The sequence below is a fragment of the Zea mays genome, chromosome 1 (genome assembly GCF_902167145.1).
Source record: "Zea mays cultivar B73 chromosome 1, Zm-B73-REFERENCE-NAM-5.0, whole genome shotgun sequence".
In the NCBI taxonomy this organism is placed as follows: domain Eukaryota; kingdom Viridiplantae; phylum Streptophyta; class Magnoliopsida; order Poales; family Poaceae; genus Zea; species Zea mays.
In genome coordinates this window covers 96069339-96213517 of record NC_050096.1, presented here as the reverse complement: position 1 = coordinate 96213517, position 144179 = coordinate 96069339, and the positions used below count along the sequence as shown (strand labels likewise).

Here is a 144179-nt window from a genome sequence, read left to right as displayed (position 1 = left end):
CCTTATGGGCTATAGCATAGGCCGAGAAGGTAGAGCAAGGCCGGCCACCATGTGACGCCGACTGCAAGAAAACCAACGAGATAGTTAGAAATAATATCTAATTTAGTGCTATATATCTAAATAAAAAAGAGGGCGTACCCATGCTTCGGCATATTGGCCCAGGCTCCGGCTGCCTTGGTGGTGGGAGGGGCCTTGCATCATCATACGCTATTCCCGGCTAGCGGTGTGCGCCTCGTCCCACTCAACCGAACACCACCTATCCACCATTTGCTCCCAGCACAGAGGATGTGCGGCGCACCAATGTGGAATCATCTACAAAGTAAACACGTAAAGTGCATATGAGAAGATAAAATAAAATTCATGCATGTAGGTACCAAACATGCATGACTTTACCTACAGGTACTGCTCCCTGGTCAACTACATGGTTCGAGCTTGAGGTTGGTCACCCTCTCCCCAAGGACGGAGCCGTGGTAGGTGACGATGGCCTGGATTCGGGCCTCATAGAGTCATAGTGCATGTCCACGACGAGCTTCTTACAGCTCGTGGTGGCCACCACATCCGCCCTAGCCTCGTATCCAGCCTCGCATCTGAAGAAATCATGCATACAAAAACGACGTATCCATACATTATTTCAAGAATTTGCAACGAATGCGACATATTTTACATTATACTAAGACTTACCCACAACTCTTGCTTCACCCGCTCCGCCTTGTTATTGAATTCCCGGCCGTCCCGGTCTACTGCATCGGGGGCGACGGCGTAGTGGTCGAAGGTGATGGCTGGGCCCGACACTCCGGCATACTCCACCAGTCCAGGGAAGTGTTCCCTGCACAGCAGGCCGAGGATGCCATTGGGGGCGACGATGACCCCCAGCATAATCCAAAATCGTCCAAGACCTGTCCAAGTGATAAATAAAAAGTATAAGTTTATATTATGATTTTGAACACATAATATGAACAAGAATGAAGAACATAAAGTTACATACCTCTCCCCTTCCGGCCGAATCAGCAGCCGCCTGTCCCGAAGTATGGGACGTTGAGGGAGACTCGCAGGGCCTCGCAGGTAGATGCTCCTCGAACTTGAGCCGCCTGAACCTGAGGCATCTTGCTGCTGGTCGTCGTCGTCCTGCTGCTGGTCGTCGTCGTCCTGAGGCGCCGCCTATTGCTGGACAAGGTCGTCCTGCTGCGCTGCCTGCTCTGCCTCGTCCGCCGTCCTCCTCCTCCTCCCCTCCTCCTCCTCAGCCAATTATCGCTGACCATATTTGTCCAAAAATATGCAATTAAGAGTAAACAGATAAGCACATATAAAAAGATGTATTTAAAAATAGGTGCGAAATAAAAAGTCATATAACATTACATCGATTAAAAATAATCTTCATATGTGTCGGGGTTAGCCGGATCATAACTCTCATCATCACTATCAACCATTTCAATCTCAACACCATCGGAAGACGCAAGTTCATCATTAATGTCATTGCCTTCAAGGATTACTAAGTCATTATCATTTTGCACCTCATCATCCTCCTCATCAACAACCATTTCAATATCAACATCCATTCTAATAGCTTCGGTTAAGTCTATCACAAATCGCCCTTCTAGCCCATCTTCTTGGAAGAACTCTCCATCATATGTGTCCGGGTCTAAGTTGTAATCTTCATCGTTAGGAACAGGTAACCTCCCGTGCGGCGATACCTAATACACAACATCCCAACCCTTAAGATATTCTTTCGTTTGGCACGCATATGGGAGATAATACACTTGTGTGGCCTGTTGGGCCACGATATAGACATCGTCTCCTGGTAAGGTGGAATCTTGTCGAATTTCGACTATCCCAAGATTAGAATGTGTCCGTCTCGTCACTTGAGGGTCAAACCAATGACATTTGAATATCACTGGAGTAAGAGGTTTGGAACCATAAAAATTGAGCTCATATATTTCTTCGATTCGTCCAAAATAATCGACATTGTCAAGGCCGGGCGTAAAGACTCCAGAACATGTTGTTTTCCGATTGGACCGACTTTTGTCGTAGTTTGTTGTGCGAAAACGGTATCCATTGACGTCATACCTAGAATATTTCTTGACCCTATAAGCAAAGTCGTTGGCTACTTGTCTCAACTCGACACTCATAGATGGATCTCTTTGGCCCTGCAAGTATTCGTAAGTTAAAAGACGCTAAATAGAGTTCAAAGACGTATGTCTTTTACAAACTAAGCACGTACCTTACGTTTGAACCAGGAAATGAAATCAGGCAACCCATTTCTCGCACATAACGCTGCCAGATCCACTCTTGCCTTCACATTATCCTTTGACTTATCAGGAATGTCCATAATTGTTGCTCACAGTGCCTCAGCAACATTCTTTTCAGTGTGCATCACGTCAATGTTGTGTGGAAGGAGCAGATCGTCATAATAGGGGAGCCGAGTCAAGCCAGACTTATGTGTCTACATATGCTGCTCACCATATCCCACAAAACCATCTTCTGTATTGGCCACGAGCCCATCTATCTGTTGACGAATTTTGGCACCAGCCATCGTTGCAGGTGGGCGGTCTGTCACTACTGTAGGAAACGGGTGACGCCTAAGAGGGGGGTGAATTAGGACTTCTAAAACTTTCGCTAAACTAGGCCACAATTAAATCCCTAGAGCAAAACCTATGCCAATAATCAAACTAGAATGTGCAAACTAGGTTTTGTCTAAGTGTTGCTATCTCTACCGCAAAGGCTAAGTTTCAATCTACACTAGATAAGTATGAATACAAGATTGAAACTTAAATGCTTAATATAAATGCGGAAACTTAAAGAGCAAAGTAGATAAGCAAACTCTCGTGGATGACGTCGGTAATTTTACCGAGGTATCCGGAACCGTGCAAGGTCCCGACTAATCCTCGTTGGTGCCCCTACGCAAAGGGAAGCCCACGCGAGGGCCAAGCACCTCGGTCGAGTAACTCCGTAGAGAGCCGCGGGCCTTCTCCACACGCAAGTGGTGCTCCACTTCCGGCTCCTCTCGGATGCTCCCCGCCGTCTCCACTATCGAGCTTCCGGCCGAAACGCCGCGGGCCTCGTTCCCTCCGGTACACAGTGGCGGCCGTGACACAAACGCGGTTGTCACGGTCTCGCAAGACTCTCGCCCCACTCGGTACAATTGCAACGACTCACGCAAGAGTCGAGGGGTTGTGAGGTTTGTCTAAACTCACTCAACAATCTAGGGTTCACCTAGAGCAAGCGCTAAAGTGGTCTAACTAACCTAAGCACTTCGCAAAGCACCTACGCTAATCACCGAGTGATTCTATTAAGCACTTGGGTGTTTGAGCTCTTGGAAATATGCACTATATGCCTTGGTATGTTGCTTGGGCTCCCAAACCTTCAAATGGTCGGTTCGGTGAAGTATATATAGGCCCCAACTCCAAAATAGCCGTTAGAGAAAAGTTGCAGTTCTCTGCGGCACACCGGACAGTCCGGTGGTGCACCGGACAGCGCACTGTAGCCTGTCCGGTGCGCCTAGCCGTTGCTTTGTCAGAGCAGGTGACCGTTGGCGCCGCAGGCTTTCCACACTGGATAGTCCGGTGGTCTTTTCTCTGAGTGCCACCTAGAACTAGCCGTTGGGCTAGAGTTCCCTGGTGCACCGGAGAGTCCGGCGTGTGGGCACCGGACAGTCCGGTGTGCCTCGCACAGACAGTCCGCAGCAGCACACTTGGACTTTTCTTGGATCTTCTTAATGTCTTCTTTTGAGGTGTTGCTTTCCTCAATTCCTTAGTCCAAGTAAATCTTGCATCCTGTGAACTACAAACACAAACACTGGAAAACTTATTAGTTCACGGATTGTGTTGTTCATCAAACACCAAAACTCAATTAGCCAAATGGCCCGGGGTCCATTTTCCTTACAATCTCCCCCTTTTTGGTGATTGATGACAACACAACCAAAGCAAGCAAATAATACAAGTATTTGAATGAAAATATGCAATCAACTTGCTAGGATGCATGTTTGTCCCCACAATGTGATATTATGGACTTAAGCCTCCCCCTAACTCCATAATTCACTTACTTCCTATTTTAGGACCAAATAACCAAAACCACTTGAAATATCATTTGGAGATATAAGATTTTAAATTGGTGGTGTTTGGTGTTTGATATAGTTTTCATTGCTTTGGCCCCTAAACTTCTCCCCCTTTGGCATCAACCACTGAAAAGGAAGACATTAAAAGCATGAATGAAGTAAATAAAGACTTGTCCTCTTTAAAGAATTATCAAATAATATCAAAAGATTACTCCCCCTAAATGAGTGTTCTCCTTTAGAAAGAATTTTCTCCCCCTTTAGAGACGAAGAAAAGCTCCCCCTGACAGAGATCCTTTACTTAGGGAAAAAGCATGTGAAAATTAGAGGTGCAAGACATGATTTGAAAAGACTCACTTCCCTTATGCATAGGTAACAGAATATGAGTTAACTACTTATGCATTTTTAGCAACATGGAAGTATTATGATATGAAATATAGTCTAATCAAATATAGGAGAAGACATCTAAATGATACTAGATGTAGTCTCAAAAGATACCGACTGGGATTCAATGGCGAGCTTGAGAGACATGAGAGTTCTTGGAGATTTTGCAGTGGAAGATTGTTGTCATTCTCCGGGGACCTCATTTTCCTTACAATGAGACTATCACATAAAAATAGACTTGAAAAGATGTTAGTCTCAAAGTCTTAGATTATAGAGTAATCTCCCCCTGAAAGTGTGCATACAAGTTTTGAATACTTGTAGGAGACATGCACTTTGATTTGTTATCGAGAGGGGCAAATCATCTATAATCTGATCTTTGGCACATATAAGTTAAATGATACCAATTGTAGGAAATACGCTTTTGATGCATTAGTGTCATTTACTTAGGATATTCAATAAGCTATGTGTCGTGCTTAATTAAACATTTTAAACCATGTAGGTTTGCTAAAGAGTATGAATTGAAAGCAAGCAATCCTACCATTTGATTTACCTAGTATGCATGCATTGTCTAAAGCAATTATCAAATGAAATACTAGGCATGAAAGGTAACACTAGATATAAGAAAATAGATACGCATATCTAGAAATAAGAAATACAATAAATCTAGTTACCTTAGTCATGGGTGGGGAAATTTGGGTCCAAAATTTTTTTTGCTAACCCACTTGGCAAATGAACTTGATCCAATATGATGTATCCCATGATATACATCCCGACTTTGCCAAGTCTCCAAATTTCCCGATGACCTTCGGTCCACTCACTTCCCTTTCGGGATCCAAACCTTCTTGGTGCTTTTCATAGTTGAAATTATTTCCTTTGGCACCCAGATGCGTTTGGCCCCCTTTCCTTTGTTGGCTTGCTTGTTGGCCTTGATTGCTATCACTTTTCCATTCTTTTTCTTCTTGATCAAATATGGTGTAGCAGCCTTTTTGTCCACCTTTTTGATGTAGGTGTTGGAGATTTTGCTTGATGGCTTTTGCTTGAGCTTTTGCCTTTGTTTATCCCCGGTCATCGCCTTGCATTGGAATGACTTATGGCCTTCCATGTGGCATAGCCTACAAATCACAGTTTCTCCCTCCATAGGCTTGTTCACTCCCACAGTGGTGTTATCCTGTGGAGGTCGGATTTGTTTGGCTTTGCCTTTCTTGTCATACAAAGCCTTTCCAAGGCGAGCCACTTCTTGCCTTAATTGTTCATTTTCCTTTGCAACCTCGTCCGAACATGTTTCTACAACAATATCCTCAACAAGAACTTGGTTGCAGGGGTTAGAATCATCAATTAAGTCAAAGCAAGAAGTAGAAGCATCCTTTTTAATAATTTCAAGAATTTTAACTAAAGATGCTACTGGGGTGCTACCAATATTTTCTAGCTTAGTAGTTAGCTCATCATTGTGTATGCTAAGAATTTCCATTTTCTCTAGCAAATTTTCAATAGTATTTTGGGAGCTAGCTAACTTAGCCTTAAGTTTTTCATTCCTTTTAATAAGGCCATCATCGATAGCAGTGGATGGAGCACTAGACTCTAATAGCTCAATTTTAGTTGACAGCTCACTATTTAAGTTTGCAAAAGTTTCAAATTTTTCTAGCAAACCTTTGTAATCATTTTGGGAGCTAATCAACTTATTTTTCAAGGTTTTAAGTTGAGCTTTTTGCTTTGTGCAAACATCCTGGAAAAATTCAACGGCTTCCGCAAGCTCATCTACAGAGGGCTTTCCCTCACCTTCATCATCACTACTACTTTCATCACTAGAGGATGGAATGCTTTTGTTACCTCTTGCCATAAGGCATTTGTGTGATGAGCGTGATGAGGACCGGTGGTTGCGCGTCCTTGGAGGTTCATCTTCACTTGAAGAATCATCCCAAGTTCTAACACTTGTTAGCGCCTTGCCTTTGCTCCTCTCCTTTTTGGGTTTGGCCATAGTCGGACAACTGTCCCTGAAGTGGCCCTTCTCCCCACATGCGAAGCATCCTCTCTTTCTTTGCTTTTTCCTGTCAATGTTAAAGAGAATATCTTCGACCTGCAGAGGCACACCCATTAGATTAATCTTGCGGATCATCCCCATTACCTTTCTAACGCGTCGGATTGTTTCTTCGTCCTCGGAGGATGATGTGCATGGTTAATTATCTTCTTCATCATCACTTTCTTCTTCTTCCTCTTCTTCACTTGAGGAACTTGGAGTGGAAGCCTTCTTTTTACCCTTCCTTTCATCACATGCAAAAGCATATGGTTTTGAGGAAGTTGGCTCCTTTCCCCGAACACATTTTTCGCGACATCTCAAAAGCCGCGATTTTCCCAATTACAATGGTCGGGGTCATGTCACTCAAGTCCTCCATGTTGTGAAGGATGGTGATGATGCTCCCATATCTTCGTTGTGGCAGCAGGGAGATAATCTTCCTTACAATGTCCACATCATCTAGCTTATTTATGCCAATAGAGTTGAGCTCATTGATGATTAGATTTAAACGAGAATACATGTCTCTAACAAGCTCATCATCTCTCATAGCAAAAGTATTATACTCATTTAAGACTAGGCAATGTTTTTGCTCACGGACATTTGATGTGCCGTCATGGAGCTCATGCAGTTTTAGCCAAATCTCATTAGCAGTTTTCAAGGTGAATATTTGATTAAAAATATCCATGCTAAGAGATTCATACAAGCAATTTTTGGCTCTAGCATTTAAATGAATTTCTTTTTCCTCACTCGCTGTGGGGTTTTCAGGATTCTTGGGGGGTTTCATCCCGTCGCGAGTGACTCTCCAAACACCTACATCAACGACCTCTAGGTAACAAGCCATTCTAGCACTATAATATGGGAAGTTAGTGTCGTCGAAGTGTGGTGGCCTATGGGTATCCATCCCTTCCTCTAAAAAGCGTCGGCTCTTTTAGCGGTGAAGCTAAAGCGTTTCAAATGAGCCAAACCAGGCTCTGATACCACTTGTAGGAAACGGGTGACGCCTAAGAGGGGGGTGAATTAGGACTTCTAAAACTTTCGCTAAACTAGGCCACAATTAAATCCCTAGAGCAAAACCTATGCCAATAATCAAACTAGAATGTGCAAACTAGGTTTTGTCTAAGTGTTGCTATCTCTACTGCAAAGGCTAAGTTTCAATCTACACTAGATAAGTATGAATACAAGATTGAAACTTAAATGCTTAATATAAATGCGGAAACTTAAAGAGCAGAGTAGAGAAGCAAACTCTCGTGGATGACGCCGGTAATTTTACCGAGGTATCCGGAACCGTGCAAGGTCCCGACTAATCCTCGTTGGTGCCCCTACGCAAAGGGAAGCCCACGCGAGGGCCAAGCACCTCAGTCGAGTAACTCCATAGAGAGCCGCGTGCCTTCTCCACACGCAAGTGGTGCTCCGCTTCCGGCTCCTCTCGGACGCTCCCCGCCGTCTCCACTATCGAGCTTCCGGCCGAAACGCCGCGGGCCTCGTTCCCTCCGGTACACGGTGGCGGCCGTGACACAAACACGGTTGTCACGGTCTCGCAAGACTCTTGCCCCACTCGGTACAATTGAAAGGGAAATGTGCCCTTGGGCCATTTCTAAGTATTTTGGTGATTTAGTGTCCAACACAAGTGCCTAAGTGTTAAAAGGTGGACAAAGTACAAATCAAGTATAAACGTATGTTTCTCAGACTTAGTACATTGTTTTAGAGACTAATGTATTGCGTCTAAGTGTTGGAAACAGGAGAAATCGAATTGGAGAAGAGATGGCCTTGTTCAGCCAAAGCCAGCTCTGTCTGGGTGCACCGGACTGTCCGGTGGTGCATCGGACAGTGTCCGGTGCGCCATACTGGCTCAGGCGAACTTGCTGCTCTCGGGAAGAAAATAACGGTGCACGGCTATAATTCACCGGACTGTCCGGTGTGCACCGGACAGTGTCCGGTGTGCACCGGACAGTGTCCGGTGAGCCAACGGTCGCCGGGCCAACGGTCGGCCGCTTAATCCGGGCGCGACGCGTGGCCGAGCCAACGGCTAGAAGGGGGCACCGGACTGTCCGGTGTGCACCGGACAGTGTCCGGTGCGCCAACGGTCGGCTTCGCCAAAGAAGGAAAGAAATCCGCACCGGACTGTGTCCGGTGGTGCACCGGACTGTCCGGTGCGCCAGGCGACAGAAGACAAGAATTGCCTTCCTAGAATGCACCCAACGGCTCCTAGCTACCTTGGGGCTATAAAAGGGACCCCTAGGCGCATGGAGGATGACACCAAGCATTCTCTAAGCATTCCTAAGCACTAAGACATCGATTCCGCGCTTTTGATTCCTTGCAATAGCAATTAGAGCTCTAGTTGAGTTGTGAACTCATTGAGTTGTGTTGTGAGCTCTTGTTGCGACTTGTGTGCGTGGTGTTGCTGTGATTTCTTGTCTTGAGTGTGTTGCTCATCCCTCCCTTACTCCGTGCTTCTTTGTGAACTTCAAGTGTAAGGGCGAGAGGCTCCAAAGTGTGGTGATTCCTCGCAAACAGGATATAGTAAAGCAAGCAAAACACCATGGTATTCAAGTGGGTCTTTGGACCGCTTGAGAGGGGTTGATTGCAACCCTCGTCCGTTGGGACGCCACAATGTGGAGTAGGCAAGCGTTGGTCTTGGCCGAACCACGGGATAAACCACTGTGCCATCTCTGTGATTGATCTCTTGTGGTTATTGTGTTTTGTTGAGACTCCTCTCTAAGCCACTTGGCATTATTGTGCTAACGCCTAATCAAGTTTTTGTGGATTAAGTTTCAAGTTTCACAGGATCACCTATTCACCCCCTCTAGGTGCTCTCAATTGGTATCAGAGTCGTTCTCTTCACAAAGGGACTAATCGCCTGAAGAGATGGATCCTAAGGGGAAGGGAATTGTGATCAACGATAAGGAGAAGGAGTCCTTCGTCAACGAGCCGAAGGATGACAAGCCTACCGACTCAGACTCGAGCCACAAACGCAGAGATGGGAAGAAGAAGAAGACAAGACGCATCAAGGAGATCGTCTACTACGACGACAGCAATGAGTCCACCTCTTCCCAAAAGGACAACAACAACAACGACTACGACAAAAGAAAGACGGTTAATTCGAACTTTTCTTTTGATTACTCTCGTATTCCGCATAGCTCAAATGCACATTTGCTTTCCATCCCTCTTGGCAAACCTCCACACTTTGATGGGGAGGACTACGGATTTTGGAGTCACAAAATGCGTAGTCACCTGTTCTCTCTCCATCCAAGTATATGGGAGATTGTTGAGAATGGAATGAAATTTGATAGCTCGGATAATCCTATATTTATTAATGAACAAATTCATAAAAATGCACAAGCTACTACTGTGTTGTTAGCCTCTTTGTGCAGGGACGAGTACCATAAGGTGAGCGGCTTGGACAATGCCAAGCAGATCTGGGACACCCTCAAGATCTCTCATGAGGGGAACGACGTCACCTTGCTCACCAAGATGGAGTTGGTAGAGGGCGAGCTCGGGAGATTTGCAATGATAAGGGGCGAGGAGCCAACCCAAACATACAACCGGCTCAAGACCCTCATCAACAAAATAAGGAGCTACGGAAGCACACGATGGATGGACCACGACGTCGTTCGCCTAATGCTAAGGTCCTTTACTGTACTTGATCCACATCTGGTGAACAATATTCGTGAAAATCCTAGGTACACCAATATGTTGCCCGAAGAAGTTCTTGGGAAGTTCGTGAGCGGGCGAATGATGATCAAGGAGGCGAGATACGTGGACGACGCATTGAATGGTCCAATCAATGAGCCTCAACCCTTTGCTCTCAAAGCAACAAGAAGCAAGGAGGCGCTACCTAGCAAGGTGGTACAAGTTGAGGCGGCGGGGCTAAATGATGAAGAGATGGCTCTCATCATCAAGCGCTTCAAGACGGCGCTAAAGGGTCACAAGGGGCAGCCAAGCAAGACCAAGACAAAGGGGAAGCGCTCATGCTTCAAGTGTGGTAAGATTGGTCATTTTATTGCTAACTGTCCCGATAATGATAGTGACCAGGAACAGAGGAACAAGAGGGAGAAGAAGAAGGCATACAAAAAACTAAGGGCGAGGCACACCTTGGAAAGAAGTGGGACTCGGAGTGTTCGTCATCCGACTCAGACAATGAAGGACTCGTCGCCACCGCCTTCAACAAGTCATCCCTCTTCCCCAACGAGCGTCACACCTGCCTCATGGCGAAGGAGAAGAAGGTATGTACTCGAAACAGTGCCACTTATGATTCTTCTAGTGATGATGAGTCTAGTGATGAAGAAGTAGATTACTCTAGTTTGTTCAAGGGATTGGATAGAACTAAAATAGATAAGATTAATGAATTGATTGATGCCTTGAATGAAAAGGATAGACTTTTAGAGAAACAAGAGGACCTTTTATATGAAGAGCATGACAAATTTGTAGATGCACAAAAATATCATGCTTTAGAAGTTAAAAGAAATGAAATGCTTTCTTGTGAACTATCTTCTTGCCATGAGACAATTTCTAGCTTAAGGAGCATAAATGATGATTTGAATGCTAAGCTAGAAATAGCTAGTAAATCTAACTCTTGTGTAGAACAAGTTATGATTTGCAATAGGTGTAAAGATTTTGACATTGATGCCTGTAGTAAACACCTAGTTTCAATTTCCAAATTAAATGATGAATTGGCTAGTCTTAATGCCCAACTTAAGACTAGCAAGAATGAATTTGACAAGCTAAAATTTGCAAGGGATGCCAACACGATTGGTAGACACCCCTCAATTAAGGATGGACTTGGCTTCAAGAGGGAAGCCAAGGACTTAACAAGCCATAAGGCTTCCATCTCCGCCAAGGAGAAAGGGAAGGCCCCTATGGCTAGTAGTGCTAAAAAGAACCATGCTTTTATGTACCATGATAGAAGACAGTCTTATAGGAGTTGTAATGCTTATGATGCTTTTGACTCTCATGCCATGTTTGCTTCTAGTTCTATCTATATGCATGGTAGAGATATGTCTAGGAGATATGTTGTTCATATGCCTAGGAGAAATGTTGTTAATGTTCCTAGGAAAGTTGATGAACCTTCTACAATATATCATGCTTGCAATGCTTCATTTGCCATTTGTAGAAAGAATAAGAAGGTGATTGCTAGGAAGTTAGGGGCAAGATGCAAGGGAGATAAAACTTGCATTTGGGTCCCTAAGACAATTGTGACTAACCTTGTAGGACCCAACAAGAGTTGGGTACCTAAGACCCAAGCCTAAATTTGCCTTGCAGGTTTATGCATCCGGGGGTTCAAGCTGGATTATCGACAGCGGATGCACAAACCATATGACAGGGGAGAAGAAGATGTTCACCTCCTACGTCAAAAACAAGGATTCCTAAGATTCAATAATATTCGGTGATGGGAATCAAGGCAAGGTAAAAGGGTTAGGTAAAATTGCTATTTCATCCGAGCACTCTATATCTAATGTGTTTTTAGTTGAGTCTCTTGGATATAATTTGTTATCTGTTAGTCAATTGTGCAAAATGGGATATAATTGTCTATTCACAAATGTAGATGTGTCTATCTTTAGAAGAAGTGATGGTTCATTAGCTTTTAAGGGTGTATTAGACAGCAAACTTTATTTAGTTGATTTTGCAAAAGAGGAGGCCAGTCTAGATGCATGCTTAATTGCTAAGACTAGCATGGGCTGGCTGTGGCATCGCCGCTTAGCACATGTGGAGATGAAGAACCTTCACAAGCTTATAAAGGGAGAACACGTGATAGGTCTAACCAATGTTACTTTCGAAAAAGATAGACCTTGTGCAGCTTGTCAAGCAGGTAAACAAGTGGGAGGAACGCATCACAGCAAGAATGTGATGGCCACATCAAGACCTCTGGAGCTGCTACATATGGACCTCTTCGGACCCGTCGCCTATCTAAGCATAGGAGGAAGTAAGTATGGTCTAGTTATTATTGATGACTTTTCTCGCTTCACTTGGGTATTCTTTTTGCAGGATAAATCTGAAACCCAAGGGACCCTCAAGCGCTTCCTAAGGAGAGCTCAAAACGAGTTTGAGCTCAAGGTGAAGAAGATAAGGAGCGACAATGGGTCCGAGTTCAAGAACCTTCAAGTGGAGGAGTACCTTGAGGAGGAAGGGATCAAGCACGAGTTCTCCGCTCCCTACACACCACAGCAAACTGGTGTGGTAGAGAGGAAGAACATGACACTTATAGACATGGCGAGGACGATGCTTGGAGAGTTCAAGACCCCCGAGCGCTTTTGGTCGGAAGCCGTGAACACGGCTTGCCACGCCATCAACAGGGTCTACCTTCATCGCCTCCTCAAGAAGACGTCGTATGAGCTACTAACCGGTAACAAACCCAATGTTTCGTATTTTCGGGTTTTTGGGAGTAAATGCTACATTCTAGTGAAGAAGGGTAGGAATTCCAAATTTGCTCCCAAAGCCGTAGAAGGGTTTTTGTTAGGTTATGACTCAAATACAAAGGCGTATAGAGTCTTCAACAAATCATCGGGTTTAGTTGAAGTCTCTAGCGAAGTTGTATTTGATGAGACTAATGGCTCTCCAAGAGAGCAAGTTGTTGATTTTGATGATGTAGATGAAGAAGAAGTTCCAACGGCCGCAATCCGCACCATGGCGATTGGAGATGTGCGGCCACAGGAACAAGATGAGCGAGATCAACCTTCTTCCTCAACAATGGTGCAACCCCCAACTCAAGATGATGAACAGGAGGCGTATGATCAAGGGGGAGCACAAGATGATCATGTAATGGAGGAAGAAGCGCAACCGGCACCTCCAACCCAAGTCCGAGCGATGGTTCAAAGGGATCATCCCGTCGACCAGATTTTGGGTGATATTAGCAAGGGAGTAACTACTCGGTCTCGATTAGTTAATTTTTGTGAGCATTACTCTTTTGTCTCTTCTATTGAGCCTTTCAGGGTAGAAGAGGCCTTGCTAGATCCGGACTGGGTGTTGGCCATGCAAGAGGAGCTCAACAACTTCAAAAGAAATGAAGTATGGACACTGGTGCCTCGTCCCAAGCAAAATGTTGTGGGAACCAAGTGGGTGTTCCGCAACAAACAAGATGAGCACGGGTTGGTGACAAGGAACAAGGCTCGACTTGTGGCAAAAGGTTATGCCCAAGTCGCAGGTTTGGACTTTGAGGAGACTTTTGCTCCTGTGGCTAGGCTAGATTCCATTCGTATTTTGCTAGCATATGCCGCTCACCATTCTTTCAGGTTGTTCCAAATGGATGTGAAGAGCGCTTTCCTCAACGGGCCAATCAAGGAGGAGGTGTACGTGGAGCAACCCCCTGGCTTCGAGGATGAACGATACCCCGACCACGTGTGTAAGCTCTCTAAGGCGCCCTATGGACTTAAGCAAGCCCCAAGAGCATGGTATGAATGCCTTAGAGACTTTTTAATTGCTAATGCTTTTAAGGTTGGGAAAGCCGATCCAACTCTTTTCACTAAGACCTGCGATGGTGATCTGTTTGTGTGCCAAATTTATGTCGATGACATAATATTTGGCTCCACTAACCAAAAGTCTTGTGAAGAGTTTAGCAGGGTGATGACGCAGAAATTTGAAATGTCGATGATGGGCGAGTTGAACTACTTCCTTGGGTTCCAAGTGAAGCAACTTAAGGATGGGACCTTCATCTCCCAAACAAAGTACACACAAGATTTGATCAAGAGGTTTGGAATGAAGGACGCCAAGCCCGCAAAGACTCCAATGGGAACCGACGGACACACCGACCTCAACAAAGGAGGTAAGTCCGTTGATCAAAAGGCATACCGGTCTATGATAGGGTCTTTACTTTATTTATGTGCAAGTAGACCGGATATTATGCTTAGCGTATGCATGTGTGCTAGATTTCAATCCGATCCTAAGGAGTGTCACTTAGTGGCTGTGAAGCAAATTCTTAGATATTTAGTCGCTACGCCTTGCTTCGGGATCTGGTATCCAAAGGGGTCTACCTTTGACTTGATTGGATATTCAGACTCCGACTATGCTGGATGTAAGGTCGATAGGAAGAGTACATCGGGGATGTGCCAATTCTTAGGAAGGTCCCTGGTGTCATGGAGTTCTAAGAAACAAACTTCTGTTGCCCTATCCACCGCTGAGGCCGAGTACGTTGCCGCAGGACAGTGTTGCACACAACTACTTTGGATGAGGCAAACCCTCAGGGACTTTGGCTACAATTTGAGCAAAGTCCCACTCCTATGTGATAATGAGAGTGCTATCCGCATGGCGGATAATCCTGTTGAACACAGCCGCACAAAGCACATAGACATCCGGCATCACTTTTTGAGAGACCATCAGCAAAAGGGAGATATCGAAGTGTTTCATGTTAGCTCCGAGAACCAGCTAACCGATATCTTTACCAAGCCTTTAGATGAGCAGACCTTTTGCAAGTTGCGTAGTGAGCTAAATGTCTTAGATTCGCGGAACTTGGATTGATTTATAGCATACATGTGTTTATGCCTTTGAGCATGTTCCTTAATGCATTTTGTTGTTTATTTATGGTGCTCAAATTGTACAAACACTCCCCGGACCTCACAAGTCCTTTGCAAGTGATGCACTTATTTAGGGGGAGATGTGTTACAACCTGACTCTTTGGGACTAACCATGTGCTTGAGTTTGCTCGATTTAGTCTCAAAGGTGAATTGAAAGGAAAACGGTGGACTTGGACCATGCAAGACTTCCACTGCACTCCGATGAAAGAGTAACTTATTCCAAGTTCATCTCTATACTCTTCTTGCCTGTTTACTCTTAGTTGAAGATTTTGGTGAGGCAATGGGGTTAAAGGGCCAAAATTGATCCCGTTTTGGTGCTTGATGCCAAAGGGGGAGAAAATAAGGCCAAAGCAATAAATGGATCAGCTACCACTTGTGAATTTTGAAAATAGTAGAGTTAGAGTTTTTGTTTGTCAAAATACTCTTGTTTGCCTCTTATTGTCAAAAGTTGGTCTCTTGTGGGGAGAAGACTTAATTATGAAAAAGGGGAGTTTTTGAATCCTTGATCAATTTCTCGTGAAATATCTCTCTTCATGTTTCAACATGTGTGTTTGACTTAGAGATAGGAAGTTGAGTTTGATTTGCAAAAACAAACCAAGTGGTGGCAAATAATGATCCATATATGTCAAATTTGAATCAAAACAATTTTGAGTTCTTATTTGAAGTGATTTTGCACTTGTTCTACTTGCTTTATGTTGTGTTAGCATAAATCACCAAAAAGGGGGAGATTGAAAGGGAAATGTGCCCTTGGGCCATTTCTAAGTATTTTGGTGATTTAGTGTCCAACACAAGTGCCTAAGTGTTAAAAGGTGGACAAAGTACAAATCAAGTATAAAGGTATGTTTCTCAGACTTAGTACATTGTTTTAGAGACTAATGTATTGTGTCTAAGTGCTGGAAATAGGAGAAATCGAATTGGAGAAGAGATGGCCTTGTTTAGCCAAAGCCAGCTCTGTCTGGGTGCATCGGACTGTCCGGTGGTGCACCGGACACTGTCCGGTGCGCCATACTGGCTCAGGCGAACTTGCTGCTCTCGGGAAGAAATTAACGGTGTACGACTATAATTCACCGGACTGTCCGGTGTGCACCGGACAGTGTCCGGTGAGCCAACGATCGCCGGGCCAACGGTCGGCCGCTTAATCCGGGCGCGACGCGTGGCCGAGCCAACGGCTAGAAGGGGGCACCGGACTGTCCGGTGTGCACCGGACAGTGTCCGGTGCGCCAGGCGACAGAAGGCAAGAATTGCCTTCCTAGAATGCACCCAACGACTCCTAGCTGTCTTGGGGCTATAAAAGGGACCCCTAGGCGCATGGAGGATGACACCAAGCATTCTCTAAGCATTCCTAAGCACTAAGACATCGATTCCGCGCTTTTGATTCCTTGCAATAGCAATTAGAGCTCTAGTTGAGTTGTGAACTCATTGAGTTGTGTTGTGAGCTCTTGTTGCGACTTGTGTGCGTGGTGTTGCTGTGATTTCTTGTCTTGAGTGTGTTGCTCATCCCTCCCTTACTCCGTGCTTCTTTGTGAACTTCAAGTGTAAGGGCGAGAGGCTCCAAAGTGTGGAGATTCCTCGCAAACGGGATATAGTAAAGCAAGCAAAATACCGTGGTATTCAAGTGGGTCTTTGGACCGCTTGAGAGGGGTTGATTGCAACCCTCGTCCGTTGGGACGCCACAACGTGGAGTAGGCAAGCGTTGGTCTTGGCCGAACCACGAGATAAACCACTGTGCCATCTCTGTGATTGATCTCTTGTGGTTATTGTGTTTTGTTGAGACTCCTCTCTAAGCCACTTGGCATTATTGTGCTAACGCCTAATCAAGTTTTTGTGGATTAAGTTTCAAGTTTCACAGGATCACCTATTCACCCCCCTCTAGGTGCTCTCAACAATTACAACGACTCACGCAAGAGCCGAGGGGTTGTGAGGTTTGTCTAAACTCACTCAACAATCTTGGGTTCACCTAGAGCAAGCGCTAAAGCGGTCTAACTAACCTAAGCACTTCGCAAAGCACCTACGCTAATCACCGAGTGATTCTATTAAGCACTTGGGTGTTTGAGCTCTTGGAAATATGCACTATATGCCTTGGTATGTTGCTTGGGCTCCCAAACCTTCAAATGGCCGGTTGGGTGAAGTATATATAGGCCCCAACTCCAAAATAGCCGTTAGAGAAAAGCTGCAGTTCTCTGCGGCACACCGGACAGTCCGGTGGTGCACCGGACAGCGCACTGTAGCCTGTCCGGTGCGCCTAGCCGTTGCTCTGTCAGAGCAGGTGACCGTTGGCGCCGCAGGCTTTCCACACCGGACAGTCCGGTGCTCACACCGTACAGTCCGGTGGTCTTTTCTCCGAGTGCCACCTGGAACTAGCCGTTGGGCTGGAGTTACCTGGTGCACCGGACAGTCCGGTGTGCCTCGCACAGACAGTCCGCAACAGCACACTTGGACTTTTCTTGGATCTTCTTAATGTCTTCTTTTGAGGTGTTGCTTTCCTCAATTCCTTAGTCCAAGTAAATCTTGCATCCTGTGAACTACAAACACAAACACTGGAGAACTTATTAGTTCATGGATTGTGTTGTTCATCAAACACCAAAACTCAATTAGCCAAATGGCCCGGGGTCCATTTTCCTTACAATCTTCCCCTTTTTGGTGATTGATGACAACACAACCAAAGCAAGCAAATAATACAAGTATTTGAATGAAAATATGCAATCAACTTGCTAGGATGCATGTTTGTCCCCACAATGTGATATTATGGACTTAAGCCTCCCCCTAACTCCATAATTCACTTACTTCCTATTTTAGGACCAAATAACCAAAACCACTTGAAATATCATTTGGAGATATAAGATTTTAAATTGGTGGTGTTTGGTGTTTGATATAGTTTTCATTGCTTTGGCCCCTAAACTTCTCCCCCTTTGGCATCAACCACCAAAAAGGAAGACATTAAAAGCATGAAGGAAGTAAATAAAGACTTGTCCTCTTTAAAGAATTGTCAAATAATATCAAAAGATTACTCCCCCTAAATGAGTGTTCTCCTTTAGAAAGAATTTTCTCCCCCTTTAGAGACGAAGAAAAGCTCCCCCTGACAGAGATCCTTTACTTAGGGAAAAAGCATGTGAAAATTAGAGGTGCAAGACATGATTTGAAAAGACTCACTTCCCTTATGCATAGGTAACAGAATATGAGTTAACTACTTATGCATTTTTAGCAACATGGAAGTATTATGATATGAAATATAGTCTAATCAAATATAGGAGAAGACATGTAAATGATACTAGATGTAGTCTCAAAAGATACCGATTGGGATTCAATGGCGAGCTTGAGAGACATGAGAGTTCTTGGAGATTTTGCAGTGGAAGATTGTTGTCATTCTCCGGGGACCTCATTTTCCTTACAATGAGACTATCACATAAAAATAGACTTGAAAAATGTTAGTCTCAAAGTCTTAGATTATAGAGTAATCTCCCCCTGAAAGTGTGCATACAAGTTTTGAATACTTGTAGGAGACATGCACTTTGATTTGTTATCGAGAGGGGCAAATCATCTATAATCTGATCTTTGGCACATATAAGTTAAATGATACCAATTGTAGGATATACGCTTTTGATGCATTAGTGTCATTTACTTAGGATATTCAATAAGCTATGTGCCGTGCTTAATTAAACATTTTAAACCATGTAGGTTTGCTAAAGAGTATGAATTGAAAGCAAGCAATCCTACCATTTGATTTACCTAGTATGCATGCATTGTCTAAAGCAATTATCAAATGAAATACTAGGCATGAAAGGTAACACTAGATATAAGAAAATAGATACGCATATCTAGAAATAAGAAATACAATAAATCTAGTTACCTTAGTCATGGGTGGGGAAATTTGGGTCCAAATTTTTTTTGCTAACCCACTTGGCAAATGAACTTGATCCAATATGATGTATCCCATGATATACATCCCGACTTTGCCAAGTCTCCAAATTTCCCGATGACCTTCGGTCCACTCACTTCCCTTTCGGGATCCAAACCTTCTTGGTGCTTTTCATAGTTGAAATTATTTCCTTTGGCACCCAGATGCGTTTGGCCCCCCTTTCCTTTGTTTGGCCTTGATTGCTTCCACACCTTCAAATGGCCGGTTGGGTGAAGTATATATAGGCCCCAACTCCAAAATTGTCGTTAGAGAAAAGCTGCAGTTCTCTGCGGCACACCGGACAGTCCGGTGGTGCACCGGACAGCGCACTGTAGCCTGTCTGGTGTGCCTAGCCGTTGCTCTGTCAGAGCAGGTGACCGTTGGCGCCGCAGGCTTTCCACACCGGACAGTCCGGTGCTCACACCGGACAGTCTGGTGGTCTTTTCTCCGAGTGCCACCTGGAACTAGCCGTTGGGCTGGAGTTCCCTGGTGCACCGGACAGTCCGGCGTGTGGGCACCGGACAGTCCGGTGCGCCTCGCACAGACAGTCCGCAGCAGCACACTTGGACTTTTCTAGGATCTTCTTAATGTCTTCTTTTGAGGTGTTTCTTTCCTCAATTCTTTAGTCCAAGTAAATCTTGCATCCTGTGAACTACAAACACAAACACTGGAAAACTTATTAGTTCATGGATTGTGTTGTTCATCAAACACCAAAACTCAATTAGCCAAATGGCCCGGGGTCCATTTTCCTTACAACTACGACACCTTTCGTAAAGTTCTTGATGTCTAGGCGGAATGGATGGTCAGCAGGGAGAAATTGTCGATGTTTATCGAATGACGAATATTTGCCACCCTTTTTCAACCAAATGAACCTCAGAGCTTCCTTGCAAACTGGGCATGGGAACTTATCATGAACACACCAGGCACAGAATAGCCCATACGCCGGTAAGTCATGCATGGAGTACTGGTACCAAACATGCATTCTGAAGTTTGTCTTCGTAGCTCGATCATACGTCCATACCCCTTCCTCCCAGGCACGTACCAATTCATCGATCAAAGGCTCAATGTACACGCCCATTTTATTCCCCAGGTGTCCGGGAATTATCAACGACACGAATATATTCTGCCTTTGAAAGCACACACCAGGGGGGAGATTGATTGGGATAACAAACACGGGCCAACATGTGTACGGGTCAGCGCTCATTCCATAGGGATTGAACCCATCTGTGGCCAACGCAACACGTACATTACGAGCCTCTTCGGCTTTCTCACAGTGAATGGCATCAAAGTATTTCCATGCTTCACCATCGGATGCGTGTACCATCTTGTCAGGATTGTATCGTTTTCCATTTTTGTGCCATGTCATCTGTTTCGCGGATTCCTCTGTCATGTACAGACGCTGGATCCTCGGTATGAACGGAAGGTGTCGTAGGATTGTCAAGGGGATGTCGAGCTGCCTCTTCTGTCCATCACCAGAGTCTACCTCCATGAACCTAGACGATGTACACTTGGGACAGTACTTTGCCTCTGCGTATTCTTTTCTAAATAGCACGCAGCCCTTCGGACAAGCATGAATATGCTCATACGTCATCTTGAGTGCACGAAGGAGTTTCTGTGCCTCGTACATGCTTTTTGGCAGAACCTGATCATCCGGAAGTAGGCTCCCAATAACCGTCAACAAGCCATCGAATGCGTCTCTACTCATGTTGTGCTGCGACTTGAACGCCATTACACGCCCAATGGCATCCAATTGAGAAACCTTTGTCTGGCCGTGAAGGGGCTTCTGTGCCGCGTCGAACATGTCGTAGAACGCCTTTGCAGTCGGCTCTGGCTCGTCATCCATACATCCTCCCGTGTACTGTGCCTCCTGATAGTCGTTCAACATATTTGCTACCCCCGCATCCGCGTCATAATCCTCGACACGTTGTCTCAGCACCTCCTCTCTCGTATGATGCGCTTCACCATGAAATATCCACCGAGTATAGCCCGGCGTAAATCCATTCTTCCAAATATGTTCTACCATGGCCTTCTTTGGTTTTCTTTTCCGGTTGGCACATTTGCTGCACGGGCATGGGACTAGACTCGCTCCTTTAGCAGCTTCGCCATATGCCCGTTCCACAAAATCATCGGTCTTTCTAATCCATTCAGTGGTGACATCGTTCCTTCCTCTACATCCCGTGTACATCCACTCACGGTCCTCCATCCTCTAACAGAAGCCTAGCAACAGAAAATTTTGGCAGCACCTCCCCTGCACAGGGAGGTTTCGAAATCCTGCAAATAAAAGTATCAGCACGATGACTGTCTTCCACGCATAATTCAACGACACGATGGCCGGCAATCACATATATATATATATATTCAATCTATGAAACATCAATACATTAGTGATGAGTCGAGAATGGGAGACATATATTGTGGCGAATGAATGGAGGTGCGACGACGAGGAATTGTAGACGTTGGCATGGTGAGGGTCGGTGCGGTGGTGGATTGGATGGGAGAGTGTGTTGTGCGAGTGGCGGCGTGGGGGGGGACGTAGTTTGGGTGGGTGGATAATGAGTGATCAATACATTAATATAAACATGTGTTTATTCAAATACATAATCTATGAAACATCAATACATTAATCTATGAAACATCAATACATTAATATAAACATCAATACATAATTTTATAATTTTATACCTTCCGACGGTGGCAGGCGGGGGAGACGGTGGCGCGGGGAGAAGACGGCGGCCCGGGGAGGGCGGCAGGACGGCGGTGGCGCGGCGCGGCGAGGGGCGCTCGTGGTGGCGCGGCGAGCCGGCGGCGCGTGGCGGGCGCGGGGAGGCGACAGCGAGCGGACAGCGCGGCTGACAGAGAGAGTGAGAGGAGAGAAAGAAGGAGAAAGAAGAACGTGCGTGCAGTTTATTTTCCTTCTTTGCCGAGTGCCAGTGATCTGGCACTCGTCAAAGATTTTTTTAAAAATTTTAAAATATTCTTTGCTGAGTGCCAGATCGGCGGCACTCGGCAAAGATTCTTTAATAACTCTTTGCCGAGTGTCTACCAGTTAGCACTCGACAAAGCAGTCTTTATCGAGTGTCATTTGTAAACACTCGGCAAATTACATTTTTATTTTTTTTATTTTCCCAACCAAATTTTTTGTGGTGTGTTCCTACACTATATAGACCTACATGTACCATTTTGAGACAATTAGAAAAGTGTTTTCAATCGTTAGTAGATTTAGTTCGTTTATTTGAATTTCTTCGGAAAATTCAGATTTGAACTGCAGGTCACTCAAAACTTGAAAAACCGTGCATGCAAAAATGATATTCATGTTACTTAGCATAAGTTACGACCGATTCCAGGAGCGGACCGGAAACTTTGAGCAACATGCTCACTAAACATGGCTGTGAACTTGCCATCCAGGTGTTTAAAAATTGTATAAAACACAAACAAACTCAGAAAATCATGAAACCTGTCCACGTGCCATGATATCATATGTAGATGCTGTGATAAAAAATTTAGAATATTTGGAGAAAGTTGTGAGACAGTATGTGTAGAAACCAAAGAGAACTACACATGAAATCATGGAGTTTCAATGTGGATCTCTTAGGTTTCTACACATAGTGCGTCACAGCTTTGTCGAATTTTTTTTCAAATTTTTATCGCAACCTCTACATATGATATCATGACACGTGGACATATTTCATGATTTTCTGACTTTGTTTGTGTTTTATACAATTTTAAAACACCTCGATGGCAAGTTCACGACCATATTAAGTGAGCATGGTGCTCGAAGTTTCCGGTCTACTCCTGAAATCGGTCGTAACTTGTGCTAAGTAGCATGGATATCATTTTTTCATGCACTGTTTTCCAAGTTTCGAGTGACCTGCAGTTCAAATCTGAATTTTCCAAAGAAATTCAAATAAACGAACTAAATCTACTAGCTATTGCAAACACTGTTATAATTGTCTCAAAATGGTATATGTAGGTCTACATAGTGTAGGAACATACCACAAAAAGTTTGGTGGCCAAAATGTAAAAAACAAAAATATGGTTTGTCGAGTGTCTATAGAAGACACTCGGCAAAGCCTTCTTTGCCGAGTGCCCAGTATTTGGCACTCGGCAAAGAAGCCTCTTTGCTGAGTGCCAGTCCTCGGCTCTCGGCAAAGACTGATGGCCGTCAGCTTTAGGACGGCCGCTGACGGCCCTTTGCAGAGCGCTTTCTTTGCCGAGTGTTTAACACTCGGCAAACATGTTTTTGTCGAGTGTTGTCCTATGCCGAGTGTCCTGCACTCGGTAAAGAGTCTCGTTACCGAGAGCCGATATTTGCCGAGTGCGGCACTCGACAAAGCCTTCTTTGCCGAGTGCCCGACAAAAGGCACTCGACAAAGAGGCCGACACTCGGCAAAGCCTCGGATTCCGGTAGTGTTTGGTTGTTTGGTCATTTGTTTATCTCACATGATGGTTCTAACAATATGCACAAATTCTATACGTCTCTCTCGTAGTTTCATAAACTACGAGAGAGATATAGGTTTTATGAACAAATTTATTTTTATTTTATCATATGAAGAAATGTTCAATATATAAATTGTACATCATGATGAGTTATACAAATTTGTAGTTGAAAACTTTTTCATTTGAATTAATTTACTACTTTAAAATGTGATATTTAAATTGTCTTTGCCTAGTGTTGGAGAAAAAACACTCGGCAAAGAGCTCTTTGCCGAGTGTTGTATTTGTGACACTCGGCAAAGGGCCCTTTGCCGAGTGTCAAAAAAAGACACTCGGCAAAGAAACTCTTTGCCGAGTGTCAAAAATAAAACACTCGGCAAAGAGCTTCTTCGCCGAGTGTTTTCTTTTACCGAGGGTTTTTTGCGTGGCACTCGGCAAAGAGCTTCTTTGCCGAGTGCCCGAAATAAAACACTCGGCAAAGAATATGGCACTCGGCAAAGAGCCAAATTCCGGTAGTGTAACAATTTTTTGAGAGAATTCAAAAATCCAACTAGCCTCGACGATTCATGAAAATTCATCAAACTACGCAGGTACACGTCAAATTTGTCGTGTACACACCAATTAGAAGATAACAACTTTAGTTGAAATTTGTAGATTTTATTATCCACGAGATCTAATGTAATATGTATATAAGTTGACGGCGCTCATTCTGCTGCTTCGCGTGATCACCTTCTTTGGACTTTGGTTGTGAGGATATGGTAGAGGCAAGTCAAGTGGTCAGCGGCAATTGTAGCTGCCTAGCCAGACGATAGAATGAATCATAAAGGTGTGAGATTTAGATATTAGCGTCTGAAGCGAATTAGGTTTGACGCTTTATGCATCGATTTATCATTTAACGAATATTTTATCTTATATTCCTTGTCTTTTTAGACTTTGGTTGGCATACTACAACAGAGTTATGAATCATATATTACTAACCACTATATTAAACCTTTGATTAATTGTGCTGGACAAAATTTAGAGTATATATATTTACACACAAAAAATTTAGAATATATATATATATACTAGTTGAGTGCCCGTGCGTTGCAACGGGAACATATAATACCACGATAACTTATATATAAATGTGTGTTATAATGTTATTATAAAAGGTTTTGTAATCCTAGCCTTACATAAATTTTATTATTTTAATCTAGCTATTTTACAACTACATTGCAACCATCAATCCAAACAGACTTCTATATATGACATGACAATACCCGTGTGTTGCGATGGCATACCAATTAGGAGAGGTCGCCAAAGGGGATACTTTATAGGTCTAATGTGATGTGAACAACTAGAATGAGTTTCTCCACATACATTTAACTCCATATAATACTATATAACTACATTTCATGAATTGCTAGGAATCCGAAAACAAATGACTAAACATGGTCATGGTAAAAGGTAGGAAAGATAGTTTCTATAAAGCTCAGTTCTTTCTTTGACTACATGCTTTATCAAGCACTAAAATGGAGAGACTGAGTAAAAAGTCACCATTTTGCCAAGATACTAAAAAAACTCTAAGGTCCCAAAGAAACATCAAGCAAAATCTCCTAGTCCCAGTCCCACGACCTACTGGTTCCAGTCCATCCCAATTCCCAAAGGTGCCCATGCCAAGATCCAAAACTTGTCTGCCCAAGCAGCTACCTTGCTGAAGCAACAAAATGGTAGAGAGAATCAGGCCTATCATGTTTGGAAGGACTAAATTGCATGGTACGATTAATACAGGAAACAAATCCAGCATGAGTGCAACATGGGCACACAAGCAACATAGTAAATTTTGTATACCTGATAGGTGGTAATCGAGCCCTACTACATCAAAACTCACAGGTTGAAACTTTATCTCCAACCCTGTACCAGTGCATGTGTTTAACCTATGCAACATATGGATGCAGCCAACATTCAATAATATATATAACAAAAAGCACCATTTATTTTGTATGAGTATTTGAATGATGTATACATAATTTGTAGGAAAAACACCGCATAGCAGTTAAGAAATGTGTTCATACTTCAGATCATCAATATCCGGAACAACAAAGCAATCTGAGGTTTCCATCCTAACTCATCTGGACACCGGAAGGTGGCCTCATTAGTACCTTGGTTCTCCAATCGAGTCGAGGGCGAACCTGGTTGCGACACCATTGATCCCAAAGTGGTTCTGAAATATATTCCATGATAAAATAAATCGTAATGGCACTGAAGCGAGATATTTCAGATTTCATTGGCAGGGTAATCCATCAAATTAATAAACAAGTTACTTCAGTTAAAAAAAATATTGAAGTGAAATTAACAGTCCAAGTTATGTTTCAGTTTGAAATTGCATATCAAGTAAAGAACTGCTAACTATTTCATTAAAGTGAATCCTGGTGGTTTTATAAAAAATAGTGCTGAAGATAAATTCATAGATGCACACACAATACTTGACATACTTGCTATTACAACAAAAAAGAATATGCTGACAACACCTGCATGCATCCAGGAAAAATAGAGGATCACAAGTCAGAGGTAAGTCCACACCTACTGCTCAAACTGCTTGTGGGCTGTCAAATATGGAGCCCACCTCAGCGTGCTCTAGTTGTTTACTTCGCGCATGGACATAAGCTTATACATTATTAGTATTTGTTTGTTTCTGCATGCCCATGAGCTCATATACTATTAGTGATTATTTTCTTTTGCATGAACATCTTGGCTTCATATATTAACATTGAGTGCATGTATATTTTTTAGTGCCTAAACATTCATAAAATCCAATTGTTTGTGTGCATAAATAAGTTCAGGATAATGCAACTACACAAGTGACATTTTGATAGCTTAACTTAAGGCATGTAGGTAATCTATAAAAATGTTTAGGCCAATGTGCATTTTAACCAAGATGAAATGGATACCATTATCTATTCCCTTATCAGACCATAATGGAGTTGCTGCATAAATAAGAGGTGCAAAAGAAGATGGTCATGCACACAATTTGCAACCTATCAAAAAATACAAACTGACAGTCTAAAAAATACCTTAACACTTGAGTTCATTATGATAACTATAGTTGTTTGACATAGAAATGCTTTCTAGCGCAATATGAAAGTGAAACAAAAAAATTATGTATACATTTATTTGTTAAATAGCTTTATTGAGGGAATTTCTACTGGATCTTCTGTAACTGGTACTTCTATCCTAAACAAAAGATAATCTGACAAACTAATAGAGTTTCTTAAGGGAATGTACCTTTCAACAAGACCTTCGGCTCTAACCACTTTCATGTTTCATTTCATTAAGGTGGTCCTCCTGTTGCATGACAGAACTGCAACAGAACTTGATACGGTTTTAGGCAAGGCATTCATTTGATGGGTCAGTTGAGATCTAAACCTCTGCACCATGGACCTGTTCCTATCTTCTATTATGTCTTTGCCATCTGTAAGCATTGAGGAATAGTACCCATTGAAGTGAGACCATATCTAGTAACAGTCACAGAAAAAGGGTGATCCAGTTAATGATATTATAGTTAAGATCCCTAACCTATTTTGGAGAATAAAGAAACAAATGTTGTTGCATTTTCTAAGACTTTAAAACCACATGACTCAGACTGGAAGGATACTTAAGCCTTTCACCCAACTCTGCACTCAGTTGTTGTTCACCATCATAAAGATCTTTTAATTTAATAAATTAGTGATAACAGATTTCCCAAAAAACATCTTAGATGTTTATAACAACATCAATTTTTTCCAATTACTTAAGACAAGTAACCTTATCCCTAGTCTCCAAATCAGCTCCCAGTTGTTCAATTTTTTGTGCCATAGCCTAAGTGACAGATAATTTGAAAAATATGAGATAATGATACACAAAATAAAACATATTTGCTAAGACTGTAAAACCACATGACTCAGACTGGAAGGATACCTGAGTGGCTGAGTCTTAGTAAGTTCAATAAAATGTGTGTTTCTGCCTAATTACAGCCGTTTTTTCTATAAAAGAATTACACCTTTATAGAATGCTTCACAACATACGCACACTCACCCCTATGAAAGAATCATCATGCTCGCATTTTTCAGCTAAACATGTAGTGCATAACACAAAGATACACAAACAAATAGGTCTTACATGGCAGTATACCATCATTTATAGGTTTTAAATTCTTCATCTAATATTAGATCACAGGATAATACAACCCAACTATTCTGTGAGGATGCATAATAGTTTCTATCATTAGAAGATCTCTTAAGCAAGAAGAAGGAAAGGTAAAACTTACTAATCATGTTATGGCAGCACAACAACCTATCATGAGGATGCATAATACCACAAATATATATGATACAAAGTGTTTATTAACATGCCAATGGGCGAACATAGTGACAATAGACCAGATGACCAAATTACATAAAGGTTTGGACAGAGGAGCTTAGCACACAAAAAACAGAATTCAGATCAGTGTAGCATGGTGTCAGGGTCCATGATCTTGATGAAGCTACGGTGGTGACTGAGCGGGCCAGCATTGTCGACTGCAATAGTGTAGAACAGTATAAACATGAAGTTTTTTTTGCACAAACAGACCAATTTTTTGGCACAAACAGACCAAGTTGCAGAGGCTTAAACATAAAGGGAGAAGATGACCATATCCATGTCTGAAACCAAAGAAGCATGGGTGTTAGCTTGAACATGTTAGAAATGAAATGCGATGATCCAATAGTAACCTAAGATACAGTAGGGTAACACCATCAGAACAACTTTTGAGTAAAAGACTTTTGAAACACCGAGAAGCTCTATTTCTGGGAGAGGAAGTTGTATGGTGAGGTCAAGGTATGGTCATCATCTTCTGTTAAAGAATTGTCCTTGTTTTAAATTTATACTACAATAGAACTGATCTATGAACTGGAGCTACGATATTGGTGGTTTATGGAAATGTTCTTTGGAAACTAAATGATAACATTGTTTTTGTATGACATGCTGCAATCATGTCACAATGTGTAGTGTTAGTTATATGTCAGTCTTATTTCGCTCTAAACTATGCACTTCGTCTTAAACTATGAGTCTATTTGGATTGCATCAAGTAGTAATTGTCCTATATGTTTAGGAGTAGAAAACTTATCAAACCACATTGCATACCATGTTCATGCTCTGGACGTCTCCTGCTGCTGGTGGAGGTTGCCTTAATTTGTGTCCCTACAAAAGATGTGCTTCCAGTTTCAGTGCCTGTCAAAGAGCATCCAGATATCCTCGATGGGCACATGTTTGGTCTCCGTCAGCAAGAGGATGATGAAGATGGACATGGCGATAATGAACGAGGTGAAGAGCACAAAGACGGCCACGGAGGTGGCACAGCGCGACATCATTTGTAGGCCACCACGAAGAGGCAGATGGCCACCACCAGCACTGTGCTCACGCCCTTGCTCAGTTCCTAGCCTTTTCCAAACTTGAGGGCAAGGATCACACCCACCACGGCCTGCAAAAACAACAAAAATAATAAGAATGCATCATTATGACCCGAGCTAGGATAATATTCCCTCCCTAAGAAGTGAAGAGCTCGTCTTTCTTCATCATATTCACGATGTATGTTGTGAAACTCTTCATATGGTCCTACATTCAGAAAAAACACTACAGTTAGAACCAAACTAATAATCAATAGAGACACTCAGATGAAATTCATATTGTCCAACGCACCTTGAATGGCTTGTTGTTTGTCCTGAAAACCATTCCTGGCATGTAGTGCAACCACATCGGCACGCTTCTGCAACTCCATAGACAATGGGTATATTGATGGCCAGGTAAACCCAAAAAACTCTTAAAAATTACAACTAATCACGTAACAATGAAGAAAGGAAGGTGACCCATGATTCCACCCAGTGCCCACATAAGACCCAATGCGTAGGATCAAGAACAACCTAGCGTGTGTAACAACCTTCACGAACCGCACCAGGTCGAACTGTTCCCCACTACTACTGCAATCCAACAAAATTCGAGAACAACATTTTGTTTAGGAGCAGCCGGTGAACCTGGCCTAGGGCGATCTCATGGCAGTTCTAGAATATGTAGGTCTCGATGCAGTCGTCGCCGTCCTTGGCTTCAGCCACCAGCTTGGGCCACATCTGTGGGCACGGGGTGGCACAAGTAAAGGTAAGTTTGCTCTACAAGTGAGGGCGCGCGCATGGAGGCTTGCTGTAGAGGTGTCGTACTCGTACGTACTTTGAGGATGCTGCGGGGGTAGTGGATGGAGGTGGAGATGATGATGCAGGGTGAGCGGAGATAATGAGGGAGTGGTGGTCGTATGTTACATTGGAGGCATGTCGAGCAATGGCACCAGCAGCAAAAGTAGAAAGAACATAATGGTTGAAAGGAGGTCGTGACGGCGGCCATGGGCCTAGCGCTCCATGTTGCAACCGACAATGGGATTGTCGCACGGCAGCCGCTCTGGCTTCGATCAGGTCGTCGATGAGGCGATGCAGATCACGATACGAAGAGCCGCCTGCTGCTATGGCCGTGTGGGCCTTCGCTTACTGTGGTAAAACGCTCGCTGGTGGCCGCCAACAGACTGGGAGACCATAGGGCAGATGCGGCGTGGCTACGCCTCGTCGTTGGAGGAGGAGCGGCAGCGGCGGGCGCTGGAGAGAGAGGGTGGCGACGGCGGGCGCAGGAGAAGAGTTAGGTTTGCTCCAACACAAGCGTGAGTGTGGGGAGCGGACGACCGGTCGTGGCTAGGCCCGGCGAGGACCACAACGGAGGGGAGCGAATTGAGGCAGGAGGAGTGGCAGCTGTAACACCCTAAATCTCATTTTGAGAATATAGTAATTTTTCTTTAAAAGATCTTGAATTAGAATATTTTTTTCTTTTCTTTCCTTAGAATTCCCATAACATTTGAAGTCACATCTCCTTAAATAAAAGTTTTATAACAAAAATTCAATAAAAATATTCTTATAAAAATAAGCCTTTATTGAAGTTTACAAGTATTAATGTGAGAACATTTTTTTAATAAGAGATCATATAATATAAACTATTTTTCTTACAATGATTACATGGGTGCTACATATTCAAAAGCAATTGCTTATGAAGAATAATAAATGAATGAATATATATATATATATATATATATATATATAATGAATATTGCATCATGCTGGATTCTGCTTGTGCATTTTGTTTGAGATAGAAAATTCAAACTTATATTCAAATTTGAATTCAAGAAAGAAAAATAGAGAGAAAAAAGATAATAATAATAAGAAGCCACAGATCTGTTCCTTTGGGCTGAATTCCACGAGCCGGCCCATCCTCCATTACCTTCACTTCCTCTGCGCGGCCCAGTTATCCCATCCCTCTCACCTGCATGGTCGTGCGCCCCATTCCCACTAACATATGGGGTCGCTACTCTGGCTGTCCCCGCGCGCCTGTGGGGAAATCGCCGCCGACCCCTAGGCCCCGTCTGGCAGTGGCCGATTCTCTGTGCATTGCGCGGGTCGGTGACGGATGGGCCCCGAAGACAGTTTCGTCCTCAATCCGGCGGCTCGAAACGGAATCACGCACCGGCCGCCGAAATCCGCTCTGATAACAGCCACTTTGACCGCCATGGCCGGACCCCGAACGGTAGCTGGCCCGGCTGTTGTTGATCCGCGAGGATATGCTCCGAGCTCCGGGATAAATATCACCGGATCCGCGGCCCTCTTCCTTCCCATCGGGTGGACCGATTCTTCTAGCTCCGGGCGATGCGGGTCGTAGATCTCGCGCATGGCGCGCTCCTGACCGAACTCGCGTGCACCTGACGGGGAGAAATCGGCGGGTTGCTGAGATCCGCTCGGTCGGTCTTCCCCATGCCTGTGTTGGGATGAAACTAACCCCCGCACCTATCGCGAGCTCATCCGGCCGGCGTAACTGCCGTCACCGGGATCTGTGGCTCGGCCTCCAGGCTATAAGACCCCAAGCCTCGCGCGCATCACACTGCCCCCTCCCAGGTTTAGCTACATCCTATTCTAAACTTGTCGATCGCCCTCACCATTCCGACTGAGACCTGGGCGTGGGGAGGGGAGCTTGTACTGCCGCCGTCGTACTCGCGGCGGGGTGTCGCTGTGACACAATCAAGAAGCTCTAGGGAGTCGCTGTGTGATGTAGAAGCCATGCCGACCATCAATTGAACTCAAGCAGGGTCGGGGCAGGGTCGATTGCTCACCGGAAGACATCCCCGTGCCGCAGACCTATGTGCGCGTGGGCAGTGCCCTGTGTCGAGCCGCAGCTGGTAAGTACACCTCCATCGTGTCCACCTTGCGCTTCTGTAGGCATAGCACCGGGGAATTTGGCCATGGGGCCTGGTTTGTGCATGCGCGGTGTGCGCCGGTGGGTCTCCGCCGGGTGGGCACTGCGCCGCCGCCGTGACTCAGCCATGGGAGAGAAGACGACGCGGGAGCCCTCGATCTCCGAGTGAACGGTTGCGATTAGATCACAGGTGCCGCTTCAATCTAATAGATCAGAACCGTCAACTCACTGATGGATGGCCATGATTTAATCAAGCATACCCCTTCAGCGTGTGAATCGGGATCGTTGATTTGTGATCGCACGGCTCGGAACAGATTGGGCTTCATAAAATATGGGCCGTTCAGTCATGATCTAAGGATCCCGAGCCCATACCGGTTCGGTGGGTGTCTGATCTAATCCGCGCCATCAGCCAAGGATCAGACGACTCTGAATCAACGATACCCCTTCGCCCTGGCTTTCTTTCTAAAGAACCCCTGGCTTTCTTTCTAAAGAACCCCTGGCTTTCTTAAAAATCAACCCGCCGTCCGTGGGCGATGATCATTGAGTCTAGGGTGTATTTGTAGATCAGTCCCTGGGTTTTTTCAGAATTTAGCGCCCAATCCAGAAATCAGATAGAATTAGAAAAATAATTATAGAAATCGATTTTTAATACAAAATAATTCCAGAAACTTGTTTAATTCATAGAAAATTCATATTAAGTCCGAATTGATCCATTCCAGTTTCATTAATTTTGTATTAATATTGTATATCAACTAGTAACACTGTTTAGCCATGAAACTTGAATTAAAATTGTTCATTTGAATTAATATGTCCTAGGTGCTTACTAACTTCAGAAATTCATAACTAAATAATTATAACTACGAATTTAGTGATTCTTGTTCCTACGATCTCGTAGCAACGTGTAGATTATTATTATACAGTTTGTTCTTATGCATGGTGTAATGTTAATTTTGCCTATACACTGTTTGTTTGTATTGCTACGTTTAGCGGTGAGGACACGTGTCATCTGAAGAGCAAGTTGGTACCTGAAATCTCAAGTCCCAGGCAAGTTGTGCCCTTGATCACTTCTTTTACCCACTCATGTTCTAATTAATCATAATGATCTACATAGGTTAATTTTGATGGGACCTAATAGGTTACCCTAGTTTGACTATCTTTATACCTTGTTCACCACTGAACTTTTTGAGTAGTACTTGCTAGTGCTATATGTGGATTTGGGTTTAGAGATACACATTATTCATGATTACACTTTTGTTATCAGTTGTTATTTACTGTTCATGATAAGATCATTATGTTAATTGGAACATGGAGCGACCACCCGGAGAAACAGTGCTACCACAAGGGTTTATGGACGCCCTTGGCTGATTAATTAGGAAAGCTAGTGGAAGACTACCTTACCCGAAAGGGGCAAGGGCAGTAGGGGAGTGGTCAGTGTAGGGAGGTCCTTGGTTGATTTTGCTGCGATGGCAGTCATGCAAGAACCCTGCATTGGAGCTTCCTATAAACTGTAGCGGGTTTTCTGAAGCTAGTGGAACTTTGTAAAGGCCTCGTAGTGTTACCCTGCCTCGCCTCCTCGGTAGAGGTGTATGGGAAGTCGCGATCCCTTGGCAGATGGGTAACATGACTTGTGGGTAAAGATGCGCAACCTCTGCAGAGTGTAAAACTGGTATACTAGCCGTGCTCACAGTCATGAGCAGCTCGGACCCTCACATGATTAATTTATGGAACTTAAATTCAATTTGTCATATGCATTGCATCGCAGGTGATGTTGTTACTTCTGTTCTACTATTTAATTGGGTTGGTATTTACTTATACTTAGTAATTGCTAATAAAATTTTGACCAACTTTAAAAGCAATGCTCAGCTCTAGCCATTCTCTTTGGTAAGCCTTACACTTCACATGAACTCCCACCTTTGACGAGTTCATTCACATTATTCCCCACAACTTGTTGAGCGATGAACGTATGTGAGCTCACTCTTGCTATCTCACACCCCCCCACAGGTCAGGAACAGGTACCACAGGATGAGGCGCATGGGGGATGCTGCGATGAGTTCGTGAGAGATCTAGGCCGTCGTCTCCCAGTCAACTTTGGGTTGCTGGACCGTTGTCTCATTATAATGTAATTATTTATTTTGTACAGAACTCCTATTATATAGTAAAGATGTGACATTCGATCATGTGCCATGATTTCATCATATGTGTGAGACTTGGTCCCAGCACACCTGGTGATTATGTTCGCGCCCGGGTTTTGGACACCTAAAACCCGGGTGTGACAGAAGTGGTATTAGAGGAATGTTGACTGTAGGACGAAACCTAGATAGAACTGGAAAACCATTATTTACTTACCTTTCCTACTTTGATTCTTTTTAAAACTTTCCTTAATCTTTTCTCATCCACTGCTGCTTTACTCTGATTACTCTTACCTTTTCTTTCTAAATACAAATGTGGATTTCACACTTTGAAATCCTGTACCTAAAGTGACCTTTAGGAATAGGAGACCTACTCTTAGGAAAAAAAAATCAAAACTATTTTTATAAATATTTGTATACTTGAGTGTTTGTTCTTATGATACTTGTATGATTTGGATCTTTGATTGAGTGTGATGGGTTGTGGAGTAATGTCCACAATTACATCTATATAATGCTTATAAAACTAACTAGACAAACTAGATTATCCCTCATTAAAATATCTAGCCTAACAATATCTATCTCATCTTAAAAGATTCTATCCTACACTCATAGATCCATCTTATCTTAACAGGTACTCTACCTTGAAAAGACTTTATGTCATCCTAATAGATCTAACTGACCTTAAAAGATTCTATCTTATCCTTATGGATTCATCCTGCCCCAATAAGCATATTTATCCCGCACTAGTGTAACAACCATGATCTAATCCAATGTAATTAGATATTATCTAGTCTAATCTAATTATACCAATCTAATCTAGATCCCATCTAATCTAATATGATCCAATCTAAAGTGAGTTATCTAACATGTTAGTTAATCTTGGTGAAATAGATTAGACTCTACTTCTATAGTCATGTTTTAACCTAAAATTGGTGCCCTGCACTAACTTGGTCATATACAACCAACCTGACCTACATGTTGGGTTGCATAACCTGCCTAACCCGACCTAGAAGCAAAACAACAAGACAGATTCTGTTTAAACTTATTTAACTCATAACCACCGACTAACCTATTTTGTTTACCTACGAAACTGCCTTAACCACATATTTCTATTTCAGATAACAACATCAAGAACGAAGACCGAAGAGGATCAACGTCATCAAGAAAGGATAAGCACCAACTCATGTTTTCAAAGATCAAGTTGAATCGCCAGCGGAATCAAGATCCACGGTTCTGGATGAAGTCTTTCCTTATTATACTCTACCTTGCCACAACCTATACATGCCATAATTGTACCTCATCTGACATAATAAATGGCTAGACATACATATCCATATAAAAAAACTTTAAACAAAACTTTGATTTCCAAAACCCAATGAGAAACTAAAATTCTAAACCAAACCTATTGTATCCCTTTTCTTACAAATCTCGGGGACGAGATTTCTGTTAAGAGGAGTAGGATTTGTAACACCCTAAATCTCATTTTGAGAATATAGTAATTTTTCTTTAAAAGATCTTGAATTAGAATATTTTTTCTTTTCTTTCCTTAGAATTCCCATAACATTTGAAGTCACATCTCCTTAAATAAAAGTTTTATAACAAAAATTCAATAAAAATATTCTTATAAAAATAAGCCTTTATTGAAGTTTACAAGTATTAATGTGAGAACATTTTTTTAATAAGAGATCATATAATATAAACTATTTTTCTTACAATGATTACATGGGTGCTACATATTCAAAAGCAATTGCTTATGTAGAATAATAAATGAATGAATATATATATATATATAATGAATATTGCATCATGCTGGATTCTGCTTGTGCATTTTGTTTGAGATAGAAAATTCAAACTTATATTCAAATTTGAATTCAAGAAAGAAAAATAGAGAAAAAAAGATAATAATAATAAGAAGCCACAGATCTGTTCCTTTGGGCTGAATTCCACGAGCCGGCCCATCCTCCATTACCTTCACTTCCTCCGCGTGGCCCAGTTATCCCATCCCTCTCACCTGCATGGTCGTGCGCCCCATTCCCACTAACATATGGGGTCGCTACTCTGGCTGTCCCCGCGCGCCTGTGGGGAAATCGCCGCCGACCCCTGGGCCCCGTCTGGCAGTGGCCGATTCTCTGTGCATTGCGCGGGTCGGTGACGGATGGGCCCCGAAGACAGTTTCGTCCTCAATCCGGCGGCTCGAAACGGAATCGCGCACCGGCCACCGAAATCTGCTCTGATAACAGCCGCTTTGACCGCCATGGCCGGACCCCGAACGGTAGCTGGCCCGGCTGTTGTTGATCCGCGGGGATATGCTCCGAGCTCCGGGATAAATATCACCGGATCCGCGGCCCTCTTCCTTCCCATCGGGTGGACCGATTCTTCTAGCTCCGGGCGATGCGGGTCGTAGATCCCGCGCATGGCGCGCTCCTGACCGAACTCGCGCGCACCTGACGGGGAGAAATCGGCGGGTTGCTGAGATCCGCTCGGTCGGTCTTCCCCATGCCTGTGTTGGGATGAAACTAACCCCCACACCTATCGCGAGCTCATCCGGCCGGCGGAACTGCCGTCACCGGGATCTGTGGCTCGGCCTCCAGGCTATAAGACCCCAAGCCTCGCGCGCATCACACTGCCCCCTCCCAGGTTTAGCTACATCCTATTCTAAACTTGTCGATCGCCCTCACCATTCCGACTGAGACCTGGGCGTGGGGAGGGGAGCTTGTACTGCCGCCGTCGTACTCGCGGCGGGGTGTCGTTGTGACACAATCAAGAAGCTCTGGGGAGTCGCTGCGTGATGTAGAAGCCATGCCGACCATCAATTGAACTCAAGCAGGGTCGGGGCAGGGTCGATTGCTCACCGGAAGACATCCCCGTGCCGCAGACCTATGGTGCACGTGGGAAGTGCCCTGTGTCGAGCCGCAGCTAGTAAGTACACCTCCATCGTGTCCGCCTTGCGCTTCTGTAGGCATAGCACCGGGGAATTTGGCCATGGGACCTGGTTTGTGCATGCGCGGTGTGCGCCGGTGGGTCTTCGCCGGGTGGCACTGCGCCGCCGCCGTGACTCAGCCGTGGGAGAGAAGACGACGCGGGAGCCCTCGATCTCCGAGTGAACGGTTGCGATTAGATCACAGGTGCCGCTTCAATCTAATAGATCAGAACCGTCAACTCACTGATGGACGGCCATGATTTTATCAAGCATACCCCTTCGGCGTGTGAATCGGGATCGTTGATTTGTGATCGCACGGCTCGGAACAGATTGGGCTTCATAAAATATGGGCCGTTCAGTCATGATCTAAGGATCCCGAGCCCATACCGGTTCGGTGGGTGTCTGATCTAATTCGCGCCATCAGCCAAGGATCGGACGGCTCTGAATCAACGATACCCCTTCGCCCTGGCTTTCTTTCTAAAGAACCCCTGGCTTTCTTAAAAATCAACTCGCCGTCCGTGGGCGATGATCATTGAGTCTAGGGTGTATTTGTAGATCAGTCTCTGGGTTTTTTCAGAATTTAGCGCCCAATCCAGAAATCAGATAGAATTAGAAAAATAATTATAGAAATCGATTTTTAATACAAAATAATTCCAGAAACTTGTTTAATTCATAGAAAATTCATATTAAGTCCGAATTGATCCATTCCAGTTTCATTAATTTTGTATTAATATTGTATATCAACTAGTAACACTGTTTAGCCATGAAACTTGGATTAAAATTGTTCATTTGAATTAATATGTCCTAGGTGCTTACTAACTTCAGAAATTCATAACTAAATAAGTATAACTTCGAATTTAGTGATTCTTGTTCCTACGATCTCGTAGCAACGCGTAGATTATTATTATACAGTTTGTTCTTATGCATGGTGTAATGTTAATTTTGCCTATACACTGTTTGTTTGTATTGCTACGTTTAGCGGCGAGGACACGTGTCATCTGAAGAGCAAGTTGGTACCTGAAATCTCAAGTCCCAGGCAAGTTGTGCCCTTGATCACTTCTTTTACCCACTCATGTTCTAATTAATCATAATGATATGCATAGGTTAATTTTGATGGGACCTAATAGGTTACCCTAGTTTGACTATCTTTATACCTTGTTCACCACTGAACTTTTTGAGTAGTACTTGCTAGTGCTATATGTGGATTTGGGTATAGAGATACACATTATTCATGATTACACTTTTGTTATCAGTTGTTATTTACTGTTCATGATAAGATCATTATGTTAATTGGAACATGGAGCGACCATCCGGGAAAACAGTGCTACCACAAGGGTTTATGGACGCCCTTGGCTGATTAATTAGGAAAGCTAGTGGAAGACTACCTTACCCGAAAGGGGCAAGGGCAGTAGGGGAGTGGTCAGTGTAGGGAGGTCCTTGGTTGATTTTGCTGCGATGGCGGTCATGCAAGAACCCTGCATTGGAGTTTCCTATAAACTGTAGCGGGTTTTCTGAAGCTAGTGGAACTTTGTAAAGGCCTCGTAGTGTTACCCTGCCTCGCCTCCTCGGTAGAGGTGTATGGGAAGTCGCGATCACTTGGCAGATGGGTAACATGACTTGTGGGTAAAGATGCGCAACCTCTGCAGAGTGTAAAACTGGTATACTAGCCGTGCTCATGGTCATGAGCAGCTCGGACCCTCACATGATTAATTTATGGAACTTAAATTCAATTTGTCATATGCATTGCATCGCAGGTGATGTTGTTACTTCTGTTCTACTATTTAATTGGGTTGGTATTTACTTATACTTAGTAATTGCTAATAAAATTTTGACCAACTTTAAAAGCAATGCTCAGCTCTAGCCATTCTCTTTGGTAAGCCTTACACTTCACATGAACTCCCACCTTTGGTGAGTTCATTCACATTATTCCCCACAACTTGTTGAGCGATGAACGTATGTGAGCTCACTCTTGCTGTCTCACACCCCCCACAGGTCAGGAACAGGTACCACAGGATGAGGCGCATGGAGGATGCTGCGATGAGTTCGTGAGAGATCTAGGCCGTCGTCTCCCAGTCAACTTTGGGTTGCTGGACCGTTGTCTCCTTATAATGTAATTATTTATTTTGTATAGAACTCCTATTATATAGTAAAGATGTGACATTCGATCCTGTGCCATGATTTCATCATATGTGTGAGACTTGGTCCCAGCACACCTGGTGATTATGTTCGCGCCCGGGTTTTGGACCCCTAAAACCCGGGTGTGACAGAAGCGACGGGGAAAGGAAATGGGGGCGACGGCTGTGTGGCCCTGCGAGGAGGGGCAGCGACGGGGAAAGGAAGGTGTGGCGGCGGAATCGTGGTAGGGGCGGCGGGGGTGGAGTTCGCGGGCGGCTGGAATTTGTGGAGAGGAGGGGAAGCCAGGGCGCGACGGTTTCAGGTGCGATAGGGGAGCATCACTGGTATGCGGGACTCACATGCGAGATCGGACGACTGAAATTATAGAATGGACGGTTTAGATCGTGTAATGGCAGAACGGCAGGCTACCCTTGCAGCCTTAATAAGTAGTAGAGATATATATTCTTGTCTATGTTGCAGCCTTGGGAGGCGCCATGGCCCTGCCGCCCCCCGCCCCCATTGGCTCCGCCCCGCAAACACCTTTGGGTAGGAGATAAATAGTACAAACATCTGTCACCTTCTGAGAGTGCATTCATTTGTGAGAAGTTGTACTTGTTCAGGGGAGTTGCATTTGAGCTGCCATGTTGAGCCGGAGAGACTAGCTGTGTTTTCAGAGGATTAACGGAGGTTGGCATATTATACTAACTGATCACTACCGGAATTTAGCTCTTTGCCGAGTGTCATATTCTTTGCCGAGTGTTTTATTTCGGGCACTCGGCAAAGAGCTCTTTGCCGAGTGCCACGCAAAAAACCCTCGGTAAAAGAAAACACTCGGCGAAGAAGCTCTTTGCCGAGTGTTTTATTTTTGACACTCGGCAAAGAGTTTCTTTGCCGAGTGTCTTTTTTTGACACTCGGCAAAGGGCTCTTTGCCGAGTGTCACAAATACAACACTCGGCAAAGAGCTCTTTGCCGAGTGTTTTTTCTCCAACACTAGGCAAAGACAATTTAAAAATCATATTTTAAAGTAGTAAATTAATTCAAATGAAAAAGTTTTCAACTACAAATTTATATAACTCATCATGATGTACAATTTATATATTGAACATTTCTTCATATGACAAAATAAAAATAAATTTGTTCATAAAACCTATATCTCTCTCGTAGTTTATGAAACTACGAGAGAGACAGAGACGTATAGAATTTGTGCATATTGTTAGAACCATCATCTGAGATAAACAAATTATCAAACAACCAAAATAAACTTTATAGATCTTGAGAAGTTATAAAAGTTTATAGTTGACAACTTTTTCATTTGAAGTCATATTGTCAACGAAAACTACGTCTGAATTTTAAAAATTTAAAATTTGAATTTTGAAAACGACTTCGAAAGGAAAAACCACCAACATAAAAGTTGTAGATATTGAAGAGTTATGAAACTTTGTAGTTGACAATGTTTTAGTTTGAAATCATCTTGTTATGCAAAACTATGTTTGAATTTTGAAATTTGAATTTTTCAAACTGTCTCGGATGGAAAAACCACCAAAATAAAAGTTGTAGGTCTTGAAATGTAATGAAACTTTGTAGTTGACAATTTTTTGATTTGAAATCATCTAATCATTGAAAATTTCGTGTGAAGTTTTTAAATTTAAAATTCAAATTTTATAAACAATCTCGGATGTAGAAACTATTAAAATAAAACTTTTAGATCTCAAAAAGTTATGCAACTTTATAGTTGGTCACATTTTCAAATGAACTCATTTAGTGCCTTAAATAATCAAATTACTCTCGATTTGTTATAGTACATGGGGAATGGAAACGTAATATAAACATAATTGGTGTACTAGTGTAGTGGTATAGGAGGGTATGCGCGAGAGAGAGGTTGCGAGTTCGAATCTCACCATTTACAAAACATATAAGTTTGATTCAAAATAATAGTGAAAAATGATAGGGCAACGGGTAAGGTAATATGGTAGAGTTGGAGAGTTGTTCCTAGAATTTTAAAAATGTTTTGATGTTTTTTTTTAATTTTTCAATTCTTAATTTGCCGAGTGTTTTTTTTTTGCCGAGTGCTTTTTGACACTCGGCAAAGTCTTTGCCGAGTGTCCGAAAAAAAGCACTCGGCAAAGAACCCTTTGCCGATGAAATCTTTGCCGAGTGTTCTTTGCCGAGTGTTACACTCGGCAAAGCCTTTGCCGAGTGTAAAATAGCCTTTGCCGAGTGTCTTAGACACTCGGCAAAGAACGCGATTCCGGTAGTGGATAGTCTATATTAACCATTGGCCGGCCGTAGGTCCTAGCTAGCCACGATTAATGGAGGCAGCATCCAACTGTGTCCCAGCTAATCTGATACCGATGCCAAATCAAATCGTTTATATAGTAACGACACCCGAAGTATTACCACTGTCCTCTCTCAGATGGTTTACTTTCCGGCTATAGATTACCCTGCATAGGGTAGGAATCAGAAGGTTCATATGCCACTAGCTAGCTAGCTAGCTTTACTTTGGCACCATTGGTTGAGTGCTCACATGCCGATTCCCAAAACCCATCTGGAAATACAGCAAAGCTTCAGCGGACTCATGCGTATTTGCTGCTAGCTCTCTTCGCCATGCATCTGACCTTTTGAAGTCGTCGTCTCTTTCCCTCGTGCTCGCTTATCCTGCCGTGCCTCACCGGACGCTCACCATTGGCAGCTGGAGGAGTGCCCAGCTCCAACTTCCCGTGGCCCTCCATGTTCTTGTCCAGCTCACCGCATTAGTGCCCGAAACCGAGAGGCGTTGTATATTGGCGACGCCACAGCGCAAAAGGTGGCTCGCGCGGCAAGGCGCTTGCCCTCCACGACCGCAAGTAAGCCCTACATCTACATGCCCACCACGTTCTGATCCTTGTTCTTTACTGGCATCTCTCTCTCTCTCTCTCTCTCTCTCTCTCTCTGCATTCGCATCTGCAGGACCGGCTGTACTGTTCCGGATCGAGTGAGTCTCGTGTCCTGCTCACGCCGCACCCAACTGCGCAAGCGCGACGCGTGCATGCTGCTTGCACCGTGCCGTGCCTCCACCAAAGTTCGTTCTTCTTCTTCACATGGACTGCCAACCAGATTATATATACTTTTGCTCGATCTCCTTCGCTGGCACCAGAGACAAGGTTAAGATTATTGGCATTTGTTTCATCAGCCACTTCTATCCTCCTACAGACGTACACCGGAGATCAAATTTGTCACCGTTTACTTGTGTTCCACCATGAAGCAGCAAATCTAGCTACTAGTCACTTGGCAGGATTTGCAGTAACTTTACTGTATATATATAGTTACGGCATGTTTCTGATCTGCGATGATACCTAACTAACTAGATTGCGTTTACCGAAAGAAAGAAAGAAAGAAAAAACAAGGAACGAGACGGCAAAACTTGATGCTTTCCTTTTGCCTTTCATGTCACACGCAACAAACCATGACGCCATCGCTTGTTCCAGTGATCCTTCCACCGCGATCGATCCGCTACATCAGGTTCAGGTCTACCGAGATTTTCTGACTGAAACTTCCACCGGCACTCTGTAGTTTCAGCCGCTCGATCTGGATCTCGATCTGTGCATTCAGAGAGGTCTTAGGTCACTGAGAAGTAAGTAACTGAGCACACGACGTTTCCTGTTCGGACGACGCACACACAGTATTGGCCTTTTGGGGATGGACAGCCGAGAAACATGCCATGTTCTGACTAATAATCCCCCGTTTGCCCTCCACCATGCATGCATCCCACGACGACGTCCAATCCCTGGCTCCCTGCTCTCCCCGCACCAGCTGCGGCGGCGAATAATCTCCACTGGATGGAGTAACAACTAAGGGCTTGTTCGGTTATTCCTATCCCATGTGGATGAAATGGGATTGGAAAAAATTGTGAAAGATTTTGATTTGTTTGAGATTGAAACTCATCCAATCCCACCCAATCCACATGGATTGAGAGCAAAACGAACAAGCCCTAACAAGGGATGGAAATTGGAAAAGGGAACGCGAAAAGAGAGACGACAGGCGACAAGCGGTGTGCTGTGACTCACATGCGCACGCACAGCACAGGCACCCACCGGGCCGGAAGAACAATCGCGCGCCGAACAGAGAATCCCAAGCCGATCCATCCATTTTCTCATTGATCCATGCATGCATGATCCGTCGAACAATGGTGAAAACAAAAATTTCCCAAGAAGAATCCTGACCCCACCCACGTACGATCCAATCCACCTAAGGCCGCAGAACTACGTACCCCGAGAGCTCACTAGCAACGAACGACCAACACATATGTACCAAGACAGACCATCACCAAGGAAGAAGACGAGTCGACACCACCAGCCAGCGCGCCCCGCCAGGACAACAAAGAAAAGAAAAGAAAAGAAACGGCTGCATCCACCGGTCGGGCACGCTTGCACGGCCGGTCGATCAGACAGTGAGCTGCGGCTGGCTGCTGTGACGGTGGCAGGCTGCGGCGGCTGCTGCGACCGCGGCGGGGTCGTCGTGGCGGTCAGACGTGCCGGCGGCGCCGTAGCAGTAGTGCAGCCTTGGGGGCGCCTCGACGACGGGCGCGGGCGCGTCGTCCAGGTAGGCCATCTCGCTCTGGAGCACGGCGCAGTAGGAGGCGAAGGCGGCGGGCGTGACGTTGAGGTCGAAGGCGATGCCGAACAAGAAGTCCACCTCGAGGTAGTTCATCTCCACCAGGCTGATGCCGCCCACCCGCGCGAAGTAGGCGTTGTTGTAGCATCTGCAGCGCCCACACCACAGCAGGTGAATGAAGCTATAGTACAAAACAAAACAGCAGACCACACACCCTGACATAGGAAGGAGAGTATGAATTCTTTTTTAACAACCAAAAAAAATGGATGGTTCACGCATTCGTCCAGCTGTACGTAGCTTGTTTTTCGAAGGCGATGAAGACAGACAGGGGGTTGGGTAGGACAAGGTGAATGTGCTTTGGTAAGAGTGGTGGTGGATCGGCAGCAGCCAGCAGGCAGGCTGTGTGTGACTGTGTGAGTGTGCTGTGGGCGCGTCATCAGCCTCGGGTTCCACAACTGTCCTTGTGACCAACCCAGTGGCTTGTCTTTGATGCAATGCCAGTTGGAAACTGTGACAGGGAAAAGGTTACCGAGACCGATCTGGGGCCCATGTGTGTATTCCAATTCCAAATCCCATGTGTGACAGTCATGCATGGGAGTGTGCTGCCGATGATCACGCCAAAAGCAAACGAAAACTCCAGTTACCGAATCATGTATTTTCGAAGCCCATCTCATCTATACGACTACCATGACGCTGAACTTCTAGTGTCGATTTTTAACGTCAGCCTGTACTGAACAGTTCTTGGGATCACCACATGTATTACGCACCTCCAGTACTAAATCACGTTTTAATATACTCCTTCCGTTTCTTTTTATTTGTCGCTGTATCCAGCGACAAATAAAAAGAAACGGAGTAGTTACTAGTATTACATGTGAAAAAAAATGTTTTCAGAACAATTTGTTTTTTGAATTCGGAAGCCAGCACTTGCGCGGAATTCAACTTGATGAACCGTAGTTGTGCTGAGATACTGTATGTTTTTATTTTCCATTTCCGTATTTTAGAGTGAAAAGGTGAGCGGAATTCGACTTGAAAATCTACTGTGTTTTTTTTTTGCCTGTAAAATTTTCCATTTATTAAAAGGTGAATGATGGAAGCAGGGAGGGCAGAGCAGCTATATAGCACGCACATGTCGTCGACGAACTTGACGGCGGTGAGGACGGAGGTGATGAGGAGGCGGTGGACGTTGAAGGAGTCGACGGCGAGCGCGGGGCGGCGGCGCAGGAAGCGGTCGAGGTAGATGTAGGCGACGACGTAGCAGGACGGGCTGCAGCCGGCGAAGCGGAAGATGCGCTCCAGGTAGCCGCCGATGGAGATGGCCGGCTTGGTGAGCCCCTGGAACGCCGACAGTACCGGGGGGCCAGCAGCAGCAGCCGGCGGCGGCGCCGCCGCCGCGGCGTCGTTGCGTTCCGCCACGCGCTGCAGCAGCGCCGACAGGATGGAGACCACCCGCGGCACGGCCGCCGCCTCTGCCCCCTCCCCCGTCGTCATGGATGATGGATGGATGGGTGGGTCGATCGGGGTCCGGGGAATGGGCCGAGCGAGTGGCCTGAGTGGAGAGAATTCTTATTGGTCGCTTCAGTTCTCCTTCTTCTTCTTTTATGTTGGTGGTGCTGCCTGCCTTGGGAACTACTTGGGGCTTCGGAGGAAGGAGGAGAGGTGATGGTGGTGGTTATAAAGGGTGGGAGAGGGAAAACGCTAGGAAAGGCCGTCGTAAAAAAGAAAGATTTGAGCTTTGCAAGTTGGCATGATTAGCCTGCCAACCAAGCCATCTCCCCTCCCTCGGTCCCTCCATGTCATGGTCTCATGGATGGAGAGTCACTTTCTTTTCTTTTTATTTTTTTACGTACTGCAGATGGAGCATTTGTCGGCTGCCAGCAGAGAGCGGAGGTACTACTCCACGCTAGTAGTACTAGGTAGTAACGGTGGGTGCAGTAATAAAAAGCCTGGCAGAGCAGGCCCTCTGGTCGATCCGGACGTCAGGTATCCATCCATGGTAGCAAGCTTGGATCGCGTGTCAGGTTTGCCTGCAGGGACGATGGAGTGACGGACAGGTATCGTGGCCTCCACGACGGCCCGGCGCATCCGAAGCTAGCTCTGAAAAACAAATCATCACCCGGCGGCGCATGTCGCTGTTGCAGGAGAGAAGAGAACGGAGACGAACGCATCTGTTATCTGTTACTGTTAGTCTGATCGATGTCTGTTCCCATGTCGTTTCCGCAGCTGTTAGTCTGTTACTGTTAGGTAGGCAGTGACCTCGACGATGCATGCCGCGCGCTCCGGTTCAGCGAGAATTAGGTGCTCCGCAGTAGTTTCGGCGGCCAGCTAGCTAGGTGCGGTGTTTCTGCCAAACATTTTTCCGTGCGCGGCACACCGCCGGGTTCAGTGTTCCGGCCACTCCTAGTACTTCTGTCCCTGATACAAGTGCTTCAGTTCAGAGACGGTGAAAACGTTTTCCTGACGGATTTCGTGCGGAACAGCAGGTCCCAATGCAAGTTGGTCTGTCAGTTACTAGTCAACCCGAGACAGTGTCGGTGTCAGCTTCAGCAGTGACAAAAGACAGTGGATTAAATTTTTTGATAAAATGGCAGCGGGTGAAGAGAGGAGAGAGTGGCAGATACTAACAGCGATAGTATGGCTGTTCGTCAGGGAGAGAGAAAAAAAGAAAGAAAGAATATGATGACATGCCAGTGTGGAGCAGACATCTGGTTGGGTTGGGACGGTCACCACTGGCACTCACGCCGGCGGGACGACACGACAGGCTTGCCCTGGCCGTCATGCCATGCCGCGCAACAGTACGGCGCGTGCATGCAGCAGTAACATGCACGCTGCTCAGCACGTCGCCGGGCTATAGCGTCCACGATCCACGCACGCATGTGGCAGCTGCCTGCCTGCACCATCGCAAGGAACGGACGGACAGAGAGAGAGAGAGAGAGAGTGGATGGATGGAGATGGAACCTAGCTAGCTAAAACACTTGTTAAAGATTACTGAGGAAGAAGAGAAGGAGGAGGAGGAATCTGGCCACAAGAGAGAGCACATGATAGTAGACAGACACCTTGGCACGTTGCTGCTATGCAAATGCAATGCAAGCGCGCTGTGTGTTGGGCTCATGTGTCAGCTCCTCTTCGCTGCCATTGTCTGCTTGCTTGCTTGCTTGCCCCCCCGGGGCCTTTCCGGATTTAATAGCCGATTTTATCGGATCCGTGGTCCACTACTACCACCAGTCCACCACCCCCCCGCGCGCTGCCTGATCCATGTGCCCAGGGACTAGTTTATTTATCGATTCCGTCCCGCCACTAATCAAAGGCCTCCGCTAGCGCTAGTTCCCTTCTCTCACATATACTGTTGCAATTGCGCAAAAGCCGGCAGATGCGCGCTGCATCATATCCTTGCCTGTGCTCAGTGCCTCAGACGCTAGCTAATCATCGATCACATGCAACAAAAGACGTCAGTTGTTTAATTAACTGTGTGCCGTGCTGTTTTTATAAAGATTGCAAAAAGAGCGAGAGAGAGAGAGAGAGAGGAAGTGGAGCAGTGTGTGCATCGCATCGCATGCCACCACGCGAGATCGCGTCTATCTACATGATGTGCCTGACTGCAGCTAGCTAGCGATTATTCAGTTTGCAGCAACACATCACCCTGCTATATCTATCATGAGATGAGCAGAGCAGGAGCTGAAAGGCTGAGGGACAGGCGGACGGACAGCATCTGGTGTCTCGCGTGCGAAAGCCACGCTTATAGTTCTGCTCTGCTCGGTTGATTGGTCGCTTGCCTGTTTTAGCTGGCCGACGGCGATCAGGGCCCAAACTTTACCGCGCGAGAATGCCAATGCCAGCGTGCGTACATGTGGCCGGCGCGACGGGCCGACGGCGAACATGCGGTGGCAATCGGCACGCACAGGTCCTATCTGTCAGACTGTCACCGCAATGGCGTCCTGAGTGAAGCAGCCCACCAGGCAGCAGCCAGCAGGCCGCTTCGTTCGTCGGCTGCTTGGCGCTAGTTGCCAGTGTCCAGCAAGCGACCAACTACGAATACGATTGGCGGTGACAGAGTCCCGCCCAGCGGTTGGGTTGGCGACTGGCGTTGGCGATTATAATATTCCGGCCTCTGCAACCACCAGCGATCCAACCAAAAAAAAAACAACCTAGCCCAACCCAACTATTCTATTCTAGGCCCAATGGGCAGACTGTGTTATGCAAGCTTGGAGCCCAGAATTTTTCCCATCCCGATCCAATAAAACAGATGCCGGGGACATGGTACGAAATGCTAGAATAATCCGTTTTTTCCCTGGCCGATCTTAAGTAACTTTTTTCTTTTTACATGTACAAATAATTAAAATTATAATTGTATATTCTAACTTAAAAAATTATTTGGTTATGTTGAGCACCATATATACCACATCGAGAGGCCAAACGGCAATCCGAGGCACGTATGGTATGCGAGTGGATCATAACAGGCGGTTTAGCCCCTTTTTCGTGCGTCCATCTAAACTCGCGGATTACATTGAGGGACGCCTAACGGATCCAGACCTTTCCTATATATATGAAGAGGTAGGATTGATTGTGGGCAATAACAATCGAACCAATCAATCTATATTTTATTACTTTACATTCTTTCCCTAAGAGTAGCAGTAACTTAGCCTTCTTCATCTCATCTTGACCTCTATTTCACTATAAGTCTTCTGGAGGCGTCTTGGGTGGCCTGTCGACTCTAAGACAAACCCCAGGATTTCTCCTCCCTTATGGGGTCCCTCTCGGGGGCAAGATCAGGAGCTATTGACGATCGTGGCCGCCGCTACACACGCACGGACCGTCTCGCTCAAAAGAAGATCTGCTCAACATAAACCAAAAAGGGGGAGATTGAAAGGAAAATAGGGTTAACCATTTCCTATAATTAATTTTGGTGGTTGATGACCAACGTAAACATGTGGACTAACTAGTTTATCTAGAATTCATGTATTACATGTGCATAAGGTTCAACATAAACCAAGAAAGAAATCAAGTTAGGGACACAATTTAATTGGAGTAAAAGGACTTGAGTGTGCTGGAAAATGGTGCACCGGACACTGTGTCGGTGTTTGGAGCCCGACCGCACACCCAGGGTTACCCCTCGCGGTGTTTTTTGGTAGGACGGTGATGTTGACTGTAACTCAATGGTTCGTGTGTGTCGACGTTCCGAGACCGGGGGGTCCCTAAGCCGACGAGTGAATGTCGCCGCGTGCCCCAGCCCAGATGGGTCGACGCGAGGCCGAGCGCGAAGGGGGGGAAGTGAGGTGGCCGGAGATGGGCATGAGAGAGGTGGAAATCCCGCGGCCTTCGTGTTCGTCCCGCGCCCAGGTCGGGTGCACTTGTAGTAGGGGGTTACAAGCGTCCACGCGGGAGAGGGAGCGAGCGGCCTCATGCGAGCGCCTGTCTCGTCCTCGTCCCCGCGCGGCCAACCCTCCCTAAGAGGGCCCTGGTCCTTCCTTTTATTGGCGTAAGGAGAGGATCCAGGTGTACAATGGGGGGTGTAGCAGAGTGCTACGTGTCTAGCGGGGGAGAGCTAGCGCCCTAAGTACATGTCGTTGTGGCAGCCGGAGAGATTTTGGCACCCTGCTGGTGTGATGTCGTGGCCGTCGGAGGAGCGCTGAAACCTGGCGGAGGGACAGCTGTCGGAGCTATTGAGTCCTTGCTGACGTCCTCTTGCTTCCGTAAGGGGGCTGAGAGCCGCCGTCGTCACAGAGTATGCGGGGCGCCATCATTGCCTATCTGGTGGAGCGAGCCAGATGGGACGTCGGTCTTGTTCCCCGTGGCCCAAGTCAGCTCGGGATAGGGTGATGATGGCGCCTCCTGTTGACGTGGCCGGTCTACGCCCTAGGTTGGGCGATGTGGAAGCTCCTCCGAAGCCGAGGTCGAGTATGTCTTCCGTGGCCGAGGTCGAGTCCGAGCCCCTGGGTCGGGCGAGGCGGAGACCGTCGGCTGAGGCCAGGACAGAGTCCGAGCCCTGGGGTCGGGCGAAGCGGAGTTCGTCGTCTTCTGGGGCTGAGCCCGAGTCCGAGCCTTGGGTCGGGCGGAGCGGAGTTCGTCGTCTTCTGGGGCTGAGCCCAAGTCCGAGCCCTGGGTCGGGCGGAGCGGAGTTCGTCGTCTTTCGGGACTTAGCCCGAGCCCGAGCCCTGGATCGGGCGGAACGGAGTTCGTCGTCTTCTGGGACTTAGCCCGAGTCCGAGCCCTGGGTCGGGCGGAGCGGAGTTCGCCGTCTTTCGGGACTTAGCCCGAGTCCGAGCCCTAGGTCGGGCGGAGCGGAGTTTCCTATGGTGCCTGCGGCCGGGCCTGACTGCCTATCAGCCTCACTCTGTCAAGTGGCACCGCAGTCGGAGCGACGCAGGCGGCGCTGTCTTTCTGTCAGGCCGGTCAGTGGAGCGGCGAAGTGACGGCGGTCACTTCGGCTCTGTCGGCTGAAGGGCGCGCGTCAGGATAAAGGCGTCAGGCTGCCTTTGCATTAAATGCTCCTGCGATTTGGTCGGTCGGCGCGGCGATTTGGTCAGGGTTGCTTCTTGGCGAAGACAGGGCCTCGGGCGAGCCGGAAATACGTTAGCCGCTGGAGGGGGGCCTCGGGCGAGGCGGAGATCCTCCGGGGTCGGCTGCCCTTGTCCGAGGCTAGGCTCGAGCGAGGCGTGATCGCGTCCTTCGAATGGACCGATCCCTGACTTAATCACACCCATCAGGCCTTTGCAGCTTTATGCTGATGGGGGTTACCAGCTGAGAATTAGGAGCCTTGAGGGTATCCCTAATTATGGTCCCCGACAGTAGCCCCCGAGCCTCGAAGGGAGTGTTAGCACTCGCTTGGAGGCTTTCGTCGCACTTTTTTGCAAGGGGACCAGCCTTTCTCGGTTGCGTTTTGTTCCGGTGGGTGCGCGCGAGCGCACCCGCCGGGTGTAGCCCCCGAGGCCTCGGAGGAGTGGTTTGACTCCTCCGAGGTCTTAATGCCTCGCGTAATGCTTCGGCTGATCTGGTCGTTCCCTCATGCGAGCTGGCCGTAGCCCGGGTGTACGGTCGGGTCCCAAGTTCTCGGGCTGGTATGTTGACGCTGTCAACGGTTTGGCCGGAGCCGGGTTTGCGAGAGCAGCCCCCGAGCCTCCGCACAGGGCGAGAGGGCGATCAGGGACAGACTCGACTTTTTTACATACGCCCCTGCGTCGCCTTTTCGCAAGGAGGAGGGGGGGGGGAAGCGCCATGTTGCCCTCGATGGGCGCCGAACATGGTGTCTCCTGTGAGCTGCAGGCGGGTAATCTGAGTGGACGTCCGTGCCCCATTCGTTAGGGGTCGGCTAGAGGCCCAGAGGCGGGCCCAAAAGTACCTGCGGGTGATCTACCGGACCCGGTCCCCTGGCGACGGGGTCCGAGGGCTCGATGCCTCCCTCTGATGGGATTTCGTTACAAGATCGTTCCCGCTGGTCTCGGAAATGTCCTAGGGTACCTCGGGAGCGCAGCCCGAGCCTTGGTTATGTATCGAACGTACCCATGGTCATCCCTCGCTCTGTGTCTGAGGCGGCTGTGAACCCTTCGGGGGCCAGCCTTCGAACCCCTGATCAGTAGTGGGCACGGAGCCCGAGTAGCCTGAGGCGGTCGTTGAACCCTTCCGAGGGGCCGGCCTTCGAACCTCTGACCAGTAGTGGGTGTAGAGCCCACGCGATCTGAGGCGGCTGTCGAACCCTTCCGAGGGGCCAGCCTTCGAACCTCTGATCAGTAGGGAGGATCGAAGCCTGGTTCCTTCACGGGGAAGGATCCTTTTCGGGGTATCCCCCTTTCCCGGTCCCTATTGCAAGAGAGAGAAAGAGGAAAAAAGGAAAAGGATACGAAATCGAATGACGCGGCGTACCTTTTTCGACGCGGTCATTATGGCGAAGGCGAAGCGTCGCTCGCTTCTCCTGCCAGAGGCGCCGCCTGTCCCGCCGCGGAGTTAATGTGACGGGGCGCGCGTTTCGCGGGGCGGCCGTTGCGCGTGCGCGAGCCGTTCGAGGAACGGCTGTTTTGCTTCATGTTTTTGAATCCCGCGGCCGGTCCGGGCGGAACGTTGAACGGGTCTCGCTTTGGCCTTTATATACTCGAGGGAGGGCCTGGCGATGGTTCTTTGCTCCGCTTCCTGCCTCCCTCTTAGGTTTTTGTAACCCGAGAGATTTAGCCAGAGAAAAAGAAACCGCCCACCCTGTCCTTCGCGCCGCCACCCCTTCTGCTAGGTGATGGCCGACCGGGTGACCATCATCTCGCCGTGCGACCCATGGCCTTTCTCCACAGTGACGGCGGGTGATCTAGAGGATCTTGTTGCTGAGGGTTTACTTCGCCCTCTCTCTGATGAGAGGCGACCGGAATGGATTCCCCCCGTGAGCGGAGCCGCTCCGTCCCCACCGCCGGGGTACATCGTGAGCTTCGTCTCCTTCCACGAGCGGGGATTTGGTGTGCCGGCGAGCCGCTTTATGCGGGCGATCCTACACCATTACGGGGTGGAGTTGCACAACCTCAGCCCCAACTCCATCTCGCAGGCCGCCATCTTCGTAGCGGTGTGCGAGGGGTACTTGGGGATCGCCCCCCATTGGGATTTGTGGACCCATATCTTTTTCGCGGAGCTTTTCGCTTCGCCGACGGGGGAGAGAAAGGTCCGCGCGGCAGTGCGGGCCGGCGGCTGCATCCTCCAGCTGAGGCAGTCGCGGGCGTCGCTGTATATTCCCGCCATCCTCGCGTCCTCGAACAAGGGGTGGCAGCGCCGGTGGTTCTACCTCCGGAATGACGGCGAGTTGCTCCCGCCGTTCTCCCAGCGAGTAGTCACCATCGCCGCCGATGCTTGGCGCCACGAGACCCCGCACGAAAGACAGAAGAACCTCGAACCCCTTCTCAAGGCCTTGGAGGCGTTGCGGAAGGGGGACTCACCGCCGCGGGAGTGATTGCCACCATCCACCGCCGGAGGGTGCTTCCCTTGGCGGAGCGACGGTTGCCGCTTTGGGAGATGACACCGGAGGCTGACTTGGAGGGCTCGCGGATGTCCTCGGATCCTCTTCCCTTCGATGTCCTCCACGGGCGGGTGGCCGTTGCGTTGGGGAAGCCGGACCCCAGCGCCTTCTCCCAGCCTTTGATGCGCCCTGACCAAGGGTGCGTGACTCTGGTGAGTGTCCACTCCTTCCTTCCTCTTGCATCGGATTGCCCCTGGTTTTTACGGTCGGGATTTCCATCCGTCTTCAGGAGGTAGGGTGGCACAAGCCTTCCCTGCCACGGGTCCCGCAGGATGCGGTGGACCGAGCAGCGCGGCGGGTTGCCGCAGAGGAGAAGAAGAAAAAGAAGGATGCGGAGAAGGCCTGGGCCCGCGAGCGGATGCGGGCTCGAGACGCCTTGGAAAAGCTCCATCGTCGGCTGGAGAGGGAGGGGCTCCCGAGGGAGCCATCGCCGGAAACGCCTGACGACGACGACGATGATGAAGATGATGACGAGGAAGACGACATGGCTGCTCGCCTTGGTCTCAGCCCTGGCTTGAGGTTAGGCTAGGAGCTGTCAAGCCAGCCCCCGAGCGGCCTGATGCCGTCAGTCCCCGGAGTCGGGACGCCGGGGTCCCGGCCCGAAGAGCGGGGGCAGTCTGAGAGGGTACCTGACCCCTCGGCTGGGGGAGTTGAGGCGACCCCGGGGAGCCAGGCCGAGGCGTCCGTTCCCCGAGAGCCATCGCCCATGCTGGCAGCGCAGGAGAGCGACCCTCAGGTCACCGTGGCAGTGCCTGAGCGGTCCGCCCCCCGGGCATCCAAAGCGCCCAAAGCAAGGGCGGTGCCGAAGCTGCCGGCGAAGCGGACCTTGGCGGCGCCTTCGGGGGTCGAGACCCGAGAGATCTCCCCTCAGGCACGATTGATCATGGACCGGAGCGGGTAAGTATCTTGGAACGTCTTCGTCCTGGCTTTTCATTCGTATGTCCCGACCGTGATTTTTCTTTCCCCCTCAGCAAGCGAAGCCATGGCCTGACCGATCTGGCTCCCCGAAAGGCCCTTAAGACGGCGTCGGCTTGCGCAGCCAGCGCCGCTCCGGGCCTTGCCGTTCAGCTGACCTTCTCGCAAGGCGCTCCACAGCAGGGGGCTCAGGCGGCACCAGTCGCCATGGAGTGAGTTCCCGAGGCCAGCTCTTCTACCGAGGCGGCCATCGTGCTAGGGGAGGCGGCTGACGCGGACGTGGCCCCGGCCCCATCGGACGTGCCGGCGGTGCTGGCACCTGTTGCTACTGAAGCTGCCGCCGTCCCAGTCGGGGAGCGACCGGTCGCTGCCGACACTGAGACGGCCGAGGCGTCGGCGCTTGGTGCCTCGGAGGAGGGGGGCGTGGAGACGCGATCCGTCCCGCCGGGCGGCAGCCTTGTCGCTGTGCGGCGGGGCTCCGAGGGTCGGCGCCAGTTGCTCTGGTTCCGGACCCGTGAGGCGTCGGATCCTGTCTTCGTTCTCGACGATGAACGGGAGGAACAGTCCTGGGACGAGCTCCGCGAGTGTGCCGAAGCAACGGTGGGGTCGCTCCGGTCGTCGCTGGAGGTTTTCTGCAGGGACGTCCCCAAAATCCTCCAGGTAACGGTTTCAGGCATACCTTTTCTCCTTTGTGACCAAGGCGTCTTTTCGTGACGTCCCGCTTCCTTCCCTCAGGATCTAACGGATCTGAGCGCCGCCAAGTCGTCGTTCATCCGCCGCGAGGTCGACGTCTGGGGCTCGCTGTGATCCCTGAGGACCTCGCTCGCCAGGGCTACTGCGCGCCTCTCTCAGCAGGGCGCCGAGGCGGTGGACCTTCGGTTGCTTTGCACCGATCTGAGAGCCGAGGCGGCAGCGGCACGCGCGGTGGCGGCCGCGGCGCGCGCAGAAGTGCAACGACTGCAGTCGGAGTTCGACCGGATCGTCAATGAGCGGGACCAATCTCGGGGCCGGGCTGCCGAGGCCAAAAGTCGGGCTGGAGCCCTTGCAGCCGACCTAGCCGTAGCCCAGGTCGCAGCCTTGGAGCAGCGTGCTCGAGCCGGAGGTACGCCTTGGCCATCTTCGGTTTTCGTTTCTGCTTGTTTCCTCCGCTTGTGTTTGAGATCTTTCTTCTGGCTATTCGTAGAGCTCGAGTCCGCCCTTGATGAGTCCGCCAAGGCGCTTGCCGAGGCGCTTGCCGGGGCGGCTGAGCAGAGGGAGGCCGACCACGCGTCCATGTCCGAGGCCGTCTCAGACTTCTGCCGGGTCCTTGGCTCCGGCGACGTCCCCTTAGGAAGCTCCCCTCAAAGTCGCCTGCAGGTCTTGGGCGATCATGTGCGCAGTAGACTCCGCGAGGCGCTACACCACGGCGTCAGGCGGGCCTTCGCCGTGCTCGCTTCCCACTACGTTGTGGACCTGGAGCAGGTCAGCGAGGGGTATTGCCTTCCTGACAAAGATGAAGCCGCCCTAGCAGAAGTCTAGAGGCTCGATGCGGCCGCCGCGGGTCCGAGCGCAGTGCTGGCGACCACCTTCGAGGCAGAGATCCTCCCGCCTGCGCCGTCGTTCGAAGCCGGGATGGACTTTGCCGAGGGCGGGGACGAAGCCGAAGGCGCGGCTCCTTCCCAGGGCGACGCCTAACTCTGTCGGAGCAGTTTCTGTTGGATGCACGTGTGTCTTTCTGCGGCCGCTGAGGCCTGAACACTTTATTACCGTTGCATGAAGTCGTGTTCCTTTCCCTTTCATTTTGCGTGTCCGGCCTTCGCCTGTCAGTAGCAGGGTGGCTTCCCCAAGTAGGGGTCACTTTTCGTGGCGGGTGACGAGTGAGGTGTTCGTAACCCGGAGGCGTAGGAGTCCCTCGGCTCAGTCGGCCTTGCCACTTACATGCACCCGCGTTCGCTCCTTGGGGTCCTGCTTCCGACATAGCCGGAGGAACGTAAAAGCCTTTTCGATTGAAAATTTTGACGCAGAGGGGTTCCCCCCTTTTTAGCCCCCGAGGGAGGGTCGGGTTCTGCCGAGGCAAGGCCGACCCTTCCTTGACGACCAAAACTTGCGTGGGGGCAAGGTAAGCGAACAACTTGAAAGCATCTTAAGGGTAGAAGCAACGTAGCTGTTAGACGTTCGGAGTGTTGGTGCAGACCTCGCCTTGACTGTCGGCCAGTTCGTTTGTTCCGGGCTTCAGAACTTTGGTGATGACAAGCGGCCCTTCCCAGGGGTGCGTGTAGCCCCCGGGTGTCTCCAACAAGGGCTCGGGGTGCTGCGCGATGGCCGCGATCTCCTCCGGGTTGGCTTCGATGCCCCGCTTGGAGACGATGAACCCCAAGAGCATGCCTCGGGGCACCCCGAAGACACACTTTTCGGGATTGAGCTTGACGCCTTTCGCCTCTTTGATGAACCCTGCCGCCATTAGCTTGTGGATCTCCTCGCCTATGGCTCTGCGCTTCTCCTCGTCGAATCGGCGCAGAGGCTGCTTGACGGGTCGGGCTCCGGCTCGGATGTCCAGCGAGTGCTCGGCGGCATCCCTCGGTTTGCCGGGCATGTCCGAGGGATTCCGCGCGAAGACGTCGGCGTTCGCGCGGAGAAAGTCGACGAGCACTGCTTCCTATTTGGGATCGAGCCCGGAGCCGATCCGGATCTGCTTGGAGGCGTCGCTGCTGGGGTCGAGGGGGACGGCCTTAACCATCTCCGCTGGCTCAAAGTTGCCGGCATGACACTTCACGTCTGGCACCTCCTTAGAGAGGCTCTCCAGGTCGGCGATGAGGGCCTCGGACTCGGCGAGGGCCTCGGCGTACTCCACGCACTCCACGTCGCATTCGAACGCGTGTTTGTACGTGGGGCCGACGGTGATGACCCCGTTGGGGCCCGACATCTTGAGCTTCAGGTAGGTGTAGTTGGGGACGGCCATGAACTTCGCGTAGCATGGTCTTCCCAGTACCGCGTGGTAGGTTCCTCGGAACCCGACCACCTCGAACGTCAGGGTCTCCCTTCGGAAGTTGGAGGGTGTTCCGAAGCAGACGGGAAGGTTGAGTCGTCCGAGGGGCTGGACGCGCTTCCCGGGAATGATCCCATGGAAGGGCTGATAGTCGCCTAGAGGGGGGGTGAATAGGGCGAAACTGAAATTTACAAATATAAACACAACTACAAGCCGGGGTTAGCGTTAGTAATAAGAAACGAGTCCGCAAGAGAGGGCGCAAAACAAATCCTAAGCGAATGAGCAAGTGAGACACGGAGATTTGTTTTACCGAGGTTCGGTTCTTGCAAACCTACTCCCCGTTGAGGAGGCCACTAAGGCCGGGTCTCTTTCAACCCTTCCCTCTCTCAAACGATCCACGGATCGAGTGAGCTTCTCTTCTCAAATCAAAGCCGGGAACAAAACTTCCCCGCAAGGGCCACCACACAATTGGTGCCTCTTGTCTTGATTACAATGGAGTTTTGATCTCAAGAACAAGTGAGAAAGAAAAAGAAGCAATCCAAGCGCAAGAGCTCAAATGAACACGGCAAATCACTCTCACTAGTCACTAGGGCTTTGTGTGGAATTGGAGAGGATTTGATCTCTTTGTATGTGTCTAGAATTGAATGCCTAGCTCTTGTAAGTGGTTGGGAAGTGGAAAACTTGGATGCAATGAATGGTGGGGTGGTTGGGGTATTTATAGCCCCAACCACCAAATGTGGCCGTTGGGAACCTGTCTGTTCGATGGCGCACCGGACAGTCCGGTGTACACCGGACAGTCCGGTGCCCCCTGCCACGTCATCACTGCCGTTGGATTCTAGCCGTTGGAGCTTCTGACTTGTGGGCCCGCCTGGGTGTCCGGTGCACACCGGACATGTACTGTTTGATGTCCGGTGCACCGGTATGGGCGTGCCTGACGTCTGCGCGCGCTGCGCGCGCATTAAATGCACCGCAGGGAGCCGTTGGCGCCGCAGGGAGCCGTTGCTCCGCTGGCACACCGGACAGTCCGGTGCACACCGGACAGTCCGGTGAATTTTAGCGGAGCGGCTGCCGCGCGAACCCGAGGCTGGCGAGTTCCGGAGACCGCGCTTCCTAGGAGCACCGGACATGTCCGGTGCACACCGGACAGTCCGGTGAATTATAGCGCGCCGGCTTCCGAGAATTCCCGAGGGCGAAGAGTTTGAGTTGGTGTCCTCTGGGCGCACCGGACACTGTCCGGTGTACACCGGACAGTCCGGTGCCTCCAGCCAGAGGTGCCCTCGGTTGCCTCATTGCTCCTTTGTTGAATCCAACACTTGGTCTTTTTATTGGCTGAGGGTGAACCTTTTACACCTGTATAATCTACACACTTGGGCAAACTGGTTAGTCCAAAGATTTGTGTTGGGCAATTCAACCACCAAAATTATATAGGAACTAGGTGTAAGCCTAATTCCCTTTCAATCTCCCCCTTTTTGGTGATTGATGCCAACACAAACCAAAGCAAATATAGAAGTGCATAATTGAACTAGTTTGCATGATGTAAGTGTAAAGGTTGCTTGGAATTGAGCCAATATAACTACTTACAAGATATGAATGGAATGTTTCTTTCTTATATAACATTTTGGACCACGCTTGCACCACATGTTTTGTTTTTGCAAATTCTTTTGTAAGTCCATTTCAAAGATCTTTTGCAAATAGTCAAAGGTGAATGAATAAGATTTTTGCAAAGCATTTTCAAGATTTTGAAGTTTTCTCCCCTTGTTTCAAATGCTTTTCCTTTGACTAAACAAAACTCCCCCTAAATTAAATCCTCCTCTTAGTGTTCAAGAGGGTTTTGATATATCATTTTTGAAATACTACTTTCTCCCCCTTTTGAACACAATAGGATACCATTTGATAAATATTTCTTGGAAAACACTAAGTTTTTGAAATTGGTGGTGGTGCGGTCCTTTTGCTTTGGGCTCATTTCTCCCCCTTTTTGGCATGAATCGCCAAAAACGGAATCATTAGAGCCCTCAAAGAACTATCTTCCCCTTTGGTCATAAGAAAAATGAGTTAAGATTATACCAAAGATGAAGTCCTTTTCTTTGATGCTCATTTCTCCCCAAAGAATAGAGAGTTGCTTGGAGTGATGGCGAAGTATGAGTTACGGAGTGGAAGCCTTTGTCGTCGCCGAAGACTCCAATTCCCTTTCAATATACCTATGACTTGGTTTGAAATAGACTTGAAAACACATTAGTCATAGCATATAAAAGAGATATGATCAAAGGTATATAAATGAGCTATGTGTGCAATCTAGCAAAAGAAGTTGCGAGAGTCAAGAATATTGAGCTCATGCCTAAGTTTGGTAAAAGTTTGTTCATCAAGAGGCTTGGTAAAGATATCGGCTAATTGATCTTTAGTGTTAATATAAGAAATCTCGATATCTCCCTTTTGTTGGTGATCCCTAAGAAAATGATACCGAATGGCTATGTGCTTAGTGCGGCTATGCTCGACGGGATTGTCGGCCATTTTGATTGCACTCTCATTATCACACAGCAAAGGGACTTTGGTTAATTTGTAGCCGTAGTCCCGCAGGGTTTGCCTCATCCAAAGTAGTTGCGCGCAACAATGACCTGCGGCAATGTACTCGGCTTCGGCGGTGGAAAGAGCGACTGAATTTTGCTTCTTTGAAGCCCAAGACACCAAGGATCTTCCCAAGAACTGGCAAGTCCCCGATGTGCTCTTCCTATTAATTTTGCACCCCGCCCAATCGGCATCCGAATAACCAATCAAATCAAAAGTGGATCCCCGAGGGTACCAAAGCCCAAACTTAGGAGTATAAGCCAAATATCTCAAGATTCGTTTTACGGCCGTAAGGTGGGATTCCTTAGGGTCGGATTGGAATCTTGCACACATGCAAACGGAAAGCATAATGTCCGGTTGAGATGCACACAAATAAAGCAATGAACCAATCATCGACCGGTATACCTTTTGATCCACGGACTTACCTCCCGTGTCGAGGTCGAGATGCCCATTGGTTCCCATGGGTGTCTTGATGGGTTTGGCATCCTTCATTCCAAACTTTGTTAGAATGTCTTGAGTGTACTTCGTTTGGCTAATGAAGGTGCCCTCTTGGAGTTGCTTGACTTGGAATCCTAGAAAATACTTCAACTCCCCCATCATAGACATCTCGAATTTCTGTGTCATGATCCTACTAAACTCTTCACATGTAGACTCGTTAGTAGACCCAAATATAATATCATCAACATAAATTTGGCATACAAACAAGTCATTTTCAAGAGTTTTAGTAAAGAGTGTAGGATCGGCCTTGCCGACTTTGAAGCCATTAGCAATAAGGAAATCTCTTAGGCATTCATACCATGCTCTTGGGGCTTGCTTGAGCCCATAAAGCGCCTTAGAGAGCCTATAGACATGGTTAGGGTACTCACTATCTTCAAAGCCGGGAGGTTGCTCAACATAGACCTCTTCCTTGATTGGTCCGTTGAGGAAGGCACTTTTCACGTCCATTTGATAGAGCTTAAAGCCATGGTAAGTAGCATAGGCCAATAATATGCGAATTGACTCAAGCCTAGCTACGGGTGCATAGGTTTCACCGAAATCCAAACCTTCGACTTGTGAATACCCTTTGGCCACGAGTCGAGCTTTGTTCCTTGTCACCACACCATGCTCATCTTGCTTGTTGCGGAAGACCCATTTGGTTCCTACAACATTTTGGTTAGGACGTGGAACTAAATGCCATACCTCGTTCCTTGTGAAATTGTTGAGCTCCTCTTGCATCGCCACCACCCAATCCGAATCTTGAAGTGCTTCCTCTACCTTGTGTGGCTCAATAGAGGAAACAAACGAGTAATGTTCACAAAAATGTGCAACACGAGATCGAGTAGTTACCCCCTTATGAATGTCGCCGAGGATGGTGTCGACGGGGTGATCTCGTTGGATTGCTTGGTGGACTCTTGGGTGTGGCGGCCTTTGCTCTTCATCCTCCTTGTCTTGATCATTTGCATCTCCCCCTTGATTATTGCCATCATCTTGAGGTGGCTCATTTGCTTGATCTTCTACTTCATCAACTTGAGCCTCTTCCTCATTTTGAGTTGGTGGAGATGCTAGCGTGGAGGAGGACGGTTGATCTTGTGCACTTGGAGACTCTTCGGATTCCTTAGGACACACATCCCCAATGGACATGTTCCTTAACGCTATGCATGGAGCCTCTTCATTACCTATCTCATCAAGATCAACTTGCTCTACTTGAGAGCCGTTAGTTTCATCAAACACAACGTCACATGAGACTTCAACTAGTCCAGTGGACTTGTTAAAGACCCTATATGCCCTTGTGTTTGAGTCATAACCAAGTAAAAAGCCTTCTACAGTTTTAGGAGCAAATTTAGATTTTCTACCTCTTTTAACAAGAATAAAGCATTTGCTACCAAAAACTCTAAAGTATGAAATGTTGGGCTTTTTACCGGTTAGGAGTTCATATGATGTCTTCTTGAGGATTCGGTGAAGATATAACCGGTTGATGGCGTAGCAGGCGGTGTTGACCGCTTCGGCCCAAAACCGGTCCGGTGTCTTGTACTCATCAAGCATGGTCCTTGCCATGTCCAATAGAGTTCGATTCTTCCTCTCCACTACACCATTTTGTTGTGGCGTGTAGGGAGAAGAGAACTCATGCTTGATGCCCTCCTCCTCAAGAAATCCTTCGATTTGAGAGTTCTTGAACTCCGTCCCGTTGTCGCTTCTTATTTTCTTGATCCTTAAGCCAAACTCATTTTGAGCCCGTCTCAAGAATCCCTTTAATGTCTCTTGGGTTTGAGATTTTTCCTATAAAAAGAATACCCAAGTGAAGCGAGAATAATCATCCACTATTACAAGACAATACTTACTCCCGCCGATGCTTATGTAAGCAATCGGGCCGAAAAGATCCATGTGGAGTAGCTCAAGCGGCCTGTCGGTCGTCATGATGTTCTTGTGTGGATGATGGGCTCCAACTTGCTTCCCCGCCTGGCATGCGCTACAAATCCTGTCTTTCTCAAAATAAACATTTGTTAATCCTAAAATGTGCTCTCCCTTTAGAAGTTTGTGAAGATTCTTCATCCCAACATGGGCTAGTCGGCGGTGCCAGAGCCAACCCATGTTAGTCTTAGCAATCAAGCAAGTGTCGAGTTCAGCTCTATCAAAATCCACTAAGTATAGCTGACCCTCTAACACTCCCTTAAATGCTATTGAATCATCACTTCTTCTAAAGACAGTGACACCTACATCAGTGAATAGACAGTTGTAGCCCATTTGACATAATTGAGAAACGGAAAGCAAATTGTAATCTAAAGAATCTACAAGAAAAACATTGGAAATAGAATGGTCAGAAGATATAGCAATTTTACCAAGACCTTTGACCAAACCTTGATTTCCATCCCCGAATGTGATAGCTCGTTGGGGATCTCGGTTTTTCTCGTAGGAGGAGAACATCCTTTTCTCCCCAGTCATGTGGTTTGTGCACCCGCTGTCGAGTATCCAACTTGAGCCCCCGGATGCATAAACCTACAAAACAGATTTAGTTCTTGATTTTAGGTACCCAAATGGTTTTGGGTCCTTTGGCATTAGACACAAGAACTTTGGGTACCCAAACACAAGTCTTTGACCCCTTGTGCTTGCCCCCAACATATTTGGCAACTACTTTGCCGGATTTGTTAGTCAACACATAAGAAGCATCAAAAGTTTTAAATGAAATAGCATGATCATTTGATGCATTAGGAATTTTCTTCTTAGGCAACTTAGCACGGGTTGATTGCCTAGAACTAGATGTCTCACTCTTATACATAAAAGCATGATTAGGGCCAGAGTGAGACTTCCTAGAATGAATTTTCTTAATTTTGTCCTTGGGATAACCGACAGGGTATAAAATGTAACCCTCGTTATCCTGAGGCATGGGAGCCTTGCCCTTAACAAAATTGGACAATCTCTTAGGAGGGGCACTGATTTTGACATTGTCTCCCCTTTGGAAGCCAATGCCATCCTTAATGCCCGGGCGTCTCCCATTATAAAGCATGCTTCTAGCAAATTTAAATTTTTCATTCTCTAAGTTATGCTCGGCAATTTTAGCATCTAATATTGCTATATGATCATTTTGTTTTTTAATTAAAGCCATGTGATCATGAATAGCATTAATATCAATATCTCTACATCTAGTACAAATGGAAACATGCTCAATGGTAGATGTAGAGGGTTTGCAAGATTTTAATTCTACAACCTTAGCATGCAAGATATCATTCTTAGTTCTAAGGTCGGAAATGGTAGTATTGTAAACATCAAAATCCTTAGCCTTAGCAAGCAATTTTTCATTCTCAATTCTAAGGCTAGCAAGAGAAATGTTCAATTCTTCAATCCTAGCAAGCAAATCATCATTATTATCTCTAGAATTGGGAATTGAAACATTACAAACATATGAATCAACCTTAGCATTTAAACTAGCATTTTCATGTCTAAGGTTGTCAATCATCTCACGGCAAGTGCTTAGCTCACTAGATAATTTTTCACATTTCTCAATTTCTAGAGCATAAGCCTTTTTAACCTTAACATGTTTCTTGTTTTCTTTAATTAGACAATCCTCTTGGGAATCCAAAAGGTCATCCTTTTCATGAATAGCACTAACCAATTCATTTAATTTTTCCTTTTGAGCTATGTTAAGGTTGGCAAAAAGGGAACGCAAATTATCCTCCTCATCACTAGCATTATCATCACTAGAAGATTCATATTTAGTGGAGGAGTTAGATTTAACCTTTTTCTTTTTGCCGTCCTTTGCCATGAGGCACTTGTGGCCGACGTTGGGGAAGAGGAGTCCCTTGGTGACGGCGATGTTGGCAGCGTCCTCGTCGTCGGAGGAGTCGCTTGAGCTCTCGTCGGAGTCCCATTCGCGACAAACATGGGCATCGCCGCCCTTCTTCTTGTAATACCTCTTCTTCTCCTTTCTTCTCCCCTTCTTGTCGTCGCCTCGGTCACTGTCACTAGATATGGGACATTTAGCAATAAAATGACCGGGCTTACCACACTTGTAGCAAACCTTCTTGGAGCGGGACTTGTAGTCTTTCCCTCTCCTTTGCTTGAGGATTTGGCGGAAGCTCTTGATGACGAGCGCCATTTCCTCATTGTCGAGCTTGGAGGCGTCTATTGGTTGTCGACTTGGTGTAGACTCCTCCTTCTTCTCCTCCGTTGCCTTGAATGCAACGGGTTGAGCTTCGGATGTGGTGGCATCATCAAGCTCGTTGATCTTCCTCGAGCCTTCGATCATGCACTCAAAACTAACAAAATTCCCGATAACTTCCTCGGGGGTCATCTTAGTATATCTAGGATTACCACGAATTAGTTGAACTTGAGTAGGGTTAAGGAAGATAAGAGATCTTAGAATAACCTTAACCACCTCGTGGTCATCCCACTTTACGCTCCCGAGGTTGCGCGCTTGGTTCACCAAGGTCTTGAGCCGATTGTACATGTGTTGTGGCTCCTCCCCTTTGCGAAGCCGGAACCGACCGAGCTCCCCCTCAATCGTTTCCCGCTTGGTGATCTTGGTGAGCTCATCGCCTTCATGCGCGGTCTTGAGCAAATCCCAAATCTCCTTGGCGCTCTTCAACCCTTGTACTTTGTTATACTCCTCTCTACTTAGAGAGGCGAGGAGTATTGTTGTTGCTTGAGAGTTGAAGTGCTCGATTTGGGCCACCTCATCCTCATCATAGTCTTCATCCCCTACGGATGGTACCTGCGTGCCAAACTCAACAACATCCCATATGCTTTTGTGGAGCGAGGTTAGATGAAATCGCATTAAATCGCTCCACCTAGCGTAATCTTCACCATCAAAAGTTGGTGGTTTGCCTAATGGGACGGAAAGTAAAGGTGTATGTTTGGAAATGCGAGGGTAGCGTAGGGGGATCTTACTATACTTCTTGCGCTCTTGGCGCTTAGAAGTGACGGAGGGCGCATCGGAGTCGGAGGTCGATGTTGATGAAGTGTCGGTCTCGTAGTAGACCACCTTCCTCATCCTCTTGTGCTTGTCGCCTTTCCGATGCGGCTTGTGGGAAGAAGATTTTTCCTTCTTCTCTTTGTGGTGAGAAGAAGATTTCTTCTCCTTCCCTTTGTTGGAGGAGCTCTTCTTCTTCTCCCTCCTTTTGGTGCGGGACTCTTCCGATGAAGTGCTCCCGTGGCTTGTAGTGGGCTTTTCGCCGGTCTCCATCTCCTTCTTGGCGTGATCTCCCGACATCACTTCGAGCGGTTAGGCTCTAATGAAGCACCGGCCTCTGATACCAATTGATAGTCGCCTAGAGGGGGGGTGAATAGGGCGAAACTGAAATTTACAAATATAAACACAACTACAAGCCGGGGTTAGCGTTAGTAATAAGAAACGAGTCCGCAAGAGAGGGCGCAAAACAAATCCTAAGCGAATGAGCAAGTGAGACACGGAGATTTGTTTTACCGAGGTTCGGTTCTTGCAAACCTACTCCCCGTTGAGGAGGCCACTAAGGCCGGGTCTCTTTCAACCCTTCCCTCTCTCAAACGATCCACGGATCGAGTGAGCTTCTCTTCTCAAATCAAAGCCGGGAACAAAACTTCCCCGCAAGGGCCACCACACAATTGGTGCCTCTTGTCTTGATTACAATGGAGTTTTGATCTCAAGAACAAGTGAGAAAGAAAAAGAAGCAATCCAAGCGCAAGAGCTCAAATGAACACGGCAAATCACTCTCACTAGTCACTAGGGCTTTGTGTGGAATTGGAGAGGATTTGATCTCTTTGTATGTGTCTAGAATTGAATGCCTAGCTCTTGTAAGTGGTTGGGAAGTGGAAAACTTGGATGCAATGAATGGTGGGGTGGTTGGGGTATTTATAGCCCCAACCACCAAATGTGGCCGTTGGGAACCTGTCTGTTCGATGGCGCACCGGACAGTCCGGTGTACACCGGACAGTCCGGTGCCCCCTGCCACGTCATCACTGCCGTTGGATTCTAGCCGTTGGAGCTTCTGACTTGTGGGCCCGCCTGGGTGTCCGGTGCACACCGGACATGTACTGTTTGATGTCCGGTGCACCGGTATGGGCGTGCCTGACGTCTGCGCGCGCATTAAATGCACCGCAGGGAGCCGTTGGCGCCGCAGGGAGCCGTTGCTCCGCTGGCACACCGGACAGTCCGGTGCACACCGGACAGTCCGGTGAATTTTAGCGGAGCGGCTGCCGCGCGAACCCGAGGCTGGCGAGTTCCGGAGACCGCGCTTCCTAGGAGCACCGGACATGTCCGGTGCACACCGGACAGTCCGGTGAATTATAGCGCGCCGGCTTCCAAGAATTCCCGAGGGCGAAGAGTTTGAGTTGGTGTCCTCTGGGCGCACCGGACACTGTCCGGTGTACACCGGACAGTCCGGTGCCTCCAGCCAGAGGTGCCCTCGGTTGCCTCATTGCTCCTTTGTTGAATCCAACACTTGGTCTTTTTATTGGCTGAGGGTGAACCTTTTACACCTGTATAATCTACACACTTGGGCAAACTGGTTAGTCCAAAGATTTGTGTTGGGCAATTCAACCACCAAAATTATATAGGAACTAGGTGTAAGCCTAATTCCCTTTCAAGGGCGCAGCGCCTACTCGGACGGAGGACAGATCGACACGCAGGAGCCCGAGGGTCTCGGCGTAGATGATGTTGAGGCTGCTGCCTCCGTCCATGAGGACCTTGGTGAGCCTGACGTCGCCGATGACGGGGTCGACGACGAGCGGGTATTTCCCCGGGCTCGGCGCATGGTCGGGGTGGTCGGCTTGGTCGAAGGTGATGGGCTTGTCAGACCAGTCTAGGTAGACTGGCGCCGCCACCTTCACCGAACAGACCTCCCGGCGCTCTTGCTTGCGGTGCCGAGCTGAGGCATTCGCCGCTTGCCCACCGTAGATCATGAAGCAGTCACGGACCTCGGGGAACTCTCCTGCTTGGTGATCTTCCTTCTTATCATCGTCGTGGGCCCTGCCACCCTCCGCGGGTGGCCCGGCCCTGTGGAAGTGGCGCCGAAGCATGACGCACTCCTCAAGGGTGTGCTTGACGGCCCCCTGGTGATAGGGGCACGGCTCCTTGAGCATCTTGTCGAAGAGGTTGGCACCTCCGGGGGGTTTCCGAGGGTTCTTGTACTCGGCGGCGGCGACAAGGTCCGCGTCGGCGGCGTCGCGTTTCGCTTGCGACTTCTTCTTGCCCTTCTTCTTGGCGCCGCGCTGAGTTGACGCCTCGGGGGCATCTTCCGATGGGCGGCCCTGGGGCTGCTTGTCCTTCCGGAAGATAGTCTCGACCGCTTCCTGGCCGGAGGCGAACTTGGTGGCGATGTCCATCAGCTCGCTTGCCCTGGTGGGGGTCTTGCGACCCAGCTTGCTTACCAGGTCGCGGCAGGTGGTGCCAGCGAGGAAAGCGCCGATGACATCCAAGTCGGTGATGTTGGGCAGCTCGGTGCGCTGCTTCGAGAATCGCCGGATGTAGTCCCAGAGAGACTCTCCCGGCTGCTGTCGGCAGCTTCGGAGGTCCAAGGAATTCCCGGGGCGCACGTACGTGCCCTGGAAATTGCCGGCGAAAGCTTGGACTAGGTCGTCCCAGTTGGAGATCTGCCCCGGAGGCAGGTGCTCTAACCAGGCGCGGGCGGTGTCGGAGAGAAACAGGGGGAGGTTACGGATGATGAGGTTGTCATCGTCCGTTCCACCCAGTTGGCAGGCCAGACGGTAGTCCGCGAGCCACAGTTCCGGTCTCGTCTCTCCCGAGTACTTTGTGATAGTAGTCGGGGGTCGGAACCGGGTCGGGAACGGCGCCCGTCGTATGGCCCAGCTGAAGGCCTGCGGACCAGGTGGCTCGGGTGAGGGACTCTGATCCTCCCCGTTGTCGTAGCGTCCCCCACGTCTGGGGTGGTAGCCTCGGCGCACCCTCTCGTCGAGGTGGGCCCGACGATCGCGGTGATGGTGCTCATTGCCGAGGCGACCCGGGGCCGCAGGCGCGGTGTTGCGCGTGCGCCCGGCGTAGACCGAGGCTTCCCGCATGAATCGGGAAGTCGCGGCATGAGGTTCCGAGGGGTACCCCTGCCTTCGGGAGGCGGAGCTCTCGGCCCATCGGACCGCGGCTCCTTCCAGGAGATTCTTGAGCTCTCCCTGGATTCGCCGCTCCTCGGTGGTTGACGGCTCCGGCATCGCGCGGAGGAGCATTGCTGCTGCAGCCAGGTTCTGGCCGACCCCACTAGATGCGGGTGGCGGCCTGGCCCTGACATCATCGGCGATGCGGTGCTGGAAGCCCTGGGGTAGATGACGTATTTCTCCGGCTGGAGGTTGGGCCGCCCATGCCTGCCCGACGTCCCGGCGGATCGGCTCAAGCGCTCCTGCTCCCTCGTCGAGCCTGGCCTGCACCCCGCGGATTTGCTCGAGCTGTGGGTCATGGCCCCTCGCCTGAACGGGGACCACAGCTAGCTCCCGTGGGATGTCAACGCGAGGCACCGGCCTAGGGAGATCACCGTCCTCCGGCATGCCGAGATGGTTGCCTTCGGAGGGACCCCCTAGATCGACGTGGAAACATTCGCGGCTTGGGCCACAGTCCTCGTCGCCGAGGCTATGACTACCGTCGGAACAGTCGGAAAGGCAGTAGTCGCATGCGGTCATAAAGTCCCGCATGGCACTAGGGTTGCCAAGTCCGGAGAAATCCCAACAGAAGCTGGGCTCGTCGTCTTCCTCGGACCCAGAGGGCCCGTAGGTCGAGACGTCCGTCAGCCGGTCCCAAGGTGACCGCATACGAAACCCCAGAGGGTTTGGACTCGCCTCTACGAGAGCGCCCGCCAAAGCGAAGCCGCTAGGCGGGTCGAGGCTGAATCCGAAAGACGTGGGATGGGAATCGGTCGGTACCTCTTGGTCGACGGGCGGTGATGAAGTCACGTCGGGAACTGACTGCACCGTCGTCTCAGGTACGAGGGTGACGTCCAGCAAGCTTTTCGCGAGCGCGCTGGCGTCGTCCGTTTGCCCGGAATCGACGCGTTGCGGGGAGACGGCGCTCGTCTTCGTCTTAAGCGCGAGGTCGATGCCCGGCGCGCCCCCCGTTGGGGTGCTGGCGCTATCGACTCGCTCGACAGCCGACGAGGCGTTGCCTCCTGCTTGGCCTTGGTTGCCCCGCCTTCCCCTCCGTCGACGGGGAAGAGGGCGGGGCGAGCTCGAATGTTGTTCTTCCACCACGCGGGGAAGACGTCGTCGATTCCGCCGCCGGCGGGCGGGCTGTCGGCCGCCATTGTCGCTGTCGCCCGGCGGTGGAAAGAGTATCATGTCGTAGCTGTCGTCGAGGGACATGAACTCAAGACTCCCGAAATGGAGCACCGTCCCGGGTTGGAGAGGTCGCTGGAGACTGCCCATCTGGAGCTTGACGGGAAGCTGTTCGTCAACACGCAGCAGGCCCCTACCTGGCGCGCCAACTGTCGACGTTCCGAGACCGGGGGGTCCCTAAGCCGACGAGTGAATGTCGCCGCGTGCCCCAGCCCAGATGGTTCGACGCGAGGCCAAGCGCGAAGGGGGGAAGTGAGGTGGCCGGAGATGGGCGTGAGAGAAGTGGAAATCCCGCGGCCTTCGTGTTCGTCCCGCGCCCAGGTCGGGTGCGCTTGCAGTAGGGGGTTACAAGCGTCCACGCGGGAGAGGGAGCGAGCGGCCTCACGCGAGCGCCTGTCTCGTCCTCGTCCCCGCGCGGCCAACCCTCCCTAAGAGGGCCCTGGTCCTTCCTTTTATAGGCGTAAGGAGAGGATCCAGGTGTACAATGGGGGGTGTAGTAGAGTGCTACGTGTCTAGCGGGGGAGAGCTAGCGCCCTAAGTACATGCCGTTGTGGCAGCCGGAGAGATTTTGGCACCCTGCTGGTGTGATGTCGTGGCCGTCGGAGGAGCGCTGAAACCTGGCGGAGGGACAGCTGTCGGAGCTGTTGAGTCCTTGCTGACGTCCTCTTGCTTCCGTAAGGGGGCTGAGAGCCGCCGTCGTCACAGAGTATGCGGGGCGCCATCATTGCCTATCTGGTGGAGCGAGCCAGATGGGACGCCGGTCTTGTTCCCCGTGGCCCGAGTCAGCTCGGGGTAGGGTGATGATGGCGCCTCCTGTTGACGTGGCCGGTCTACGCCCTAGGTTGGGCGATGTGGAAGCTCCTCCGAAGCCGAGGTCGAGTCTGTCTTCCGTGGCCGAGGTCGAGTCCGAGCCCCTGGGTCGGGCGAGGCGGAGACCGTCGGCTGAGGCCAGGGCGGAGTCCGAGCCCTGGGGTCGGGCGAAGCGGAGTTCGTCGTCTTCTGGGGCTGAGCCCGAGTCCGAGCCCTGGGTCGGGCGGAGCGGAGTTCGTCGTCTTCTGGGGCTAAGCCCGAGTCCGAGCCCTGGGTCGGGCGTAGCGGAGTTCGTCGTCTTCTGGGGCTGAGCCCAAGTCCGAGCCCTGGGTCGGCCGGAGCGGAGTTCGTCGTCTTCCGGGACTTAGCCCGAGCCCTGGGTCGGGCGGAACGGAGTTCGTCGTCTTCTGGAACTTAGCCCGAGTCCGAGCCCTGGGTCGGGCGGAGCGGAGTTCGCCGTCTTCCGGGACTTAGCCCGAGTCCGAGCCCTGGGTCGGGCGGAGCGGAGTTTCCTATGGTGCCTGCGGCCGGGCCTGACTGCCTGTCAGCCTCACTCTGTCAAGTGGCACCGCAGTCGGAGCGGCGCAGGCGACACTGTCTTTCTGTCAGGCCGGTCAGTGGAGCGGCGAAGTGACGGCGGTCACTTCGTCTCTGTCGGCTGAAGGGCGCGCGTCAGGATAAAGGCGTCAGGCTGCCTTTGCATTAAATGCTCCTGCGATTTGGTCGATCGGCGCAGCGATTTGGTCAGGGTTGCTTCTTGGCAAAGACAGGGCCTCGGGCGAGCCGGAAATACGTTAGCCGCTGGAGGGGGGCCTCGGGCGAGGCGGAGATCCTCCGGGGTCGGCTGCCCTTGTCCGAGGCTAGGCTCGGGCGAGGCGTGATCGCGTCCTTCGAATGGATCGATCCCTGACTTAATCGCACCCATCAGGCCTTTGCAGCTTTATGCTGATGGGGGTTACCAGCTGAGAATTAGGAGCCTTGAGGGTATCCCTAATTATGGTCCCCGACAGTGCGAGACACACGAGAGACGACAGGCGATTTTATACAGGTTCGGGCCGCTTGGAGAGGCGTAATACCTGTTAGAAATATGCCCTAGAGATAATCATAGAGATGAGCATATTTCTTTGTATCCATGATATATATATTGCTTAATTGAATATCCATGGAAGGCACCTTGTATTGATTAGCAATTATGTGAATTGTTTGTGAGATTCTTTACTTATATGGTTATTCTAAATGATGTCCCTAGTCAGAGTCGATGACTAGCACATGTATTAGTTGATGACTACATTTCACAAGTCATGAACATGGAGATGTTAAACTAATAATGTGGGCGCATGTATGACATGAGGCTGGACCGACCCACGTGAGATATTGTAATATAGTTCTCTTCTTGCAACATGAATACTGTATCCTTAGACCTGAGATTGTCGCATGTTCTCAAGATGTGAATTGACTTACTTAGGGACTATCAAACGCTATCCCGTAACTGGGTAGTTATAAAGGTAGTTTTGGGTTTGTCAGGAAGCATGCTATGAGGCATGGTCAGTCAAGATGGAATTTGTCCCTCTCTTTGTGAGAGAGATATCTCTGGGCCCCTCGAGTGATTGGATCAAGAAATGCATGGTCGTGCTAGGGTTAAGAGTTAACCATTGAAAGGATTCCAATTCACAGTATCGAGAAAGAGAGGTCAGCTTAGAGCCAGACCAAATATCGTGAGACAAAGGGAACATCATGTACGTAATGTCGCAATGGTTCGTCTGATATGATCTTTACGTACACATAGGAATTGACATGTCTTGCTAGAGGCCGCTGTCAATTATTGGGTCAAGTAAGAGTACTCGGGCTATGTCTATTTGTACGTGAACCTATAGGGTCACACACTTAAGGGGAAGGAAGCCTAATTCGGATTAGATCCGAAATTAGACTGGGCTTTAGGGTTAATGATGGGCCTCGGCGTCAGAAGCCCACCATAACGCCTATATAATGAGGGGCGGGGGCGCGGTTAAGGATAACCTAATTCGCCACCAGCGAACTAACAGCTGCCGCCCACCTCTCGCCCTCGCCAAGCCGCCGTCGCGAACCTAGCAGTTCGGTACGCGGCGCTTCCTCCCTGTACGTGTGGATACCTCGGAGGTGCTGCATCTGGAGCACTTGGACGGACCGTGCGAGGACGTGAAGGACGCCGGCGACTGCATGGCACTGCTCGACGCGTTCGTCTACATCGAGACGTCTTCCGCTGCTCTGCGCGTCTAGTGGTAATTCCATGACCTATAACCGCAGTAGTTCTTGGTATTATGGGGTTCAAAATTTTGTTTTGCGCTAGTGTAGCCTCCCCGTAATCCTACAGTGGTATCAGAGGCAGGTTCTGCGTAGTTTTAGGTCTGGATCTAGGTTCATGAGATGGATCTACTTGATGCACGGTTTGATTAGATCAATTGGTAAGATAGGGTTGAAGTAGATTACATCGGATATGACTGGAGAGATCAGTTCGTCCTTCTCTGTTGTATGCTCGACTTGCCCCTACCGGCTGGAATCACCATCGGGGCTAACTGCGTACACAACTAGCAGATTGATGTAACAGATCAACGTCATGAGTGTAATCTTCTTCGGGTCGAAAGTCTCGGATTTGGGTTGATTTGATCAACCGCCGTGGCTATCTGCTATAGTGGCGAACATATAGAAACGTGTTTGTCTAACCTGTTTTTGCAGGACATGTGATCGGTATGGCTATTATGTGTATATGATGCATGTTAATAAATTATTCATGACCTGCGTGTCGTGACCAGGGCAATACGGCTGGAGCCACATATATTGTCCAAATTTAATGTAATGACCTGCGTGTCAACATGTGATGATCCAAAGCGTATATGTAATTTGTTTACCAGCATACGTTAGATAGGTCTTGAAGGACTCATCACCTGGAGGATGGCATACCTATATCATGGAGATGGAGATCATCGTGATGAACAGATTTTTGGAGATGGGGATCACCATGTGAAAACAAGCCATACCGAATCACAACTGTTGTGTGAATGCCATTCTTATTGTTCTACTTGTTTATATTGCATATAATTCCTTGCGTGCGATGTTATAAGTAGGACGATCCCTCATAAATGTTTAAGCTTTAATGCCTCTCCAATCCTTGCACTATCATAAGTCTTGTACAATTGGTGGTGGGTCTATAAAATTAGGGTGCCGCCAGTTTTCCTTGACTAGATAGGTTTGTATCGGATACGAACTGCAGAAAGGGTTGGTTAACTTAAACAAAGTCAGCTTAATGGTTAAGGACTTTGAGGCATAAGGTTGGGAGCCGAGACATAGAGATGTCACCCAACAACAGGAGTCATATATATGATATGATTAGCAAGGAGTTGCTTACCGATCTACCTTGTCTTCTAGCGGTGATGCTAAAGCTCACTAGTAGACTTGTTAGTTGTGGGTTCTGAATCACTAAGTATCAATCGAGGGATATTGATTTTAGTGGGAGTAGACTATTAAATGTTTAATATGATTTACTCTGTCATGGATATTTTTGTCTTAGTATTTTGCATTATTTTGTTGTAGATAAATGGCACCTAGCACACCAACATTTACTTTGCGATCAATTCTTGAAAAGGATAAGTTAAATGGAACAAACTATACGGATTGGATCCGTAACCTGAGAATTGTTCTCAGGGCTGAAAAAAAGGAAGACGTTCTAGACACCCCACTGCCAGAGGATCCTGGTGAAAATGCAACTGCTGCAGCTAAAACCGCTTACAAGAAAGCAATGGATGCTAATCTTGAAGTGAGTTGCCTAATGCTTGCTTGCATGGAGCCTGAGCTCCAGATGCAGTTTGAGACAAACCATGAGGTGTACGATATGATCGTGGCGCTCAAGGATATGTTCCAGACTCAGGCTAGGACTGAAAGGTTCAATGTGTCCAAAGCCTTTCTGGAATGCAAGCTAGCAGAAGGCGCAGCAGTTGGGCCACACGTAATCAAAATGGTTGGTTACAGTCAGAGGTTGGAGAAGCTAGGCTTCCCAATAAGCCAAGAGTTGGCCACTGACTTTATTTTGGCATCTCTTCCGCCCAGCTATGGAAACTTCATCACGAACTACCATATGCATGGGGCGGAGAGGGGCCTCAATGAACTGTGTGGCATGCTGAAAACAGCAGAAGGGGACATAAAGAAAAGCGCTGGCAGCAGCGGCCATGTGATGGCGGTCCAAAACAAACCCAACTTTAAGAAGAAGGGTAAGTCTCAAAAGAAGAAGGGCAAGGCAAAGGATACAGTATCCAAGCCAAATCAAAAGCCCAAGGCTGGACCAGCTGCAGATGCAGAGTGCTTTTATTGCAAAGAACTTGGTCACTGGAAAAGGAATTGCAAGCAGTACTTGGCCTCTATTAAGGATCGCGGCGGTAAGGGTACAGCCGTAGCAGGTACACTTGCTATTCACATTACAGAAATTTTTCTTGCTGATTCTTATATTAATTCTTGGGTATTTGATACCGGATCGGTTGCCCATATTTGCAATTCGATGCAGGGAATGATAAGAAGTAGAAGCGTGAAAAGAGGAGAAGTTGATTTCCGGGTAGGCAATAATGCAAGAGTTGCTGCGTTGACCGTCGGGACGATGCAACTCCACCTCCCATCAGGATTTATTTTGGAGTTAAATAATTGTTATCTAGTTCCTAGTATGAGTCGAAACATTATGTCTCCTTCATGTTTGATGAAGGATGGTTATTCATTTGCGAGTGAAAACAATGGTTGTGTGATCTCTAAGAATGGCATGTTTGTGGCTTTTGCATCCATTATGAATGGGTTATTCATTTTAAATCTTGATGATGCACCTATCTGTAATATTAGTGCTAAAAGGCCTCGGCCTAATGATTTAAGTCCTACCTACATGTGGCACTGTCGTTTGGGTCATATAAGTGAGAATCGCATGAAGAAGCTTCATTCTGATGGGCTTTTAACTTCGTTTGATTTTGAATCATACGAGACATGTGAAGCTTGCTTACTTGGTAAGATGACCAAGGCGCCCTTCACGGGTTTACCGGAGAGGACGTTAGATTTATTGGAACTCATACATACTGATGTGTGCGGACCAATGAGTACGACAGCTAGGGGAGGATTCCAATACTTCATAACCTTCACTGATGATTTTAGTAGATATGGGTATGTCTACTTAATGAAACACAAGTCTGAATCCTTAGAAAAGTTCAAAGAGTTTCAGAATGAAGTAGAAAATCAGCGTGGCAAGAAAATTAAAGCACTGCGATCAGATCGTGGTGGTGAATATTTGAGTCATGAGTTTAGCAATCATCTAAAGAGTTGTGGAATTGTTCCACAGCTTACGCCGCCTGGAACGCCTCAGAGGAATGGCGTGTCTGAGCGACGTAATCAGACTTTATTGGATATGGTTCGATCAATGATGAGCCAGTCGGACCTACCTTTGTCGTTTTGGGGATACGCTCTAGAAACAGCAGCTTTCACACTAAATAGGGTACCATCTAAGTCCGTAGTTAAGACACCATATGAGATGTGGACTGGGAAGACTCCCAGTTTGTCTTTTCTGAAGATTTGGGGTTGTGAGGTTTACGTCAAGCGACTACAGTCGGATAAACTCACTCCAAAATCGGACAAGTGCATGTTCGTGGGATATCCAAAGGAAACTTTAGGATATTACTTTTACCACCGGTCAGAGGGAAAAGTGTTTGTCGCCCGGAACGGTGTGTTCTTAGAGAAAGAGTTTCTCAAAAGAGAGAAAAGTAAACAAAAGGTGTATCTTGAAGAAGTTCAGGATGAGCCAGTGGGACAAGATTCAACAAGTGATGCTAATGTAGCAGAATAAGTTGAGACGTCTATGGCAAGAGAATCACCACCACAACCACGAAGGTCAGCAAGGCTTCGCGAGGCACGAGGAGAAGTGCTATTGTTGGGCAATGGGGAAGTGTTGTTGTTAGACAACGACGAACCTGCAACATATTCAGAAGCGATGATGGACCCAGATTCCGAGAAATGGCATGTCGCCATGAGATCCGAGATAGATTCCATGGGAGAAAATCAAGTTTGGAACTTGGTTGACCCGCCTGATGGTGTTAGACCTATAGAATGCAAATGGATCTATAAGAAGAAGAAAGACATGGATGGAAATGTTCACATCTATAAGGCTCGACTTGTTGCAAAGGGTTTTCGACAAGTTCAAGGAGTTGACTATGACGAGACATTCTCGCCAGTAGCGATGCTTAAATCTATTCGGATCATTCTAGCTATTGCCGCATATTTCGATTATGAGATTTGGCAGATGGATGTCAAAACAGCTTTCCTTAATGGAAACCTAGATGAGGACGTGTATATGATACAGCCCGAGGGTTTTGTCGATCCGATCAATGCTGGAAAGATATGCAAACTTCAGAAATCCATTTATGGGTTGAAGCAAGCATCTCGGAGTTGGAACATTCGTTTTGATGAAGTGATCAAAGGGCTTGGTTTTCATCAGAATGAAGAAGAAGCGTGTGTTTACAAGAAGGAAAGTGGGAGCACTGTTGTATTTCTGATCTTGTATGTGGATGACAAATTATTGATTGGGAATGACATTCCTATGCTGGAGTCCGTCAAGGCTTCACTGAAAAAGAGTTTTTCTATGAAGGACCTAGGGGAAGCAGCATATATTTTGGGCATAAGGATCTATAGAGATAGGTCGAAGAGGCTTATAGGATTAAGTCAAGATACGTACATTGACAAGGTTTTGAAACGGTTCAGCATGGAACAGTCCAAGAAAGGTTTCATACCTATGTCACATGGTAAACACCTTAGCCAGATGCAATGTCCTGCGACGGCTAATGAGCGGGAGCGCATGAGTAAGGTACCATACGCCTCAGCAATTGGTTCAATCATGTATGCCATGATAAGTACACGCCCAGATGTTTCATACGCTATAAGTGCTACGAGTAGATACCAGGCTGATCCAGGTGAGGATCACTGGACAGCGGTAAAAGGCATTCTTAAGTACTTAAGAAGGACTAAAGATATGTTCCTGGTATATGGGGGTAAGGAGGAGCTCGTTGTAACTGGTTACACCGATGCTAGCTTCCAAACTGACCCAGACGAGTTAAAATCGCAATCAGGTTTTGTGTTCACAATAAATGGTGGTGCTGTTAGTTGGAAGAGTTCCAAACAGGAGACTGTGACTGATTCTACAACAGAAGCCGAGTACATTGCAGCTTCTGAATCTGTGAAGGAAGGTGTTTGGATAAGAAAGTTCCTCATCGAGCTTGGTGTGTTTCCTAATGCATCTAGCCCATTGAACCTCTACTGTGACAACAATGGGGCTATTGCGCAAGCTAAGGAGCCAAGGAACCACCAGAAAAACAAACACGTACTGCGGAAGTTTCACCTCATACGGGAATTCATTAGGCGGGGTGAGATAAAGATATGCAAAATACATACGGATTTGAATGTTGCTGATCCTTTGACAAAACCTCTTCCACAACCTAAGCATGAGGCACACGTGAGATCTATGGGTATTAGATATCTTCTAGATTAACTCTAGTGCAAGTGGGAGACTGTTAGAAATATGCCCTAGAGATAATCATAGAGATGAGCATATTTCTTTGTATCCATGATATATATATTGCTTAATTGAATATCCATGGAAGGCACCTTGTATTGATTAGCAATTATGTGAATTGTTTGTGAGATTCTTTACTTATATGGTTATTCTAAATGATGTCCCTAGTCAGAGTCGATGACTAGCACATGTATTAGTTGATGACTACATTTCACAAGTCATGAACATGGAGATGTTAAACTAATAATGTGGGCGCATGTATGACATGAGGCTGGACCGACCCACGTGAGATATTGTAATATAGTTCTCTTCTTGCAACATGAATACTGTATCCTTAGACCTGAGATTGTCGCATGTTCTCAAGATGTGAATTGACTTACTTAGGGACTATCAAACGCTATCCCGTAACTGGGTAGTTATAAAGGTAGTTTTGGGTTTGTCAGGAAGCATGCTATGAGGCATGGTCAGTCAAGATGGAATTTGTCCCTCTCTTTGTGAGAGAGATATCTCTGGGCCCCTCGAGTGATTGGATCAAGAAATGCATGGCCGTGCTAGGGTTAAGAGTTAACCATTGAAAGGATTCCAATTCACAGTATCGAGAAAGAGAGGTCAGCTTAGAGCCAGACCAAATATCGTGAGACAAAGGGAACAGCATGTACGTAATGTCGCAATGGTTCGTCTGATATGATCTTTACGTACACATAGGAGTTGACATGTCTTGCTAGAGGCCGCTGTCAATTATTGGGTCAAGTAAGAGTACTCGGGCTATGTCTATTTGTACGTGAACCTATAGGGTCACACACTTAAGGGGAAGGAAGCCTAATTCGGATTAGATCCGAAATTAGACTGGGCTTTAGGGTTAATGATGGGCCTCGGCGTCAGAAGCCCACCATAACGCCTATATAATGAGGGGCGGGGGCGCGGTTAAGGATAACCTAATTCGCCACCAGCGAACTAACAGCCGCCGCCCACCTCTCGCCCTCGCCAAGCCGCCGTCGCGAACCTAGCAGTTCGGTACGCGGCGCTTCCTCCCTGTACGTGTGGATACCTCGGAGGTGCTGCATCTGGAGCACTTGGACGGACCGTGCGAGGACGTGAAGGACGCCGGTGACTACACGGCACTGCTCGACGCGTTCGTCTACATCGAGACGTCTTCCGCTGCTCTGCGCGTCTAGTGGTAATTCCATGACCTATAACCGCAGTAGTTCTTGGTATTATGGGGTTCAAAATTTTGTTTTGCGCTAGTGTAGCCTCCCCGTAATCCTACAATACCCTACTTCCTGATGTGGATCTTTTTGTGGTGGGTTACAAGAGGAATCTCCAGAATGGAGAGAAACTAGTGAGATGGGTTGGTCATTGAATGGAAATGATGGGGCACCCCCTAGGCCTTATATATTCGATCGTGGGGCACTACATGCGTATGTGATGATGGTATGAACCCAAATAATAGTGAACCGACTGAACTGATCTTCCTATAATCTTGCCGACTTATCCCTATTCTGCTCCGATATTCAAGGGCGCAACATGTGGGAAAGTCGGGTGGGCGCTTTGGATAGCGCTTAAGTCTAACGGGTTGCTTGGGCCTGAGTCTGCTTCTTTCTCGTGTCAGCCCACTCCGCCAGCAGTTCCCTCCTGGCCCACAAAGGGATGGCCTAGTGAGATAACAGGCCTAAAACCTCTCGCGAGGCCTTCTTGCCTTCTAGTGGACCCGGAGGATATCTGTCCCCCACAAGCCCCCAATCATTGAGTTGATTTTGAAATAATTAGCCCAAAGATTCTAGGTCCGGCTCGTAGGTTTGTTATGTGGCGTGGTTTCCACTCTGCCAATGGGTGTACCGAAAGTGCACCCATTGGGTGTAGCTCATAAACTTCGAGTAACTTGTTAAGAACAGTCCTCTCAAAGGTCTTCATGTTATGTTTTGGAGATCATCATTTTGCCGTCATATTATGCTTTAGAAATAAGCACTTCGTCTTCTGGGATTAAGAATCTATTGGGTGCACCCGAGCTTTGAGTGGGTTTTTGAAAATAATCCACTCAAAGGTCTTCATCTTGTGCTTTAGAAATCAGCATTCTGTCTTCATCTTATGCTTTAGAAACCAGCATTTTGCCGCTCTTGGGACTAGAAATCTATTGGGTGCACCAATGGGTGTAGCCCCCGAGCTTTGAGTAGATTTTTGAAAATAATCCACTCAAAGGTCTTCATCTTGTGCTTTAGAAATCAGCATTCTGTCATCAACTTATGCTTTAGAAATCAGCATTTTGTCTTCATCTCATGCTCTTACGAATTCAAACAACATTATCTGTCCACGCCTTGTTAGGTCTGAAATTTATTTGATCGGTGACAGATTGGACGTTTGGTAGATGGTTCTTGGTTGGACATCACCCAGCTCTGTGCTTCATTGCCTCTGCTGATTAGACTTGCGGTTCAGTAGCTATATTTGGATTTCCTCAGATCTCTACCGATCTCCTCCTTTTGTCGTAGTACATTCATTGCGTATACTGTATGGATATGACCTCTTCAGAAAATCTTTTGAAAATTCCTGACCACACACCCAATGGGTGTGCCCAAGGGGTGTCTTGGTACGCAGAGCGTTTAGCACACTGTCCTGGAGTAGTAACTTGACGTGACCGTGGGATGTAATCATATCGCCCGAACAGTTGACCTAGGTCCAAATGGTGTTGTGTTTGAAAGGGAAATGTGCCCTTGGGCCATTTCTATAAGTATTTTGGTGATTAAATGTCCAACACATATTGAGTGAGTTCTTATGTGCCAAATGAGTGAGAAGTGTGAAATCAAGACCAAGGTATGTTTCTAGACTTAGTGAATTGTTTTTGTATACTAACATGGTTACCTAAGTGCTAGAAACAGTGCCAAGAAAAGAATATTCCAATTGGAGAAGAATTGGCAAAGTACAACCAACACCAGCTCGGGCCTGGCACACTGGATTGTCCGGTGGTGCACCGGACAGTGTCCGGTGCCCCAGGCTGGCTCGGCGTCAACTAGGCACTCTCGAGAAAAGAGAAAGGCAACGTGGCTATAAATCACCGAACAGTCCGGTGAGTCAACTGCACCAGCGGCCAACGGTCGGCCACGCGATCAACGCGCGACACGTGGTACACGCCAACAGTCGGTTGGGCACACCGGACTATCCGATGTGCACCAGACAGTGTCCGGTGCGCCAACCGGTCCCGAGGACCAACGGTTGGCTGCACCCGGTGTGGAAGGAAATCGAGCACCAGACTGCTACAGTGGCTATCCGGTGGTGCACCACTCGACAGAAGGCAAGAATTGCCTACCAAATTGATGTCCAACGGCTCCTAGTTGCCTTGGGGCTATAAAAGGGACCCCTAGGCACATGGAGGAGACACCCAAGCATTCTCTAAGCATACTAAGACATCCAGACTCCGCCTCCACACATTTGATTCGTTGTGTTAGTGATTTGAGCTCCATTCGAGTTGTGAACTCCCTGTGCTGTGTTTTGAGCTAAAGTCTTGGGGTGTGTGCGTGTGTGTTGCTTTCCCTCCCTTACTCTTGTGCTTCTTGTGATCAACTTTGTAAGGGCGAGAGGCTCCAACTTGTGGAGATTCCTCGCAAACGGGAAAAGATCTCAAAGGAAAAGACCGTGGTATTCAAGTTGATCATCGGATCACTTGAATGGGGTTGAGTGCAACCCTCATCCATTGGGACACCACAATGTGGAAGTAGGCAAGTGCTACTTGGCCGAACCACGGGATAAAAACCGCGTGTCTCTTGTGTTGCTCCTCTCTGTGATTGTTTGTGTTCGCAAGAGCTCGCTTCATAAACTTGATTAACTCGCACTAACATCTTTATAATCAAGTTTGTAGCTATTTCGTGTTTGATTTTACAGGATCACCTATTCACCCCCTTCTAGGTGATCTCAATTGGTATCGGAGTCGTACTCTTCATTTAAGGGACTAACCGCCCGAAGAGATGGATCCTAAGGGTATGGGGATGGTGGTCAATGACAAGGAGAAGGAGTCCCTCTTCAACGAGCCAAGAGACGACAAGCCCACTGACTCAGGCTCGAGTCACAAGAAGAGGGACGGGAAGAAGAAGAGACATATCAAGAAGATTATCTACTACGACAGCGATGCCTCATCTTCTTCACCAAGGGATGACGATGACGACGACTCCTCGTCCAAGAAAAAGACGGTTAATCAAAACTAATCCTTTGATTATTCCCGTATGCCATACAATTCAAATGCGCATTTACTATCAATTCCCCTTGGAAAACCTCCACACTTTGATGGAGAGGACTATTCATTTTGGAGCCACAAAATGTGCAGTCATCTATTTTCTCTCCATCCTAGTATTTGGGAATTATAGAGAATGGGATGCATTTTGATAGTACTAATAACCCTGTGGTCATAAATGAACAAATTTATAAAAATGCCCAAGCCTCTACTGTTTTGCTAGCATCTCTCTGCAGGGATGAATACAATAAGGTGAGCGGCTTGGACAACACCAAACAAATATGGGACACCCTCAAGATATCTCATGAGGGAAATGATGCCACCATGATTACCAAAATGGAACTGGTGGAAGGAGAGCTGGGAAGGTTCGCGATGATAAGGGGAGAGGAGCAAACACAAACCTACAACAGGCTCAAGACCCTGGTCAACAAAATCCAAAGCTACGGAAGCACAAGATGGATGGATCATGACGTCGTCTGACTCATGCTCAGGTCATTTACTGTTATTGACCCCCATCATGTCAAACTTATTCGTGAAAACCCCAGGTACACCAAGATGACGCCCGAGGAGATCCTTGGAAAATTCGTGAGCGGGCGCATAAAGGTGAAGGAGGCGTGATACGTGAATTATGCGCTAAATGGTCCACTGCCCATCTACGAGCCGCAGCCCGTTGCTCTCAAAGCAACTAGCAACAAGGAGGCGCTACCAAGCAAGGTAGCACAAGTGGAGATTGTCGGGCTCAATGAGGATGAAATGGCGCTTATCATCAAGCGTTTCAAGACCGCGCTTAAAGGACGCTGTCAGAGAGAGAATTCTCCGGCCGGGTGGCGGAGTGCACCCGCCCTTAATCCTAAGATGAGGAAGGGGCTTAAGTGTTTCGCCTGTCCTGCTAAGCAATGACCGAACACCAGAACACGCGAGGGTTTAGAGTGGTTCGGGCCACCGGAGCGTAATACCCTACTCCACTGTGTGTTGGATTGCTGTGGAAGCTTGAGAGCTGAGAGTCTAAATTGGGTCTGTCTGAGTGTGGCCTCCTTTTGTAACGTTGCATGCCTCCCCTTTTATAACTAAGGGGGGCACGTACAAGGGTACTGAGCCCCGACATGTGGGCCCAGGAACATAACGGATGTAGTACTTGGAGCTACCAATGTTCGTTGCTGGAGCAATCTTCTTGCGCCCTGACATCCGAGATCTGCGTAGTATCGGTGTGCAGGGGAAGCTTCCCGTATAAGTGATGATGGACACAGTGCACCCCGCAGCACGAGCGCACTGTTTGATAATGGACTGGACAGGCACGCCGTCTGCAGGATGGCCCTAGCGCCGCCTGCCCGCGGAGTGGACAGGACACATTAAATGCTGAGGGGGCACATCGCCTGTCAGCAGGGTGGACAGGCGGCGCGTTCACTCCGTAATAAATGCAGAGACCGCGCGGTCCAGAGGCCTTATGTCAGGCTCCGCCCGCTGGCTTATGTCACGGGCAACAAGCCACGTGGCAGCATCGGATCTCCACCTGAGCGGGGAGCGCAGGCGCACAGGATAAAGCCTGGACACGTGTCAGTACCGGACCTTTGCCTAGGCCATGGTGTCCCCTATCCTGGGACCTTGCTGTGGGTGGCCCGATCCTTACTCGGAGGGATCCGGACCCCACCCTAGGGACCCGATATGCTTACCTAGGGGGTCCCGGACCATGCGTACAGGGGTCTGGTGCTTCCTCGTAGAGGTCCGGTCCAACTGACTGCATCCGGGGATATACCATCTTTTCTGGCCACGTGGCGCCCCTTGAGCCATCCACATGGTGGGGTCAAGTGCTGTTCACCGTGCGGCTAGAGATCGCCGCACGGGTACCGTGTCTTCATACTATAGTAAGGGATACCCCTAATTCAGGGTACCGACAGTGGCTCCCGGGCCCGCCTCAGGGGAGGATATGAGCCTACAGGTGGGCCCAAAGTTTGGCTGGCGATTGGTTCACTGCTTTTACGCGCCCGTTGGTGTAATTGTTGTCGGTCCGCGCTTGGTCACGCCGACTGCCACGCCTGCCCCCGCGGCTGACTGACCCGTTGAAAGGGAATTGGGCTTACACCTTTTTCCTAATTGATTTTGGTGGTTGAATTGCCCAACACAAATAATTGGACTAACTAGTTTGCTCTAGTCTATAAGTTTTACAGGTGCCAAAGGTTCACAACAAGCCAATAAAAAGACCAAAGATGGGTTCAAATAAAGAGAGCTAAAGACATCCCAAAGGCACCCTGGTCTGGCGCACCGGACTGTCCGGTGCACCAAGGAAATTGACGCTGAACTCGCTACCTTCGGGAAAATGGGAGGCCGCTCTGCTATAATTCACCGAACTGTCCGGTGTCACATCGGACTGTCCGGTGTGCCAGCGGAGCAACGACTACTTCGCGCCAACGGTCGACTGCAACCACATTTAATGCGCTACAGTGCGCGTCAGAGTCAGAGCACGCACAGAAGGGGCACCGAACATTCTACAGGACCTGTCCGGTGCACCACCGGACAGCCTAGAGGCCCCACCAGTCAGAGCTCCAACGGTCAGAACCCAACGACCAACTGACGTGGCTGGCACACCGGACTGTCCGGTGCGCCATGCGACAGATAGCCTCCCAACGTCCACTTTTGGTGGTTGGGGCTATAAATACCCCAACCACCCCACATTCATTGCATCCAAGTTTTCCAACTTCCTACACCTTACAAGAGTTATAGCATTCAATACAAGACACACCAAAGAGATCAAATCCTCTCCCAAGTCCATAGTTCACTCCAAATCAAATAGTGACTAGTGAGAGAGTGACTTGTATTCATTTGAGCTCTTGCGCTTGGATTTCTTCTTTTTCTCATTCTTTCTTGTGATCAACTCAATTGTAACCGAGGCAAGAGACACCAATTGTGTGGTGGTCCTTGCGGGGACTTTGTGTCCCGTTTGATTGAGAAGAGAAGCTCACTCGGTCTAAGTGACCGTTTGAGAGAGGGAAAGGGTTGAAAGAGACCCGGTCTTTGTGACCACCTCAACGGGGAGTAGGTTTGCAAGAACCGAACCTCGGTAAAACAAATCATCGTGTCTCACTCTTTATTTGCTCGCGATTTGTTTTTCACCCTCTCTCTCGGACTCGTTCATATTTCTAACGCTAACCCGACTTGTAGTTGTGCTTAAGTTTATAAATTTCAAATTCGCCCTATTCACCCCCCCTCTAGGCGACTTTCAATTGGTATCAGAGCCCGGTGCTTCATTAGAGCTTAACCGCTCGAAGTGATGTCGGGAGATCACGCCAAGAAGATGGGGATCAGTGGTGAGAAGTCCGCTACAAGCCACGGGAAGGCTCCATCAAGGGAGTCCGCCAACAACAAGAAGGATGGATCCCCTTCACGCATTCGATCGCACAAGAGTGGAGAGAAGAAGAAAATGAGGAAAGTGGTCTACTACGAGACCGATTCTTCCTCGCCCTCTACATCCGGATCCGACGCCGCGTCCGTCACTTCTAAGCGCCAAGAGCGCAAGAAGTATAGTAAGATCCCCCTACGATATCCTCACATTCCTAAGCATACTCCATTACTTTCCGTCCCATTAGGCAAACCACCGACATTCGACGGTGAAGATTATTCTAGGTGGAGTGATATGATGAGATATCACCTAACCTCACTCCACAAAAGTATATGGGATGTTGTTGAGTTTGGTGTACAGGTACCATCTGCAGGGGATGAAGATTATGATGAGGACGAGGTGGCCCAAATTGTGCACTTCAACTCCCAAGCCACCACTATACTCCTCACCTCTCTAAGCCGAGAGGAGTATAACAAGGTGCAAGGATTGAAGAGCGCCAAGGAGATTTGGGACGTACTCAAGACCGTGCATGAAGGAGATGAGGTGACAAAAATCACCAAGCGGGAGACGATCGAGGGGGAGCTCGGTCGCTTCCGGCTTCGCCAAGGGGAGGAGCCATAAGACATGTACAACCGGCTCAAGACCTTGGTGAACCAAGTGCGCAACCTCGGGAGCACCAAATGGGATGACCATGAGATGGTCAAGGTTATTCTAAGATCCCTCATTTTCCTTAACCCTACGCAAGTTCAATTAATTCGAGGTGATCCTAGATACACGCTAATGTCTCCCGAGGAGGTCATAGGTAAATTTGTGAGCTTTGAGCTAATGATCAAAGGCTCCAAAAAGATCATCGAGCAAGGTGACTCCTCCATGCCCGAAGCACAACCCGTTGCATTTAAAGCAACGGAGGAGAAGAAAGAAGATTCTACTCCAAGTAGAATCCCCATCGACGCCTCCAAGCTTGACAATGAGGAGATGGCGCTCATCATCAAGAGCTTCCGTCAAATCCTCAAACAAAGGAAGGGGAAAGATTACAAGCCCCGTTCCAAGAAGGTGTGCTACAAGTGTGGTAAGCCCGGTCATTTCATTGCTAAATGTCCATTATCTAGTGATAGTGACAGGGGCGACGACAAGAAGGGAAAGAGGAGAGAAAAGAAGAGATACTACAAGAAGAAGGGCGGCGATGCCCATGTGTGCCGCGAGTGGGACTCCGACGAGCTCCACCGACTCCTCCTCCGACGAGGACGCCGCCAACATCGCCGTCACCAAAGGACTCCTCTTCCCCAACGTCGGCCACAAGTGCCTCATGGCCAAGGATGGCAAAAGGAAGAAGGTAAAATCAAAATCCTCCACTAAATATGCAACCTCTAGTGATGAGGATAATTCTAGTAATGAGGAGGATAATTTGCGCACCCTTTTTGCCAACCTAAACATGAAACAAAAGGAAAAATTAAATGAATTAATTAGTGCTATTCATGAGAAGGATGAACTCTTGGACTCTCAAGAGGACTTCCTAATTAAAGAAAACAAGAAGCATGTTAAGGTTAAAAATGCTTACGCTCTAGAAGTAGAGAAATGTGAAAAACTATCTAGTGAGCTAAGCACTTACCATGATATTATTGCCAACCTTAGAAATGAAAATGCTAAAATAATTGCTAAGGTTGATTCAAATGTTTATGATGTTTCAATTCCCAATCTTAGAGATGATAATGATAATTTACTTGCTAAGATTGAAGAATTGAATGTCTCTCTTGCTAGCCTTAAGATTGAAAATGAAAAATTAATTGCTAAGGCTAAAGACTTAGATGTTTGCAATGTTACCATTTCTAATCTTAGAAGTGAAAATGACATATTACATGCTAAGATTGTTGAGTCAAAAACTTGCAAACCCTCTACATCTACCGTTGAGCATGTTTTCATTTGTACTAGATGTAGAGACATTAATGTTGATGCCATTCATGACCACCTAGCTTTAATTAAGAAACAAAATGATCACATAGCTCAACTTAATGCCAAAATTAATTAGCATGACTTAGAAAATGAAAAATTTAAATTTGCTAGAAGCATGGTGGGAGACGCCCTGGCATCAAGGATGGCATTGGCTTCCAAAAGGGGGACAATGTCAAAATTAATGCCTCTCCTAAAAGATTGTCTAATTTTGTTAAGGGCAAGGCTCCCATGCCTCAGGATAACGAGGGTTACATTTTGTACCCTGCCGGTTATCCCGAGCATAAAATTAGGAGAATTCACTCTAGGAAGTCTCACTCTGGCCCTAATCATGCTTTTATGTATAAGGGTGAGACATCTAGCTCTAGGCAATCAACCCGTGCAAAATTGCCTAAGAAGAAAACTCCTATTGCATCAAATGATTCTGACATTTCATTTAAAACTTTTGATGCATCTTATGTTTTGACTAACAAATCCGGCAAGGTAGTTGCCAAGTATGTTAGGGGCAAGCACAAGGGGTCAAAGACTTGTGTTTGGGTACCCAAAGTTCTTGTATCTAATGTCAAAGGACCCAAAACCGTTTGGGTACCTAAAATCAAGAACTAAATTTGTTTTGTAGGTTTATGCATCCGGAGGCTCAAGTTGGATTATCGATAGCGGGTGCACAAACCATATGACAAGGGAGAAGAAGATGTTCTCCTCCTACGAGAAAAACCAAGATCCCCAACGAGCTATCACATTCGGGGATGGAAATCAAGGTTTGGTGAAAGGATTGGGTAAAATTGCTATATCACCTGACCATTCTATTTCCAATGTTTTTCTTGTAGATTCTTTAGATTACAACTTGCTTTCAGTTTCGCAATTATGTAAAATGGGTTACAACTGTCTTTCTACTGATATAGGTGTTACTGTCTTTAGAAGAAGTGATGATTCAATAGCATTTAAGTGAGTGTTAGAGGGTCAGCTATACTTAGTAGATTTTGATAGAGCTGAACTCGACACTTGCTTAATTGCTAAGACTAACATGGGCTGGCTCTGACATCGCCGACTAGCACATGTTGGAATGAAGAATCTTCACAAGCTTCTAAAGGGAGAACACATTTTGGGACTAACAAATGTTCATTTTGAGAAAGACAAGGTTTGTAGCGCATGTCAGGTAGGGAAGCAAGTTGGTGTTCATCATCCACACAAGAACATCATGATAACTGACAGGCCACTCGAGCTCCTACACATGGACCTATTCGGCCCGATAGCTTACATAAGCATCGATGGGAGTAAGTATTGTCTAGTTATTGTGGATGACTACTCTCGCTTCACTTGGGTGTTCTTTTTGCAGGAAAAATCTCATACCCAAGAGACCTTAAAGGGATTCTTGAGATGGGCTCAAAATGAGTTCGGCTTAAGGATCAAAAAGATTAGAAGCGATAACGGGACAGAGTTCAAGAACTCTCAAATCAAAGGCTTCCTTGACGAGGAGGGCATCAAGCATGAGTTCTCTTCTCCCTACTCTCCACAACAAAATGGTGTAGTGGAGAGGAAGAATAGAACTCTATTGGACATGGCAAGAACCATGCTTCATGAGTACAAGACTTCGGATCGGTTTTGGGCCGAGGCGGTCAACACCGCTTGCTACGCCATCAACCGGTTGTATCTACACCGAATCCTCAAGAAGACATCATACGAACTCCTAACCGGTAAAAAGCCCAATGTTTCATATTTTAGAGTCTTTGGTAGCAAATGTTTTATTCTTGTTAAAAGAGGTAGAAAATCCAAATTTGCTCCTAAGGCTATAGAAGGCTTTTTACTAGGATATGATTCAAACACAATGGCATATAGATTCTTTAAGAAGTCCACTGGACTAGTTGAAGTTTCTTGTGACATTGTGTTTGATGAGACTAACGGCTCTCAAGTAGAGCAAGTTGATCTTGATGAGCTAGATGATGAAGAGGCTCCATGCGTCGCGCTAAGGAACATGTCCATTGGGGATGTGTATCCTAAGGAATCTGAAGAGTCTCCAAATGCACAAGATCAACCATCTTCCTCCATACAAGCATCTCCACCAACCCAAGATGAGGATGAGGCTCAAAATGATGAAGGAGAAGATCAAGAGAATGAGCCATCTCAAGAGGAGGGCAATGATCAAGGGGGAGATGCCCATAATCAAGACAAGGAAGATGAACAAGTTCCAAGACCGCCACACCCAAGAGTCCACCAAGCAATACAACAAGATCACCCCGTGAACACCATCCTCGGCGATATACAAAAGGGGGTAACTACTAGTTCTCGTGTTGCTCATTTTTGTGAACATTACTCTTTTGTTTCCTCTATTGAGCCACATAAGGTAGAGGAAGCACTTCAAGATTCGGATTGGGTGCTGGCGATGCAAGAGGAGATCAACAATTTCACAAGGAATGAGGTATGGCATTTAGTTCCACGTCCTAACCAAAATGTTGTAGGAACCAAGTGGGTCTTCCGCAACAAGCAAGATGAGCATGGTGTGGTGACAAGGAACAAAGCCCGACTTGTGGCCAAGGGATATTCACAAGTCGAAGGTTTGGATTTCAGTGAAACCTATGCACCCGTAGCTAGGCTAGAATCAATTCGCATTTTACTTGCCTATGCTACTTACCATGGCTTTAAGCTTTATCAAATGGACGTGAAAAGTGCCTTCCTCAATGGACCAATCAAGGAAGAGGTCTATGTTGAGCAACCTCCCGGCTTTGAAGATAGTGAGTACCCTAACCATGTATATAAACTCTCTAAGGCGCTTTATGGGCTCAAGCAAGCCCCAAGAGCATGGTATGAATGCCTAAGAGATTTTCTTATCGCTAATGGCTTCAAAGTCGGAAAGGCCGATCCTACTCTATTTACTAAAACTCTTGAAAATGATTTGTTTGTATGCCAAATTTATGTTGATGATATTATATTTGGGTCTACTAATGAATCTACATGTGAGGAATTTAGTAGGATCATGACACAAAAAATCGAGATGTCTATGATGGGGGAGTTGAAGTATTTCTTAGGATTTCAAGTAAAGCAACTCCAAGAGGGCACCTTCATTAGCCAAACAAAGTATATTCAAGACATTCTAAACAAGTTTGGGATGAAGGATGCCAAGCCCATCAAGACACCCATGGGAACCAATGGACATCTCGACCTCGACACGGGAGGTAAATCCGTAGATATAAAGGTATATCGGTCAATGATAGGTTCTTTACTCTATTTATGTGCATCTCGACCGGATATTATGCTTTCCGTATGCATGTGTGCAAGATTCCAAGCTGATCCTAAGGAAGCTCACCTTAGGGCCATAAAACGAATCTTGAGATATTTAGTTTATACTCCTAAGTTTGGGCTTTGGTACCCTCGGGGATCCACATTTGATTTAATTGGTTATTCGGATGCCGATTGAGCGGGGTGTAAAATTAACAGGAAGAGCACATCAGGGACTTGCCAGTTCTTGGGAAGGTCTCTTGTGTCTTGGGCTTCAAAGAAGCAAAATTCCGTAGCTCTTTCTACCACCGAAGTCGAGTATATTGCCGCAGGCCATTGTTGCGCACAATTGCTTTGGATGAGGCAAACCCTTAGGGACTATGGTTACAAATTAACCAAAGTTCCTCTTCTATGTGATAATGAGAGTGCAATCCGCATGGCGGATAATCCTGTTGAGCATAGCCGCACTAAACACATAGCCATTCAGTATCATTTCTTAAGGGATCACCAACAAAAGGGGGATATCGAGATTGCATATATTAACACCAAAGAACAATTAGCCGATATCTTTACCAAGCCACTAGATGAACAAACATTTAACAAACTTAGGCATGAGCTAAATATTCTTGATTCTCGGAATTTATTTTGATGTTTTGCACACATAGCTCATTAATATACCTTTGATCATGTCTCTTTTATATGCTATGACTAATGTGTTTTCAAGTGTACTTTAAACCAAGTCATAGATTGAAAGGGAATTGGAGTCTTCGGCAAAGACAAAGGCTTCCACTCAACTCCATCAAATTACTCATCCTACGCCGTCGCTCCATGCCACTCTCCAACATTGGTATAATCTTCACTCATATTGTGTTCACCAAAGGGGGAGAAATTAGTTAAAAGGGCTTATATTTCACTCAAGTATCCGTTTTTGGCGATTCATGCCAAAGGGGGAGAAAGTATTAGCCCAAAGCAAAAGGACCGCACCACCACCAATTTTCAAAATTTGAGTTAAGAAAAGTTTTTTTAAATGATGAATTTCCAATTGGTATCTTACTTTTTGATAGAATTTCAAATTGGAACACTCTCTTCAAAAACTAATATCTAAAACCCTCTTGAACACTAAGAGGAGGATTTTATTGAGGGGGAGTTTTGTTTAGTCAAAGGAAAAAGCATTTGAAACAGGGGGAGAAAATTTCAAATCGTGAAAATGCTTCTCAAAATCTTATTCATTTATCCTTTGACCATTTGCAAAAGAACTTTGAAAAGAATTTACGAAAGAATTTGCAAAAACAAAACATGTAGTGCAAGCGTGGTCCAAAATGTTAAAAATAAAGAAACAATCCATGCATATTTTATGAGAATTTATATTGGTTTCATTCCAAGCAACCTTTGCACTTACAATTATGCAAACTAGTTCAACTATGCATTTCTATATTTGCTTTGGTTTGTGTTGGCATCAATCACCAAAAAGGGGGAGATTGAAAGGGAATTAGGCTTACACCTTTTTCCTAATTGATTTTGGTGGTTGAATTGCCCAACACAAATAATTGGACTAACTAGTTTGCTCTAGTCTATAAGTTTTACAGGTGCCAAAGGTTCACAACAAGCCAATAAAAAGACCAAAGATGGGTTCAAATAAAGAGAGCTAAAGACATCCCAAAGGCACCCTGGTCTGGCGCACCGGACAGTGTCCGGTGCACCAGGGAACTTGACGCTGAACTCGCTACCTTCGGGAAAATGGGAGGCCGCTCCGCTATAATTCACCGGACTGTCCGGTGTGCCAGCGGAGCAACGGCTACTTCGCGCCAACGGTCGACTGCAACCACATTTAATGCTCTACAGTGCGCGTCAGAGTCAGAGCACGCGTAGAAGGGGCACCAGACAGTCTACAGGACCTGTCCGGTGCACCACCGGACAGCCCAGAGGCCCCACCAGTCAGAGCTCCAACAGTCAGAACCCAACGACCGGCTGACGTGGCTGGCGCACCGGACTGTCCGGTGCGCCCTGCGACAGACAACCTCCCAACGGCCACTTTTGGCGGTTGGGGCTATAAATACCCCAACCACCCCACATTCATTGCATCCAAATTTTCCAACTTCCTACACCTTACAAGTGCTATAGCATTCAATACAAGACACACCAAAGAGATCAAATCCTCTCCCAAGTCCATAGTTCACTCCAAATCAAATAGTGACTAGTGAGAGAGTGACTTGTATTCATTTGAGCTCTTGCGCTTGGATTGCTTCTTTTTCTCATTCTTTCTTGTGATCAACTCAATTATAACCGAGGCAAGAGACACAAATTGTGTGGTGGTCCTTGTGGGGACTTTGTGTCCCGTTTGATTGAGAAGAGAAGCTCACTCGGTCTAAGTGACCGTTTGAGAGAGGGAAAGGGTTGAAAGAGACCCGGTCTTTGTGACCACCTCAACGGGGAGTAGGTTTGCAAGAACCGAACCTCGGTAAAACAAATCATCGTGTCTCACTCTTTATTTGCTCGTGATTTGTTTTTCACCCTCTCTCTCGGACTCGTTCATATCTCTAACGCTAACCCGGCTTGTAGTTGTGCTTAAGTTTATAAATTTCAAATTCGCCCTATTCACCCCCACTCTAGGCGACTTTCACCCGTGACCTCTGCACTTAATGGCTTTGTTGGGCCATGCGTGGGGTGCCTCGAGATGCTACATTGGTTTTATCTTCTCCGTCTTCTGCGGCAGCCTCGAGGAGGCGCGGTACTAGCGCGAGCGGTGGTGCGACTTCTCTGCACACAGAAACCAGCGTGCCTGGTGCATGACATGTGGGCCCAGGCCCTCATGTCAGAGGTTGGACCACTGGTTGCAGCGAAGCCGAGGGGGCGCACAACCGCGGGGCGGTTGCACGCTCCTTGTGCGGCGGTTTGCCTTCTTGACTGTTGGTTGCAGCGAAGATGAAGGGGCACACTACCGTGGGGCGGTGGCATGCTCCTTGTGTGACGATTCGCCTTCTTCGCGCTTCGGGCCAACTTGTATGACATGTGAGGCCTGGCCCCCGTGTCATAGGGTGGGAATCCTAGCGCGCATCGGGGGAGACCTTGCCCGTGACGCTTCGGGGCGCGAGCGAGGAAATCTGCCTTTAAAAAAAGGGTTCATCCCTCGAGTAGCAGCCATGCCTTGCTTCTCTCCCACTCGTGGTGCCCTTTCGCCTTCGAGCTCTCTGCGCCCCTTTGCCTTCAAGGTTTCTGCTTTGTGTCGCCATAGTTTACCATGGCCTTGTAAGTCTATCTCGAGCATGCCTAGACTGAGTGGGTTCTCGACATGGTGTGCCGCCTACTTGGATGGGATGTGCCGGCACTCGGCGGAAGGATTTGCGCCGGCGCCATCCTCCCCGGCGAACTTGCCGCCAAAGAGTTCGTGCCTTTTGTCCTCCCCAGTGGGTTGATGCTGCCAGTCTTGTCTTTCCTCTTCTGGCGGTGCGTGGCCTTGTGGGAGCGGCGCTCTTCCATTGGTGCTTGGCTTCAAGGATGTTCATCAGCCTTGCAGTGGTGGAGAGCGAGATGAGTCGCGGCTCCGCCTCCCACATGGGCTGGTGACCCGCCTCTTCCTCTAGCATTCGGAGGAAAAGGATGATCACCAGCCTTGTGAAGGAGGCAAACTTCGGCTACGTGGTCTCGGCCAGACCGCAAGCACCACCTTCCGCTGTGCTCCTAGCTCCATAGCTTGGATGGTCTTGTCCTCACCCCTGTAGGAGGGCAGGGGCGAGGGCCTCTTCGCCATGGTGCTCGTGCTGAGGTGGCCGCCGTCGCTGGCGAGCCGCCGGTGCAGAGGTGGTCGCCACCGCTGGTGAGGCTGCCTGGTGCAGAGGTGGTCGCCTCCGCTGGTGAGCCGCTCGGAGTAGAGGTGGTCGCCGCTGCTGGCGAGCCGTCGGTGCAGAGGTGGTCGCCTCAGCTGGTGAGCCGCTCGGAGCTAGCTACCCACGCGACCCTACTGGCATGGAGGTAGTTCATACATGTAGAGTAGAGATGGAGCTAGGACTCCGCTTGAAGGAGGATGTAATACTTTTGCTTTTTGTAAGGTACTTTTGAGTACTATTTATCAAGTAGTATTAGCACTTATCTGTGTACCACTTGTCCCTGTTGTGTGTGGTGTAACCGATTCCTCCTTAGTACCTGGCCCCCCTGGGATGTAGGCTCGATCTGTCGAGGCTGCAGACCAGCATACCTAAGAAAGAGTTGGCAATGGCCCCAAGGAGGTAGCCTCGACTGGGACCTAGGCCTACACACAGCTTCGGCTAGGGAGCATTAGTAGTACACCCATAGGACCTGCCATCTGACACTAGCCATCCTTTGATACATGCTCGGGACCCGCAGGGTCTAGTCTGGGAAGCCAAGTTGTGCGTCCGGACCCCCTGAAGGTGGTTCTAGGTACTAGGACACCCGTCGCAGAGTGGTGGAGCGTGCTGGCCCACGGTACGGAACCAGGTTGAGCGGCTACACGGCTCCGGACCACCCCATGAGACAAGTGTTCATTCTCTAGTTCCGGACCCCAGGTTGCCGGACCCACAGGACTTATAGCTCAAAATACTAGGGTACCCATCATGGAGTGGTGGAGTGTGTAGGCTTTCGGGTACGGGACCAGGCTAAGCGGCCACACAGGCTCCGGATCACCCCATGGAATGGGCTCCCGCTCTTTAGAGCTGGCCCCCAGGCTGTCGGAGCCTCCTGCTTTCGTAGAGAGGTCCTAAACTGCAATCCTGGCTGTTCAATTTGGATGTCATCATGTCTGATGGGATGGGAACTGCCTGGGTGGGTTAGATAAAATAAGATCTGGAAAATTGCAAGGTAAGACCATGTAGCTGTAGGATAAAACTATCATAGAGACACATCTGAGAGGGTAAATCTTTTCTTTATAACCTGTCATGCATGGGTGCAGACCAACAGGCCGGGCTTATGAGGGTGGACCTCACCAGGTTGGTGTACACGTATGCGTTACCTAGTTACAAAAAGGAGAAAAATTCGGCCCCTCAGACTTGCTCCTATGGATAGAACTTACAGAGATGCTCCAGTGGTCAGGAAGAGTTACTCCTTTAATCGTAGCAAGATAGTCAGCCCTGGGCCGGCGTATTCCCGTCACCTTGAAGGACCCCTCCTAGCTGGAGGAGAGTTGCAGAACCCTTCTTGGTTTGGTACTTGTCGTAGGACTAGGTCCTGACCTTGGGTTCCCATCTGCGTTTGATGACGGAGCCCTCGTCCTCGTGCTGTAGCCATTTCTGCATGGACCTGTCAGAAGCCTGGACCCGTGGGGAGTCCAGAAGGGTTTCTGGGGGAAGGTAGGCTTCGACCCCGTAGACCGGGGAGTACGGGGTCCCTCCGGGGGTCCATCTAGTTGTCGCCACCGGAGTAGGAGTCTCCGGCGAAGACATCTTTCAGGTCCCCCGCGGGTGACTGATACCCAAGGTCCTGTTCAGCCGCGACCAGCTCGCCGTCGTCGACCCTTTCCTTGCCAGGTTGGCGACGAGGTGGGGAGCCGTCCTTGGAAGACTGCTCGCACCGCTCGCTGACGCGTTTTGCAAGGTCGATGATCTCGCGACAGTCTGCGGCGCTATGGCGACCATTGGGGTGCACAGGGCATGAGCCGTTGTTACCCCTCTGCTGTCGTGGGCGCTTGTTGCGATCGCCCCGGCCCCCGGTCGCGGTTGCAACGACTAGAGCGGTGGACCGCGGCTTCTGGTGGTCACGGTCCTTTTTCTTTTTCTTCTTACCGTCCCGGGGGACGGCACCCGAGCCACCTGACTGGGCAGCCCCAGTTTGTGGGGCCGAGTGCCATGCTCGGCCCTCGGCGGCTCTGGTGCACTTGTCGGCCAGAGCAAAGAGTGTGGGGACAGTCTCCACGTCATGCGTGGCCAACTTCTCCAACATTTTCTCATCACGTACTCCCTGGCGGAAGGCCGTGATGATGGAAGCATCGGAAATGCGAGGTATAGTACCTCGCACCTTGGTGAAGCGGGAGATGAACGTCCGGAGAGTCTCGCCGGGCTCCTGCCTCACTGCGTGGAGGTGGGCCTCCACACCGTGTTGTTGGTAAGCGCTGGCGAAGTTCGCAACGAACCGTGCGCAAAGCTCTTCCCAGGAGTAGATTGACCCTGGGGCAAGGTTCATGAGCTAAGTCCGGGCAGGCCCATACAAGGCGACATGAAAATATGTCGCCATCACAGCGGTGTTTCCACCTACTGTTGTGATAGCGGTGATGTACACCTGCAGGAACTCCGGCGGGTTTGACGTACCGTCGTATTTTTCTGGCAGGTGCGGCCGGAACTTGGATGGCCATGACGCCGCGCGGAGATGATCCGCGAGAGCGGCGCAGCCTACGCCAGCCAAGGGGACACCCGCTTGGGACCGGGTGCCCATTGGGGCCTGCGGTGCTACCGCAACAAAGTCTTGATCGAGGTTGCAACCCTTAATGTTTTGTCGGTGCTCACGCACCCTCTCTAAAGAGATCCGGGTGTCCTCTCCCGCACGCCTGCGGTTGAGTTCTACTCGGAGGTCGTCGATCTGTGCACCCCTCACTGATGGTGAGCGCACAGACGCCGACGCTTCATGCTGGCGCTGGGATGACCGTGGCCTCGACCTAGTCGAGGTAGAGTGTGCCATGCCGAGCAGTCGGTCGACGTCGTCCCGCCACTGCTTCATGGCCCCCGATGAGGCCGTGGAGCTTGGAGGGTGACGCAGCAACTCCCTGGCTGCTGACAATGCTCCTGGAGCCATCCTCGACGAAGTCCGGAATGTCTACACAGTTGTATGCTGCCGTGCAGCGTCCACAACAGCAGTGCCTGGCACTGGGCGGTTGGGAACCTGTGGCATGGAAGAAACAACTTCTTCCTCCACCAGGAAATCCGTTGATGTTCAGCACGGTGCTCAACGATTTGCACCATCATGCTGAGCGAGAAAACAAGCAAAAACCTAATGCCTAGCCCTCTACCTGGCACGCCAAATGTCGGAGAGGGAATTCTCCGGCCGGGTGGCGGAGTGCACCCGCCCTTAATCCTAAGATGAGGAAGGGGCTTAAGCGTTTTGCCTGTCCTGATAAGCGATGACCGAACACCAGAACACGCGAGGGTTTAGAGTGGTTCGGGCCGCCGGAGAGTAATACCCTACTCCACTGTGTGTTGGATTGTTGTGGAAGCTTGAGAGCTGAGAGTCTAAGTTGGGTCTGTCCGAGTTTGGCCTCCTTTTGTAACGTTGCATGCCTCCCCTTTTATAACTAAGGGGGGCACGTACAAGGGTACTGAGCCCCGACATGTGGGCCCAGGAACATAACGGATGTAGTACTTGGAGCTACCAATGTTCGTTGCTGGAGCAATCTTCTTGCGCCCTGACATCCGAGATCTTCGTAGTATTGGTGTGCAGGGGAAGCTTCCCATATAAGTGATGATGGACACAGTGCATCCCGTAGCACGGGCACACTGTTTGACAATGGACTGGACAGGCACGCCGTCTGCAGGATGGCCCTAGCGCCGCCTGCCCACGGAGTGGACAGGACGCATTAAATGCTGAGGGGGCACATCGCCTGTCAGCAGGGTAGACAGGCGGCGCGTTCACTCTGTAATAAATGCAGAGCCCGCGCGGTCTAGAGGCCTTACGTCAGGCTCCGCCCGCTGGCAACAAGCCACGTGGCAGCATCGGATCTCTGCCTGAGCGGGGAGCACAAGCGCACTGGATAAAGCCTGGACACGTGTCAGTACCGGACCTTTGCCTAGGCCATGGTGTCCCCTGTCCCGAGACCTCGCTGTGGGTGGTCCGGTCCTTACTCGGAGGGATTCAGACCCCAGCTTAGGGACCCGACATGCTTACCTGGGGGTCTCGGACCGTGCATACAGGGGTCTGGTGCTTCCTCGTGGAGGTTCGGTCCAACTGACTGCTTCCGGGGATATACCATCTTTTCTGGCCACGTGGCGCCCCTTGAGCCATCCACGTGGTGGGGTCAAGTGATGTTCAACGCGCGGCTAGAGATCGCCGCACGGGCACCGTGTCTTCATACTGTAGTAAGGGGTACCCCTGATTTAGGGTACCGACAGATGCAAAGAGTACCCCAACAAGAATAAAACAAGGGGAAAACGCTCCTGCTTCAAATGCGGTAAGACTGGTCATTTTATTGCTCAATGTCCCGATAATGAAAATGACTAGGCACAAGAAAGACATGGGAAGAAGGAGGAGAAGAAGAATTACAGGAAGGCAAAGGGCGAGGCGCATCTTGGAAAGGAATGGGATTCTGACTGTTCTTCATCTGACTCCGACGATGAAGGACTGGCTGCCTCGGCCTTCGACAAGTCTTTGCTCTTCTCCAACGAACGCCATACTTGCCTTATGGCCAAGGAGAAGAAGGTACGTATTCGAGAAACCCCCAAGTACTCTTCTTCTAGCGATGAGGAATCTTCTGATGATGAAGTAGATTACTCTGATTTGTTTAAAGGGTTAGATAGAGCCAAAGTAGAGAAAATTAATGAATTAATCGATGCTCTTAATGAGAAGGATAGACTTCTAGAAAAGCAAGAAGACATTTTGTATGAGGAACATGATAAATTTGTTAGTGTTCAAAAATCTCTTGCTTTAGAAATTAAAAGAAATGAAATGCTATCCTCTAAGCTATCTGCTTGTCATGAATCTGTCTCTAGTCTCAAGGATTTAAATGATGAATTAAATGCTAAACTAGAGGAAGCAAATGCAACTAGATCATGTGTAGAACATGTAGTTATTTGCAATAGATGTAAGGACCTTGATGTTAATGCATGTGATGAACATCTTGCTTCTATTGCTAAATTAAACAATGATGTGGCAAGTCTTAATGCTCAACTTAAGATTTGCAAAAATGATTTTGATAAATTAAAATTTGCTAGGGATGCCTACACTATTGGTAGACACCCCTCAATTAAGGATGGACTTGGTTTTCGAAAGGAAACCAAGAACTTAACAAGCCAAAAGTCTTCTGTTCTCAACAAGGAGAAAGGGAAGGCCCCTATGGCTAGTAGTTCTCAAAACAACCATGCCTATATGTATGATAGGAAATTTACTAGGCATGCTCATAATGATAGATGCTATAATCATGCTGTTTTACCTGATTATCATACTTCTCATGCTATGAATGCTTCTAGCTCTACTTGTGCTTATGGTAGAAATAGGCCTAGGTGTAATCATGCTGTGTCTCATGCGCCTAGGAGAGCATACAATGGTCCTACTACTGTTTTCCATGCTTGCAATACCTCTTTTGTGCTGTCATGCAAAAATACAAAAGTAGTTGCTAGGCAGTTGGGATCCAAATGCAAGGGAGACAAAACGTGCATTTGGGTTCCAAAAGCTATTGTGACTAACCTTGTAGGACCCAACAAGAGTTGGGTACCTAAAACCCATGATTAAATTACCTTGCAGGTTTATGCATCCGGGGGACCAAGCTGGATTATCGACAGCGGATGCACGAACCACATGACGGGGGAGAAGAAGATGTTCACCTCCTACGTCAAAAACAAGGATTCCCAGGATTCGATCATCTTTGGAGATGGGAACCAAGGCAAGGTCAAATGATTGGGAAAGATAGCCATCACATATGAGCATTCTATCTCTAATGTAGTTTTAGTTGAATCGCTCGGGTATAATTTGTTATCTGTGAGCCAATTATGTAATATGGGTTATAATTGTCTATTCACAAATGTAGATGTATCTGCTTTTATAAGAAGTGATGGTTCACTAGCTTTTAAGGGTGTACTAGATGGCAAGCTCTATTTAGTTGATTTTTCGAAAGAGAATGCCGATCTAGATGCATGCTTAATAGCTAAGACTAACATGGGCTGGCTTTGGCATCGCCGTCTAGCATATGTTGGGATGAAGAACCTTCATAAGCTTCTAAAGGTTGATCATGTGTTAGGACTAACCAATGTCTGTTTTGAGAAAGACAGACCTTGTGCAGCATGTCAGGCAGGGAAACAAGTGGGACGCACTCATCATAGCAAAAATGTGATGACGACATCAAGACCACTGGAGCTTCTTTACATGGATCTCTTCGGACCCGTTGCCTACCTCAACATCGGGGGAAGATAAGTCATAAACCCAAGGGACTCTAAAGCACTTCTTAAGGAGAGCTCAAAATGAATTTGAGCTAAAGGTGAAAAAGATAAGAAGCGACAATGGGTCCGAGTTCAAAAATTTACAAGTTGAAGGGTTTCTTGAGGAGGAAGGCATCAAGCACGAGTTCTCCGCACCCTACACACCATAGCAAAATGGTGTGGTAGAGAGGAAGAACAGGACATTAATCGACATGGCAAGGACGATGCTTGGAGAGTTCAAGACGCCTGAGCGGTTTTGGTCGGAAGTTGTGAACATAACATGCCATGCCATAAACCGGCTCTATCAACATCGCCTTCTCAAGAAGACCTCCTACGAACTCCTTACCGGTAACAAACCCAATGTATCTTACTTTCGTGTCTTTGGGAGCAAATGCTACATTCTGGTGAAGAAAGGTAGACATTCTAAATTTGCTCCCAAGGCAGTAGAAGGGTTTTTACTAGGATATGACTCAAATACAAAGGTGTATAGGGTCTTCAAAAAATCATCGGGATTAGTTGAAGTCTCTAGCGACGTTGTATTTGATGAGACTAATGGCTCTCCAAGAGAGCAAGTTGATCTTGATGATATAGATGAAGATGAAGTTCCGATGGCCGCAATGCGAACGATGGTGATAGGAGATGTGCGACCACATGAACTGCAGGAACAAGATCAACCTTCTTCCTCGACACTGGTGCATCCCCCAACTCAAGATGATGGACAGGTACCTCAAGAAGAGGAACGTGATCAAGGGGGAGCACATGAAGAACAGGTTATGGAGTAAGAAGCACCATGAGTCCCTCCAACTCAAGTCCGAGCAACGATCCAAAGACATCACCCCGTCGATCAAATTTTGGGTGACATCAGCAAGGGAGTAACTACTCGCTCACGATTAGCAAATTTTTGTGAGCAATACTCGTTTGTCTCTTCTATTGAGCCTTTCAGGGTAGAAGAGGCCTTGCAAGATCCGGACTAGGTGCTGGCCATGCAGGAAGAGCTCAACAACTTCAAAAGAACTGAAGTCTGGAGCCTGGTGCCACCTCCAAAGCAAAACATTGTGGGAACCAAGTGGGTGTTCCACAACAAGCAAGGCGAGCACGGGGTGGTGACAAGAAACATGGCTCGACTTGTGGCAAAAGGTTATGACCAAGTCGCAGGTTTGGATTTCGAGGAGACTTTTGCTCCTGTGGCTAGGCTAGAGTCAATTCGAATTTTATTAGCCTGTGCCGCTCACCATTCTTTTAGGCTGTTTCAAATGGACGTGAAGAGCGCTTCCTCAACGAGCCAATCTGTAACACTCGAAAACCTACTGTTGGATTTATAGGAGTTTTTTTTCCAGAAGGTTTGAGTAAAACAAAATGTCTTTTAATATATTCCTCTTTTTACAATGTATATCTCCCTAAAGTAAATGGATACTAATATTAAGGGTTGATATTCAAAACCTAGGTACAAAGAAACTAGAATATGAGTTTCTACATAATTAAAATATTGTGCATATATATATATGCATTCATGCTAGCACTTTGGTTGAGTATTTGAGTTTAAGTGTCAAGTTTAAAACAAAGAGTGAATAAATATAAAGTATATATATCTTTCAGTCAAAGTAAGTAAGAAACAAATATTCATTCTTGAATTAACGACCACTCATCATATTTCTTTCTTCTAAAACAAACAATAAGTAAATTTATATGATTTGGAACATCTACTTAAGGAAGAGTAATAATAAGCAAATATATATTTTTGCATTTGCATACTGGAATTTTGTTGGTGCTTTTGAATAAGAGTTTGAATTTTAAAGCTAGATTTAAATTGAATTTGAAGTTTGAAAATTGGAGAAATGAACTGAAAAAAAAGAAACAGAAAGACCTCACTGGGCCGATTTCTTTTCCCCCGCGGCCCATCTCCTCCTTTTCCCTTCTCTTCACCGCGCCGACCCAACTCTGCTTTCTAAGCCCAGCTGGCCCATCATTCCCACGGCCTTTTCTTTTTCTCCGGTGTGTATGGCGCGTGGGCCCCGCGTGGTCAGCTTCGTCCTCTTCAAACAGCCGACCGCTTTCTCTGCTATGGATTAGGACGGACTCCGTGAACCTCGGCCGTAACAACCAACCGATCCTCGCTGCGTAAATGCCCGTGCGGAGTCTACAACTTGGATATAAAATCCAGCCGCCGCATCCGCTGAACTCGAGACACCTTCTGCTGCGGTTCGTCCTTCACGCGCATCGGAGAGGAACTCCGCCGCGGCTGATGGCAACTGGAACCTCGCCTCCTCTGCTCCGATCGTGGCCATCGAATAATGGAGGATAGGCGGGTGTAGCCACATCAAGAGCTCTCGCACGTCGTCGTTTTGATCCTAGCGTGTGGTGGGGGAGTTTCGCCATCACTCGGGGCGACTTCTTCACCAACACAGGAGCTTCGCCGCAGTCACACCTCGCACAGGCTCCTCCGTCGCCTCGAGCCCCGGTAAAGTGCACCTCGCGTAAATTTGTTTCCTCGACTACGTTTCGGAAAACTCAGAGATGGATTTTGGTCACCGGGCGTTGGCATGTGAGTCCTTGCCGGTGCGCGCCGCCGTGAAGCGCGTGGGCGCTACCGCGCATGTACGCTAGTGGAAGAAGACGAGTGGGCGCCATCGGATTGGTGTCGAACGGCTCGGATTTGATCTGAAGATAACCCCTCGCCACTTGATCCCTGTACGTAGATCGTAAATCGAACGACTCAGATTAGGAGAACCCTAGACCATTGATCCTTGATCGTGCAGTCGGGATGGGTTTTCCGATTCATTAAATCACGGGCATGGGATCTGAATCTGACGGTTACCACGTTCCACCGTTTGGGCCAACCGGGAATCTAATCCTCACCGTCAGACATTGATCGAACGGCCAGAACACCCTCGATACCCCTTTGCGGTGTATATTTTGCATAAGAAACCCTACATCTTTAGTTAATCAACCCGCCGTCCGTGACAGGGGCGCCCTGTGTCTTGGAATCTTTCACACCGAGACCCCTGCATTTCTATCTAATACACATGCAGTCCAGAGACCATTTAAAGTGGATAAATGATTTAGAAAATGAATTTTTAATATAAAAACAATCCATAGAACTTGTTTAATTTATAGAAAATGCATATGAAGTCCAAATCAATTCATTTAAATTTCTATAATGTTATAATAAGATTGTTTATCAATTGGTGCCATTGTTTTGGCATGAAAGTCTCATTAAAATTTATCTAGTACTTAATCTTTTATTAAATACATAAAACCTTCGAGAAATCATAACTCCTTAACCATGACTCCGATCTTAGTAGTTCTCGATCCCACGATCTCGTAGAGACGCGTAGAGTATTATTACGTAGCTTATTCTTTTGTTTGGTGTGATGTTAATCTTGCCTATACCATGTTTGTTTGTATTGCTACATCTAGCGTGAGGACACGTGTCATCTGAAGAGCAAGTTGGTACCTGGAATCTCAAGTGCCAGGAAAGTTGTGCCCTTGATCACTTCTTTTTACCCACTCATGTTCTAATTAATCATAATGATCTGCATAGGTTAATTTTGATGGGACCCAATAGGTTACCCTAGATTGTTTATCTTATTACCTTGTTTACCCCTGAATCACTTGGGTAGTTTGCTATTGCTTTACATGGATTTGGGATAATTATTTATCATATCTATGTTCCAGTTATTTTGTTATTCTATTTATGTTCATGTCAAGATCGTTAATGTTAATTGGAACATAGAGCTTAACTTGAGAAACACGTGCCACCACAAGGGTTTATGGACGCCCTTGGCTGATTAATTAGGAAAGCTAGTGGAGGACTACCTTACCCGAAAGGTGCAAGGGCAGTAGGGGAGTGGTCAGTGTAGGGAGGTCCTTGGTTGATTTTGCTGCGATGGCGGTCAGACAAGAACCCTGCATTGGAGCTTCCTATAAACTGTAGCAGGTTTTCTGAAGCTAGTGGAACTTTGTAAAGGCCTCGTAGTGTTACCCTGCCTCGCCTCCTCGGTAGAGGTGTATGGGAAGTCGTGATCCCTTGGCAGATGGGTAACATGACTTGTGGGTAAAGGGTACCACCTCTGCAGAGTGTAAAACTGGTATACTAGCCGAGCTCACGGTCATGAGCAGCTCAGGACTCTCTGATGATTAACTTATGGAACTAAATTCAATTTGTCATATGCATTGCATCGCAGGTGATGTTGTTACTTTTGTTCTACTACTTAATTGGGTTGGTATTTACTTATACTTAGTAATTGCTAATAAAATTTTGACCAACTTTAAAAGCAATGCTCAGCTCTAACCATCCTCTTTGGTAAGCCTTACACTTCACGTGAGCTCCCACCTTTGGTGAGTTCATGCACATTATTCCCCACAACTTGTTGAGCGATGAACGTATGTGAGCTCACTCTTGTTGTCTCACACCCCCCATAGGTCAAGAACAGGTACCGCAGGATGAGGCGCATGGAGGATGCTGTGATGAGTTCGTGAGAGAGATCTAGGCCATCGTCTCCTAGTCAACTTTGGGTTGCTGGACCGTTGTCTCCATATAATGTAATTATTTATTTATTTTGTACAAAACTCCGATTATATAGTAAAGATGTGACATTCGATCCTGTGCCATGATTCATCATATGTGTGAGACTTGGTCCCAGTACACCTGGTGATTATGTTCGCGCCCGGGCTTTGGACCCCTAAAACCCGGGTGTGACACAATCAAGGAGGAGGTATACGTGGAACAACCCCCTAGCTTTGAGGATGACAGGTATCCTGACCATGTATATAAGCTCTCTAAGGCGCTCTATGGACTTAAGCAAGCCCCAAGAGCATGGTATGAATGCCTTAGAGATTTCCTTATTTCTAATGCTTTCAAGGTTGGGAAAGCCGATCCTACTCTTTTCACAAAGACATGCAATGGTGATCTTTTTTGTTTGCCAAATTTATGTCGATGACATAATATTTGGTTCTACTAATCAAAAGTCTTGTGAGGAGTTTAGTAGGGTGATGATGCAAAAGTTCAAGATGTCGATGATGGGCGAGTTGACCTATTTCCTTGGATTCCAAGTGAAGCAACTCAAGGACGGCACTTTCATCTCCCAAACGAAGTACACTCAAGATCTTCTCAAGAGGTTTGTGATGAAGGACGCCAAGCCTACAAAGACACCGATGGGAACTGACGGGCATCTCGACCTCAACAAAGGAGGTAAGTCTGTTGATCAAAAGGCATATCGCTCAATGATAGGTTCATTACTTTATCTTTGTGCTAGTAGACTGGACATTATGCTTAGTGTATGCATGTGTGCTAGATTTCAATCCGACCCCAAGGAATGGATCACCTTGTGGTCGTTAAGCAAATTCTTAGGTATTTAGTTTCTATGCCTTGCTTTAGGATCTGGTATCCAAAGGGGTCTACCTTTGACTTAATTGGATACGCAGACTCCGATTATGCCGGGTGCAAGGTTGATAGGAAGAGCACATCAGGGACGTGCCAATTTCTAGGAAGGTCCTTGGTGTCCTAGAGTTCCAAGAAACAAACATCCGTTGCTCTATCCACCGCTGAGGCCGAGTACGTTGTCGTAGGACAGTGTTGCGCGCAACTACTGTGGATGAGGCAAACCCTCCGGGACTTTGGCTATAATCTGAGCAAAGTCCCACTCCTTTGTGACAATGAGAGTGCAATCCGCTTGGCGGATAATCCTGTTGAACACAACCACACTAAGCACATAGACATCCGGCATCACTTCCTGAGAGACCACCAACAAAAGGGAGATATCGATATTTATCATATAAGCACCGAGAACCAGCTAGCAGATATCTTCACCAAGCCTTTGGATGAGAAAACATTTTGCAGGTTGCGTAGTGAGCTAAATGTCTTAGATTCGCGTAACTTGAATTGATCTAAAGCATACATGTGTTCTATGCCTTTGATCGTGTTACTTTGAGCATTTACATTATTCGTTGTATATATATGGTGCTCAAGTTGTACAAGTCATCCCCGGACCTCATAAGTCTGTGATGCACATATCTAGGGGGAGATGTGCTACAACTTGACCTTTTTGAGACTAACTTGTTTGATTGAGTATACTTGATGTAGTCGCAAAGGTACATTGAAAGGGGAAATGAACTTGGACGATGAAAGACTTCCACTGCACTCCGGTATTAGTGTATTTACTTCCAAGTTCATACTAATGCTCTCGTTGCCTTTTTGCTCCTATTTGACATTTTTGTGAGGCAATGGGGTTAAAAAGGACCAAGAATGATCCCATTTTGGTGCTTAATGCCAAAGGGGAGAAATTAAGGCTAAAGCAAAATGGATCAGCCAACCACTTGTGAATTTTGAAAATAGAGGAGTTAGAATTTGGTTTTTTGTCAAAACACTCTTATTGCAAAATTTGGTCTCTTATGGGGGAGAATTTTGATTATGGGAAAAAGGGGGAGTTTTTGACACGTGATCAATTTTACTCTTGGAATATCTCTCGATTTGCCCAAACAAGTGTGTTTGACTTAGAGATAGGAAAAATAATTTGATTTGCAAAAACAAACCAAGTGGTGGCAAAGAGTGATCCAAATATGCCAAATCTTAAGTAAAAAGGGAATTGGTCTCCATTTGCATTGATGTTGCACTTCTTTTGTTGCTTTTTGATGTGTTGGCATAAATCACCAAAAAGGGGGAGATTGAAAGGGAAATGTGCCCTTGGGCCATTTCTATAAGTATTTTGGTGATTAAATGTCCAACACATATTGAGTGAGTTCTTATGTGCCAAATGAGTGAGAAGTGTGAAATCAAGAGCAAGGTATGTTTCTAGACTTAGTGAATTGTTTTTGTATACTAACATGGTTACCTAAGTGCTAGAAACAGTGCCAAGAAAAGAAGATTCGAATTGGAGAAGAATTGGCAAAGTACAGCCAACACCAGCTCAAGTCTGGCACACCGGATTATCCGGTGGTGCACCGGACAGTGTCTGGTGCCCCAGGCTGGCTCGGCGTCAACTGGGCACTCTCAGGAAATTAAAAGAGAAAGGCGACGTGGCTATAAATCACCGGACTGTCCGGTGGTGCACCGGACTATCCGGTGAGTCAACTGCGCCAGCGACCAACGGTCGGCCGCGCGATCAACGCGCGACACATGGTACGCGCCAACTGTCGGTTGGGCACACCAGACTGTCCGGTGCGCCAACCGGTCCCGAGGACCAACGTCGGCTGCGCCCGATAAGGAAATCGAGCACCGGACTGCTACAGTGGTTGTCTAGTGGTGCACTGGACTGTCTGGTGCACCACTCGACAGAAGGCAAGAATTGCCTACCAAATTGATGTCCAACGGCTCCTAGCTGCCTTGGGGCTATAAAAGGGACCCCTAGGCGCATGGAGGAGACACCCAAGCATTCTCTAAGCATACTAAGACATTCAGACTCCGCCTCCACGCATTTGATTCGTTGTGTTAGTGATTTGAGCTCCATTCGAGTTGTGAACTCCCTGTGCTGTGTTTTGAGCTAAAGTCTTGGCTTGTGTGCGTGTGTGTGCCGCGGATTGAATCTTGTGTGTTGCTTTCCCTCCCTTACTCTTGTGCTTCTTGTGATCAACTTTGTAAGGGCGAGAGGCTCCAACTTGTGGAGATTCCTCGCAAACGAGAAAAGATTTCAAAGGAAAAGACCGTGGTATTCAAGTTGATCATCGGATCACTTGAAAGGGGTTGAGTGCAACCCTCGTCCATTGGGACACCACAACATGGAAGTAGGCAAGTGCTACTTGGCCGAACCACGGGATAAAATCGCGTGTCTCTTGTGTTGCTCCTCTTTGTGATTGTTTGTGTTCGCAAGAGCTCGCTTCATAAACTTGATTAACTCGCACTAACATCTTTATAATCAAGTTTGTAGCTATTTAGTGTTTGATTTTACAGGATCACCTATTCAGTATTCACCCCCCTCTAGGTGCTCTAAGTGTTACGCGAAGCGGCGCCTGTTGCCAGACTCATTTTCAGGCGGCTTGAATTGCTTATTGAATACTTGTGACTCTTCGACGAGCGTAGTAGGAAGTGGACGGTCACTCCCGGCCTTTATAAATAGGCTGCTTGCACCATTGTTCTCTTCACTCATCTTTCGATCATCTGTTGCTTTCTTCTACCTTTCTCTTCTTCTCCTACCAACCATGGGCAGAGGCAAGAGAGGCCGAGGCTTGCCTCGTCGTGCTGGCGACAAGCGGAAACATACCCCAAGTCCTCCCTCAGAGGACTTCGGCAATTCAGAGTATTCGGAGGAAGTTTCATCCGGGTATGAGGGATCACCGGCTCTCGCTTCTCCCTCGACGTCGTACGATGACTTGAACGATTCACAAGGGTTGTCCGCTGCAGTCTGGATGTACATGCGTGTCATCGAGCGCGCCGGGCTCGAAGGCTCGGATGAGTCGGAGGTCTCCACGGATGAGGAGAACTCCTCCAGCTCGTTTGAGGAGCGGAGCGGCGAAGACAGTGATGATGAGGGCGACGGCAGCGGCAACGACAGCGATGGAGGTGACGGCGGCGAAGGCGACGACGACGACGGCAAGGGCGGCGGTGGAGGCGACGGCAGCAGCGGCGGTGGAGGCAGCGATGGCGATGGTGGCGACAAGGGTGACGGTGGCTATGGCGGCAGCAAGGGCGACAGTGGCGACAGCGGCAGTGGCGACAACAAGGCCAGTGGCATAGCGCCACTGGTCTAAATATTAGTATAGATAGTTAGTAGTAGTAGTAGTGTAAATAGTAGTGTAATGTAATGTAGTAAGCAGGGTGGAAAAAGGCCGACTCATAATGAGTTGGCTTTTGAGTTTGTGTAACCCCCTCCAATATGAATCAATAAATCAGTTTCCTCAAGTGATCGATGTTTCGCTGCTTTTCTGTTTGCACGTTTGATAGTTCGTCCATGTGCCTGATACTGCTAGCATTTTAGAGGTAAATGTCGAGTGATGCCCGAGGTTTTCTTTTCCGAGTAGTGACCTAGCACTTTAGAGATAGTGCCCGAACCAAGAAAACCCCATTTATACTCGCGCCAACGTGCCTTTTTGATTTCCGAGCCCTAGATTCACTTTTTCTCTTCATCCGCTCCTTTGCTTCCTCTAAATTTCTGAGCCCACTCGTTCCGCCACAAAGATCGTGATGGCCCCCAAGCAGAAGAGGTAGAGCATCGCTGCTGCAATCATCCCGCCCATCGACCCCAACAGCTAGCTTCCATTCGCTGGTAACCACATGTCCGTCATTTTTTAATCCGATTTTCTTCATCTCGTCGAGATTGGGGTTTTGCTCCCGAAGGAGCTCTACTCTTGGCAGATCTGTCATGGTGTCACTGTTCTTACAGAGGACACACATGAATCTATCGTTTATGTTCCATTTCTCATTCGTGGGCTTGCTCTTCCCATCTCCCCCCTTTTTTTTGCGGCCTCCTTGATTTCTATGAGTTGAATCTGACGCATTTGAACCCTAATTCATTTCTGCAAGTTGCCATTTTTGTACATCTGTGCGAGGCTTTTCTTGGGACTCTCCCCCACTTTGGACTTTGGAAGTATCTTTATCACTACCGGCCCGGGATGGCTGGGGGACAGCACCAGCTTGTTGGCGGCGCAAGTTTGGAGCTTCGTCGGGGAAGGAAAGTGGAGTATCTTGATATTCCCCCTAAGGACAGTATCAAAGGATGGCGCCTTGAGTGGTTCATCGTGGCAAACCACTGCAAGTCTCTCCCCCTCGGTCGGGGAGGCAACAAGATGTCTGCACACCTAGCTGGGTAGAATCTCCAACCTTTTCGGAGGTAACAGAGGCCAAAGTATTGCTTGCCGAGATCTGCTTGCTGAAGGATGGGGGTCTGACTACTGAAGCTGTGGTTGCTGATTTCGTCTTCAAAAACATTTAACCCTTGAAGGATAGAATTTATCCCGCTTACTTATATAGCGGCGTCAATGATTCCACTCGGGTCATTGTGGCAGAACCGCCCGAATTATTCCAACTTAAGTGCCTAAGTCACGCCTCGGGGGCCGTAACACACTTAAATCGGAATAACCTGTCAGTCCCTCAGATCTAGTCTGATAAAGCCACTTAACCAGGATCAAATACCACATACTCACTCGAAGGTGAGTCACAGAAGAAATACAATAAAACAGGAAAACCTCAAATTAAAGTACTGAATTATTACATAAATCGGAGTTTTTCAAGTAGATGGTAAAAGTTCACAAAATAAGATGCAACAGATAATCGATGTCGTCGGTAGCGAGGAACTGGGCAAGGCCTAGCCCACTACTCCTCTTGCTCCTCTCCCGTTGGAGCAGCATCCCACTCGACCGTCCAACCCAGTGGCAGGGTGGTAGGCCAAGTCACACCATCAACCATATCCTTAAGCGTACCTGCAAAAATTATGTCACAAGCAAGGCTGAGTATACTAATACTCAGCTAGACTTACCTGGTGTGAGGAATCTACTCCTCTACCTCTAGACCATGCAGCTGTTTGGCTGAGGGGTTTGGTTTTCCAAAAGCACTAGCTGTATCTAAAATCAAGTTTTAGCTTTTCAATTTCTAGCATAATTATCTTAACTATGTTTGCTCCTTCTAAGCATACATGGTAGCAAGCATTTAGTAAATACAACAAGTTATCTCATGTAACCTCATTTCACTTCTTACACGATGTAGTACAAGGGGTCAAGCAGTCCCATTATCTGCGAGAAGTAGACGATTCGAATCGAGTTTTAACCTTGCAAGGTAAACCTAAACACACGACATGTAGGGGCACTCTGTCCCCACACATGTCAACCGTCCCCATCGATTCCCCGTTCGCGTCCAGGCCTCACCGCCTTGGCATACAATGCTCCACTGACCCCGGCTGCCGCCGTGCAGTGACCGCACTTATACCCACCATAGCTAGCATGGGAGACCTAGTCTCAGGTCGCGTGAGGGATAAAGTATGCGCCCGGCTTCACTCAGGTACTAGGTTTACCGGTTACCATATTTCCTGACATGTGTTTAGTACGTTCAAAAGTTTGACTTAGGTATCCACACATTAATCCTTAATTCCTTTTTTCCGTCTCATGGACAAGGCATCCTCCCTGGATCCAAGTCCATAGACTAACATAGATCCCGTTATCAAAATGAATACAATCAATTCCAGACCTCACGCGAGTGCTAGGAAAATCACTCGACTTCTACCGAGATCCTGATTAGCAAAGCAGCTACTCGACCTAGCATACTAGTATCCATCTCAAAAAGGAATCCTAAGTTCATGCAACTAGAGGTCTCAAGCAACTCCTACACTTAAGTGCACATTACATGCCTACAAACATTAAGTGTAGTAAAGTAGCATATATAATTGGTTATGCATAAAACCGGGGCTTGCCTTCAATAGCTGGGGCTGTGGGGAGATCCTCGATGGCAGTCTCGGGAGCTTGCTCCTGGTCTTCCTCGTGGATAGCTCCTTGCTCGGGGATGAGCACGTACTCTCCGTCAGCGAGATTGCAATCTAATGAATGCAATGAGTAAGATATATGCATGGCATGATATGCAATTTAGCAATTAAACTTGGATGGTGAATGATCACTTTAATAAGGTAGGGCTTAATCTTGCTACTTGAAGATTCTTGGGGTATATTTAGAAGTTTAGGGTCAAGCTTAGTTAAACTAAGTGGTAAGTCTATTTTGATGTTCCACTGAATTCTTTTTAATGTCTTAGTGAGAATTTATCAAGATTTCTAGTTGAACCTATTGGAGCGAGGTTTATTTTTCCTCTCTTTCCTTCTATTTCTCTTATGCCTTTAAGGTGGGTTTGAACTACAAGTCATCTTAATAAATTTTCAAAAATTCTGTAAACATTACAGTGGCTTCTTACTGGTGTATAATTCTTTATCTCAAAATTTGGAGCTTAAAAAGTGAATAGTTCTCTCTGTATAAAATTATCAATTATTAGGGCAGAGGGGGTGTGTTGAACTACAACTCCTTTTTAACAGTGGGTTATTCTCTAAGACATATTTTTGCTGGCATTTAGATGTTATAACATGACTTTGTACAAATTTCTAGCCATTAATACTTATTAGTTATTTTGCTATGATTTTCTAAAGTTTCTAGCCAAAGGGGTGCTTTCTACTACCACTATATTTGAAAAATATCAAACAACAGATTTATAATTTTTCCTATCTTCTTCTTTGCGCAAGAGCAATCATTCTGAAGTTTGGCAACTTTTTGCTTAAGTGAAGGGTGGTAGGAATTATTTGGATTAAATGGCTTTTTTCATGAAGTATTGACAATTGGTAGTATTTTGCAGCTTTCAATTGGGTTTTGCATTTTTCTGTGGTGGCCTATTTCATTATTGATCTAGTAAAAATTTATTTGCCCATTATTGCACTCTTTTGGGCTTACTTATGATTTAATTGAAATATGGCTTAATACCAAGTTCTATTTGTTTACCCTACTTAAAATGATGGACTGAGGTGTTTATCATTTTTGTAGTGGTGTTCTAGTGGTTACAAGTCTACTGGATTTTTATTAACAATTTTGAAATTGTTTTTATAATTGTAATAATTGTTTTTCTAGTTTGGTTAGTGCTTAATAAAACATTTCACTTTGAATCTATTCTGGACTAGGGGTCCCTTTATTTTTCCTAGGTTCTCTGTTACTTAAGTAGATTAGGGAAATAATTGCATTCACTGTTCATTATTTTCTAAGGCCTTTCTGATTTTCCTAAGTTTTGGACAAAAATGGCTTTTAACAGATAATCTTATTTAAATCTTTAACACTGGGGTGCTTACTATTTTTAAACAGTGCCTAAGTGGGGTTTACACTTCTACAATTTTTCTTAGGTTCAGCACAAAAGCATAACATATTTTCTTTATTTTAATAAGGTTTGGTTAGTTTCCTTAATTAATTCCAAACTCTAAATTTAAAACAGAAAGTACAAAGTTCATTATTTTTAATTGATAGTCCATAATATTTTGAATCCAGCAAAATTGGTTTGGTTAAATTTGGTTGAATATAACTCAAGATATAAATTCTCTAAGTTTTTTGCTGAATTTAAAAAAGGTTAAATAGAATTGGATAAAGGAAAACAGTTTTGCGCTGGGGTCCCTGGCAAAATATCTTAAGTGAATTACAGACAGGTCCCCGGTGCACTATTCACATGTGTCTACGGCTCTGCAGAAAACCCCCTAGGGTTTCTGGAAATCGAACCCATGGTCCTTCCCTAATGGAGCAGTGGCCGCGGAGGAAGAAAGGGGCGGAGGGGCTTACCGGCGGCGAGACTGCTCCAGTGAGGTGGTCGAGGGTGTAGGGGAGGTCCTGAGGGTCACCGCGATGTGCGGGTCGCCGTCGGGGATGGTCGGAGTCAGTCGGTCCATGTGCGCAGGCGGGGAAGCTCGTCGGCGGCGAGGAGTCCGGCCTAACCAGGGCACGATTGGTCAATCAAATGGGTCAGTGAGCTTCACCAGAGATCAAGGAAGACGTGTGTGCAAGGAATCGGAGAATGACTCACTGGATTGCTCGGTCTACGCACGCAGGCGGGCGATCGAAGTCCGACGAGGACGATCTTGGGTCTCCGGTGAGGTTCTACCGGGTCCGAGCGCTTGGAAAGCTTCACGGGCTACTGGCAAAGCTAATCGAGGGGCAGACGCGGGATGGACGTGACTGGAGCGGGCTGGCCGCGGTGGCCGAGGCTTGGGCAGTGATGGCGGGCGGAGGAAAGGCTCGCCGGAGCTAAGGAGGGGCGTCTAGCCAGCGAGGGTGAGCACGGGGTGAGGTGAGGCGCGCCTGGGGAGGCTTTAAAGGCGCTGGCGGGCACGACTGAGGGCGAGGGCGCGTGGTGGACTAGACTAGACGCAAGGGCGAGCGCGCGCGGGGGTTGGGCAAACGCCGGCGTGCCGACTAGGGTCGAACACGTGTGCACGTTCATTCTGCACGAGTTCTGGCGCGTGTGGTCATTCATCCGAGCCTGCTCTCGCCTTGGTCAGTGCACAAAACCTCTTCTCCTCCCTATAAGCTACCGATCTTGTGAGGGGGGCATAGGATTTGGCCTACTGGTTTCAAAGATTTGGAGCTCTGAAGTCTGGTCTGTCTCCCAGCCCGAGCCCGAGGCAAATCCTTGGTTTTTTCGTGTCTAAGGCTCGCGTCCCAGTGCCATCTTCTGGCATGTGACAGAGAGGTTAGTTAGATACATTTTTGTCAATATGAGCATTAGGATTAGAGTTAAGGATCAAGGTGAACACACTCGGTTTTGGTTCAAGGGCTGAAAATTCAGAAATCTGAATTTCAGATTTCCCCATTGAACCTCCACTTGAATGGCTTGTTTGGAGTTTTTAATAAACTAATTTGGCCAAGATTTCATAATCTTTATTGTAGATTATTTAGTGTATTTCAATGTTTATAATTGGCCTAAGCCATGATTTTATGTTTTCATGGTCTTTCGTCCCTTTTCTTCATTTCTACTTAAATAGCTTAATTAGGGTTGGTATTAGGGTTTCAACATTTTTCCCTCTTTTGAAAATCTCATTTGTTTTGAACATGATTCTTTAGATATAAACTTAGTGGATCTTTTATTCTTAAGTTGATTTGGGGCTTCATGCTCAATTTGGCTTACATGAAATGAGGGTTCTTGGGTTAGTACTGAGAAGCCTTAGGTGACACTGGGGTGTCATAGCCTTCCCCCTTAAAGGAATCTCGTCCCGAGATTCGGGTCAGAGTCCTCCCGGGGTGAAGCGAAGGGTGAGACTTACATGAAGTGGGTGCTTTATTTATTAGGGCAAACTGCTCTTCGAATGTCATTCTCTTTGCAACTTCAGAAGGAAGTCCTTTTAACTTTAGTTTTATAATTAACTCATTCTGTTTTAAGATCATTTTACTGAATTTCAGATTCGAATGGCAGGAGGAGGGGTTGGGCATGATCACGTACCAATTTACTTAGGTAGGCAATCGGGGAAGTTGGAACACAGGAATTCCACAGTCTCCCAAGTAGCCTCTTCCTCTGAGTGATTACTCCATTGGATCTTATACATTTTGATCGATTTAGCCCGAGTTGATCTTTCCTTGCAATCCAGAACCTTGGAAGGGTACTCTTGGTACGATAGATCTGGCTCGTCTCCAATTCTGGTTCTGCTATGATCTTGGTCGGTAATGGAACACACTTCTTCAGCTGGGATACATGGAACACATTGTGGATGACAGACATTTTTGGAGGTAGCTTCAATTTGTATGCCACGGTTCCACATGCTTCTATGATCACATAAGGTCCAATGTAATAAGGGGCTAACTTTCCTTTGATCCCGAATCTCTGCACTCCTTTGGTGGGTGATACCTTCAGATATACGAAATCTCCCACCTCAAACTGGAGAGGTTTCCTTCTCTTATCATGGTAACTCTTCTGCCTGACCTGAGCAGCTTCTAGATTCTTCCTGATTAGTTTGACCTTCCTTTCAGCTTCAGTCACTAAGTCAGGTCTGAAAACTTCTCTTTCTTCAGGCTGACACCAATTGAGGGGTGTTCTACACCTTCTCCCATAGAGAGCTTCGAAGGGTGCCATCCTTAGGCTGGATTGATAACTGTTGTTATAAGCAAACTCTGCCAAGGAGAGGTCCTTATCCCAGTTCTTGCCACAATTGATTGCACAAAATTTGATTTACCCTCTCGGTCTGACCATCAGTTTGTGGGTGGTAAGCTAAACTTCTGATTAGCTTGGTTCCCAAAGACTCTTGCAGTTGTTCCCAAAATCTGGCAACAAATTGGGCTCCTCGGTCAGAAACAATAGTCCGAGGCAATCCGTGCAAACACACGATCTGGTCAATGTACAACTCTGCATACTTTTGAGCCTTATCAGTGGTGTGCACTGGGAGAAAATGTGCCACTTTCGTCAGTCGGTCCACAATAACCCAAATTGAATCATGATGACGAGAGGTGTTGGGCAGACCCACAATGAAATCCATGCTGATGTCATCCCATTTCCACGAAGGTATAGTCAGGGGTTGCAAAGCTCTAGCTGATTTCAAGTGGCTTGCCTTTATCCTCTGACAGGTGTCACATTCCGATACATATTGGACTATCTCCCTCTTCATTCTGGTCCACCAATACAAGGGCTTCATATCATGGTACATTTTGGTGCTCCCTGGATGCATAGAGAATTTGGAGAGATGGGCTTCGTCCAAGATTTTCTTTTTGAGATCCTTGTTTTTAGGAACCACCAATCTGCTTTCAAACCACAATATACTCTTTCCATCTTGGCGGAAACATTTATACTTCTCGGTCTTCTGATGGAGGTTCTCCTTCATAATCTGTACTCCCTTGTCACTGAGCTGGGCCATGATGATCTGGTCTTGCAAAGCTGGCTCAACGGAAATGTGAGACAAAGCACCAGAAGGAATCACTTCAATCTTCATCTTGCTCAACTCATCACACAAGGTGTCAATGCGAAAATCCATCATAACACAGTTGCATTGCAACTTCCGACTCAAGGCATCTGCTACCACATTGGCTTTCCCTGGGTGATAATGTACCTCCAGGTCATAGTCCTTGATCAGCTCTAGCCATCTTCTTTGCCTCATGTTGAGATCAACCTGAGTAAAGATATACTTAAGGCTCTTATGATCAGTGAAGATGTTGCAGTGGGTTCCCATCAAATAGTGCCTCCACATTTTTAATGCATGAACCACGACTGCTAATTCCAAGTCATGAATGGGATAATTTTGCTCATGAGGCCTGAGTGCTCTTGAGGCGTAAGCAATGACTCGGTTGTCTTGCATCAAGACACAACCTAGTCTAGTGCCAGAGGCATCACAATACACATCAAATGGCTTGCTGCTGTCGGGTTGCGCTAACACCAGTGCTGTGGTCAGATGTTGCCTCAATGCATGAAAGGCATCTTCACACTTCTGACCCCAAACAAACTTGGCTTCTTTCTTCAACAGCTCAGTTATGGGCTTCTCAATTCGAGAGAAATCTGGAATGAATCTTCGGTAATAACCAGCTAATCCCAGAAAACTCCGAATCTGACAAACAGTCGTTGGCGGCTTCTAGTTCATCACCTCTTACACCTTATCAGGATCAACAACTATACCTGCCTGAGAGATAGTGTGACCCAAGAATTTGATCTCCTTTAGCCAAAAGTCACATTTTGACAATTTGGCATAAAGATGATGCTCTCGCAGACGTTGTAGCACTACATGCAAATGCTCGGCATGCTCTTCTTCGTTCTTCGAGTACACCAAGATATCATCGATGAAAACCACTACGAATTTGTCCAATTCAGGCATGAAAACAGAATTCATCATATACATGAAATATGCTGGTGCATTAGTCAGCCCAAAAGACATCACCAAGAATTCATATAGTTCATATCTGGTTGAGAAAGCAGTCTTCGGAATATCGCTTGCTCGTATCTTGATCTGATGGTAGCCAGAGCGAAGGTCTATCTTGGAAAACACTTTGGCTCCGACCAATTGATCAAAAAGAACATCAATACGAGGCAAAGGATACTTGTTGTTGATAGTCACCGCATTAAGTGGGCGGTAATCTATACACAACCTCAAGCTTTCATCTTTCTTCTTCACAAATAAGGCTGGACATCCCCAAGGCGAAGTACTTGGGCGGATAAAACCTTTTTCCAGCAATTATTGCAATTGCTTCTTCAATTCTGCCAACTCAGCGGGTGGCATCCGGTAAGGCTTCTTGGAAATAGGTGTCGTTCCCGGTTGCAACTCGATGGCGAATTCAATATCTCGGTCTGGTGGCATTCCTGGCAATTCATCAGGAAATACATCTGCATACTCACAGACCACTGGAATCTTCTTCAAAGGTAACTCCGTCATAGAAAAAGCACATGACTGAGTAGAAGCTTGACTGGGTAGAAACAAGGTGAAATTCCCACAGATTGGGGAATTGATTTCCACGATGCGGCTGGATACATCGAGCACTACTTGGTGTAGGGTCATCCAATTATCTCCCAGAATAATATCCACATTTTCCAAACCCAAAATAAGAAGGATGATTTTGATAATGTGGCTTCCCAGTTGAATAGGCACACTTTGGTTTAATTGATTAGTTGCAACTTTACCTCAAGGTGTGGCTATCATAAATGACCCTTTTGTGTGATAGAAAGGCAGTTGACATTTAGCACTGAACTTTTGGCTAATGAAACTATGAGATGCACCAGAATCAAACAGAATTAAAGTAGGTTGATTATAGACTGAAAAGATACCAGTCATGATGGGGCTCCCTCGGGTAACTCCTCCAGAGTAGTGAAGTTGAGCTTCCCTTGCCTGACTTGTACCTTCTGCTTTCTTCCCTTGTCTTGATTTGGTGCTGGCATCTGCCTCTGCTGATTTCTTGGGCAATTCTTGGCATAGTGGCCCACATTGCCACAAGTGAAGCACTTGTTCCCATTGCCCTGGTGGAACTGCTGCTGCTGCGGAGGCTGATTGTTCCTTGGAGCGGGAGCTAGAAAACGAGTGGGTGCCGGCTGCTGCTGCTGAGGTGGCCTGATCACCCATCTGCCTGCCTGCTGCTGAAATCCCCTGCTCTGATTGTGAGAAACAATCCTGAACCTCTGGGCCTGAGCGGATGGTGCTGCCATTGGTGCCTTTCTCTTCTTCTTTGCCCGGTGAGCTACAATACAGTCCTCCTGGGAGATGGCCAGGTTGACCAACTCATTGAAGCTATCGGCCCGGATAGTGTTGATACGTTCCCGCAGCTTGGTGTTGAGACCCCTGCGGAAGCGATCTCTCTTCTTCTCGTTAGAATCAGCATGATAACCTGCGTACTGACACAAGTCGTTGAAGGCCTGAGCGTGCTGCAATACCGTGTGGGTTCCTTGATTGAGTGCTAGAAATTCATTCAACTTGCGATCAAGAATTCCTGCTAGAATATGGTGCCCTCTGAAAGCAATCTTTAATTCCTCCCAAGACACTTCACAATCAACGTGTAGCATAGCACGAAAGTGGTCCCACCAAGTCCGAGTAGGGCCACGAAGCTGCTGCGCGGCGAAGCGAGCCTTGGTATTATCAGGGCAGTCTCCCGTGAGGAGGGGAAATTTGGACTCAACAACGTGGAGCCACACGTCGGCATCCAACGGATCCTCTGCCTTGGTGAACAAGGGTGGTTGCGTGCTCAGGAGTTCCTGGTAGGTTGCCGCTGCCGGAGGTCGCTGCTGCTAGCCTCCACCATACTGCAAGAGCTGTCGCAGAATCTCATTCTGCTGGGCCATAAGCTCCTGCACTGTGGGAGCTGGAGGAGTTGGCGGGGGAACTTGCTCGTTATGCCCGCGATGCTGCCTAGCTGCCATCTGAAAATAGAGAGCGCCGCCATTGTTATCACAAATTCGAACAACATGCCATTATCTCATATGGAAAGAAATTGCCATAGTCATAACATTAAGTTCGAATGAAGATAACATGGTTACAAACATCCCACAGATCTCAAAAGTTCTCAAGGGTTACATCAACTAGGGGAAAGTACCTGTAAGCCTAGTCCAAAATATGTCATTAACTAAGCTCGCGTAGGTTTCTATCCTCTAAGATGTCAAAACGACCGATCAACCCTGAGCGGTGGAAGCGACACTAGAGGCAGGTGAAGGGGGCATCACGGAGGTAGTCCTGTTGGCACCAGGGACAGGTCCTAACTCCTCGAGAGCCTCTTCTCCCTCGCTTCCGGCCTAATTGACCTCCATCTCCAAGTGGTGCATGTCCAGGTGGTCATTAGCTTCTTCGAGTTTCCGCTGCACATCATGGAGCTGGTTCTCCAAGACATCAATAGTGTTGTCTCGAATCTCCACCTACTGCTCCAAGGTGGTAATGCGCTGGCTCAGCCTTTCCACCTGTAGATCCTTCTCCACCAACTCGGAGGACAAGTCGACCACAAAGTCTTCTCGGCTGTCGAGAGTGAGCTTGGTGGTTTGAGCGATGTTAGCAAGATGTGCCATAGCGTCGCTCTGCAGGGCCTAAAGGCGGTACAGCGCACTCATGCACTGAATAGTGACCCTCCCAACCAAGTCAGGATACATTGCCCACACATCCTTCACATGGCTCACACGGTTACACCACATTGGGTCATCCTTCTTCTCAGCAGGGAAGAGTCCCAACGGGTGCATCACCATCTCCAGGGGATGGTAGCCACAGAAAGTTGTCAGAGTCTTCATGGTTGCTGCTTCAGTGGTGTTGCCCGTCCTAAATCCAATCATCTCAGAGTCAAGAGAACGCCAACCCGACTGAAGAGGATGAGCCTCCAAAGTCAGCCAGACTCGGCAATGAGGTACCCGATGCTCCTCGTACAGCTGCACCGTGTACAGAGGGGGCGTAGGGTAACCGACAGAGTTAAGCACTTCCCACAAGATGGAAGGAAAGCCCTCGTGAGAAAGGAAGTCAGAGCTGAAACGAGTGTCTCCTCCAATGGCGGGGGTGGGTGAATTCATCTGCGGAAGGGTATCAGAGGTAAAGATTATGGTGGAAGGAAGAAAATAAAAGAGCTTGGATGGTTTTAAAAGGAAACGAGTTAGCTCAAATTTTACTTCTTTAGCTCTTAACTTTTTTAATGCATGCATGCTGAAAATAACGTCTCCTCTCCGAAAAAGGGTGCTTTAAGGCATCCTTTAAAAATCTAAATACTGGCCCACAGGGCCTACTTAATTAGCCACCTATTTCTCCCTCTATCCCTAAGGCCTTTTGTCCTAGGTCTAGCGGTCTAGTCCTGACAATTCACACTAGTTTCTAAGCAGTTTTAAATTTTGAAAGTTGGTAGTCATGGTTTATTGTCCTTCTATGTGGCGGTGTCGGCGTTTCGGACCCAGGGGGTCCCTGGACCGACCAGTAAATTTGTCGCTGCGTGCCCCTGCCCAGATGGGTTGATGTGAGACGGAACACAAGGGGAAAACGTGGCTTGTATTATCTCACACCAGGGGTGTGCTCGTAGTAGGGGTTACAAGCGTCGCGAGAGAGAGAGAGCCTGTTCGTTAGCTCGTTCCCCCGCGCGACCCCCCTCCAGGAAGGCCCTGGACCTCCCTTTTATAGATGCAAGGAGAGGGTCCAGATGTACAATGGGGGTGTAGCTATGCGCTAACGTGTCTGGCAGAGGAGTGTCTGAGCCCTGTGTACATGCCAACGTGGCTGTCGGAGAGATGCTTGAGCCCTGTGTACACGATAACGTGGCCGTCGGAGAAGTGCTTGAGCCCTGTAGAAGCACAGCTATCGATGCTGCTGGGATCCTGCTGACATCTCCTTGCTTCCGTAGGGGGCTGAGAACCACCAACGTCATGGACGCACGCGGGGAACCATCATTACCTATTACCGGGGCGAGCCAGATGGGACATCGGTCTTGTTCCCTCGTAGCCTGAGCTGGCTAGGGGTAGGGTAATGATGTATCCCCCGTGGCGCGGTCGGTCCGAGCCCAAGGTCGGGCGAGGCGGAGACTTCTCCTGAGGCCGAGGCTAGGGTCAGGCGAGGACGCGATTCCTCCTGAGGCCGAGGCTGAGGCCGAGCCCTGGGGTCGGGCGAGGCGGAGACCTCCTTCCAAGGCCGAGGCCCTAGGTCGGGCAAGGCAGAGCTTCATGTTGCACTCGAGGCTGAACTCAGCTGTTGTCAGTCTCACCCTGGTGGGTGGCACAGCAGTCGGAGCGGGGCGAGCGGCGTCGTTTTCCTGTCAGGTCGGTCAGTGAAAGGGCGAAGTGACTGTGGTCACTTCGACCTTGCCGACTGAGATGCATGTGTCAGGATAAGGTGCCATGCGATCTTCGCATTGAATGTGCCTGCGATACGGTCGGTTGGTAAGGCGATTTGGCCAAGGTTGCTTCACAACGAAGCCTGCCCGAGCTGGGCTCCGGGCAAGTCGAGGGTGCGCCCACCGCCTGAGGAGGCCATCTGGCGAAGCGTGAATTCGTCCGGGACTACTGTTCCTGCCCGAGGCCGAGCTCGAGCGAGGCGATATTGCGTCCCTTGGTAGACGAGGCCTTGACCTGAACCGCACCCATCAGTCTTTGTGGTTTGTGCTGATGGTGGTTACCAGCCGTGTTTAGGAGTGTTGGGGGTACCCCTAATTACGGTACCCGACAGTAGCCCCCGAGCCTCGAAGGGAGTGTTGGTACTCGCTTGGAGGCTCTGCCGCACTTTTTTGTGAGGGGACTGGTCTTTCTCGGTTATATTTTGTTCTGGTGAGTGCGCGCGAGCGCACCCGCTGGGTGTAGCCCCCGAGGCCTCGGAGGAGTGATTTGACTCCTCTGAGGTCTTAATTCTTTTCGTGATGCCTCGACCGGCCTGGTTGTTCCCTCATGCGGCCTGGCTGTAGCCTGGGTGCATGGTCAGGTTCCGAGTTTCTGAGCTGGTTTGTTGACGCTGTCAACAGTTTGGCCGTAGCCAGGTTGCAAGAGCAGCCCCCGAGCCTCTGCATGGAGCGAGAGGACGATCAAGGACTATCTTGACTTTTATTATACGCCCCTTCGTCGCCTCTCAGCAAGGAGGAAGGGGGGGGGGGAAAGCGCCATGTTGCCCTCGGAGGGCGCCGAACATGGTGTTTCCAGTGAGTTGCTAACGGGTGATCCGAGTGGACGCCTGTGCCCCGTTCGATAAGGGTCGGCTAGTGGCCCAGAGGCGCGCTCCAAAAGTACCTGCGGGTGATTTGCCGGACCCGTACCCATTCGATAGGGTCCGAGGGCTTGATGCCTCCCTCTGGTGGGATTCCGTTACAAAATCGCTCCTGCTGGTCTCGGAAATGTCCTAGGGTACCTCGGGAGCATAGCCTGAGCCTCAGCCATGTAACAGATGTACCCAGAGTCATCCCTCACTCTGCGTGTTCTGGGGCGACTGTCGAACCCTTCCGAGGGGCCAGCCTTCGAACCCCTAATCAGTAGTGGGCACGGAGCCTGAGTGCTCTAGGGCGGCTGTTGAACCCTTCCGAGGGGCCAGCCTTCGAACCCCTGATCAGTAGGAGGGCTCAAGGCCCGCTTCCTTCGCTGAGAAGGATCCCTTTCGAAATGTCCCCTTTCCTAGTCCCTGTAGCAAGAGAGAGAAAGGGGAAGAGGAAAAGGATATGAATTTAAATAGTGTGGCGCACCTTTTTTGACGCGGTCATTATGGCGGAGGTGAAACGACGCCCGCTTCGCCTGCCAAAGGTGTCGCTTGCCCTGCCGAGGAGTTAATGCAACGAGACGAGCGGTTCGCGGGGCGGCCGCGTGCGCGAGTTGTTCGAGGAACAGAACACGGGCGTGTCGTCTTCACGCCATGGGAGAGGGCTCTCCTGCCGCTTCAGGAGGGGACGCGAGCCTGCAGGCGATTTGACCGCTGCTTCCGCCCGTCTGCTGCTGCAATTACTGCCGGTCCACTTTTGGCCATATCGACCGTCGCGCCTCCTCCTGCAGCTGACTAACCCGTGATCGTTGCACTCAATGGGCACTGTTGGGTCATGCACAGGGCTGCCTCGAGTCGCGGTACTGGTTCCGCAGTCGAGAAGGCGCGATATTGGCGCAAGTGGCGGTGCGGTTTCTTGCACATAGTAACCGGCGCGCCGGTTACATGACGTGTGGGCCTGGGCCCCCATGCCGGATGCGACGAAGCCAAAGGGGTGCGCCACCGCGGTGCGGTTGCACGCCACCTGCATGACGGTCTGCCCTTTCGATCGCTGGTTTCGGCGAGGATGGAGGAGTGCTTATAACCGCGGGGCGGTTACATGCTTCGCGTGCGGCGGTTTGGTTTCTTCCGTTTTGGGTCAGCTTGCATGACGTGTGGGACCCAGCCCCCGTGTCGTAGGGGGAGGACCCTGGAGCACGTCGGTGAAGACTTTGCCTGTTACGCTTGAGGATGCGAGTGGGGAGAGCCGCCTTTAAAAAGGGATCGATCCCCTGGGCGGTAGCCATGCCTTCGCACTCCCCTCGTGCATCGCGCCCTTCCACCTTCCAAGCCCCCGGATGGGGAGCACCCGCGTTGCCTTCGTCTTGCTGCTGTTGAAGGAGCGTGACTTCGCGGAGGTTGGTGCCCTTCAGCCATCGCTCGGCTTCAAGGATTTTCATCATGCAGCCCGGCTGCAGTCCCTCACCAATGGTCATCCATAGGGATGATCATCAGCCTTGTGGTGGGGAGAAGCAAGCCAGGCTGCGGCCTCTTTCTCACCCTCAGCTTCAAGGATCTTCATCATCCGAGTTGGGGAGGAGGGCGGGGCGAGTTGGGGCCTACCTCCGTGTGGGCCGGCGACCCGCTTCTTCCTCCAGCATTCGGGGGAGAGGGGCATCCTCTAGCTCTGCGGAGGAGGCGTCCTCCAGCCATGCGGGGGAAGGCGAACTGCTGCTGCCTGGCCAGGGTGCAGCTGTCCGTCCTCCACCCGGGCGACAGTCGTGCCGCGCGCGGGCTGGCCACGTCTAGGTTTCCCTGCGCCGTCGGCTGCACCGGAGGGTCGCACAACACGTCGTACGCCGCGAGGGCGGTACTCATGTTCTGGGACGGTCCCGTTCTCATTCTTGTGGCGAGAACGGGAGTGAGGACCTGCCGGTGCACTTTGGGGCGGCCGCCGCTCGCTGGTGTGGTGTTGGTGGGCAGGTGGCTGCTGTCATCGGTGCTGAGGTGGTGGTCGCCATAGGTGAGGCTGCCTCTGCTGAAGCGGTTGCCTCCGCCGACGAGACCGTCAGTGCCACCTGCGCTCCGGGCCTCCGGCTCTTTGGCTTTAATGGCTGGTTCTCGTCCCCGTGAGGGGACGCGAACGAGGGCTTTCCGGCGGTAGCGTTTTCCCTGAGGCCATCGCTGCTGCTGTCTAACCACCTGAGACGAAGGTCATTGCCGCGCTGCTGGTGCAGCGGTCACCGGCGAGCCACCTGGAGTTTGTTGCCCCGCAGGCCCTCTGGTGTGGAGGTTGTTCATACCCGCGGGAGTGGAACCGTAGTCCCGTTTGTAATGGTACCCTGAGTATGGGTGTTTGCTCATTGTGGCTGTCGAGGCCTGAACATGTGGGTATTTGAGTGTAATGTCGTGTTTCTTCCTTATTTCGAGCACTAGGACTCGCCTGTCGGCTTAGCTGAACCACTTAACAGAGCGTAAGTTGCCTCGCGCGGAAGGTGACGAGTGAGGTATCCGTATCCTAGAGGCGTAGGAATCCCTCGGCTTGGTCGGCCTTGCCGCTCAAGGCCTCTCTCGCTCAGCTTTAGAACCTTCGGCCGCTCTGCGATGAGCTGGAGCCGGAGGCAGCGGTGTCGGCGTGGACAGAGGCGGAGTCAGCTCGAAAAGAGGCTTTGTCGACCCGAGAGCATGTGGCTTCCCAGGCCGAGGAGGTGCAGCAGTGGCGGCTGGAGCTTGGCCAGGTCATCCGCGAGTGGGACCAACCTCGGAGTCTCGTTGCCGAGGCCATGAGCCGGGCTGAGGTCCTCGGGGGACAGCTGGCTGAGGCTACGGAGCGGCCAGCCGAGGTGTCCGCTCGGGCCGGTACCCTTGCGGAGAGCCTGGTCGTGAGGGCCCAAGCGCGCTGTTGACATCCTCCTTCGAGGTGGAGATCCTTCCGCCCGTGTCGCCGTCTGAGGCTGGGCCAGGTTCCACCGAGGGTGGAGACGTCGCCGAGGGTGCCGCTGCTCCCCCTGTCGATGTCTGAACCTGCAGGAACAGTTTGTCTGTAGTATGCGTATGTTTTTTGCGGCCACTGAGGTCTAAACATCTTATTGTCGTGTTATAAAGCTGTGTTTCATTTCCTCTTGTTTCGAGTATCAGGACTTGTTCGTCGGTAGCAGAATCAGTTATCCGAGCGAGAGTTACTTTTCGCGGAAGGTGATGAGTGAGGTATCCGTGTCCTGGAGGCGTAGGAGTCCTCGGTCGGCCTTGCCACTTACATGCACTCTCACTCGTTTGCAAGACTCTGTTATCGATATAGTCGAGAAGACACGAAAGTCATTTTCTACCCGAGCTTTAGGACTTGTTCGGTAGCCGGATCGCTTATCCGAGCGTGAGTTACTTTTCACGGAAGGTGAGAGTGAGGTATCTGTATCCTGGAGGCGTAGGAGTCCCTCGGCTCGGTCGGCCTTGCCGCTTACGTGTACTCTCGTCGTTTTTAGGATCCCGCTATCGATATAGTCGAAAGCACGAAAGTTGTTTTGGTAGAAAAACCTTTCTTGCTAGAAAACTTTTTCGAGGAAAATTTTGACGCAGATGGGGTTCCCCCCTTCTAGCCCCCGAGGGAGGGTCGGGCTTTGCCGAGGCAAGGCTGATCCTTCCTTGATGGTTAGACTTTATTTATGTATGTAAAGAGAACGAGGTATATGAACGACTTGAAACATCTTAAGGGTAGAAGCGACGTAGCTGTTGGATGTTCCAAGCGTTGTTGTAGACCTCGCCTTGTTCGTTGGCCAGCTTGTATGTCCTGGGCTTCAAAATCTTGGCGATGATGAACGGCCCTTCCCAGGGAGGAGTAAGCTTGTGGTGTCCTTGGGCGTCCTGCCGCAGCCGAAGTACCAAGTCTCCCACCTGGAAGCCTCGGGGCCGAACCATTCGGGCGTGGTAGCGTCGCAGAGACTGCTGATATCATGCCGAGTGTAGTAAGGCCACGTCCCGAGCCTCTTCGAGCTGGTCTAGTGAATCTTCTCGGCTGCTCTGGTTGCTTCGGTCGCCGTACGCCTTTGTCCTCGGGGAACCGTATTCTAAGTCCGTGGGTAGGACAGCCTCGGCCCCATAGACTAGAAAGAATGGCAAGAAACCCGTGGCTCGGCTTGGCGTCGTCCTCAGACTCCAGACCACCGAGGGTAGCTCTTCATCCACCGCTTGCCAAACTTGTTGAGGTCATTGTAGATCCTCAGTTTAAGTCCCTGCAAAATCATACCGTTGGCACGCTCCACCTGCCCATTCGTCATGGGGTGAGCTACGGCGGCCCAGTCCACACGGACGTGGTGGTCCTCGAAGAAGTCCAGGAACTTCTTCCCAGTGAATTGTGTGCCATTGTTGGTGATGATAGAGTTCGGGACCCCAAAGCGATGGATGATGTTTGTGAAGAACGCCACCGCCTGCTCGGACCTGATGCTGGTTAGGGGTCGAACCTCGATCCACTTGGAGAATTTGTCGATGGCGACCAGCAGGTGCGAGAAGCCCCGGATGCCTTCTGCAAGGGACCGACGAGGTCCAGACTCCACACGGCAAATGGCCAGGTGATGGGTATTGTCTGTAGGGCCTGAGCGGGCAGGTGCGTCTGTCTTGCGTAGAATTGACACCCTTGGCATGAGCGTACAATCCTAGTGGCGTCGGCCACCGCGGTCGGCTAGTATAGGCCTTGTCGGAAGGCGTTTCCCACGAGGGCTTGAGGTGATGCATGGTGACCGCAAGCCCCCGAGTGTATTTCTTGCAACAGCTCCTGTCCTTCGGCGACGGATATGCATCGTTGGAGAATGCCTGAGGGGCTGCGGTGGTAGAGCTCCTTTTCATCACCCAGTAAGACGAACGACTTGGCGCGCCGCGCCAGTCGCCGAGCTTCGGCCTTGTCGAGGGGTAGCTCTCCTCGGAGGAGATATTCCAGGTACGGGGCCTGCCAGTTCGGGTTAGGCGCGACCCCATTCTACTCCCCCTCGATGCGCAGGGCCTCACCCTCGGCGGCCGAGGATACCTCGGGCTGGGCTGAGGCCTCCTCGGGCTGGGCCGAGGCTTCCTCAGGCACGGCCGAGGCCTCCTCGGGCTCGGGCGTGTCGTCGATCTTGACGGAGGGTTGATGTATGTCTCTGGAGAAGACGTCTGGGGGAACCGTTGTCCGCCCCGAGGCTATTTTAGCCAGCTCATCCGCCATCTTGTTGTACCGTCGATCGATATGGTTGAACTCCAGCTCGTAGAACTTGTCTTCCAAGCGCCGAACTTTGTCGCAGTAGGCCTCCATCTTCCGGTCGCGGCAGTGGGAGTTCTTCATGACTTGGTTAATGACAAGCTGCGAGTTGCCGAGAGCGTCGAGGCGCTGAACCCCTAGCTTGACGGTGATGCGCAGCCCGTTAACCAAAGCCTCGTACTCGGCCATGTTGTTTGACGCCGGAAAATGGAGGCGCAGCACGTAGCACATATGTTTCCCGAGGGGTGAGATGAAGAGCAGGCCAGCACCTACTTCTGTCTTCATCAGCGACCCATCGAAGTACATGGTCCAAAGTTCGGGCTGGATCGGAGCTGTCGGCAATTGGGTGTCGACCCATTCCGCCAAGAAATCCGCCAAGACTTGGGATTTTATGGCCTTCCGAGGGATGAATGAGAGTGTTTCACCCATGAGCTCCACTGCCCACTTTGCTATCCTACCCGAGGCCTCTCGGCACTGGATGATCTCCCCCCGGGGGAAGGATGACACCACAGTCACTGGATGAGACTCGAAGTAGTGTCACAACTTTCGCCGCATCAGAATTACAGCGTAAAGTAGCTTCTGAATTTGCGGGTAGCAGATCTTGGTCTCGGATAGTACCTCACTGATTTGGCAATAACCTGAATAGGCGTCGAGGAATGACAGGGTTTCGCACCCAGCAGTGGAGTCCACAATTTGATCGATGCGAGGCAGAGGGTATGGAACCTTCGGACATGCTTTATTCAACCCGATGTAGTCGACACACATCCTCCATTTCCCACCTTTCTTTTTCACAAGCACAGGGTTAGCTAACCATTCAGGATGGAATACCTCTTTGATGAACCCTGCAGCCATCAGCTTGTGGACCTCCTCACCTATGGCCCTGCGCTTCTCTTTGTCAAAGCGGCGCAGGTGCTGCTTCACGGGCCGGACTCTAGCTCGGATATCCAGCGAGTGCTCGGCAACATCCCTCGGTATGCCCGGCATGTCTGAGGGACTCCACGCAAAAATTTCGGCATTTGCGTGGAGAAAGTTGACGAGCACTGCTTCCTATTTGGGGTCGAGCTCGGAGCCGCTCCGGACCTTCTTGTCGGCGTCGTTGTTGGGGTGAGAGGGACGGACTTAACCGCCTCGGCCGGTTCGAAGTTGCCGGCGTGGCGCTTCGCATCAGGCACCTTCTTGGAGAGGCACTCTAGGTCGGCGATGAGGGCCTCGGACTCAGCGAGGGCCTCAGCGTACTCCACGCATTCCACGTCGCATTCGTACGCGTGGCGGTACGTGGATCCGACAGTGATGACCCTGTTGGGGCCTGGCATCTTGAGCTTGAGGTACATGTAGTTGGGGACGACCATGAACTTGGCATAGCACGGTCTCCCCAGCACCGCGTGGTAGGTTCCTCAGAATCCGACCACCTCGAATGTGAGGGTTTCCTTTCGGAAGTTGGAGGGAGTCCCAAAACAGACGGGCAAATCGAGTTGTCCAAGGGGCAGGACGCGCTTTCCAGGAACGATCCCGTGAAAGGGCGCCGCACCGTTCCGGATCGTGGACAGATCGATCTCCAAGAGCTCGAGGGTCTCGGCGTAGATGATGTTGAGGCTGCTGCCTCCGTCCATGAGGACCTTGGTGAGCCTGGCGTTGCCGATGACGGGGTCGACAATGAGCGGGTACCTTCCTGGGCTCGGCACGCAGTCGAGGTGGTCGCCTTGGTCGAAGGTGATGGGCTTATCGGACCAGTCTAGGTAGATTGGCGCCGCCACCTTCACCGAGCAGACCTCCCGGCGCTCCTGCTTGCGGTGCCGAGCCGAGGCGTTCGCCACTTGCCCACCGTAGATCATGAAGCAGCCATAGACCTCGGGGAACTCCTCTTCCTTGTCGCCCTCCTTCTTGTCGTTGTCTTGGCCTTTGCCATCTCCCGCCGGGGACCCAGCTTTATGGAAGTAGCGCCGAAGCATGACGCATTCCTCAAGGGTGTGCTTGACAGGACCCTGGTGATAGGGGCACGACTCCTTGAGCATCTTGTCGAACAGGTTGGGCCCCCCGGGAGGCCTCCGAGGGTTCCTGTGCTCGGCAGCAGCGAAAAGATCAGCGTCGGCGGCGGCGCGCTTCGCTTGGAACTTCTTCTTGGCCTTCTTCTTCGTGCCACGCTGGGCGGATGCCTCAGGGACGTCTTCCTGCTGGCGTCCCTGAGGCTGCTTGTCCTTCCGGAAGATGGCTTCGACCGCCTCCTGACCAGAGGCGAACTTGGTGGCGATGTCCATCTTGGTGGGGGTCTTGCGGCCCAGTTTGCTCACCAGGTCGTGGCAAGTGGTGCTGGCGAGGAATGCCCCGATGACATCCGAGTCGGTGATGTTGGGTAGCTCGGTGCGCTTCTTCGAAAACCGCCGGATGTACTCTCGCAGGGATTCCCCTAGCTGCTGGCGGCAGCTTCGGAGATCCCATGAGTTCCCAGGGAGTACGTACGTGCACTGGAAATTTCCCACGAAGGCCTTGACCAGGTCGTCCCAGTTGGAGATCTTTGCAGGAGGCAGATGCTCCAGCCAGGCCCGGGCGGCGTCGGAGAGGAACAGGGGGAGGTTGCGGATGATGAGGTCGTCATCGTCCGTTCCTCCCAGCTGGCATGCCAGCCGGTAGTCTGCAAGCCACAACTCCGGCCTTGTTTCCCCCGAGTACTTGGTGATGGTAGTCGGGGCCCGGAACCGGGTCGAGAACGGTGCCCGTCGTATGGCCTGGCTGAAGGCTCGCGGACTTGGTGGTTCGGGCGAGGGACTCCGATCCTCCTCACTATCGTAGCGTCCTCCGCGTCTGGGGTGGTAGCCTCGGCGCACCTTCTCGTCGAGGCGGGCTCGACGGTCGCGGCGATGGTGCTCGTTGCCGAGGCGATCCAGGGCTGCAGGCGTCGCGTCCCGCGTGCGCCCGGTGTGGACCGAGGCCTCCCGCATGAGTCGGGAAGTCGTTGCGCGATGCTCCGGGGGGCACCCTTGCCTTCGGGAGGCAGAGCTTTCGTCCCGTTGGACCGTGGCATCCTCCCGGAGATTCTTGAGTTCTCCCTGGATACACCGCCCCTCGGTGGTGGATGGCTCCGGCATTGCTCGGAGTAGCATTGCTGCTGCAGCTAGATTCTGGCCGACCCTGCTGGAGGCCGGGGGCAGCCTTGCCCTGGCATCGTCAATGATACGGCGTTGGATGTCCCGGGCCCGATGACGCGCTTCTCCGGCGAGTGCTCGGCCTGCCCACTCCTGCTCGATGTTTTGTTGGAGCTGTACAAGTTGCCCCGCTTCCTCGTCGAGCTTGGCCTGCATCTCACGGATTTGCTCGAGCTATGTGTCCTGACCCCCCCGTAGGGACTGGGACCACAGATAGCTCCCACGGGATGTCAACGCGAGAAGTAGGCCCAGGGGGATCGTCATCCTCCGGCATACCGAGGTGGTTGCCTTCGTCGTGACCCCCTAGATTGACGTGGAAACATTCGCGACTTGGGCCACAACCCTCGTTGTCAAGGTTGTGGCTATCGTCAGAGCAATCGGAGAGGCAGTAATCATATGTGGACATGAAGTCTCGCATGGCACTGGGATCACGGAGCCCAGAGAAATCCCAACCAGAGTCGGGGTCGTCTTCTTCCTCGGAACCCGGGGGCCCAGAGGTTGAGACGGCCGTCAGTCGGTCCTAGGTTGACCACATATGGTACCCCAGAAGGTTAGGGTATGCCTTTATGAAAGCGCTCACCGAAGCGGGGTCGCTTGGTGGATCGAAGCTGAATCTAAAAGGCATAGGGTGGAAAACGAACGGTACCTCTTGGTCGATGGACGGTGGGGAAGTCGCGTCGGGGACGGACTGCACCGTTATCTCAGGTACAAGGCTAATGCCCAGGAAGTCCTTCGCGAGAGTGCTGGCTTCATCTGTCCACTTGGGGTTGGCACGTTGCGGGGAAACGGCATTCGTCGTTGTCTCGGGTACGAGGACAACGCCCGACATGTCCCCCGCTGGGGTGCCGGCGTCGTAGACTTGCTCTGGACCGACAGCCGACGAGGTGCCACCTCCTGCCAGGCCACGGTTGCCCCGTCTCCTCCTCCTGCGGCGAGGAGGGTGGTGGGACAAACCCGGATGCTGCTCTTCCGCTCGGGGGGAAGACGTCGTCGAGTTCGCCACCGCCGGGCGAGCTGACGACCGTCGTTGTTGCTGTCGCGCTGCGAGGGGAGGAGTACCATGTCGTAGCTGCCGTCGAGGGACATGAACTCGAGACTCCCGAAGCGGAGCACCATCCCGGGCTGAAGAGGTTGCTGAAGACTACCCATCTTGAACTCAACGGGAAGGTGTTCGTTAACACGCAGCAGGCCCCTACCTGGCGCGCCAACTATCGGCGTTTCGGACCCGGGGGGTCCCTGGACCGACCAGTAAATTTGTCGCTGCGTGCCCCTGCCCAGATAGGTTGATGCGAGACGGAACACAAGGGGAAAACGTGGCTTGTATTATCTCGCACCAAGGGTGTGCTCGTAGTAGGGGTTACAAGCATCGCGAGAGAGAGAGAGAGTGAGCCTGTTCGTTAGCTCGTTCCCCCACGCGACCCCCCCCCCCCTCCAGGAAGGCCCTGGACCTCCCTTTTATAGATGCAAGGAGAGGGTCCAGATGTACAATGGGGGTGTAGCTATGCGCTAACGTGTCTGGCAGAGGAGTGCCTGAGCCCTGTGTACATGCCAACGTGGCTGTCGGAGAGATGCTTGAGCCCTGTGTACAAGATAACGTGGCCGTCGGAGAAGTGCCTGAGCCCTGTAGAAGCACAGCTATCGATGCTGCTGGGATCCTGATGACGTCTCCTTGCTTCCATAGGGGGCTGAGAACCACCGATGTCATGGACGCATGTGGGGAACCATCATTACCTGTTACCGGGGCGAGCCAGATGGGACGCCGGTCTTGTTCCCTCGTAGCCTGAGCTGGCTAGGGGTAGGGTAATGATGTATCCCCCGTAGCGTGGTCGGTCCGAGCCCAAGGTTGGGCGAGGCGGAGACTTCTCCTGAGGCCGAGGCCGGGGTCGAGCGAGGACACGATTCCTCCCGAGGCCGAGGCTGAGGCCGAGCCCTGGGGTCGGGCGAGGCAGAGACCTCCTTCTGAGGCCGAGGCCCTAGGTCGGGCGAGGCAGAGCTTCCTGTTGCGCTCAAGGCTGAACTCGGCTGTTGTCAGTCTCACCCTGGTGGGTGGCACAACAGTCGGAGCGGGGCGAGCGGCGCTGTTTTCCTGTCAGGTCGGTCAGTGAAAGGGCAAAGTGACTGCGGTCACCTCGACCTTGCCGACTGAGACGCATGTGTCAGGATAAGGTGTCAGACGATCTTTGCATTGAATGCGCCTGCGATACGGTCGGATGGTAAGGCGATTTGGCCAAGGTTGCTTCACAACGAAGCCTGCCCGAGCTGGGCTCCGGGCGAATCGAGGGTGCGCCCACCGCCTGAGGAGGCCCTCGGGCGAGGCATGAATTCGTCCAGGACTACTGTTCCCGCCCGAGGCCGGGCTCGGGCGAGGCGAGATCGCGTCCCTTGGTAGACGAGGCCTTGACCTGAACCGCGCCCATCAGTCTTTGTGGTTTGTGCTGATGGTGGTTACCAGCCGTGTTTAGGAGTGTTGGGGGTACCCCTAATTACGGTACCCGACAGGCGGTATTTGCTCTGATACCAGCTGTGGCAGAACTGCCCGAATTATTCCAGCTTAAGTGCCTAAGTCACGCTTCGGGGGCCGTAACACACTTAAATCGGAATAACCCGTCAGTCCCTCAGATCTAGTCTGATAAAGCCACTTAACCAGGATCAAATACCACATACTCACTCGAAGGTGAGTCACAGAAGAAATACAATAAAACTGGAAAACCTCAAATTAAAGTACTGAAATATTACATAAATCAGAGTTTTTCAAGTAGCTGGTAAAAGTTCACAAAATAAGATGCAGCGGATAATCGATGTCGTCGGTAGCGAGGAATTGGGCAAGGCCTAGCCCACTACTCCTCTTGCTCCTCTCCCGTTGGAGCAGCATCCCACTCGACCGTCCAACCCGGTGGCAGGGTGGTAGGCCAAGTCACACCATCAACCATATCCTGAAGCGTACCTGCAAAAATTATGCCACAAGCAAGCCTGAGTATACTAATACTCAGCTAGACTTACCCGGTGTGAGGAATCTACTCCTCTACCTCTAGACCATGCAGTTGTTTGGCTGAGGGGTTTGGTTTGCCAAAAGCACTAGCTGTATCTAAAATCAAGTTTTAGCTTTTCAATTTCTAGCATCATTATCTTAATTATGTTTGCTCCTTCTAAGCATACATGGTAGCAAGCATTTAGTAAATACAACAAGTTATCTCATGTAACCTCATTTCACTTCTTACTCGATATAGTACAAGGGGTCAAGCAGTCCCATTAGCTGTGAGAAGCAGACGATTCGAATCGAGTTTTAACCTTGCAAGGTAAACCTAAACACACGACATGTAGGGGCACTCCATCCCCACACTTTTCAACCGTCCCCATCGATTCTCCGTTCACGTCCAGGCCTCACCGCCTTGGCATACAATGCTCCACTGACCCCAACTGCCGTCGTGCAGTGACCGCACTTGTACCCACCATAGCTAGCATGGGAGACCCAGTCTCAGGTCGCGTGAGGGATAAAGTCCGCGCTCGGCTTCACCCAGGTACTAGGTTTACCGGTTACCATATTTCCTGACATGTGTTTAGTACGTTCAAAAGCTTGACTCAGGTATCCACACATTAATCCTTAATTCCTTTTTTCCCGTCTCATGGACAAGGCATCCTCCCTGGATCGAAGTCCATAGACTAACATAGATCCCGTTATCAAGATGAATACAATCAATTCCTGACCTCACGCGAGTGCTAGGAAAATCACTCGACTTCTATCGAGATCCTGATTAGTAAAGCAGCTACTCGACCTAGCATACTAGTATCCATCTCAAAAAGGAACCCTAAGTTCATGTAACTAGAGGTTTCAAGCAACTCCTACACTTAAGTGCACATTACAAGCCTACAAACATTAAGTGTAGTAAAGTAGCATATATAATTGGTTATGCATAAAATCGGGGCTTGCCTTTAATAGTTGGGGCTGTGGGGAGATCCTCGATGGTAGTCTCGGGAGCTTGCTTCTGGTCTTCCTCGTGGACAGCTCCTTGCTCGGGGATGAGCACGTACTCTTCGTCAGCGAGATTGCAATCTAATGAATGCAATGAGTAAGATATATGCATGGCATAATATGCAATTTAGCAATTAAACTTGGATGGTGAATGATCACTTTAATAAGGTAGGGCTTAATCTTGCTACTTGAAGATTCTTGGGGTATATTTAGCAGTTTAGGGTCAAGCTTAGTTAAACTAAGTGATAAGTCTATTTTGGTGTTCCACTGAATTCTTTTTAAGTCTTAGTGAAAATTTATCAATTTTCTAGTTGAACTTATTGGAGCGAGGTTTATTTTTTCTCTTTCCTTCTATTTCTCTTATGCCTTTAAGGTGGGTTTGAACTACAAGTCATCTTAATAAATTTTCAAAAATTCTGTAAAAATTACAGTGGCTTTTTACTGGTGCATAATTCTCTATCTCAAAATTTGGGGCTTAAAAAGTGAATAGTTCTCTCTTTATAAAATTATCAATTATTAGGGCAGAGGGGATGTTTTGAACTACAACTCCATTTTAACAGTGGGTTATTCTCTAAGACATATTTTTGCTGGCATTTAAATGTTAGAACATGACTTTGTACAAATTTCTAGCCATTAATACTTATTAGTTATTTTGCTATGATTTTATAAAGTTTCTAGCCAAAGGGGTGCTTTCTACTACCACTATATTTGAAAAGTATCAAACAACAGATTTCTAATTTTTCCTAGCTTCTTCTTTGCGCAAGAGCAATTATTCTGAAGTTTGACAACTTTTTGCTTAAGGGAAGGGTGGTAGGAATTATTTGGATTAAATGGCCTTTTTCATGAAGTATTGGCAATGGGTAGTATTTTGCAGCTTTCAATTGGGTTTTGTATTTTTCTCTGGTGGACTATTTCATTATTGATCTAGTAAAAATTTATTTGCCCATTATTGCACTCTTTTGGGCTTACTTATGATTTAATTGAAATATGGCTTAATACCAAGTTCTATTTGTTTACCCTAATTAAAATGATGGACTGAGGTGTTTATCATTTTTGTAGTGGTGTTCTAGTGGTTACAAGTCTACTGGATTTTTATTAACAATTTTGAAATTGTTTTCATAATTCTAATAATTGTTTTTCTAGTTTGGTTAGTGCTTAATAAAATATTTCACTTTGAATCTGTTCTGGACTAGGGGTCCCTTTATTTTTCCTAGGTTCTCTGTTACTTAAGTAGATTAGGAAAAATAATTGCATTCACTGTTTATTATTTTCTAAGGCCTTTCTGGTTTTCCTAAATTTTGGACAAAATGGCTTTTAACATATAATCTTACTTAAATCTTTAAACTGGGTGCTCACTATTTTTAAACAGTGCCTAAGTGGGGTTTACACTTCTACAATTTTTCTTATGTTCAGCACAGAAGCATAACATATTTTCTTTATTTTAATAAGGTTTGGTTAGTTTCCTTAATTAATTCTAAACTCTAAATTTTAAAACAAAAAGTACAAGGTTCAGTATTTTTAATTGATAGTCCATAATATTTTGAATCCAGCAAAATTGGTTTGGTTAAATTTGGTTGAATATAACTCAAGATATAAATTCTCTAAGTTTTCTGCTGAATTTAAAAAGGTTAAGTAGAATTGGATAAAGGAAAAACAGTTTTGCGTTGGGGTCCCTGGTAAAAGATCTTAAGTGAATTACAGACAGGTCCCCGGTGCACTATTCACATGAGTCTACGGCTCTGCAGAAAACCCCCTAGGGTTTCTAGAAATCGAACACGCGGTCCTTCCCTAATGGAACAGTGGCCGCGGAGGAAGAAAGGGGCGGAGGGGCTTACCGGCGGCGAGACTGCTCTGGTGAGGTGGTCGATGGTGTAGGGGAGGTCCTGAGGGTCACGGCGACGTGCGGGTCACCGTCGGGGATGGTCGGAGTCGGTTGGTCCACGTGCGCAGGCGGGGGAGCTCGTTGGCGGCGAGGAGTCCGGCCTAACCAGGGCATGATTGGTCAATCAAATGGGTCAGTGAGCTTCACCAGAGATCAAGGAAGACGTGTGTGCAAGTAATCGGAGAATGACTCGCCGGATTGCTCGGTCTACGCGCGCAGGCGGGCGACCGAAGTCCGGCGAGGATGATCTTGGGTCTCCGTTGAGGTTCTGTCGGGTCCGAGCGCTTGGAAAGCTTCACGGGCCATTGGCGAAGCTAACCGAGGGGCAGGCGCGGATTGGACGCGACTGGAGCGGGCTGGCCGCGGTGGCCGAGGCTTGGGCAGTGATGGCGGGCGGAGGAAAGGCTCGCCGGAGCTAAGGAGGGGTGTCTGGCCAGCGAGGGTGAGCACGGGGTAAGGTGAGGCGCGCCCGGGGAGGCTTTAAAGGCGCGGGCGGGCACGACCGAGGGCGAGGGCGCGTGACGGACTTGACCGGACGCTGGGGCGAGCGCGCGTGGGGGTTGGGCGAACGCCGGCGTGCTGACTAGGGTCGAACACGTGTGCGCGTTCATTATGCCCGAGTTCTAGCGCGTGTGGTCATTCATCCGAGCCTGCTCTCGCCTTGGTCAGTGCACAAAACCTCTTCTCCTCCCTATAAGCTACCGATCTTGTGTGGGGGTCATAGGATTTGGCCTACTGGTTTCAAATATTTGGAGCTCTGAAGTCTGGTCTGTCTCCCAGCCCGAGCCCGAGGCAAATCCTTGGTTTTGTCGTGTCTAGGGCTCGCGTCCCAATGCTATCTTCTGGCATGTGACAGAGGGTTAGTTAGCCACGTTTTTGTCAATAGGAGCATTAGGATTAGAGTTAAGGATCAAGGTGAACACACTCGGTTTTGGTTCAAGGGCTGAAAAATTAGAAATCTGAATTTCAGATTTCCCCATTGAACCTCCACTTGAATGGCTTGTTTGGAGTTTTTAATAAACTAATTTGGCCAAGCTTTCATAATCTTTATTGTAGCTTATTTAGTGTATTTCAATGTTTATAATTGGCCTAAGCCATGATTTAATGTTTTTCATGGTCTTTCATCCCTTTTCTTCATTTCTACTTAAATAGCTTAATTAGGGTTGGTATTAGGGTTTCAACATTTTCCCCTCTTTTGAAAATCTCATTTGTTTTGAACATGATTCTTTAGATATAAACTTAGTGGATCTTTTATTCTTAACTTGATTTGGGGCTTCATGCTCAATTTGGCTTACATGAAATGAGGGTTCTTGGGTTAGTACTGAGAAAAGCCTTAGGTGACACCGGGGTGTCACAGTCATGAACAGGAGGATTCCCAATGAAGATCTGCTGAGCCGACTAGACATGATTTTGAGGGGCAGAGTCTCAAATGCTGGTGCTCCTGTGGCCTATTCTGCGTGGAACCTGCCTCTAAATAGGCCATTCTCTGAGTTTGTCTCCAACCCTCATGCTCGTGATGGTAGCCTGGGTCATAGAGTGCAACCCTCTCCTGAGGACATTGAGGCGTTGATCACTCCACTTCAGAGTCTTCATGAGGATGAGAGGCAGACTCACTTTGAGATGCCAGCTAGCACTGATGATGCTGAAATGGATGCTGTGCTTAGCCTATTGGTCGGGGAATCGTCTGACTCTACCCGCACCGAGCCGATGGCCATTACGACTGGGCAAGAATTTGGTGAAGAGGTGGAGATTCGGAAACCTGAAGGTGCCCACCCAAAGCGTTCACATCGAGTGAACCGCCCAACTGCACTTGTCGAGGAGAAAATGAAGAAGAGGCGACTTCAGCGACTGTCGTGCTTGGATCAGGATGCTAGTCCTTCTGCATCGATCCCTGACGATGTCCCGGCGGACACCATTCCCAAGGTTGATGCTAAAGGCTGTGATAATGCATAGGCTACTGGCGGCATGTTTGATGAGGATGAAGAGGAGGAAGAAGAAGAAATCCCACTGATCCACAAGAACAGTCGTTTCTACAAAGGCAGCGAGGAGGGTAGCGATGTCCCCTCTCGAGCTCTGTCGGCACTTGTCAGTCTTCAGGGGCTTTCGATATTAGATTTTGATCAAGCACTGGAGGAAGTCATTCCTGAAGACATACTATCGGAGCCTCCTAAGGCTAACATTCTAGCCGTCTGTTTAGAGGTCCCAGATGGTGGGCTTTCATTGCTTGATTCTGTCGGGCAAGAGGTAACCCGAGTGGTGTCTCGCTCATCGTTGATCTTGTTGGGCAGTATCCCATGCAAAGACACTGATTCGAGTTACCCAATTCCCATGGAGGTGGCTGAAGGGCCTTTAGCTTCAGAAGTGACTGCTGCAGAAGACCCAGCCCCTGAGGGTGGCGCTGGCAGTTACCCAACCCCCGAGGGTGTTGCTGGTAGCGACCCAGCTCCTGTGAGTAGTGCAAGCTACAATCCAGCCCCCGAGGATGTTCATGCGTACTCTCTTTCTACTGCTTCCATGGACGTCCACATCGGGTCATCCCCAATCCGGTCCGATGGGGCGACGGTAGCACATGCTTCTACGGCCTTAACTAGACAAGTCGCCTTAGAGGTCGGCGAGCCAGACGCCAGGAGCCTGCTGTCTGCTAGTGGGGCTGAGGTCACCCCAGGTGGTGCTCTCCAGATTGTTCCTGCTGATCTTCCCTCGTCAAGCCATGCTCCAGCTCCTCCTGCCCTGGGTCTTCCATTGTTCCTTTCCAATCTCTAGGTGAGTTGGTCTTTTGCTTTATATTGTTCATACTAGCGAATTATCTTTCTTCTGCTCATCTGTCTATGACCATAAGATTTTGCTGACGGTGTATCTGCCCAGTTGAGGTCCTGCGGCGCTGCTGTTCCCGAACAAGCTTTATCTCTGATGCAGTGGAATCCTTTGCTGCTCCAGAAACAGATAGATGATCTAAAAGTGTCGAATGCTGGTTAGTGAGCTTACAGTTTCTCTAGCTGTTCTAGTTGATCAACTTATCTTTTAATCACACATTCCTTTTCAGTTGCATTATCAGATATGGCTCAATGATGCTCTGACCTTGAGGAGAAGTATTCTCAGAGTCAGACCGACTTGGCCCAGACTTCTGCCTTTCTGGATAGTGCACGTTCTTTGAACTTTTCTCTGAATATCCATCTTGATTCGGAAAAGATGGCACGTGCGGTAAACTTCCCTGGCTGACCCTCCTATGTTATTATTGCTTTGGTGCTGAATGTTGTTTTCTGTTTGTAGGAGGAGAAACGAGCACTTGTTTCCTCTCGCGACAATCTTGATAGGCTATACTGTGATGCCATTTACTCCTTGACCATCTTGGAGAGGAGCCACCGCTTCACCATGTCTGACCTAGATCATCACCACCATGAGCTGCAGGCATCCCGAGACGAAGTTCTGTGACTTGGACGATTGTTGTCGACCGAAGACTCCACCATCAAGGATCTGTGTGCCTCCAAGAAGATTGTCGCGCAGGAGCTAGAGGCGGCCCAGCTTGCTGTTAAAACTCTTGAGGACAACTGCACCGTCCTGAAGGCCCAGCGCAACAAAGCTATGGATAAAGTCATTTACGCTGGACGGATCCTGATGAGGAGACCCGGTGTTGTGGTGCCTGACGATATTGTTGCCGATGTCAAAGCCGTACCTGATGCTGCAAGCCGTTCCTCTTCTTCTGTTGTACCTGCGAAGGATACTGTCTGAAAAGATGCTTTGACAAAGTGATGTCATGTAAAACACTTTTTGTATTGAGTTAGTATCTCTTTGGAGGATAGATGTAATATGTATTCCATGCGCACACGATGGTTGTGTTAGAACTCGATTATTCTGTGAACAAGGTGCTAGAGAACACCCCTGGTACTAGCAAGTAAGTTGTTCTCTTTTTCTGAAGCGTTTTTAATCTTAGTTGGTCGTTATGTTATTAGGGTATAGTGGTCACCCTACACAATGCGAATGCAAATATACCGCGCTGGCTTAAGGCGTTTTCCAACTTAAGCCGATCACAACATTAGCAGGGTATAGTGGTCACCCTAAGTTAGGTAAGTGTGAGCATGTTGCACCAACTTAAGTCGTCGCCGACTTAAGTCGATTGCTCTGTTAGCAGGGTATAGTGGTCACCCTTAGTCAAGTAAGCGTGAGCATGTCGCACCGACTTAAGTCGTCGCTAACTTAAGCCAATTACTCTGTTAGCAGGGTATAGTGGTCACCCTTAGTCAGGTAAGCATGAGCATGTCGCACCGACTTAAGTCGTCACCGACTTAAGCCGATTGCTCCGTTAGCAGGGTATAGTGGTCACCCTAAGTCAAGTAAGCGTGAGCATGTCACACCGACTTAAGTCGTCGCCGACTTAAGCCGATTGCTCCGTTAGCAGGGTATAGTGGTCACCCTTAGTCAAGTAAGCGTGAGCATGTTGCACCGACTTGAGTCATCGCTGACTTAAGCCGATTGCTCTGTTGGCAGGGTACAGTGGTCACCCTTAGTCAAGTAAGCGTGTTGATTTCAAGTCCAGCCCAATCGAAGTCAGCTGTAAGTCAAGAGTCTGAATGCCTTTGGAGAATGAAAACTTTATTTATGATGAAATCCTCACATTTACAGAGTACAATGTTCCTTCAAGAGTTTTGAGGCCTCGCTAAGGATAGAATTTTCTGAGGTGTTCTATGTTCCACGAGTTCCCCACTTCTGTGTCGTCCATCTGAGTAAGCCGGTATGATCTCGGCCGTGTGACCTCTAATACGATGAATGGTCCTTCCCATAGTGGTGATAACTTGTGCCGCCCCTCCCCGTTAGTATTCGGCAAAGGACCAAGTCTCCCACTGCAAAAGATTGGTGTCGCACGACTTTATCATGGTAGCGCCTCAAGGTCTGTTGGTACTGAGCCGACTGAATTACTGTGTTCAATCGCTCTTCCTCCAGCACATCGATATCTTCTAGCCTAGTTATTTCTGCTTCAGCTATGCTTTCGAAAGTCAACCTCAGTGCCCCGAAGATTAGGTCGGCGGGCAACACTACTTTTGATCCATAAACCATGAAAAACGGGGTATTTCCATGCAGAGCCCGACTGGGTTGAGTTCTTAGGCTCCAAACCACGTATGGCAGCTCTCTGATCCATTTTCCAGCAAGCTTTTCATTCTTGTCAAATACTTTCTTTCTGAGTGCTTCCAGTATCATTCTGTTGGCTCTTTCTACCTGGCCATTGGCTCTTGGGTGTGCCACTGACGCATACTTGATCTGGATGCTCCGTTGCTCGCAGAAATCAAAGAATTTAGAACTGGTGAAGTTGGATCACAGGCCAGTGATCATGCTGTTTGGTATCCCAAACCTGAATATTATGTCTTGTATAAACTCCACCGCTTTGGCTGAGGTCAAAGAAGTGATTGGCTTATACTCTATCCATTTTGTGAATTTGTCAATGGCAACAAGTATATGAGTATAGCCTCCCTGAGCTTTCTTGAAAGGTCCAATCATGTTCAGCCCCCAGCATGCAAACGACCATGTTACAGGAATGGTCTGCAGCTGCTGTGCGGGTAAGTGTTGTTGCTTTGATAAGAATTGGCATGCCTCACACTTCTAGACTAACTCGGCAGCATCACTCTTCGCTATTGGTCAATAGAAACCAGATCTGAAAGCCTTTACGACCAGGGTCCTGGACGCCGTATGTACTCCACACTGCCCGACATGGATTTCATCCAACAATTGTTTCTCGGTAGTCAAGTGAATACATTTCATGAGGACTCCTACTGCACCTCTATTGTATAGTAAGCCCCCTATGATGTGTAGTGGGACGACTGCCTCGCGATGCATTCCGCTGTAGCCTTGTCATCCGACTCTTCTTCATTTTTATATACCTGATGATAGGATCTCTCCAGTATTTGTTGGGGTCTGACTCTGGTTGGCTCAAGGTGTTGCACTCTTCCACCTGATCTGAGAGGATGCTTGGTTATGATACTTCTTGGACGAAGGTCCCAAGTGGAGCCTGGGCTCGACTGGATCCCAGCTTTGACAACGCGTCTGCTGCTACGTTGCGGTCTCTTTCCACGTGATGGAACTCTAATCCTTCGAATTTGTCCTCCAATTTTCGCACGGCTGCTCAGTACTTGCCCATGGAGTCAGTCGAGCAGTCCCAGTCTTTGTTTATCTGGCTTATCACCACTAGTGAATCACCATATACCATCAGTTTCTTGATGCCGAGTGATACGGCGATGCTTAACCCGTGGATCAGCACTTCATACTCTTCTGCATTATTTGATGCTGGAAATAGTAGCTGGAGTGCATACTTGAGTTGTTCACCTCCAGGATCGATAAAGAGAACCCCTGCACCTACTCCTTGTAGCTTCAACGAGCCATCAACGTACATTCTCCATACTTCGGTAATCCCTGGGTTGTCTGGGACTTGGTGCTCGGTCCACTCTGATACGAAGTCAACCAGTGCTTGAGTCTTTATTGCCGTGCGAGGTCGAAACTCTGTCGTGAGCTCCCAACTCACATGCCCACTTGGCTATCCTTCCAATAGCTTCTTTGTTGTGGAGAATATCCCCTATTGGAAATCTTGTGACTACTATGACTTTGTGGTCGTCAAAGTAGTGACGGAGCTTGCGAGCGGTTAGGAGCACCGCGTATAGCAGCTTCTAGACTTGAGGATATTTTATCTTCGAGGGCCCTAGGACTTCACTGATGAAGTAGACTGGATGTTGCACCAGGTATGCATGTCCTTCCTCCACCCACTTGACTACTAACGCAGTGCTTACCACGTGAGTCGTGTAGGAGATGTATAACAATAGATCTTCTGCCGGCTTATCTGGCGTAGCTCGGCATGGTGGCTTGAGTACTGGTGGTGTAGTCAAAAAACATTTCAGTGCCTCTAGAGCTTCCTGTGCCTCTGTGGTCCACTGAAACTTATCCACCTTTTTGAGCAATTTGTAGAACGACATGCCTTTCTCGCTTAGCCTTGATATGAACATCCTTAGGGCTGCCATGCATCCAGTAAGCCATTGTACCTTTTTCTATGAACGCGGTGTAACACCCCTGGTTTTACTGTAACTAAAACTTGAGCATGGCATCATAAGCATTGGCATTGCATATGTTTGACACACCTAGAGTGCATTCACTAGGCAAAAATTTCAAACAAGTTGTATTGTTTTAATGTTTTTGCAAATAGAACCCTGGTTAACGGACTTAACCCTAAATAGTGGTTAAAGGGGTAAAACTTAACCCAAGTTAAGGAAACCTAAAGACTTTAGGGTAAAAGTCATAAAATGACCCCAAGAATAAACTTGAATCACCTTTATACCCCTGGGATACCAGAAACCCTAATTGGAACCCTGGAAAACCCTGAAACCAAACCCTAGGGGCTTATGTGCAAAACTAGCCCACTTTTGGGTTAAAGTGCAAAAACCAAGCCAAATAAGTATTTTAAGTCAATTGGTTCACAAATATGTGGATTTGAAAGCCAAACCCTAAGTTTTGGACTTAAATGCAAAATGGACCTCATTTGAGTTCTATTCTAAGTCTGAAAATCAGAGAATTGGCTCAACTTTGGGGCTTTGTAACTTTCAAATTATAGGGTTTTTGCCCTAGGTCACCACATCAAAGTTGAAGACCAATCATAGGAGAACAACTTTGTTTAAGTGTTCAAGCCATGGTCTTATGTGAAATTTGGAGAAAAACCCAATCAAAGATGGACTGTCAGGCTGCCTGAAGTCTGAAATACAGATTAACAGTGTTATGACATGAACTTTGAGCTCGATTTTGAATGGGATTCAGTGACTTTTTGTGAGAGCACATTGTAGCAAAGTTATAGAGGGATTACAGCTCTACAACTTTACTATAGAAGGTTGGCTTAGGTTTCACATG

General features: G+C 48.4%; 1 protein-coding gene across 1 annotated transcript; it reads right to left on the bottom strand.

The window, feature by feature from the left end:
• Nucleotides 1-42998: 42998 nt before the first annotated feature.
• Nucleotides 42999-44928, bottom strand: LOC100502430 (uncharacterized). The gene is made up of 2 exons (NM_001357792.1): nt 44432-44928; nt 42999-43453 (listed from the first exon to the last, which is right to left on the bottom strand). Exons 1-2 carry the CDS (start codon nt 44791-44793, stop codon nt 43135-43137), a joined length of 681 nt encoding a protein of 226 aa, NP_001344721.1. The 5' UTR covers nt 44794-44928; the 3' UTR covers nt 42999-43134.
• Nucleotides 44929-144179: the final 99251 nt, after the last annotated feature.

Excerpts from the sequence above, each read along its gene's own strand:
- LOC100502430 (NM_001357792.1), bottom strand. The coding sequence starts at position 44,793 with ATGACGACGGGGGAGGGGGCAGAGGCGGCGGCCGTGCCGCGGGTGGTC. Across the intron at positions 43,454-44,431 it reads GTCAAGTTCGTCGACGACAT|ATGCTACAACAACGCCTACT; the intron begins GTGCGTGCTATA and ends TGGGCGCTGCAG.